Source organism: Lithobates pipiens, unplaced genomic scaffold, assembly GCF_037356315.1.
Source record: "Lithobates pipiens isolate NorthernLeopardFrog02 unplaced genomic scaffold, aLitPip1_a1.2 Scaffold_22, whole genome shotgun sequence".
In the NCBI taxonomy this organism is placed as follows: domain Eukaryota; kingdom Metazoa; phylum Chordata; class Amphibia; order Anura; family Ranidae; genus Lithobates; species Lithobates pipiens.
The window spans coordinates 170,115,706-170,259,884 of NW_027507784.1; the positions used below are offsets into that span (position 1 = coordinate 170,115,706).

Here is a 144,179-nt window from a genome sequence, read left to right on the forward strand (position 1 = left end):
CCCAAGTGTCCTGATTCAGGATGCCTTGAGACAAGGCACCATCGATCAATGCATAAAATTTTATTTCGAACCTAGAAACACTTGCTCTTGAGATTGGTTGATACCCATCTTGATTGGATAGTATTTTGTTACACATCATTTTGTACCGATTGTTAGACATTATTACAATGTTACCCCTTAATCAGAGGGTTTGATTGTAAGGCAATGATATTTCTTTAAATTTTCAAGAGCGAGTTTCTCCGGTTCAGTCAAATTACCCAAGTATTTATGTATTTTGAGTTTTTAATTTCCATTGTTACCAAAGTAACAAATGCCACCAGGTCTGGATTACTATTCAAGGGGGGAAATTTATCAGACTTATTCTTCAATTTGTTTAACTGGGGTGGTGGTGTCTCTATAGTTACATGTTCCTGGAAGCCAGGCATGTCCAAAGTTCGGCCCGCAGGCCAATCGCGGCCTGGTTTTGAACGGCCCGTCTGGTGTGCTGTGGGATCAGGGCTGTCAGATAAGCCGATCCCGGCACTGTGAGAAGCTCCGTGAGCTTCAAAAGTGAAAGTAAAGTGCAGAGGAGTGTGCTGTGCTCTCTGCTTCCCCCTACAGTGCAGTACCCGGATGAATGAGGAAGCTGGAAAGGTACTGTACTATGCTACAAGCTAGATTTGTTTTAAAAGGGATTTATGTGTCTGTATGTGTGTGTGTGTGTGCATGTGTGTCTGTATGTCTGTTTATGTCTGTATGTATGTGTGTGCATGTATGTCTGTATATGTGTGTGCATATATGTCTGTATGTAAGTGCGTGCATGTGTCTGTATGTATGTGTGTGTATGTCTATGTGTGTGCATGTACAGTGGTGTGAAAAAGTGTTTGCCCCCTTCCTCATTTCCTGTTCCTTTGCATGTTTGTCACACTTAAGTGTTTCGAAACATCAAACCAATTTAAACAATAGTCAAGGACAACACAAGTAAACACAAAATGCAATTTGTAAATGAAGGTGTTTATTATTAAAGGTGAAAAAAAATCCAAACCATCATGGCCCTGTGTGAAAAAGTGATTGCCCCCCTTGTTAAAACACACTATAACTGTGGTTGTCCACACCTGAGTTCAATTTCTCTAGCCACACCCAGGCCTGATTATTGCCACACCTGTTCACAATCAAGGCATCACTTAAATAGGAGCTGCTTGACACAGTAAGGTCCACCAGAAGATCCTTAAAAGCTACACATCATGCCGAGACCCAAAGAAATTCAGGAACAATTGAGAAAGAAAGTAATTGAGATCTATCAGTCTGGAAAGGGTTATAAAGCCATTTCCAAAGCTTTGGGAATCCAGCGAACCACAGTGAGAGCCATTATCCACAAATGGCGAAGACATGGAACAGTGGTGAACCTTCCCAGGAGTGGCCGGCCGCCCAAAATTACCCCAAGAGCGCAGCGACGACTCATCCAAGAGGTCACAAAAGACCCCACAACAACGTCCAAGGAACTGCAGGCCTCACTTGCCTCAGTTAAGGTCAGCGTTCATGCCTCCACCATCAGGAAAAGACTGGGCAAAAATGGCCTGCATGGCAGAGTTCCAAGGAGAAAACCACTGCTGAGCAAAAAGAACATCAAAGCTCGTCTCACTTTCTCCACAACACATCTTGATGATCCCCAAGACTTTTGGGACAACATTCTGTGGACCGATGAGACAAAAGTGGAACTCTTTGGAAGGTGTGTGTCCAAGTATATCTGGCGTAGAAGGAACACTGCATTTCATAAAAAGAACATTATACCAACAGTAAAATATGGTGGTGGTAGTGTGATGGTCTGGGGCTGTTTTGCTGCTTCAGGACCTGGAAGACTTGCCGTGATAAAAGGAACTATGAATTCTGCTGTCTACCAAGAGATCCTGAAGGAGAATGTCCGACCATCTGTTCGTGTACTCAAGCTGAAACGAACTTGGGTTCTGCAGCAGGACAATGATCCTAAACACACCAGCAAGTCCACCACCGAATGGCTGAAGAAAAACAAAATGAAGACTTTGGAGTGGACTAGCCAAAGTCCTGACCTGAATCCTATTGAGATGTTGTGGTATGACCTTAAAAAGGCCGTTCATGCTCGAAAACCCTCTAATGTAACTGAATTAGGACAATTCTGCAAAGATGAGTGGGCCAAAATTCCTCCAGGACGCTGTAAAAGCCTCATTGCACGTTATCGCAAACACTTGGTTGCAGTTGTTGCTGCTAAGGGTGGCCCAACCAGTTATTAGGTTTAGGGGCAATCACTTTTTCACACAGGGCCATGATGGTTTGGATTTTTTTTCACCTTTAATAATAAACACCTTCATTTACAAATTGCATTTTGTGTTTACTTGTGTTGTCCTTGACTATTGTTTAAATTGGTTTGATGTTCCGAAACACTTAAGTGTGACAAACATGCAAAGGAACAGGAAATGAGGAAGGGGGCAAACACTTTTTCACACCACTGTATGTCTGTCTGTATGTGTGTGCATATGTGTCTGTATGTATGTGTGTGCGTGCATGTATGTCTGTCTGTGTGTGTGCATGTGTGTCTGTATGTATGTGTGTGTATGTGTGTCTGTATGTATGTGTGTGCATGTGTGTCTGTGTGTGTGCATGTGTCTGTGTGCATGCATGTGTCTGTGTGCATGTATGTATGTGTGTGTGTGCATGTGTGTCTGTATGTGTGTGTGCGCATGTATGTCTTTATGTATGTGTATGTGTGCATGTATGTCTGTATGTGTGTGCGCGCATATATGTCTGTATGTGTGTGTGCATGTGTGTCTATGTGTGTGCATGTGTGTCTGTATGTATATGTGTGCATGTATGTGTCTGTATGTATGTCTGTATGTATGTGTGTGCATGTGTCTGTATGTGTGTGTGTGTATGCATGTAGGTGTCTGTAGTGATGGACGAACTTCCGATGGGACGTTTTCGCGAACGCGAAACGCGAACCGCGAACGCGGCTGATAGTTTGCGAACCGTAACGTTCGCGGCGGGCCCCATTGACTTCAATGGGAGGCGAACTTTACAAACCTACAGGTCAAATTTGCAGCCACAAAATAATTACTAGCTGTGCACACATAGTCCCACCGCATGGCTAATGACATAACACATGTATGAGGTGAATCTGGGATCGACAACTACAAGCATTCTTTTTTTATATGTGAAATTGTGACAATTCAGGACTGTGGAGCGCATGACGGCAATGGAGGAGAGGGAAGGTCAGGGTAGGCAAAGAAGAGGATGCAGGAGATGATCACCAGCACCATGATATAGAGCACTGACACCTGCATTGTGATAGAGTGATCTGACACCAGCACCGTGATAGAGAGCACTGACATCAGCAGCGTGACATACAGCAATGACACCTGCACCGTGATAGAGTGATCTGACATGAGCACCGTGATAGAGAGCACTGACATCAGCAGAGTGACATACAGCAATGACACCAGCACCGTGATAGAGTGATCTGACACCAGCACCGTGATAGAGAGCACTGACATCAGCAGTGTGACATAAAGCAATGACACCTGCACCGTGATATACAGCACTGACACCAGCACCGTGATATACAGCACTGACACCTGCATCGTAAGCAGCCCCAGGAGTAAGTCAGCATAGCACAGGGATGGTGGGAGCCCCTCATAATGAGCATAGCACAGGGATGGTGGGAGCCCCTCATAATATGCACAGCAGAGGTACAGCCCCAGGAGGAAGTCAGCACAGCACAGGGATGGTGGGAGCCCCTCATAATAAGCAGCCCCAGGAGTAAGTCAGCATAGCACAGGCATGGTGGGAGCCCCTCATAATGAGCATAGCACAGGGATGGTGGGAGCCCCTCATAATATGCACAGCAGAGGTACAGCCCAGGAGGAAGTAAGCACAGTACAGGGATGGTGGGAGCCCCTCATAATACGCAGCCCCAGGAGGAAGTCAAGTATGTGCAAGTATTTTATACGTGTATTACACAACTATATACTGCACACCAAATAGTACACCTATACCAGTCCTTAAGGACCTTTGTGGAACTAGTAGGTTGTGATTAGCAGACTGTACCTCACTCAACCCTATATACTGTAGTACACTATACCTTACCAGTCCTTGTAAGGACCTTAGTGGAACTAGTAGGTTGTGATTAGCAGACTGTACCTCAGTCCCTATACTGATAAAGGACTGCTGCAGAATAGGGCAGCAGTCAGCAGTAGTGCACCTCAACCCTATATATTGTGGACCTATACCAGTCCTTAAGGATTAGCAGACTGTACATCACTCAACCCTATATACTCTAGTACGCTATACCTTACCAGTCCTTAAAAGGACCTTTGTGGAACTAGTAGGTTGTGATTAGCAGACTGTATCTCACTCAACCCTATATACTGTAGTACACTATACCTTACCAGTCCTTAGAAGGACCTTTGTGGAACTAGTAGGTTGTGATTAGCAGACTGTACCCCAGTCCCTATACTCATAAAGGACTACTGCAGCAGAAGGGCAGCAGTCAAGTATAATATTCTTTCTATATTTGGAAGAAAGAATATTATACGTGTACAACCCTATTACCATACCAGTCCTGAAAAGGACCTTTGCGGACCTAATAGTAACAGCTAATGATTAAAATGACTGTCCCTCACTGCTACACACAGCTTCCTGTCTGTCCCTATTTAAACTGACAAAACACAGGCTGCTGCAACAATAACTTGAATAGCACTGCACTCAAAACTATATCCTTTACTACTACACCATACCAGTCCTGAAAAGGACCTTTGTATACCTAATAGTAACAGCTAATGATTAAACTGACTGCCCCTGCTGCACACAGCGTCCTGTCCCTATCTGCAGTGAGAAAAGACAATCTGCTGCAACAATGACTTGAATAGCAGTGCCTCAAACCTATATCCTGAACTACACCTATACCAGTCCTTAAAAGAACTTTTGTGGACCTAATAGCTAGCGATTTGTGTCACTGCAGTCTCTCCCTGCTCCACACAGCAACCTCTCCCTATAGTGACAGTAGAAAGAATGTAAAATGGCCGCCGGATCGGGTCTATTTATAAGTTAGGGGGAATGTCCAAGTGTCCATGTGCTGTAATGTCTCAATTGGCTGTCCTGTACCACATGATGGATGTGTCATCATAGGTCAAAGTTCTTTTACACAGTAAACACGTGAGTCCGCCGGGCAAACAGCGGCAATAGTCCGCCGATCAGGCGAATCGTGAACAGCCGAAATTCGCCGCGAACCGACCGCCGGGCGAACAGTACGGCCATCCCTAGGTATCTGTATGTATGTCTGTATGTATGTGTATGCATGTGTCTGTGTGCATTTGTCTGTATGTGTGTGCATGTCTGTGTGTGTATATCTGTATGTGTGTGTATGTGTGTGTGTGTGTGTGTGTGTGTGCATGTATGTCTGTCTGTATGTATGTATGTGCGTGTGTCTGTATGTATGTGCGTGTGTCTGTATGTATGTGCGTGTATGTATGTCTGTATGTGTGTGTATGTATGTGTCTGTATGTATGTATGTATGTGTGTGCATGTGTCTGTATGTATGTCTGCATGTACAGTACAGACCAAAAGTTTTGACACACCTTCTCATTCAAAGAGTTTTCTTTATTTTCATGACTATGAAAATTGTAGATTCACACTGAAGGCATCAAAACTATGAATTAACTCATGTGGAATTATATACTGAACAAAAAAGTGTGAAACAACTGAAAATATGTCTTATATTCTAGGGTCTTCAAAGTAGCCACCTTTTGCTTTGATTACTGCTTCACACACTCTTGGCATTCTGTTGATGAGCTTCAAGAGGTAGTCACCTGAAATGACTTTCACTTCACAGGTGTGCCTTGTCAGGTTTAATAAGTGGGATTTCAAGCCTTATAAATTGGGTTGGGACCATCAGTTGTGTTGTGCAGGAGGTGGATACAGTAGACAGCTGATAGTCCTACTGAATAGACTGTTAGAATTTGTATTATGGCAAGAAAAAAGGAGCTAAGTAAAGAAAAACGAGTGACCATCATTACTTTAAGAAATGAAGGTCAGTCAGTCCGAATAATTGGGAAAACTTTGAAAGTGTCCCCAAGTGCAGTCGCAAAAACCATCAAGCGCTACAAAGAAATTGGCTCACACGAGGACCGCCCCAGGAAAGGAAGACCAAGAGTCACCTCTGCTGCAGACAATAATCCGAGTCACCAGCCCCAGAAATCGCAGGTTAACAGCAGCTCAGATTAGAGAACAGGTCAATGCCACACAGAGTTCTAGCAGCAGACACATCTCTAGAACAACTGTTAAGAGGAGACTGTGTGAATCAGGCCTTCATGGTAAAATAGCTGCTAGGAAACCACTTCTGAGGACAGGCAACAAGCAGAAGAGACTTCTTTGGGCTAAAGAACACAAGTAATGGACATTAGACCAGTGGAAATCTGTGCTTGGTCTGATGAGTCCAAGTTTGAGATCTTTGGTTCCAACCACCGTGTCTTTGTGCGACACAGAAGAGGTGAACGGATGGACTCTACATGCCCGGTTCCCACCGTGAAGCATGGAGGAGGAGGTGTGATGGTGTGGGGGTGCTTTGCTGGTGACACTGTTGGGGATTTATTCAAAATTGATGGCATACTGAACCAGCATGGCTACCACAGCATCTTGCAGCGGCATGCTATTCCATCCGGTTTGCGTTTAGTTGGACCATCATTTATTTTTCAACAGGACAAAGACAACCTCCAGGCTGTGTAAGGGCTATTTGACCAAGGAGGAGAGTGATGGGGTGCTGCGCCAGATGACCTGGCCTCCACAGTCACCGGACCTGAACCCAATTGAGATGGTTTGGGGTGAGCTGGACCGCAGAGTGAAGGCAAAAGAGTCAACAAGTGCTAAGCATCTCTGGGAACTCCTTCAAGACTGTTGGAAAGCCTTTTCAGGTGACTACCTCTTGAAGCTCATCAACAGAATACCAAGAGTGTGTGAAGCAGTAATCAAAGCAAAAGGTGGCTACTTTGAAGAACCTAGAATATAAGACATATTTTCAGTTGTTTCACACTTTTTTGTTCAGTATATAATTCCACATGTGTTAATTCATAGTTTTGATGCCTTCAGTGTGAATCTACAATTTTCATAGTCATGAAAATAAAGAAAACTCTTTGAATGAGAAGGTGTGTCAAAACTTTTGGTCTGTACTGTATGTATGTGTGTGTATGTGTATGTATGCATGTGTATGTATGTGTCTGTATGTGTGTACGTATGTATGTGTATGCATGTGTCTGTGTGCATTTGTCTGTATGTGTGTGCATGTGTGTATGTGTCTGCGTGTTACTTTTAATCCAGACCCCCCCCCCCCCATTCTTGTACCATCAGAACTGCTTTTGTGGGGCTTGTGTGTGTGATAGCAGCCAGGACTGCTGCTTCTCTGCAAAGCAATCCATACACAGATTGCTTTTCAGAGGCATTTGAAAGGCGGTAAAGAGGCATTATGTTGCCTCCTCACCACCTGTTTTAAGCCCGTAAATGCAGCATCACTATACTGCAACTGTGCAATCCACACAGTTGCGGGGTAGTTGCAGTGCAGGCCCATTCACCCTGGGTATACCTCCAGCTGAAGCCACAGCATGTGTACACCCCCAGCTGCTCCCTCTGCAGCTAAAGGGGGAGAAGTTGGGGGTGGTAAAAACAGCTTAACCATGTGGTTTTACTGCCCCTCCAACAAGCCCTTGGTTCACACCTGCGTGGCTGCATGCTGTGTGTAGGGCAGCCCATTCATTTCAATGGGTTTCCCTACCCACAAAAATGCAGGGAAAGAAGTCCCTGAGCTTTTATTTTTAATTGCACTGCACCAAAAGCACCCCATATTTTCAATGTGTGGGGTTCCATTAAGAATTAATGGTACCCCTAAAGAGCAGAACATTTGTCTGTGTGTTGGGAATGAGCGCGGATAAAGGCACGAGAATTCTTGTTGGCTTGTGTATTAGTGCTCGGACCACCAAATTTTAACGGTTCAAAGAATTTCAGGGAAAATGGTCGGCCCTCACACATGTTCACTTCATCAAATCTGGCCCTCTTTGAAAAAAGTTTGGACACCCCTGCTGTAAGCCCTTGTACACACGGTCGGAAATTCAAATGGAAAATGGCCGATCGGACCGTGTTGTCAGATAATCTGACCGTGTATGTGCTCTATCGGACTTTTTCCATCGGAATGTCCGACCAACAAAGTTTGAGAGCTGGATATAACATTTTCCGACAACATGATCCGATCGGACTTTGTCTGATGGTTTGTAGAGAATTCCGATCGGACATATAGTGTCACGCATGCTCAGATCAAATTGCGAGACCAAAGCTATTGGCTACTAGCCTGAATGTAGTCCCGTCATAACGAACGAACGTCATCACGTTCTGAACGATCAGATTTTCTGACAACTTTGTCCGACTGTGTGTATGCAACACCAGTTTTGGACAAAATCCATCGGAAAAAATCTGACGGATTTTGTGGTCGGAATGTCCGAAAGTATGTACGGGGGCTAAGAGTGCTTCCAGATCTATAGTATCAGTTAGATCCGATGGATCCTGCTCCTCCAATAGGGACAGCAAGTCATCAAGATTCTTATTATGTTTTTCAGTCATACTGCTTTGGTGCTGATGCAATGAGGGGGGCTCTGGGGACACTGATGTAAGTCAGGGCTCTCTGGGGACCCTGGTGTAAATGTGTGTGCTCGCCCAAGCGTATGGCTTTTTTTATTTCGCTGCTATGGGCTCTAGCCCCAGATCTTTTGTAGACCTATCAATGCCTCAGGACAGTGATGAGCACAATGAGCTCACTGGTGCCTCTGGAAATAGGCAGAGGGGCATTTTACTCTAAAATGCTTCATTTTTGAATTTTTTTTTTCTTATTTGGGGGTTGGAAGGCTGTCAAAGCTGACCCAGTAACTGAAAAGTTAATGTACTCGATACAAAAAAAGTGAGCTGACAATTCACCTTACCATAATCTACTTACAACTAAAATATCAGTTTTGGGTGCACTGACACCAAAATAATCGACAAATAATCCTGCCACATAAGAATGCTTTATTTTATAAATAACAGTAATATAATAATATAAGAAAACAATAGATCATACCGGTTATATTTATTATAATATAGTACACAAATTTAAACAAAGTTCTTGATTTACTACTAGCAACTCAAAAATTAAAATTACAGCGGATGTTAAGTTTAATGGTTAGTAATGGTCAGTAAATTAGATGTACTATTTTAAAAGTGTGTATAGATCTGAACCAGCATGCCAATAACTAGTTACAATTCCATAGTGAGAAAGTATGAGCAATGACACTGACACTATAACCAGGAGCAGAATAGATATGCATATATGGGATGAATGGCTTGCTTCTGTGGTCATTTTTTTTATTCAGCAAGGTAGACCTCCAGATTAAAATACAACACTCACACAATACTACACTGTTTTTAACAATATTTTCAATCTGCTACTTTAAAATTAATACCATGAAAGTCCTTGTTCAGGCACTTCCTGTCATGAGTTAAACAACTGTCTCCCAATGGTCCCCCTGCGTTGTCACCCTGTTACATGGGTCTTAGGTGGAGACTACAAGTGGCAGTGAAAATACATGTGGTACAAGCTTGGTCTTCTGTAGTAATTATTAGGATTCAATTCTCGGGCAATGATATAAAGCCACTGGTAAAGCGAGTGTACGTGAACAGGAAAAGCCTGAAGGAGGCTCAAGTAGACCAGCTAAGAGTCAAAAAATAAATAAACAAAAAAAAAAGAAGGAAAATGGATTAAAAAAGTATTTAATAAAACCCGGTAAAGCACTGCAATTTAATGTGATGTGATGCATTACCAAATAAGTGCATGTGCCCTTTTGGGTACATTTTTTTTTGCCTTAATTCAATCAAATGGACTTCCTTTAAACACAACACAGGTCAACACATGGTATAACACACTTATGTTATTGTACCGCAACAGTGTGAACCCAGTCTCAAAATGACTTATACTATCAAACAACTAAATTATAGTTAAAAAAAAAAAAAACGTAAGGCCTCATTTAGACTAGTGGTTGGGGGGGGCGTTAAAAATATGCGGTTGAAAATTCCTCCCTCCAACTACCCCCCACCCCCCCCAAAACACACACACACTTTAAGGCCAATGGCAGCAAATTGGGGTGTTCATATACAGCAGTCTGATCCTTCATGTCCGCAGCAAAAACTATCCAACATGTGAAGATAATTCAAAAGAATGGGGAAGTGCCACAAATGCCCTTGAAACCACGTGCAATGCATGCTGTTTCTGCACATTTGTTCACCAAAAATGGGATTAAAACAGGCAGCGAGAAGGCATCACATTGTCTCTTCACCACCTGTCAATAGCGTCTGAAAAGCAATCTGAATGCAAAGTGCTTTTCAGAGGTGCAGTAGGTTTAGATGTATTTCTAAACCTAGCCTAACAAAGGTTTTAAAGTGGTTGTATACTCGATTTTTAAACTTTTACCTACAGGAAAGCCTATAATAAGGCTTACCTGTAGGTAAAAATATATCTCCTAAACCTGTACGGTTTAGAAGATATCCCCCTCGGTATGCGCCGCTGACTGCAGCGGCGCATGCGCACAAGGGGATTCTCAGCCTGAAAATCTGGCAGTGGCCAGCAGCCGGAATGAAATCTCCCGCGCGCATGCGCGGGAGTGACGATATCGCGGCTCCGGCCACTCACAGCGCCGGAGCCGCGATACCCGGAAGAAACGCAGAGGGAGCATATCAGCTCCCTCGGCGTGGATCGGGCCAGATGTCAGGGCCTCGTTCTAAGGTAAGTATTTCATAATGAGCTAGTATGCGGTGCATACTAGCTCATTATGCCTTTTGCTTTGCAGGTTTAAAAAAAAAAAAATGTGCGTGTTTACTACCGCTTTAAGGCTTCCCAACACCATCCAATACAAAGAAATAAAGGTTTTGCCCGAGATTCAACTGAATATAGCCTTTTTTATTGGATACGACTACTTTTATTTTTTTAAAGACTGTTAAGTACAGCGAGACTGTACATGGCCCAAACTTCCATGATGACCTACATTTAAGCTACCTGAGATCAATAAAGTTCATGCTTTGGGGTGGGGGCATCAGACCACTGTAAAGAGCTCTGCCGCTAAAGCTGCAAAATAAATGGTAACATATTCTAAAACACCTTGATTTGCTGTGTAGAATTTACTGATAAAATATAACTGGGCTTTAATAAACGAATAATACAAATCTCAAAGTATGATACAAAAATCACTTTAAGCTAAAAACAGCAACAACAACAACTGAAAATATGTGGCCATTAAAAAAATAAATAAAAAAAATCATATCTTCCCATTAAACATCTATGATCAAATGTCAGAAAATTGGTAGAAATATAGATTTGTTTAATTCCCCAGGAATAAATGAGCAATATAAATTTTACAATTAAGATAATATACAACTACTTTAAAACATTACTAAAAACAATTAAATTTTTTCGAAATTAGCACACATAGAGCTCAAGAAATTCCATATAAAAAGTATACATATTTTTTAACTGTAGTAAAAAAAAAATATAGAAGGCTCCAAAAATATAGATGGCATCCATACAAAGCTTACGTAGAATGACAGCACTATTTTAAAAACATTACAAAATGACATTTTCACATATATTTTGACAAATACTATAGCGTTTTTAATATATAATAAAAGCTACTAGTGCATTAGATTTATTATATATTAAAGATTATGTGTAGATTACAAAAAATATCAAAATGATGTGCAATAATGAATAGCTGCTAAACTCCTGTGATGTCACCAACACCAATCATGAATAGAAAATAGATGTGAAAAGATATTAATAATCGATATAGGTATATAATCCAGTGCATAAAGGTGTAAAAAAAAATTGATATAAAATATATAGAATATAAAGTCTCTTCAAATGTGCAAAGAACATGCAAAAAAGATACATAATGCACCTTTTTTGCACAATTCTTTGCACATTTGAAGAGACTTTATATTCTATATATTTTTATATCAATTTTTTTTACACCTTTTTGCACTAGATTATATACCTATATCGATTATTAATATCTTTTCACCTTGATCATTGTTTAAAATCGGCACTGGATTTATAATGCTATGTATATCCATAGAACATTGTTCATGGACATTAGGAACATTATACTATATTGATATATTGCACTTTGTACATTCGCGTCAGTGCTATATTCATCTGTATTTGTCACGTATTTATATTGATGTATCTGTACAGTGCTGCTCCATCTTATCTATTTTCTATTGCGTTTTAATGTGGTCAAAATAGTGTTAAAGACTTTGGACCCTATCTATAATGAAGAGCAAATACCACTCTTTACAGGACACCACAGTTGCGTCTGTGCTTTACAATTAATTCACCAAATGGCAGCTGCAGTGTCCTACTCAACGTTCTTGGCATAATACAAGGATAGGAGGAGAGCTCTGTCACATGATCTAAGTCATGCATCAGGTTTTCTCCTCCTCAAACATTTTTTTTTCCACATTTTTTACATTCCAGATTTATTGACTACCACCTTTCACCTTGCTACACTAGCCACTGTTCAATGAGAGTCTATACAACCCTGATGGTGAATGTATTTAACCCACTATGCTTCTACACAGTGAAGTATAGTAATGTAACACAGTTATAACGCACTGTTGGGATGCTTTTATTGTACTTTTTTGTTTTATTATAAATAATTTAAATAAATAAATTAAAACATTTTTAAATATATATCATTTAGCTATTATTTAGGCATTTATTCAACAAAGAGTTTAGAAAAAATATGACAGGAGGAAAATCAGCAGGTCAGATTAGGCTGCATTTACACCTGAGCATTTTCATCTTGTAGAAAGCTCATTTCAAAAGTTCAAAAACGCCCAAAAAGCAAAATCACATTGATTTAAATGATTAAATGAATGTTCACATCTGAGTGTTCTATTGCCTGAAGCTCAAAAAAAGTACATGAGCTTCTTTCTGTGCAGATTACAGGCGTTTTTCTGCTTTTTACATTGGTTACATTTTGACCTGTACAAAATCGCTGGAAAATTAGGGTAAAAAAAAAACAAAAAAAAAAACGCAGTAAAAATTGCGCCAAAGTCACGGTAAAAATGCACAACTATCCGCCTGAAACCGATACGCTCAGGTGTGAATGCAGCCTAAGACCCCTTTCACACTGGAGCAGTGCGGGTGTCAGCAGTAAAGCGCCGCTAGTTTTAGCGGCGCTTTACTGCTGTTATATATAGATCACTTTTACGGCACTTTTAAAGCGGCGCCCATTCATTTCAATGGGCAGCGGCGATGGTGTATACACCGCTCCCGCACCACCCGAAAGATGCTGCTTGCAGGACTTTTTTTTTCCCTGTCCTGCAAGTACACCGACTCAGCGTAAAAGCGCTCGGGCTGCAGAAGAGGCAGTTTACAGGCGCTTTACAGGTCCTATGTTTAGCGCAAAAACGCCTGTAAAGCACCTCAGTGTGAAAAGGGGTCTAAAAGAATTGTTTTGACAAAGCTATTGTAAAAGAAAGAATCAGTTAATAATATTTAGTTACAAAACTAAAACGTTGTACCATCATTAAAGAGATACATTTATCTTTCACATGCACAGACATTAGACCAGGGGTAGGCAACCTTTTAAGCATAGTGTGCCGAAAATTGTTTTTAAAGAAATTGAGAGTGCCAGCTACGCAAAAAAAAAAAATTCAACTTCACACTCTCAATCACAAAGGGGAATTTTTATAAATTATAAATGCTGTAAACAACTTAAATAATATGAAATTAATATTAAGCTTTTAAAGATTAATGGTAAATGGTAAAGTAAATGGCAACAAAGTCAATTCAGTTCAATGTGATATGGGTTCAGTATTAGAATTTTTGCTCACTTATACAAGTAGATCCAAATCCAGATAGCATTGCTGAGGTCAAAATCCTTCAGATCAGCCCAAATCCTGCACCTTCAGATCTCAGATGAGCTCTAATGCATGCACCTTCTCACCTCAGATGAGCCTCAATTCCTTCACATCTCAAATGAGCCAACATTTCTGCACCTTCACACCTCAGATCAGGCCCAATTTATGCACCCTCAGACCTCATATGAGCCCCAATGCATGCACCTTCACACCCCAGATAAAGCCCATATTCTGCACGTTCACATCAACCCAAATCCTGCACCATCAGATCTCAAGTGAGACCCAATGCATGCACCATCACACCTCAGATCAGCCCCAATTCCTTCACCTTTGCATCTCAAATTAGCCCAAATTTCCGCACCGTCACACCTTAGATCAGGATAAATTTCTGTGCCTTCAGATCTCATATGAGCCCCAATGCATTCATCTTCACACCCCAGATAAAGCCCAATTGCTGCATCTTCACACCCAAAATAAAGCCCAATTTCTGCTCCTTCACACCTCAGTTAAAGCCCAATTTCTGCACCCTAGCACTTGAGATCAGACCCAATTTCTGCACCTTCACATCCCAGATAAATCCCAATTTCTGCTCCTTCATACCTCAGTTAAAGCCCAATTTAGGCACCCTAGCACTTCAGATCAGACCCAATTTCTGCACCTTCACACCCCAGATAAAGCCCAATTTCTGCATCTTCACACCTCAGATCAGGCCCAATTTCTGCAACCTCATATCTCATATGAGCCCCAGTGCATGCACCTTCACACCTCAGATCAGCGCCAATTTCTGCATTTTCAGGTCCCAAATTTGCCCACATTTTTGCACCTTCAGATCTCATATCAGCCCCAATGCATGCACCTTCACATCCCAGATAAAGTCCAACTTCACACTTCAGATCAGGTCCAATTTCTGCCCCTTCACACCTAAAACCAGGCCCATTTTCTGCACCTTCTTATCTCAAATCAGGTCCAATTTTTGCACCTTCACACCTAAGATCAAGCACAATTTCTGCACCTTCAGATCTCAGATGAGGTATAATGCATGCACCTTCAGATCTCAGATTTGCAGGTCCACATTCTACATTAGAGTCTAAATATGACTGTGCCGATCCTTCTCTATGTACTCTTATACCCAAGCTGAACTCTGGCTATAATTTCTGCTTCGCACTCACACTAGTGATGTACTGAACTTGCCTGGATTCAGTTCGAGCAGGGTTCTGTGAACTTCAAAGAAGTTCAGATTCCAAACCCTTATTGAAATCAATGGGAGCCAAATCTGGCTAAATAAAAATGCCAATTTTCTGGGCTAATGGACAAGGAGGTGTAAAAAAAATAGCACAAGGGTGGCTCCGCCCCGGGAAACGTGTATCAATGTTTTTAATTCCATGTGGCTGGCATCAGTGATTTTCTTTTTCAAAACACTGACATTTAAAAAAGGAAAAAAAGTGTTAAACTGCCAGCAAATTACATTTCCTTCTTGGCTTATTATTTTAAATGAAAAACAGCACACATACCTCAAAAGGTCCCCCAAAATACATAGCAGACCCCTACGAATCTGTTATGTATGTGTGTGTGTGTATGTGTATGTTTTTTTAAGAACCTGGCAATAGTTTTAATTTCCTTACATTCTAAACAGTGTAATTTTTTTTTTCTTTGTAAATATCACTTTTGCTTTAGCACATCCTACTGCAAGACTGAAAAAAAAATTACCTAGTCTCCCCCACCCCTAAATTCATTCTAGGCATTTTGAATCTGGTGTGGCTTTTGAAGGGGTACCTCACACATAAAATATGCATGAGGTTCCCCAGGAAATCCAAGCCAGAGCCTGGTATGCATTCTTGTCAGCCTGTGCACCATGTCAGACATCCACATCAGTCTGTAAACCAGAAGATCTTACACTCATGTCCCCCCCCCCCCCCCCACAGTCAAAAACTATTATTTAAATAACTCATAGTTTGACTTATTACTGTCCTTTAAAGCGGAGGTCCACCCTAAAGTGGACCTTCCACTCATTGGAATCCTCCCCCCCTCCGGTGCCACAATTGGCACCTTTCAGGGGGGAGGGGGGTGCAGGTACCTGTACAGTACAGGTATCTGCACCCACTTCCGGTGTAGATTCTGCAGAAGGTACGCCCCTTTCCGCAGAATCTACGCCCCTTTCCGAAAGTCCCCCGCTGCCTGCTGGGAAACACACGGATCCCAGAGACAGCGGGGACCATCCTTATTGTGCAGCGCGACTCGCGCATGCGCAGTAGGGAACTGGGAAATGAAGCCGAAAGGCTCCACTTCCTAAATCCCATACCCAAGATGGCGGCGGCAGCACGCGAGAGACGATCGAGAGATCGGCTTCGGGTGCCGACATCGCGGGCGCGCTGGGCGGGTAAGTGTCACTATTTTAAAAGTCAGCAGCTGTAGTATTTGTAGCTGCTGGCTTTAAAAAAAAAAAAAACGGTGGACTACCGGCGGACTCCCGCTTTAATACACTAAAAATGCATATTTTGCATTCCACTACTTTTTTTTTTACTGCTGGAGCTTTGAAGGTTTTGGAAGAATTTACTGGGCCCTGGTCTAAGGATAAGAACCACCAGCACTACAATGTGAGTGAGTATACAGATTGAGGGGTACAGCCATTACTCACCAATGTCAACATACAGCACTCACATAAGTGCAAGAAGCACATTTCCACTTTTCCAATGAAAATAAGCTAAAATCATCATCTATGGCAGTATATGACTATAGTGAAAAAAACTGGTAAGAGACTTCGTTTGGGGTTTACATGTCCTCAGCATTACTTTTACAAGATTTTTTTTTTTATATATAAACTGTACATTTCTCACGAAAAGGTTGCTATGATCTTCTGACTGTTATGAAATAGACAATGTGTTTATGGCAAATGTATATAAATATATAAGTTATATTATTATATATTTATTAGTTGCAAAGAAAAAGTTACATCAAAAACTAGGTACAGCTGGAGTTATTTATGTAGGAGAAACTACCCAAAAGGTGAAAGACAGGATTGCAAGGCACAAATATTCAATTCGAAACAAATTGGAGAAGTTATCTCTGTCTAGAGCATTTTGTAGAGAAGAATCATACAGTGTCACAATTAAGGTATATGGTTATAGATGGAGTTCCCATTAACCACTTAACAACCGTCCCACAGTCGAATGACGGCTACAGGGCTGTTGCTTAACTGTGGGATGGCGTACAGCGACGTCCTCCCAGAATCCCGTTCTCGCGCACCCCCTGGGGAGCGGTCACTTGTAAACAAACCGGCGTCATGTCATGACACCGGTTCCTCCCTCTCCTCTCTGTACCGATCGGTACAGTGTAAGAGGGGAGAGATCGGTGGCAGCAACACTGTGGGCTAGATCTGTAGTGGTCACAGCGCTGCTCTGTAACAATCAACTCTGCAATACCCTGCCAATACTCTGCAATACCCAGCAATATCATGCCAATACTCTGCAATACCCTGCCAATACTCTGCAATTCTTTGCCATACCCTGCCAATACTCTGCAATACTCTGCCAATACTCTGCCATACCCTGCCAATACGCCAATACTCTGCCAATGCTCTGCCCTACCCTGCCAATACTTTGCCATACCCAGCAATACTCTGCAATGCACAGCAATACCCTGCCATGCACAGCAATACCCTGGCCATACCCAGCCATACTTGGTGATACGCTGCAATACCTAACCATACTTGGTGATACCCTGCAATACCTAGCCATACTCTTCAATTCTCGGTGATACCCAGCCATACTCGGCCATGCTCAGCTGTAGTCAACCTCTGTATGTGTCCAGGATGTGGAAGTCTCACACATGTGGTATCGCCTTACTCAGGAGGAGTAGGAGAATCTATTTTGGGGTGTCATTTTTGGTATGTATATGCTATGTGCTAGAAATATTTTATAAATGGACAACTTTGTGTTAAAAAAAAATGTGTTTTAACTATTTCCCGCCCGCCGGCCATCATATGACGTCCTTGACTTTGTGCGGGGATATCTGAATGATGCCTGCAGCTACAGGCATCAGATATCAGCTTTTTTAGCTGCCGATTCCTTATACCATAAGAAGGATCATATTGGCTGTTCCTCTGCTTGATCATTTTTACGGGAGGCGAGAGGGGACATCCCCCCGCACCCTCTGGTGCTTCTACCGACTCACCGCTACAATCAAAGCCAGGATCGTTTACATTTTTCTTTATTTCAGGCTTCCCAGCCTAGAGGTGAGATGTGGGGTCTTACTGACCCCATATCTCACTGTAAAGAGGACCTGTCATGCCATATTCCTGTTACAAGGGATGTTTACGTTCCTTGTAATAGGAATAAAAGTGATCAAAAATTAAATTTTTAGGAAAAAAGTGTCAAACTAAAATAAATAAAGTAAAATGAAAAATAAATGTTTTTTTTATTTTTATTTTTAAAGCGCCCCTATCCCCATGTGCTCGCATGCAGAAGCGAACGCATACCTAAGACCCGCCCACATATGAAAACTGTGTTCAAACCATACATGTGAGGTATCGCTGCGAACATTAGAGCGAGAGCAATAATATTGTCCCTAGACCTCCTTTAACTAAAAACATGTAACCAGTAAAAAAAATGTAAAGCGTTGCCTACAGGGAATTTTAAGTAGCGAAGTTTGGCGCCATTCCACTAGTGTGTGCAATTTTGAAGGGTGACATGTTAGGTATCTATTTATTCTGCATAACTTCATCTTTCACATTATGCAAAAACATTGGGCTAATTTTACAGGTTTTGTTTTTTTTTAACCACAAAAACAAGTGTTCGAAAATTGCTGCTCAAATACCGTGCGAGATAAAAAGTTGCAATGACCGCCATTGTATTTTCTAGGGTCTTTGCTAAAAAAAAATATATATATATAATATTTTGGGGTTCTATGTAATTTTCTAGCAAAGAAATTAAAATTTTTACATGTAGGAGAGAAATATCAAAATTGGCCTGGGTGCTCCAGAACGCCTGATGGTGCTCCTGTTGGGCCTCTGTATGTGGCCACGCTGTGTAAAAGTCTCACACATGTACTCAGGAGCAATAGCAGAATGTGTTTGGGGTGTAATTTGTGGTATGCGTATGCTGTCTGTGAAAAATAACGTGTGTGTGTGTATTCTGTTTGACACACTTAAATGTGTTTCTACTTATGTATATATATATATATATATATATATATATATATATATTATATATTTTTTTTTTTTTTATATTGTTGTGTAGCGTTTATAATAGGTTATCCCCATGATGTTGATTATACATATGTATTTTTATCCTGTAGATGAACTGCTGAATTATTCCATCAACTATATCTTTGTCTATTGAGGAATTAAATGCACCTGTGACTGAAAGTCGCTCCGGTTACATAACTGATTAACATATAATGATAAGGAATGCAGTATTGGATATACAGATTAATTGATTCCAGCTTATCTTAATGATTTGATGAATGGCTTATGCTAATGAGCTATATATATTGAGTGATGTGTATTGCAATTTGTAGGTATGTGGTTGTGAAGAAGGGCGTTATCGATTAGAGCCCAAAACTTTACGAGCTGCACCTGGTTTTTGAAACTTTTTCTTTGCAAATAAAACTTTTTTGTGCAGCAATCCTCTTTCATGTTTCTACATTATTGTCCTTGGGAAGGACTAGATTGCTAGCACAGCTCAAATGGAGACCATTCAGTGCACCTCACCCTTCGAACTTATATACACACACACATACATTTATATATATATATATATATATATATATATATATATATATATATATATATATATATACACACATACACACACACACACACACACACACACACTTATGCCGCGTACAGACGATCGGACTTTCCGCCAACAAAACCGTGGTTTTGTTCGAAGGTTGCTGGCTCAAACTTGTCTTGCATACACTGTCACACAACTGTGAACGTTTTGCAATGGACTTGTGTACACACGATTGAACTTTCCGACAACAACGTTTTGTTGGCGGAACACTTGAGAACCTGCTAGCAAACATTTGTTGGCAGAAAGTCTGACAACCAATGTTCGATGGAGCATACACACAGTCAGACTTTCCAACAACAAGCTCACATCCAACAATTCCTGTCGGAAAATCCGACTGTGTGTATGCGGCATTAGGCTTCATCTGGACGCGCAGTTTGGGGGGGGGGGCAGCATAAATGTGTGGTTGATCTGCGTTTTTGCTGCCCGCCAACCCTCCCCCCCCAAAGTGGAAGTAAATCCTCCTATCGTTTTTAGCCATGGAAGCCTCCATCTTGGCCTCTGTTTAATCTTCAACTGCCATGTTGCTGTACATGTGATCAGTTATGACCGCAGCCATTGGATGGTTTAATAGTTACATTCCTGGTACATGCACAAGCTTCAATAGTCAGCAGACATGGGGTGTTTACATGACATAGGCATGATGGATGCTTCAAAGTTTACCCGAAATGTAGCAATTGGTGGGTGGTAAACAATGCATGCAGCTGCAGTGCATGTGTCAGCAAAAATGGGGCTAAAACAGGCAGTGAGGAGATATCACATGGCCTCACTGTTTGGCAGTAGCCTCTGAAGCATGACCTGAACACGGATCAGGCTTCAGAGGAAAGGGAGATTTGGACACATGTCTAAATCTACTCTTAAAGCGGTCTGTTTTTTCCTATGTTGGACATAAATACATGTAATATGACATACAAGGTTGGTAGACAAAAAAAAAAAAAGTATACAATTCACTTAGTGCTGAGAACCTATGTTCATGGAGCAAAATGACAGAGCCAGGGCACGAGGAGAAAGGTTAAGCTAAAAAAAAGACATTATTTTGCCCGGTTGGGTCTCTAGTTCCACCATATGAAATCGGTGACCGTCCAATCACATTCTACTGCAGAGACACAAGTGGGTTTTACATACATACAAGCCGTCCCCGGGTTTCAAACAAGTTTGTTCTTAAAGTGGATGTAAACCCTCGCAGATACCCAGTGAAATGAACAGCCTCAGATGATACACAAGGATGAAACAAATCTCCCTATATAAGTTTTTCATGTATATCTACTGCATCCTTTAGAAAGTGCTCTTCATGTTAGATTTTCTCTTCCTGTTCAACTCTGCAGTGAAGTCTGGGCATACAGCCAAAACAGCTGATTGGAAGAAAGGCACTCACCCCCTCTCCTCATTAGCAAAGGAAGAATGGAATGTGCATAGCTCTGTTCTTAGAGGGCAAGCTGACTGCTAATCTACTTATAACAACCTCCCCCAGCTCAAATTTTCTGAATTGGGTTTACATCCACTTTAAGTTGAATTTGTATGTAAGTTGTAACAGGTACATTTTTTAAGTGCAACTACAGCCCAAAAAATAATTTTTACTTTTTTTGGATAGCATAGGGAAGGGTAACACCTCTGTAACATTTGTTTTGTTGTTGGATTTTGAAAATTTTGAGTTGTTGCGGAAACAAGGATTGGTGATAAAGCTTCAGTGGAGACACATTCTTCCCACAGTAACTCTTACAGGAGTGAATTTCCCTTCCTAGGAGTAGATTTTCTCTCACTTCCTGTTTTCTCTATCCAATTGTAAGTATGAGCGATATGTACATCGCATGTTTGTAACTCCGGGACTGCCTGTATACTACTTACTGTACACGTGCCATCCTTTACCTACAATATTTACTATGATGAATCCATCTGTTCAACTTGTCCCATTTTATGGCAAGATGGTTTTAATTTAGTACTTTTATTATTTCACGCTGCATGAATAAAGAGTTTTTTTGTGAGAGTATGTTGGAGCAGTACTGAGTATCCGTTTTGCTTGCTGTATATGATCTTATTAAGTTCTGTGTGAATCTCTTGAATGTCCTGGTGTTTCCTGCAGCCAAAACAAAGAAATACTTTAACAACTATGTAAAACAGATTAAAAAAAATAAGGTGTAGCTGCTGCAGCGTTTTGAAAGAGAAACATAATAAACATTTAAAATGCAATTTTCTCTCTCCAGTTCACACAAACAAAATATAGACATATGAACTGTAATTTAAAGTGTATCTATGGTCAAAATATAAAATATATTAATTTCCACATTGAATTTCTATAAATATCTAGCCCACTCCTATTAATCGGAATGATTTTAAAGTTATACTACTTTCTTTTTGAAGAATCTCACAATCTATGAATAGGCACTGCTGTGTCACATTTCAGAGTCTGCCTTCTGAACTACAGAGGTGCTGAGAGGAAGAGGTTTACAAAGCGGAGTCAGCATGGGAATCGCTTTGCAGGCAGCAAGGTACCATGGGATATGTAGTCTTTATGAATCAAAAGTAAACAGAAGTTCTAAAGCATGCAGGGAGTTCAGGAAGTTGTGGAAAACGATGGACAGCAGACAGGCAGCACTCAAAACATGAAATAAAAATTTTCTAGTAAGCTATTATTTGTATTGCTATTACAATGCTGATGTTATTAATGAAAAGTGTTTGTTATGATCATGGAATTAAGCATGTTTTTGGGCCCAAAAAAAGAAAAAAATCTATGCATATTTTCCTACGTTTTATCTCTTTACAGATTGCTGTAAGTACAGCAAAACATCTGTTGATTCTGTAAAGAAATCTGTAAGCTCCTAGCTTCCAGCTCTGCCTGATGTCTCCCCTGCAGGATTATAGAACACCTCTGTCTTATGTTATAATGGGGAACAGTGGTGCCCACAACGATCAGCTTTTATTTATTCATGTAAATGGTTATCCCAAAAGGAAAAACGGTTTACTGTAACTGACTATAAGATGTTAGCTAGAGTTCAGCTTCAATTTGTTAGTCATCCATCTAAAGCTGCTAGTCAAACCTTACCCTCCCAACAGATGGACAATGCTGCTGTCCAACAATGTCTGCTTTACTACTTCATTCAGAATGCAGACACATTGGGGTTTATGTACTAAAAATTGAGCAGTTTTGCATAGAAACCAATCACCTTCCATGGTTTATTGCCAAAGCTTAAAGGGGTTGTAAAGGTTTTTTTTTTTTTTCTAAATAGATTCCTTTAAGCTAGTGCATTGTTGGTTCACTTACCTTTTCCTTTGATTTCCCTTCTAAATTTTTTTTTTCTTTGTCTGAATTTCTCACTTCCCGTTTCTCCTCAGTAAACTTCACACCATCATCCGAGCGGTGTTTAGTCAGCCAGAACAGCTTACTGAACAGCTTACTGAAGAGGAACAGGAAGTGAGAAATTCAGACAAAGAAAAAAAACATTTAGAAGGGAAAATCGAAGGAAAAGGTAAGTGAACCAACAATACACTAGTTTAAAGGAACCGATTTATAAAATAAAAAATGAACCTTTACAACCCCTTTAATGGAACAAGCTGAAGTTAGAAGCTGATTGGCTGCAATGCACAGCTGCATCAAATTTTGAGTGCACCAATTTTAGCAAATCTCCCCAGCTAAGACAGGAAGTGCGTTACAGGCATACCCCCCACTTTTAAGTACACAATGGGGTTTATTTACTAAAGCTGGAAAGTGCAAAATCAGGGTCACCTCTGCATAGAAACCAATGAGCTTCCAGGTTTTATTACCAAAGCTTAATTGAACAAGCTGGGGCTAGAAGCTCATTGGTTTCTATGAAGCAGTGAGCCTGATTTTGCACTTTCCAGCTTTAGTAAATAAACCCCATTGTGTACTTAAAACTGGGGTATGCCTGTACTGGCTTGATCACCAGGTGAAATAAAGGGAAAAAAAAAAGCTTAAAAAAAAGAAAACCAATGCAGCCAACACATCTATGGATTGGTAAGCTGCAATATATATATATATATATATATATATATATATATATATATATATATATATATATATATATATATATATATATATATATATATATATATATATATATATATATATATATATATATATATATATGTATCATTTTTTTTTTTTTTTTGTGTTTAATACTGCTTCAGGCAAAACTGCTTGGATTTCAGTGGACAAGAGGCACTGTGTTCTCGGGTCAATACAGAAAATCCGATACTCACTGGATTTGTAGCAGGATGAACAGGTATTTCTCTGTATTTGCAGCATTTGTAAAGGGATAAATCCTGGGATACCTGGGTATTATTTATTTATTGTAGAGATATAGTATAATATCTATATCTACTGTACAAGATGGCAGCAAATTGCAACAGGACAACAATAAAGTTGCTGGCTGTGTATGTATTTTGAGGATATACCAGGGAATAAAGAAAAAGCATATTAAAAAAACAACATGGGGCACAGTGCCTCTTTGAGGAACACTGAGAAGGATTTAGAGATAAATATCCCTACATATTATTTTCTTTGGAAAAGGACACGTTCTGGTTTATATATTTAATGCTTGAAGCTGAGGCTACTCTTATACATTAACCAAGAAAGCTATTTTTCCCACACTAACTATAGCAGTATGCTTGTCATCTAAATTCAGCACAAGCATAAAATCAAAGTAGCTTGGATTTGCCATATCGCAGAAAAGCTGAGTGACATTATGACATTCTGAATTACAAAAAAAAATACAAAAGACGAGGAGGCCCTATCAATTATACTTATCTGAGTTTTGTATTATTCACCTTAACTCAATGGAGTTGATTTTCTAAAACTGGAGAGTACAAAATCTGGTGCAGCTCTGCATGGTAGCCAATCAGCTTCTAAGTTCAGCTTGTTCAATTAAGCTGGGTTCACACTAGTCTGCAGTGCATGGGCTGGATGTGGGTGCCAGAATTGCACCTGTTCCCGTGCCCACAACCACCCTCAGCAAAATTCTGCTGCTCATACGAGATGCACTGAAGGTACTACTTCAACGTTGGTCCACTGTATGTGGCCAGACTGTGTAAAAGTATCACACATATGGTATCGTCCTACTCGGGAAGAGTAGCAGAATGTGTTTTGGGGCGACATTTTTGTTATATACAAGCTATGTGTTGGAGATATATTATAAATTGACAACTTTGTGTAAAAAAAAAAAAAAAAAAAAATGTGTTTTCATTTTTTTTCCATGTTTTCCAAAAACTTCTGGAAAAAAAAATGAAACTGTTCAAAAGACTCATTCTGCCTCATAGATTGGGTTTGCTTTCCAAAATGTGGTAATTTTGTGGGCAATTCCATTGTCATGGTGCTCCAGTGCCTTCAAAAGTTTAATAGGTGGTTGAGAAATGAGATATGTCATTTATGCGCCTAGAATGCCTGAAAATGCCACATCAATTTTGGGCCTTTGTATGTGGCCAGGCTGTGTAAAACTCTTACACATGTGGTATCGCCATAGTCGGGAAGAGTGGCTGGATGTATTTTTGGGTCTAATTTGTTGTATGCATATGTTGTGTGTGAGAAATAACCTGATAATATGACAATTTTGTAAAAAATTAAATTAAAAAAATCTTCATTTTGCAAAGGATTGTGAGAAAAAATTACAACTTAAAAAAACTCACCATGCTACTTACTTAATACCTTGGAATGTCTATTTTCTAAAAAGGGGTCATTTGGGGGGTATTTGCACTTTCCTGACTTGTTAAAGCCGGTTCACACAGGGGCGACTCAGATCCGACTTCAGGTCGCCCCTAGTCACCTTAAGTCGCGCTACATGTAAAAATCAATGTAAGTGAATGAGAGCCGTCTTAATGCACACTACTGAAGTCGCTCCGACTTCAGAAAAGGTTCCTGTACTACTTCTATCTGACTTATAGGCGACTGGTACCCATTGATTTCAATGGAGGTCGCCTCCAAGTCGGATCTCCGTCTATACGGAAGCAACTCTCACAGAATTATCAGCTCTCAAAAGGGAATCCACGCCAAATTTATAAAAAAAAAATTGGCGTGGGTTCCCCCTCCGAGAGCATACCAGGCCTTTAGGTCTGCTATGGATTTTAAGGGGAACCCCCTACGCCGAAAAAACGGCGTGGGGGTCCCCCCCAGATCCATACCAGACCCTTATCCAAGCGCGCTACCCGGCCGGCCAGGAAAGGGGGTGGGGACGAGCGAGCGCCCCCCCTCCTGAGCCGTACCAGGCCGAGTGCCCTCAACATGGGGGGTACCTTGGGGAAGCCCCCCACCCGCAGACCCCAACAACCAATGGCCAGGGTTGTCGGGAAGAGGCCCTTGTCCTCATCAACATGGGGACAAGGTGCTTTGGGGTGGGGGGCCGCGCGCCCCCCTTCCCCAAGGCACCCCCCATGTTGAGGGGTGGTACGGCTCAGGAGGGGGGGGGGGCGCTCGCCGGTCCCCACCCCCTTTCCTGGCCGGCCGGGTAGCGTGCTCGGATAAGGGTCTGGTATGGATCTGGGGGGGACCCTCACTCCGTTTTTTCGGCGTAGGGGGGTTCCCCTTAAAATCCATACCAGACCTAAGGGCCTGGTATGCTCTCAGAGGGGGAACCCACGCCGTTTTTTTTTTTTAATTTGGCGTGGAGTTCCCCCTTGAGAGCTCATTCTCTGATTGGCCACGGCAAAAGTCGCCTGGCCTGGGGCGACTTAAAGTCGTGTTGTAAGTCGCCCCAAGTCGTGTCCAAGTCGTGTTCAAGTAGTGTCCAAGTTGCCTCCAAAAGTCATGTTGAAAGTCGTGTTGCCCCTGTGTGAACCGAGCCTTAGTGTCTCAGGCCTGATCAGATGTGATTTCAGTGATTGGCACCATAGTTTGTAGACTATAACTTTCACAAAAACCAAATAATATACACTAATCTGGGTTATTTTTTACCAAAGATATGTAGCAGTATAAATGTTGGCCAAAATTTATGAAGAAAAATTACTAATTAGCAAAATTTTATGACAGAAACAAAAGAAAAAAGCATTTTTTTCACAAAATGTACGGTCTTTTTTTATTTATAGCACAAAAAATAAAAAACCCGCTAGTGATTAAATACCACCAAAACAAGGTTTATTTGTAAGAAAAGTGTTGCATGACTGAGTAATTGTCAAACTGTAAGAGCCCTGAAAGCTGAAAATTGGTCTGGGCAGGAAGGGGGTGTAAGTACACTGTATTGAGGCGGTTAATTGACACCCGCACCAGACAACATGAACATGAGCGATTGCCATGTGGTGCGATGTGGGATACGCAACAATTCCTGTGCATTTCCCGCATTGCATCAGTGTAAACCTAGCCTAAATCAACCTCGATGTCCAATGTTTGGGTATTGTTCTATCATGGTGCCGGACTCTGGACCACAGAACAAAATAAATATACAAAAGTGCTGAACGTTCTGACTATTTCATCATATAAAGGACTTGTGGCAGCAGGTTTTGGTTGTGTCAGATGGATTTTATATTCATATACAAGTCTATGCCTAAAGCAGTTCAAACGCAGGTTATAAGTAGGTCAACTACAAGTTAAAGGTACCTGTCAATGTATCCTAAATGTTCTCAGAAGCATCTCAAATGATGTCATCAACACAAGCCCTGAGTCTGAAAACAAAGTCCCTAGTGGTGCTATACCTCAAATCAGCAGAAGATGCATATTTTATCCAAACCTTCATTAACCATCAAACATTTTGAACAGTATGTATTTGGCTTGACATTAGTATGCATTACCTTCTTTTCGTGTTTCTTAATAAGTCAGTAAGTGTCCTTAGGTACAAAGAAGAGGAACCAGAAAGTCTCTGGAGCTGTTGCTCAGCTGCTTTACAATGACTCCAAAATATGTCTGCTTCATTTGGCGTGTTGACAATGCTTCGCCTTCTCTCTTGACCTGCTCCACTGTCGGTGAGACCATCAGCTTCCAAGGAGCCTCCATCGTGCTGCACTTCACAATCGTTGGTGATATAGTTTTGTATAAAGAAGAGTTTTGGTTTTCCTACCAAGTTTGGACATGACCTCCCAGTGAAAAAATTCCTAATTTTATCCAAAGAAAGTCCTGGTGTGCATTCATCTATGAAAAAGAGAGAATCTGTATTCCCCCGGCTGATTAGGATACATATGAAAATGTCATAATGTTTGAGCTGTTCCATGTTAGTAACATCTTGTAGTACTGCTTTTACTTCTTCACTACTTGTGTATGTTTTAACTTTGACGATAAAATGTAACTGCTGAAATATATCTTTAAGCATTTCTGTAGAAAAATAAACAACTGATTAATACCATCAAATGTGAGAACTAGAAAATGCATGAATTTTTCTTTGTCAACACTTTATCTCTAACCTAAACTACAATAATAATATTTCTTCTGCAGCAGTACTGTTAGGATTATTCAATGCAAATAAGAAATGTTTGATTAAAGGTGAACTGGGAATAAAAAAATATTTTGCCCCTGCACTGGATCCCCCTTCCCACTGCAAGAGTTAAAGTAGAACTAAAGACAATGTTGGCCACTAGGTCAACCTTTTTTTCTTGGTTATTGTCATAGGCAGTTTGTTTGCTGATGTCAAATTGAAAGGACTGTTAAAATGTTAGAAAAAGATGATCCTCTCCAGCCAGTTCTCCCTGTTTTTACCCTCTTAACATCAGAGTTCCCCCTTCACATTGGAGACCCTCCATCACATCTGAGTCCCCTTATCACACCACAATCCTCATTACATAGAGTCTCCCCATCACATCAGTGTGTTGGTCCACCTGCCTGCACGGTGGAAATTAAAATTGTAATGCAGTGGATATAGGCAGGGAACTTGCCAAGACTGTGCTGCCCCCCGCCTTAATTTCAATGCACTAGTTCTAGGGGGCACAACATAAATCTGGTGGGCCCACCTCAGCTTACCCCTAGATCCAGCCCTGATGTCACATGGATGGACAGGATGTGAAGGAAAGCAGTCCTAACGTGGAGCCAGGCAGCAAAAAAAATCCTGACAAATGTTCCAGACTGTCTGTCACGCTACTAGAAAATTAGATTTTATTGTTGCCATAGGCGTATTTTTCTTTTCTTTCTGAAATCCGTCAAGGAGGTAGTAGAGAGAACTCTCCAATAAGGTGGCACATGCAGTAATGAAAACTCTGACAGAGGTTCAAACTCTTCCACACTCTGTCCAAAACTAAAAAATCAGATTTTGTCTGGAGTTCAAATTTAAAGTGTTAATAAACCCAGTAATATGAAAATAGTTCCTCTGCCCACTCCCCTCTCACAGTCCCCATAGGTTATAAAATCTTCTTTTTACATTAAAATACTGTCACTATATACTTTTTTTGCTGATCTGTATACCACGATCACATGACAAACTGCACAGTTTGTCCAGTGCCGAGTTTCCAGGTAGGACTACAACACTACAGCCTGTATACACTGTATACACCCCACATGTGTGATGCCAATATCATGTGACCTGAACAGTTCAAATGAAACAGGAAATGTTTTCTCCAGCAATAGAGACTAAACTGAGCATGTGCAGGACGGCTACCATCACTGTATTATATGGCTTTGTCGAGATAGACAGTGCAGGAGGAAAGGATCTGTCCATATAGTGTCAAAGAGACTTTTTACACAATGCAGAGGATTAACCCCTTAAGTTCCTTAAGTTGAGTATAGCAAGCATACTATTCTGCATATACAGACAGATTTTACTGTTGTGTGTTTAGTAACACTAAGCTGAATATTGCTGTCATCCGCCATGTAAAACTTTGTTAAAGCCACCTTAGTAGTCAGAATGTATAATTGAAAACGCTGCTTAAAGAAGAACTTTAACTGAGTGGAATAGTATCTGAGTACCACAAACCAAAAACGCCATTTCATTCATTTTTAATATTCAAAGCAAATTCACCCACCCATCCATCACCGTGCTTTATTTTGTTGAGATATTACTTTGAAAAACTCCACCCTAGCATTTCTAGCTGCAACCAACTTGAGTAAGAACAGATGAGTCATAAAATTTACTTCTGGTAATCCATCTGCCTTTAGCTTAGGCATGCAGGCAGGGGCCAGGCTTAGCTTAGAAAGCCCTCCTCCCCAACTGCATATGAAAGACAAAAAATGCCCATGAAGACCCATCATTTTGACCTAGGCCAAAAACCAGGAAGCAACTGAAGAAATAAAAGTAAAAAAAAAAAAAAAAAAAAGTTTAAAATTAAATAAAATATACCTTTCTATCTATTTACTAAGGCTAACAGCATAATGTTGATTGATAGAGTAAAGTTAAGTTTTCAACATTTATTTTGTAGCTTTATGATTACTCAAGAAATGTAAATGTTTTAACTGCCTATATCACGATTCAAACACAAGACCAATGGACAAATCGACCCCGCCAGGCCATTTCACATGTCCCCTGTACCTCTCCTACAGCTGGGGCACCCCCCTCATCTCCACCCTCACCTTGTCTCAGCAATCAGAGAGGAGGAAAGAACTCCTCATACAAATCTTGTGCCTTTCTGTGCAGGATTGGAAGGGAGTGAAAGTGTCTGGATTGAAGTGGTAAAATACATTAATAATAAAAGCAGTTACCCGAGTCATTTCCAACACAGTCAATAATCAGGCAGAAGCCCAATGGCATGGGTCTTACAGGATATCGGTCATCATTCGCCTCTGCCTGTGGAGAACAATATTCATGCCATATTAATGTTCATTTTCAGGCAAACAATTAGAATTAGCATCTCTATTATTGCATCACAGATAAACAAAACTGCTAAAGCGGGTAAAAATCTATAATAATATGCATATTGCGCTTGATTACATCAACCTACCATGTCTTCAAAATAAACTTTTAGCTGATATTTTAGAAGAACAAAAACAGCAAAACATACTTTACACACTGCTCGGCAATTAAAGCAACTCTGACAGGAAAAAAATCCAAAAGTAAGGTCCCTGCAATAGAATATTGATGCAGTCTCCCTCATGCTGGCCTGTTTTTGGCATCTCCCCTGGTGTTCGGTGTTTTTATTTACAATGACACATAAATAGGAGTGCTGGTAAACTTGTAAAGTCCATATCTTGAGTACAGTATAGGGCATAGGAATTGATGGCTATATGATACTACCTTCGGAAGACTGGACAATCACAAAACCTTTGCTGGGACCCTACTCCCAGCGTACCCATATACGCCTGCCAACTCAGTGAGGCTTCAATTTTTTTTTTAATAAGCAACAAGGAGATCACAAAGGGAGAGGGGAGGAACCTGTGTCTTGTACTGTACTCCAGGATATGTAATGTAAAGGTAAGTCAAATCCCTATTATCTTAATTGTACAAAACACCACACAAGAATTGATTCTTAGACCATGGCACACCCCCAAGTAATAAATTGAGGAGTGGGCAACAAAATAAGGCAACTGGTTCACAGGAAAAAAAAACAAGAAGGGTCAATGGATCCAGTCAGACAGTTGATAGCAGAAGCACCTTTTTGCCAAAGCACAGATCAGCATAGGCTGAAATAGCCACCTGTCAAAGAACAATTCTGAAAGCCCTGCGGCTTGTGAGGACAGATTCCTAGATGCTGTAAAAAGCTCAAGAATTCCAATATCTTTGGGAGAATATGCTCAGGTAGGGAGAAGGGACTCATTCCCTGAGGGCCCCAGGAAAAGAAGGCAAAATAACCATCCAATCGGATGGAAGAGGTGAGAGAAATCTTATAATGGGATGGAAGTAGGGTCAGTTCACAAGAAAATACATAACAAGCAGCCAAAGCATGACAGTCCTGACCCCACTCATAAGGAGTATCATAATTATCTTACATGTGCTCAAGACATGGGGATGGAGAATGACATTTCCACAGAAGGCAATAGGAAGAGCCACAAGGAACAAAAAATGACTTGCTTCTGGGATACTTTGTCACCGTGTAGCATAAGAAGAGGAGGGGGCCCCCAGGAAGAAAACAGGGAGAACAAAGGCAGAACTACATTTGCCAATGGCAATGGAGAGAAAGTTTCTTTCTTACAAAAGCCCAATTAAGGGAGTGAACCCTATGAGTAAGTGTGGGCAAAAGCACCAGAGGAAGGCCCCAGGGGGCACAGAAAGGCACAACAAGCAACAAAGAGCAACTTTTTACAAAAGAGTGCACAGGGAGTATAAAAGCCAAGATCTTGAGTAAAGGTTATACAAGACCTAACCAAGACCTGCAGAGTAACAAGGGCTAGATGTTTGGCAACTACAAACAGAAGAAGTTGCAGGTTATAAGATGGAAACCATTTTTAGGATGTGGATCCCTATCATCACAGTAGGTGAGAACTACCTCACCCGATAGATTCCCGAGTATGGGTTGAGGAGAGTCATCGGTATGCCCCCAGGGAAAAGCGGCACCCAACCTAGAGGTTGGAATGTGGTAAATACTGGGTGATAGAATGTTGAGAGATCTCTGGGTGAGTCTTATAACTGAAGATGCTTGGCAAGAGTCAGGAAAGTGTTGGGGCACCTGCAGACTATATGTGCAAGAGAAACAAATTCATAAGGGAAGTACTGAGAACATGGGCAATGCAATCTCTACCAGTACTAAGCCGGTGAATTGAGTCAACCAGTACCAAAGGCCAGGGCTTTGAGAAGGCAAGAGCAGAATGACTTCTAAGATCATAAAACAGGCAACTAGGTAATCCTCGACATAGATACGGGAAGGACAGTATATCAAAACTCATAGCAGAATCTGAGGGTTGTAGGCCAGGGAGAATTGTAGAAAAAGGAGTCTAGGTAGTGGAGCCAACTTCCCCATTTAGTAAGGAGTTCCAGTGAATTTGAGTTAGAAAACTGGGCACTAGCTGTTCCAAAGGAGTGTGTCAGCATAACCTGAGAAAATTATTTTTGGAGAGACAACAAAAGAGTCCCAATGAGAGCACGTTCATGAGCATTGGGCCAGATACCCTGAGGTATCAAGGTTGGGGGAGGAATCCAAGAAGGATGTGAGATCAACTGAAGGGTGCAAGCATTAGTCTTTAGGCATATGGTTTAAACATTTGACTCTGGAGAAAAAAAAAATCTTAACGATACCTTGAGAAATTAACGTTCATGGCATAATTAAGGGTCTAATGATATAGCATCACGGAGTGTGGTCATTTTTCTTTTTTTTTTAGCATTGTAAGGGCTACAGATAAATGTGAATAGATGGGGAATATTACATTGAGGGTAACTGGTGAGGGGACGCAGTGGACACCTTTGCTGCCATTGTGCTATATGCTGGGTGTCCAGTGTGCCACTGTGCCTCTAAAGAGGGATGGGCTCCCTCCAGGATCACCTGCCCTCTGCCTTTTCATTATAATGCATGTGATTTTACTAGCAACTGCCCATGAAAGTTGTAACAAGCTCGCCAACATTGTAGCATAGAGAAGCCCTGATTATACATGCCAGAGTAAACTAGAACCCAATAAACTTCTATAAGTATGTTGAACAAGCAGACATAGTTGACCCCTTTAGATGCCCTGAACATGAGCAGTCCATTCAAATGCAAGCAGAATTGTAGCTTCCAAGAGCAGGACTCCGGTATGCCGCCCTTAAAGTCTACGCAAAGGTTATTAATATCTGATAAGCAAATAACTGAAAATAATAAAGGTGCCACTTTGTGTTGGTCCATCACAAAAAATCCCAATAAAATACATTTAGGTTTTGGTTGTAACATGACAAAATGTGGAATATTTCAAGGGGTATGAATGTTTTTTCAAGGCACTGTATAGGAAATGTTAGTGATTGTGTTTAAACCTACTTAAAAATACTAGTCCAGATACAGTTGCAACTATAGAGGATTTAGTAAATCTGATTTTACCTGCAATTGGGGAGCCCTTGAAGCAGCAGGAACGTGTCTCAATTGGACTGGCTGTATCAAAAAAAAAAAAAAAATGAAAACCTGGTCAAATGCAGCCTCAGAGGATCATCCACAATCCACAAATTAATTCTGAAGACTTAAAATCAATACTTCAAATGCTGGAAAAATATAGCCCATCCACACAAGCCCCTAAAGACATGTCCACATAAACACCAAAGGCTAAGTACACTTATCACTGGGGCATCATGTCAAATATGGTATTGGCACTCCCTAGAGAATGTATATCAACTGAAAAGAGCTGCAGACACAGCATCGTTGGTTTCCAAAACTGGAACCAAAATCTAACCAACTAAACTATGCTCTTGTGCTGAGCTATTACTCTGTTCTCATTTGTTATACTATAAAGCTCAGTGCTACATCACCTCTGAGAAACGAAACTTGGAGTATGTGTGTGAAATGAAAAAAGGGAATGGGAAAGCCCCTCTTTTGTAAAGCCTGATCAGGATACTGGATTGGAATGAAACAGTAGTATATCATTGTGAGCAAGAAACTGTAAAGCCTACATATACATTATTTATATTTTTTTATAACACTGAACAAAATAAGCTACCTGCACTAAAACCTTGTGTGTACTACAAGTAGCAAACAAGTTTCCGTTTCTTTATAAAGCCTACATTTCAAAATGACTTGTCCTCACAATCTGAAAATGAAAGCAAAAGTGGTCTGAAAATATATCTAAATTTTATAAAGACAAAGTAAAAGTGTGCATTTAAAGTAGAACTGGGTGTGTTCTGGTCACATGGATAAGCAAGTGATTATGTCAATATTATAAAATACTTAAAAACCAACTACGTAGTTCAGATGGTAACACCAGCAAAATATTTAAATTCAACTGTTTCTTATAATGATATTATAGAATATCCAAGTCTCTTATTCTTTAACCACTACAATACAGGGCACTTTCACCCCCTTCCTTCCCAGCCCAATTTTCAGCTTTCATCGCTCTAGCACTTTCAATGACAATTGCGCTGTCATGCTACACTGTACCCAAATGAAATTGTTATCATTTTGTTCGCACAAATAGAGCTTTATTTTGGTGTTATTTATTCACGACTCCGTTTTTTATTTTTTGCTATATAAACGCAAAAAAAGCAGAAATTTGGAAAAAAACAATATTTTCTTTTTTCTATTTGAAAAGAAATCCAATAAAATCAAATTTTGTCATAAATTTAAGCCAAAATTTATTCTGCTACATGTTTTTGGTAAAAAAAATTTCCGTTAAGTGTATAATAATTGGTTTGTGTGATCAGGGACATATGTACGCAAATGATCATGTACATATGTGTGCAGGTGATCACGTACATATGTGTGCAGATAATCATTGGGACATGTTATTTTAGTTGGACATATGTGGGGGACATGTTTTTATTATTAGGGACATGTGTTTTTATTATTTGGGGACATGTATGTTTTGGGGACATGTGTGTTTTGGGGACATATGTGGGGACTGTGTTTGTACTGTGTGGCGTGTTGTGTGTTGACACTAGACTGATGATCAGTGAGTAAAAAGCTGTAAAAAGCAGCTCATACTCACTGATCATCAGCCGGCTGCAGCGTTCTGCTCTCCTCTCCTCAGCGATGACTTCCGTGTGAGGAGAGGAGAGCCGATTGCCTAGCAACCGGCTGTTTGTTTACATCACATGACGGCCGTGATTGGACACGGCCGTCATGTGATCAGGAGGGCCAATCACAGAGCCCTCCTGCCGATCTGAGATGTGCTGTGTCCGGGTGACACGAGCACATCGGGATCGTGCCGCTGCGCGGGCACGCTACTTCTGAAGGACGTTCCTGAACGTCCTATCAGGAGTAGACGGCTCCCACCCGGCCGTATATATGCATTGGCCGGGTGGGAAGTGGTTAACATACCTTGTAACTGCCACAATAATTATCAAGCAAAAGACAATGGAATTGTTAACAGCTTAGCGCCTTTGTGTACTCTAGTGACAGCCTTAGTGGTTAATATTACATGCCCACATTACATTAAATTTACATTAAAATGAGTATCCAATGATACCTGTATGAATGGACTGGTTTCCTGTACTGGGATTGACTCTAGAAAAGACAAAACAGATATAATTTTAGCAAGGCAATTCTGAACAAAGGTTTTTGGGTTAAGACAGTCTCCTGAACCACTGAGATACAATGAGCATAAGTATCCCCCCTGAATAGTGTAACCATCTGGAATGGATTTGGAAAATATGAGCACAATTCTTCTTGAATCATTAAGCTACAGTGAGCAAAAGGAATAAAGACCCCCCGCGCCCACACACACACACTTGGGCTCTTTATAGTGTTACCATCTACATTTAAAATGGATTGGAGTCTGAGTTTTATAAAGTACCTGAAGTTGAGGTGGATCATAAAAAATGCATAAGTATTCACTCCCTTTTGCTGTGATAAGCCCTGATACAACCAACTACTTTTAAAAGTCACATAATTATCCCACCTCTGTGAAATTTCAGTGATCCTAAATATGGCAGGATCCTGAAGACAAAACAGTTACAGGATAACATTTGGACAAGCACCAATCAGGGTTGGGTTATCCATACAACCTAAACTGTGACTATTCCCCACAGCACCTTAAAATCGATTACTAACCAAATAAGCTCTCGCATCTGTACATTTTTTTCACTTTATTTGTAGGGTTGCTTCAACTGACATCATATGCAAATCAAAGACCACCCTTTTGATTTGCACTTGAAGTAAACAGAGTAAATACAACGTGACGATAATGTTATTATACTGTGTTTCTCAAATAATTTCCCAAACACTGTTCTCAACAACTGGCATTGTGATGCAGAGTAAGTCCTGGCTGTCATTTTGCCAGCTGGGATTGGCCAGCAATAGTGGCTTCAGATTAGTGACAGAGGAAAGAATCACAGCATACAGCTTATGCCAAAGGGAATTTTGTTGACATTTGCTAGGGCATATGCCGGTCAATAGGTTCTCCAATTGGATAAAAAAATAATAATAAATAAGGCACAGCGGAAAATTTGTCTGTAGATGATCATCTACCAAAACACAGTGAAAAGGTAAGAAGGGCATTATTCAGAGAAGAGGCCAATGGTAAGGGAGAGAGCTACAAAGATTCACAGCTGAAATGGGAGAAGGTGTCAGTGGGACAACTATAATCTGGATTTTTTTTTACAAAAATTGGATCATTGCTGGAAAAAATACAACATTTCTTTTGGAGTTTTCTAAGGAGCAGCAGTAAACATGTGGAAAATGCTCTCAGATATAAGACCAGTTTTAAACGTTTAATAATAGCGCTAAATGCTATATGTAGTAGAAAGCCAACACTATTCTATACACTGCTAAAGAAGAATTTTAGTGGTAGTGCGCTTCTTTATTATTGTTATCATTATACCAGATTTATAGTGAGTATACTATAGTAAATTGAAACAACCTCCAATCAAAAAATGTAATCTTTACCTTTATGTCCATTGCTCACATTTACAGATTTCTGAAATAGAAATACCTTAAGGTTAAATAATTGTATTTATGTTTACATAGAGGGTTTTTCGTAGTTTAACACAGTAAGCTCAATTCAATGAGCTTCACACAAACATAAAAAAAGATCAACAAATCTTTATAGGATAGGAGGGTTTAGTTCCTAGCTAGGGCCATGCACTAAAGCCATAAACGTAAATAATTTAATGAGCATAGTTTGCAATAAATGCATTTCTAATGGATATCATACATATAAACAAATCACAAAGTACAAGCATTTATCTGAAAATACATATTGTGTACTGGCTCTTGTATCAGCTGAATGACTTACAAATGAGAAAGATACTTCATTCCTAGTTATTGGCGGAGGTACAGCAATTTTATTGATGCAGTGACTGCCATTTGCAGTATGACCTAAAAGAAAGACATGTATTTAACTTATAATAAAAAATCGTAAATGATAAGTCTGGGCACAATAAAAAAAAAAATGTATACATTACATTGCTGCAATACATGCATAAGGAGAGAACTGGAATCGCTGGCCAAGAACAAGCAAGCAGCAAGTAAAGTCATAAGAAAATCACTTGGGAACTGTATAATTGTTTCAGCTCTCTGCCTACAAAAGTACTGAATTTACTGGTTCACTAAATAGCCAGGCATCTAGAATTTTAAGGCATGGTCAGGTTTGGCAGGCTCCACAAACATAGTACAATTTCCTTCAATAGGCACAAAAAAAACTAAGCGCATAGTGCGATCAGCTATACAAACTAATTACATTATAGCTTTTAGTTTTATCCCTATCAAAATGTCTACCAGGTTACAATATATTACTGCACTGTCAATACTCACTGTGTTTCCACATTAAATAGGCTTGCTTTGAGACAGTTTTTTTACACCTGCCCATGAACTGATGAAAAGGGTTTACACTCACTTCATGTCCTGCTCACACTGCTGTTCTTGGAAAAGGAATTGAGAACAAATCTTCAGCAGGTTTCCGTTACAACAGAGGGGGCGTGGTCACCCACACGTCACTGGGGAAGCCCGGCTTTCCCCTTGTGTCATAGGGGGCGGGGTCAGGTGACGGATTCCTGTAGTATCTCCGGTCGAGACAGGATGGATGCGCTGCGCTGGAGGGAGAGATCACCCATCACTGGATCAGATCATCCATCGCTGGATCCCGGAGAGATGATCATCCATCGCTGGATAGCAAGAGTGGATTACCACCGCTGGAATCTTTTTTTTATTTTTAATAAAGGACTTTTCCCAATGGTGTGTGTGTGTGTTTAACATTTTTTTTTACACTTTCTTTGTGAAATGGTAGGGGTACTGCACCATTTATTCTAGCTCCCTATTAACCCATACAAAGCACTCTTAAACAGGAAACCCCGGTATTTCCAAGCATTAATTTATACCTCCTTGATAGCTCTGAAACAGACAATAGCAAAAGTATGGCTATCAGAGTTTTGTACTTGATGGAAGTCTTCAAAGTCTTCATTAACGACTAAGTTTTAATGCTCTATGCCAAAGATATAAGGTCTGGGAATCGTGGGTTTCTTAATTTTTAACAGCCAATTCTGAGTACCACCTCCTTGAATTACGATGTATGTTAATACCCACTACACAGAATGACTGAGAATCCTCCCTGGCCAAACCTTACTCCCGCTCCTTTACCTAAGAATCTTAGTCCTTGTCTTACCCCTTCCATAACTTCTGAGTTTTCCTTCACAACTCTTCTCCCTTAGCCCCTCAGTTGCATCTTGTGACATCATCATCTTTGTTCATACATTTAAAGTACTAACCACTGCCTTTCTGACTGTAATGTTTGTATGAAAACTTGGCGTATCTCATGAGATTTGATTATGCAACCTTTATATTATTTTCTTCTTGAATACTTTCTAATAATGATTGAACAAGAGAAAAAAGCAACTTTTATGCAGTCTCTTACCCTTTTGTTTGAACTTGTGGATTTTGTTTTTCAGGTCTACCCTGTGAATTGTTTGGAAACTCCGCTCTAACAAGTCCAAGTTCTCTGGTGATATTTGGTTATTTTTCTCCAGATCAATTACAAGACTCAGAAAATTCTGTGGGAATAATAACAATCTGTTTAGCAAATAATATTTATTTTCTGCATCAAATCAAATGCTGGTGCTCAATATGACCCCAGTTGACCCCAGTTGCCAGGACTGTGTGATGTGCAGACAGACATTCACTTTCACTGATGGCAGAAAGGTAATGTGTCATGTTTCTTTTAACTGCACCCAGGGCCGCCATCAGGGGGAGTACAGCCGGTACACAAGGGGCGCAGGCATCCGAGGGGCCCGGACCACGGGTCACAACATGGGCCATCTTTAACACAGGGCCACTGCTGTCAGAGCAGACCTGCTGCCAGGATGCAAGGGAGGGTGGAGAGGTGGGTGGATCACACGTGTGCAGTGAGGTCAGGTGCTTGGTCGGAGGGCCCCATGGGAAGAGGACATCAGGGGGAGGAGCCCCTCCCCACTCTTGTGTGTGCAGATCAGAGGGCCCCATAGGGGAGGAGGTTGGGTGAAGGAGGCCCCCCCTTTTGTGCATGCAAGTTAGGGCTCGCTGTCACAGTCAGGCAGGCTCCGGTCAGGTACCAGTGTGCGCCGGGCTGTGCGGGGTGGGTGAGGTCAGTTGGTGCCAGCGGAGGACCCCATGGAGGAGGTGGTCAGGATGGAGAAGCCCCCCCCCCCACTCTTTCTTGCAGCTGCTGACGGAGATCCTGCTAGAGATGAGACACAGGCTTAGCTACCCCCCTTGGCACTACTGGACAGGTGAGAGCTGGGAGGACTGGTGCTTTCCTAGGTGTGTGCGACACTGCCTCCCACCTGTGACACTACCTGCCTCCTGTCCCGCTGCCCCCCAGCTGTGACATTGCCTCCTACCTGTCCTGCTGCCCCCCCCCCACCTGTGACACTGCCTCACACCTGTGACACTGCCTTTCACCTGTCCCGCACCTGTGACACTGCCTCCCACCTGTGACACTGCCTCCTACCTGTCCTGCTGCCCCCCACCTGTGACGCTGCCTCTCACCTGCCCCACCGCCCCCCACCTGAAACACTGCCTCTAATCTGTGGTGCTGCCCCCTTCCTGTCCCACTGACCTCCTCCCATGACACTTCCCCCTCCAGTTCCACTGCCCTTAGCCTTTCCCACTGCCCCCCTTTCATCCAGCTGCTCCCTTCTGTCACCCTGCTCTTCTCATGTGACACCCCCCCTCCTGTCCCACTTCCCCCTCCTAACCCACTGCCCCCCACCTGTCCCACTTCCTCCTTCTGTGGTAGGAGGAGATGGAACTGGTTTAAAACTTAGAAAATATACCAGGGAACTAACTTATATTATTTAAGTTGATAGACCTTTTTTAGGTCTATTTGTAAAACACATGCCTAATGAAAGAAGCGCCGGACCAAAAGGATAAGAGTCCAAATAAATTTATTGGTTTATACTAAAAAACAGCCAATGTGTTTTGGGGGTCAGAAAGAACTTCCAATTCATGGGTGCTACACTAAATGACAAAATATAATGCAAATGTGGCTCATAAAAGCATACGTCTATCAACCATGGAAAATCATAGATATACATACAGTATATAAATGTGTATGTGCATATGCAACTATACACATATATACAGTACATGTACACATGCATAGAAATTAAAATATACAAATATCTGATGGCAAGAGGTAATGTGTAATAGGTTCATTTTTAGAATTATTATCAGAAGCTACATGGCTAATACATACCATTATCTATATAACGAAAACAAATACACAAGTTTAAACAACAATAAAAAGAAATTTGTCATTAGTGAACAGAAGTTTCAAAAATAGGGCTCACAGATTTAAAAAAATAATAATTCCAAAATGGAATCACATCATCTGATATTTATTTTTATTTTTTATTTTTTTTGCCACCTCAGCTTAATCGTTCAAGAGACCTAGGTCACGTTGTCTCTCCTCATGTCTCTACACAATTCCACATCATCATGGCTTATTAAGTTTCTTTTTTTTTTTATATCAGAGTAATATTTTTATTCTTGCTTTTATTCAGTACTCTCTTCCAAGAGGGGTATTTGTAACCAACCCCCCCCCCCCTTCGTCTTTCTATTTCCAAGGTAATCACATTCTCCACTATAGAGTATATCATTAACCCCCCCCTTCCTCAATGTATCCTTTCTCAATCCCAATTCTCTGGCTCTTTTTTGCTTTTGCCATCTTTTACTAGGACCTCAGAGCTTCAACATAACTCCACATTTTTTTTAAATTCCCTCCAACACTTCCATTTTTCCCTAATCCCCTCATTCCTCTCCTCTAAATTATACTTTAAACATTCCACCTTATACGTTTCTTCCACCGAATCTAGCCACTCCCATAATAGTGGGCTATCTGCCGATCTCCATTTTTTAGGTATAAGTCTTTCGGCTGCATTTAAGAGCAATGGGACTAGCGAGTTTTTGTATTGTGCCATCTCTCCTTTCGCTCCATGTAACTAAATGGCCCAGGGAGGGGTCATTCACTATTTCTTGTTTGGCGATTATCCTTATGTATCCCAGAATCTTTTCCCAATAATACTTTATAATGGGACAATCCCACCACAGGTGGGCCATTGTCCCTAATGTGTTACAGCCTCTCCAACAGTCAGATGAATTGGCAGTTTGATATTTGCTAGTCTTGTCTGGGGTAGCATACCACCTAGTTAAGCATTTGTAATTCATCTCCGCGGTTTGACTATCTACTGCAGAACTGTGGATTAATTTCAACACCTTTACTAACGTGTTCCTATCAATTTGTGATCCTAATTCCCTCTCCCATTTTTTTATTAATGGCGGGATCTCCAGTTCGTCCATCTTTAGCAACAGGTTGTACATTTTTGATATCATATTCTTTGTATTTTTCGTTATACATAGCCTTTCTAATGGCACCAGATCATCACTGTCTCTAATGGGCTGAGGTAAGTTTTTTATAAAATATGTACACGTTTATATATGTATGTTTACCAAGCCAAGATTTTATATGGATTGTTAGACTTATGATAATATCAGTCAAAGGTACATTATATAGTGTTTTGTTGAACCCCGAAACGCATTGGCTGTTTTTTTACTATAAACTAATTAATTTGGACTCTTATCCTTTGGTCTGATGTTCCCTTCCATTAGTGCATGTTTTTTTTTCTGGTAACCTGCTGTGGTACCCACTGGAGGGTAGCCTTGTCTGTTGTGAGTAGCCTAACCTGAACCAGTGAGCTCTCTGAATGGTATTGCCCTCCCCCTACTTTGTAGGTTTGTTTTGATCAAAGCCCGAGCACCTCTTGAATGCTTTTTTTTTTCATTAGGTCTAACTGTGTCATTCATGTCAGTTTCTTTTTCAGAATAGAAAAGAAACTGGAGTGGGTTCTACAACAAATTAACTAAGATCGCAGCCGTTTTAAGTGGGACCTGGAATGCCAGATGTGAGTTGTCCGCAGACTGCCGACATCCCTCTTTCTGCTCATGCAGCTATTACACTACATGAGCAGAGCCTGCAGCGTTAACAGATTTCCTCCTACCTGCTACTCTCAGCTGAGCAGGAAGAGGCAGGCAGAGAGATCCACAGCATGCAGCTGAACTGCCCTGTGCTGCGTCTGTTGCAGACACCACATATAACATGGAACATATGGCTTATAATAACAAGGGGGCTTCCCACACTTTTTATACAGAGGATTAACCCTTTAAGTTCCACGGTGAGTATAACAAACATGCTATGCTGCATATACAGACAGATTTTACTGTTGCGGGTTTAGTAACACTTTAAAGTGGAAGTAAACCCATGGATTTAAACAGTTAAAAAAAAGGCATGCCGGGAATGCTAACTGCACATTGGCTGTGCTCTCAGCCAAACTATCAAACCATCCAATGGCTGGTGTCATAAAGAATCACATGTGCAGCACCATAGCAGTTGAAGATTAAACAGAGGCAAAGATGGCAGCTTCCTTGGCTGAAAACTATAGGGGAGTTTACTTCCACTTTAAGTGCAGCACAACAAAGAGGGCTTCTCTGGGGGCTTATGTGTGTTGTTCTTATTAGCCAACAAATGTGTTTCTTTCAGGCATCAAGGAGTGCTCAGGTGGCAATAGGATTACACACTGCCCTCATGCTCACAAAGAGACGTGTGCAGTTTATTTGTTGATTCAAGAAAGCTGATCAGCTTTGAAGGAAGTTTTAAAATCTTGCCTGTGACAACACAGGTTAAGAGATGTACTTACTGTATATTCACATCAGTTTTAACATTTATGAATCATTCAAGTCAACTGGATGCTCCAGTGAATAGAATGTCTATACTGTAGAATAGCACTGTAGTTAGTATACATGCCTTTTTGATGTTTCCAACATTCCTTAGTTGATTTTTTAACAAAAAATAAAATGATTTCAAATCTTCTTCCTCCAAATCTCCATTGATGTCTACCAATAGATAACTGCAAAGGTAAGAAAAAAAAAAAAAACACGTTCATTCATATATATTTCTTAAAGGGATTGTAAACAATCACCTTGTAAAACAACCCATTCAGTTTAAAATATAAAAAAGGAAAAAATATATTAATGTTTTATATCTATACAAAAATGTTTGCCTTTCATTTCTAAGTGATCACATTCCCTCTGTTCTCAGCTGCATAAGAGCAGGGGAGGAGAAGCAACAGCAGGCTGAGGTTCCCAGTGAATGGCTGTGCAATGGGGCGTGTCAGGACAAGTCTGATCATTGGAGTAGAGCACACTGAGTTTCCAACTTAGCTAGAGAACTGACCACAGTGTGCTCTCCTGCTTAGCATGGTCAGTTTTTAATAGTTAAGCATGAGGACTAGCAGGGAATTTCACACATTTCACAAGGAAGCAATACAAAGAGAAAATGATACTTTCTTATACAAGTACGCAGTACAGCAGGCAAATATCAGGAATATGAAGTGTTGGGGTAACAAACACTTTATTTACTTTCAAAGTTGACCAAGCCAAACCAAGAATTAGACATTGAGCCAGACATGAGCTGCGGATCATGTGGCTAGACCATAGAGGGCTAAAGACAGGTAAATATACATATATTTTTACACAGGTAAGGCAGCATAGGTAGCAGGAGGGAGTAGGGAACATTTTTAAACACAGTTGGTGTTAGGCGGGAATTCTACTTTAACCGCTTGCCGACCAGCACACGCCGATTTACATCGGCAGAATGGAACTAGTGGGCAAAAGGGTGTACAGGTACAACCCCTTTAAGAAGTGGTGACTGCATTTCCCCATTCTGCCTTACAGGACAGAGATCACTGCTCTGTCATTGAGAACAATGGCCGCTGTCATGTGAGGTATAGCCCCTCCCCCCACAGTTAGAATAACTCCCTAGGACACACTTAAGCCCTTCACCGCCCCCTAGCGGTTAACCCCTTCACTGCCAGTGTCATTTACACAGTAATCAATGCATTTTTATAGCAAAAAAAAAAAAACGCAGATCGCCACCATTACTAATAAAAAAAATTATAATAAAAATGCTATAAATCTATCCCCTATTTTGTAGATGCTATCAATTTTGCGCAAACCAATCAATATACGCATATTGTGTTTTAGTTTTTACCAAAAATATGTAGAAGAATACATATCAGCCTAATCTGAGGAAAAAAAATGTTTATATATTTTTGGGGGATATTTATTATAGTAAACATTTTATTTTTCAAAATTGAAGCTCTTATGTTTATAGCGCAAAAAATAAAAACCATAGAGTCGATCAAATACCACCAAAAGAAAGCTCTATTGGTGGGAAAAAAAGTACGGCAACTTTGTTTGGGGACAACGTTGCATGACCGCGCAACTGTCAGTTAAAGTGACGCAGTGCCGAATCGCAAAAAGTGCTCTGCTCAGGAAATGGGTTAAGGTATATGTGAACTTATTCAGTTTAAAATAGTGATTTAATGTTTTTTGTTTTTTTCCAAGTGATCATATAACCTCTGTTCTCAGCTGCATTCGAGAATTGGAGAGGTGGGGGTGGAGACTTTGGGGATGGGGGGGGCGTGTCACTAAGAGGCTGAAAAAAGAGCAATACACGGATCTTCTCAGTAAAGGGCTGTCCAAGGAGCGTGTCAGCTCAAGTCTTGACCATTGGAGGATAATCAGGCTGTGTTCCCAGCATAGCCTGAAAACTGTCCATCATGGGATGGATGTGCGCTCTCATGCCTAGCATGGTCAGTTTGGAATAGGAAAGCAGGGGGGCTGGCAGGATCACCAGGTATTTCACACAGAGCAAGCAATACAAAGAGAACAGGATACTTTTTTAACACAAGTACATAGTACAACATACACATATCAGTAATATAAAATGTTGGGGTAAAAAACAATTATACAATGATGAAAATCTGTTTGCTTAAAAAATACCATTTCAAAATAGGGCAAAAGAAAATATTTACCTGTAATCTGAAACTATTCTGTTTTGTTTCATTATTTGTTCAGTTTCATTTTTTGTCATATGTAGGTATTTTTTTAGAAGATCAAATCTTTTCACCAGCCATAACACTTCAACTATTCCATGTACAAATTTTTCGTTGAATTCACTTAACAGCTCCCGAACATTTGTCTGAGTTGTGATGTCTCGACAAGCAAACAATATCATGTCTCGCTCCTCTGCTTCCAACTCTTCCTCGATCTGTAGAAGTGTTGCACTAGGAACACAATACTTGCTCATCACAGTAATCTGCTGCACAGAAGAGTCAGCATGTAGAAGATAAGATGTCTTTTTATGGAAAAATATTTCATTTGGGGCAATCTATAGAAAAAGCAGAGGTGAAAAAAGTAAATGGAGAGATACGCAATTTTTGTATGACATCAAATCCTATATACACAAACGGATGAAATGACGCAGGTTTTTATTATTACTTTTATTTCATTTCCCAAAAACAGACATCTAAGGAAGAACTCCTACAACAGAAGCTGCAAAGCATACAATCCCGTAATTGACCAGTAACCCAAACTGACAATATTCATACATATACTAAAAAACATATACTAAAAATCGTCTGAATAAAACCTAAGATATACTTAGAACATATAACACCACACACTGACAGATCTCCAAATCACGTCAATAACCCTAAAAGCTCTTGTGATCACAAAATGTTTGCTCCTTACAGCAGACATTGCACTGCAGTGGCAGCTGCTGCTTAAAAATTTGTGGGTGGGGGGGCTGGGCGGCAATAAACAAACCCCCCCCCCCAAATCTGCCCTCACCCTTCCAGGGTCACGGCGCCGTGGTTTCTTCAGGTTGTCCTCCCGCCTGATTGGCCCGGGAAAAGCTGGAAACCGATAGTGAATATTAATTCGCTAGTGTCACAAGTGGGTGGGTTCGGGGCGCAGTGCTATTTTGTTCAGACGGCATCTGCATCCAAGGTTCTTTTTTTAACTTCTTCAAGTTTTAACAATTACAGTATATTTGATATACTTAAAGGGATTGTAAAGGCAGAAGGTTTTTTTTTTTATCTTAATGCATACTATGCATTAAGATAAAAAACCTTCTGTGTACAAGCAGTCATCTTAGCACCTTCTAATACTTACCCTGAACCCCATCTCTCTCCAGCGATGTTCACGATTCCCTCAGCCACCTGATTGGCTGGGGCACAGCCGTGGCTCCTGCGGCTGTCAGTCGATTAGCCAATCAGGGGAGAGAGGGGGTGGGGCTAAAACGGCAGCTGCATGTCTGAATGGACACACAGAGCTGAAGCTGAGCTCAGATGCCCCCATAGTAAGCTGCTGGGCTCTGGGGGCACTCATCAGGAGGGAGGGGCCAGGAGCAGCAAAGAAGGAACCGAGAAGAGGATCCAGGCTGCTCTGTGCAAATCCAACTGCACAAAGGAGGTAAGTATATTATTATTGTTATTTCAAAAACAAAAAAACAAAAATACGAGACTTTACAATCGCTTTCATACTAATTCACATCAGGGTGGACAAAAATCAATGATTTAAAAATATATATATTTTGATTTAAATAGTATTTTTTTTTGTTTATTTAAAATTGATTTATTTTTATTTTTATCTAATTGATTTTAATAAAATTCTTTTGGAGCAAAGATCTATATAAAAGATAGTTTTCTATTTAAGATACATTAATAATTTAGTTTATTCAGCATGAAATGGAGCTTGATTATGTAGCATGAGGCTGTATATTCTGCAATATTTACATTTTTGGTAAACTCATTTAATTAATTCAAGTTCTGCAAGCCAACATGCACTGCATTGATGCATTCACACAATTTCACAGTAACCATGAGATAAAACAAAGTTCAGGAATATTCCATTATCCCATTGTTTTGCAAATCTATGTAAACTACAAACTGTATGATTAAATCGGTTCGGATATCATTGTTTTACTAACCTGACATCTTATTATTCTAAAAATGGGAAACCTTCATTTTGTTTGCAAATATTAAAGATCCTATGTACCAGCAAGAATAAGTCCTTACATTTAAAGAGGGTCTGAGAAGGAGCCGCTGCTGGACAGAGATAACATGTGCTACTCTATGGTTATTTGGGCTGCACAGATAAGAAACCAGAGGAAAATAAGGGCTTAGAAGGGAACCGAAATGGAGCATGCTCAGTAGACGACAATAGCTGGTCTACACAATCTCAGGCTGCAGTGGGGACACAGAGAAGATGGGAGGGTCAACTGAAGGGAGGATCAGCCAGGTATATTTCAATATACACAAAACAAATTCAGTGGCTTAGTGAGTATGCACAATGAGAGTTTTTCATAGCCTGGGTTTAATGACACTTTAAGGTAAAAACCATTTAGCCTTTATGACCACTTTAAGGTTTGCTGAATTAATGAAGGCTTAAAAAACAAAAAACAGACATGACCCATTGACCTTTATTTAATGCAGTACACCGCAAGCATGCCATGTGCTTTGTGGTGCACTTCGCTGGGGGTGCAATACTAGCTACTGTAATAGGGCTTTGGGGTTCCATTCAAAAATGAATAGCACAGAGACAGACCACAGTTTCATGTTAAATGCAATGCAATATCAAGCGCTAAGGTGCACTACCTTAACGCATGAAAAAATAGACATGACCCTTTTTTTTAAACTAAATACACCCAACCCACTGTATACATGTTGTGCGCTTCAGTGAAAGTGTGATGCAGGCTGTTAGAAATGAATGGCAAATAACTGTGTGCTGTGGTGCCTTTCAAAATGAATGGCACCACAATACCCTGCACGTTGTGTGCTAACGTGCGGTAATTGTTTGAATGAAAACCATTTCTATTGCTAACATGCTTTAAAAATAAATAACATTTGAATTATGTTTAGTCCTTAAAACTACAAATGTAACACCCTACAATTTCGCCTAGAAAATGTTGCCATCAATTTGGTACCCGGGCACAACTATTAATATCAATTCTTTTTAGATTGTAAGCTCTAAGGAGCAGGGCCCTCCGATTCCTCTTGTACCAAATTGTAATGTAACTGTAATGTCTGCCCTCATGTTGTAGAGTGCTGCGCAAACTGTTGGCGCTATATAAAACCTGTATAATAATAATGGTATTTTTCCTGCCTAGATAAATATCAAATATAAATTATTAGCATCTTTAACCATAACTGTAGCTCTATCAGTGTATATTTATTACAAAAAAATAAAAAAATAAAACCTCAGTCTTCTACAATAATTGGCCAGGTAAAACTACAAAGGAAATATCAGCACCAAATAGTATAAAAGGGAAAGAGTAAAGGAAATGTAAAGTAAAGAAAAAGAAATGAGTCCCACAAATTCTATCATTTTCATAACCTGGAGAACAGCTGCTGCAATCTGCTATGTGAACCACAGACAACATCTTCTACAAATCAAAATGACTTCCAACCTGTGAGTAATTAGGACCTTGGTACACCAGCAACTTTTCAGCAGCGATTTGTAGCATCTACAAATCTTTCTGATTATTTTCTCCGGTGACGACAATAAATAAAGTGCATCCATGGCGACAGAGGCGGCTCTTTAATTAGGCAAATTAGGCGATTGCCTTAGGCCTCGCCCACAGGAAGGGCCTCGCCATCGAGCGATTGCCTAATTTGTCTCTGAGGTACAACACCTGCACTGTCTGCTGCTGTGTGGAGTGTGGGACAGTCTCTCAAACGGCTGGGTGAGCGGGCGGCGGGCGCGCTGCACACAGCTGCAGACAGAGTGAGCTCCGCGGCGGTGGACGAGGGGGGGTGATAAGAGTATGTCTGAATGTCTAATCTGCATGGCTTAGGCTGCCTGCGTGTCCAATAGCAGCAGCGCCGTCCTCCGAGTCCTAGCCCTTCCTTCCCCTAACGGCGGCCCCATTGCATGCCGGGAATTGTAGTTCTCCCACAGAACACAGGCACATAGACTTTAACATGGCCGTCTGGTGCCTGTGCTCTGCAGAGACTACAACTCCCAGATTGCACTGCAGGGCAGAGCTAGAACATCATGTGTTGCTTCTCCAACTGAGTCCTGCTGCCTTTACCAATTTGTCACCAAGGCGAGGAGCAGGTACAGTTTATATACACACACACACACACACACACACACACACACACACACACACACACACACACACACACACACACACACACACCTAACAACAATGCACCCCCACCAAATCTAAGAGTCCAAAGGCCATATTAACTCTGCATTGACAAGACAGTTTTATTTTCACACATTCTAAAAATAACTTTTCATCTGCTTTACTGAGGATGCTTTACAGTGGCTGCGTTTGATGGCACGGTGGCTGCAATTGATGGCACAGTGGCTGCGTTTAATGGCACAGTGGCTGCAATTGATGGGCACAGTGGCTGCGTTTGATGGGCACAGTGGCTGCGTTTGATTGGCGCAGTGGCTGCGTTTCATGGGCGCAGTGGATGCGTTTGATGGGCGCAGTGGCTGCGTTTGATGGGCGCAGTGGCTGCGTTTGATGGCACAGTGGCTGAGTTTGATGGGCACGGTGGCTGCAATTGATGGGCACAGTGGCTGAGTTTGATGGGCACGGTGGCTGCAATTGATGGGCACAGTGGCTGCGTTTGAGGGCACAGTGGCTGCGTTTGAGGGCACAGTGGCTGCGTTTGAGGGCACAGTGGCTGCGTTTGATGACACAGTGGCTGCGATTAATGGCACGGTGGCTGCTTTTGATGGCACAGTGGCTCCTGTATCATTGTCCACCCACAGTCTCTGACCATTTCCCTATCATTATCCGAACACAGTATCTGACCATCTCCTGCATCTTTGTGGCATGATTGTCTGTCAGCACCCTGTCAGTGGCTCCAACTTTTCATACCGTGTTAGCCAGGTAAGAGTTTGCTTGTCAAAATAAAACCGTCTCCTGTATCATTGTCTCTGCAAGTCTCTGACCGTCTCCTGTATCATTGTCCACACACAGTCTCTGACCGTCTCCTGTATTATTGTCCACACACAGTCTCTGACCGTCTCCTGTATTATTGTCCACACACAGTCTCTGACCGTCTCCTGTATTATTGTCCACACACAGTCTCTGGCCATCTCCTGTATCATTGTCCACACACAGTCTCTGGCCATCTCCTGATTTATTGTCCACACACAGTCTCTGACCATCTCCTGTATCATTTTCCGCAGTCTATGACCATCTCCTGCATGATTGTCTGTCAGCACCCTGTCGGTGGCTCCAACGTTTGATACCATGTTAGCCAGGTAAGAGTTTGCTTGTCATTACCATAATAAAACCATCTCCTGTATCATTGTCCACACAGTCTCTGACCATTGCCTGTATCATTGTCTGCACAGTCTCTGACCGTCTCCTGTATAATTGTCTGCATAGACTCTGACCATCTCCTGTATCATTGTCCACACACAGTCTCTGACCATCTCCTGTATTATTGTCCGTACACAGTCTCTGACCATCTCCTGTATTATTGTCCGTACACAGTCTCTGACCATCTCCTGTATTATTGTCCACACACAGTCTCTGACCATCTCTTGTATCATGGATGTGAGGTCGGTGACTGTCCTTTAGCTGGGTTGGACTGTCCCTTAGCTGGGCTGTCTCTTATCTGGGACTGTCCCTTAGCTGGATTGGATGGGTCGGACTATGACCCTCAGCTGGGTTGGACTATGACTATATCCCTCAGCTGGGACTGCTCCTTAGCTGGATTGGACTGTCCCTTAGGTGGATTGGATTGTCGCAGTCCCATAGCTGAATTGGACTGTCAAACTCCTATAGCTGGATTGGGCTGTCTCTCAGCTGTATTAGGCTGTCCCTTAGCTGGGCGCCGGTCTGTCTCTTAGGTGGATTGGAATGTCACAGTCCCATAGCTGGATTGGCCTGTCCCTCATCTGATTGGCCTGTCCCTCATCTGATTGGCCTGTCCCTCATCTGATTGGCCTGTCCCTCATCTGATTGGCCTGTCCCTCATCTGATTGGCCTGTCCCTCATCTGATTGGACTGTCCCTCATCTGATTGGACTGTCCCTCATCTGATTTGACTGTCCCTCATCTGATTGGCCTGTCCCTCATCTGATTGGCCTGTCCCTCATCTGATTGGCCCGTCCCTCAGCTGGATTGGACCGTCCCTCAGCTGGATTGGACCGTCTCTCAGCTGGATTGGACCGTCTCTCAGCTGGGTCGGACTGTCCCTTATATGGGACTGTCCCTTAGCTGGTTTGGACTGTCTTCACTAAAAGAAGAAATTTTGTCATATGAGTTTGTTCTGTCATTAATTGTATGGTATGAGATTTTAGTAAAAATCAACCTTATCAGCAAGGTGTGGCAAAAGGATTGTCTGCCTTAGCAGTTTTGTACATTGAACTTGATCTTGATCTTGGCTTCAAAATTAAATTATTCATCTGTGATAGATGAATTTACAACTGCCAAATGTAGGCGACTGTTTTGCAACTTCTGATATTGAAACATTCAAAAAAATGTACTACTGTTAAAACTTCCCAGGGGGTTTGTGTATGAGCCCCAACTATAGTTAGCACATATATTGTGGTATTGTATATTGAAACAAAGGTGTTGTTTTGTTTTTTGTTATGATTGGCTTTCAGTAAGTGCCTGAGAAAGGACCCTGGTATAAGTCTAATCTAATAGGGCACTCTTAGGCCGCGTACACACGCGCGGACTGTTTGCCCAACCTTGTTCGTCAAACAGTTTGGGCAAACAGTCCGCTCAAAATTAGCATGAGCGGACTTGCCCACACACGAGCGGACTGTTTGACGAACAAGGTTGGGCAAACAGTTCGCTCAACTTTTGAAATGAACGGACTCGCCCACGTAAGGCGGAGACAAGTCCGCCCATTTCGAGTGCGTGTACAGGTAGGCGGGGCCCGCGAGGGAGACGTCGCGGGCTCCGCCGCCTTAAATGGGCTTAAAGGGGAACCCCAACGCCGAAAAAAATCGGCGTGGGGGTTCCCCCCAAGTCCACACCAGACCCTTGTCCGAACACGCTACCCGGCCGGCCAGGAAAGGGGGGCGAGCGAGCGCGCCCCCCCTCCTGAGCCGTACCAGGCCGCGTGCCCTCAACATGGGGGGTGCCTTGGGGAAGGGGGGGCCGCGCGGCCCCCCCACCCCAAAGCACCTTGTCCCCATGTTGATGAGGACAAGGGCCTCTTCCCGACAACCCTGGCCGTTGGTTGTCGGGGTCTGCGGGCGGGGGGCTTATCGGAATCCGGGAGCCCCCTTTAAGAAGGGGGCCCCCGGATACCGGCCCCCCACCCTATGTGAATGAGTATGGGGTACAATGTACCCCTACCCATTCACCTGTGAAATAAAGTAAATAAAAACACAACACAGGGGAAAAAAATATTTTATTGCACAGCCGGGGGTCTTCCGTCTTCGGGGGTCTTCTCGCCGGACTCCTCCGCTATGTGTGTGTAGCTCTTTTGCCAGCGGAGGAGTCCGGCTTTCTTCCTCCCCGCCGCCGGCCTCTTCTCCCGACTTCGGGGGTCTTGTCCCCCTCTTCGGTTCTTCTGCCGGGCCACCGCGCCTGGTCCGGTGGCCCGGTCTTCTGTCGCCGTCTTCCGTTCTTCGGTCGCCGCCTTCGGTTCTTCTGCCGGGCCACCGCGCCTTCTTGTAGCTCTTTTACAGGCGGTGGCCCGGTCTTCTGTCGCCGCTGTCGCCGCTGGTGGCCCGGTCTTCCGTTCGTGTTCTTCTTCTTGTTCTTCTCCAGGAGATGTTGACACGTCGCTCCCTCCGGCCGGAATGCCAGAGCCGCCCTGCGCTGTCACTTTTATAGTGACAATGGGGCGGTGTCACATGGTATATGTCACATGGGTTGGTCACATGGGTTGATGTCACATGGGGACTATGACATCGTAAGGGGGCGGGGTCACCATGTGACCAACCCATGTGACATATACCATGTGACCCCGCCCCATTGTCACTATAAAAGTGACAGCGCAGCGCGGCTCTGGCATTCCGGCCGGAGGGAGCGACGTGTCAACATCTCCTGGAGAAGAACAAGAAGAAGAACACGAACGGAAGACCGGGCCACCAGCGGCGACAGCGGCGACAGAAGACCGGGCCACCGCCTGTAAAAGAGCTACAAGAAGGCGCGGTGGCCCGGCAGAAGAACCGAAGGCGGCGACCGAAGAACGGAAGACGGCGACAGAAGACCGGGCCACCGGACCAGGCGCGGTGGCCCGGCAGAAGAACCGAAGAGGGGGACAAGACCCCCGAAGTCGGGAGAAGAGGCCGGCGGCGGGGAGGAAGAAAGCCGGACTCCTCCGCTGGCAAAAGAGCTACACACACATAGCGGAGGAGTCCGGCGAGAAGACCCCCGAAGACGGAAGACCCCCGGCTGTGCAATAAAATATTTTTTTCCCCTGTGTTGTGTTTTTATTTACTTTATTTCACAGGTGAATGGGTAGGGGTACATTGTACCCCATACTCATTCACATAGGGTGGGGGGCCGGTATCCGGGGGCCCCCTTCTTAAAGGGGGCTCCCGGATTCCGATAAGCCCCCCGCCCGCAGACCCCGACAACCAACGGCCAGGGTTGTCGGGAAGAGGCCCTTGTCCTCATCAACATGGGGACAAGGTGCTTTGGGGTGGGGGGGCCGCGCGGCCCCCCCTTCCCCAAGGCACCCCCCATGTTGAGGGCACGCGGCCTGGTACGGCTCAGGAGGGGGGGCGCGCTCGCTCGCCCCCCTTTCCTGGCCGGCCGGGTAGCGTGCTCGGACAAGGGTCTGGTGTGGACTTGGGGGGAACCCCCACGCCGATTTTTTCCGGCGTTGGGGTTCCCCTTTAAGCCCATTCCAGGCGGCGGAGCCCGCGACGTCTCCTTCGCGGGCCCCGCCTACCTGTACACGCGCTCGAAATGGGCGGGCTTTCCGAGCGGGAACAGTCTGCTCATTTCGAAAGTACAGCGGACAGGCCCACACACGGGCGGACTGTTCGCTCAAACACAGTTTCAGCGGACAGTTTTTCGGAATTTCCGAAAGACTTTGTCCGTCCAACTGTCCGCTGAAACTGTCCGCTGAAAGCCCACACACGAGCGGACTGTCCGCCCAAACACTGTTCAGCGGACAAGGTTGGGCGAACAGTCCGCCCGTGTGTACGCGGCCTTACACCAGGCTGTTTTCCTGCAGGCACCCTAAACAGACACCTGTTCAGAATTGACAGTCATTTGTTGGAGCAGCACCATGGTAGTTGCAGATCAAACAGAAGCAGCTTCTTTGGCTACACAGGATAGCAGGACTTAATTTTCTGACTAAAGTTCCAATTTAATTTTTTTTTTTTTTTATTGATGTTTTGCTAAAGAATACAAGAAACTGAGTTATTTTGTTACTTGAAAAATATTGCACTTTATACCTATTATGTTCCATGCACTACTGAGCAAATATTCAAAGTTACATATTTATATGTTTTTATGTTTTACATTTTTGTAAAAAAATCACTTGTTGCATTAAACAGGTTATGTTTTAGAATATGTTGTAAAATTACTTTTTTTTTTGTTTTATACTTTGTTGACAAATTAATTTCACATTTATGAGACAGCACAAAGGATAATGAGTAGGCAGCTGCACAATTTGATCTATATCTGTGTGCGTGTAACATATATACCCACCCACCCTATGTTTAATGATATTTGATTAAAGAATAATTGGCTAGAGAAATTTATAGAAACTGTGAATTCATAGTTCATAGGATTTAAGTAAATATATGCATTCATACAGTTAATTTTTATCATTTTTATAATATTTTTCCCATTATGGGCGTGAGTGGGGCCTCATGTCTAAGTTTTGCCTAAGGCCTCAGAAAGTCTAGAGCCGCCTCTGCATGGCGATACTAAAGCTGCTTCCATATGTTGCAGAAAATGCAATTGCTCAGCAGCTACGTTATAAATCGCTGTCAAATACCCGTTACCCAACTGAAATTCCTTTTTCTCTAAAGTCATTTTTCCAAATGTCATCAAGCAATACAGCTTTACCATCAGGGATTCATGCATTTTCTTCTGTTATTTCAAAATAGTGTCTTAAATACTCACCTCCTATATATTCTGCTGGGCACATTCTTCTTCACATAGAAAGCATTAGCTATTCCTTATTGAATTATATTATCCTTTTAAAGTCACAAGATGGTTTAACATACGCTCGCATCGAAATGAAAACGTACATTGGAAACGAAAGTGAAAGTCTTAGAGTTACAAAACTATCAAACGTAAAAAAAAAAAAAAAACTCCATTACATCATATGATTTGGTAATGGGGGGTTTACGGCTCATCAATCACAATGAAAGACGGGGAAAAAAAAACCCTCTTCTCCCGGGCCATGATTAAACATATAATTTCAGAAAGAATAAGTGTATAAAAAGCCTGTATCCTTATCCAATAAAACATTCCATGTTCCAGTTTGTAACTGAGTTAGTGTCGCTTGGTTCTTGGTTACAACATGTGGCTGTAATATCTGATATCTCAAGGTCCAGACTGGAGGAAGCAGTGTACTGATGGAAGCACTCAAGCAGAGTGCAACTAGGTTTCCTGAGAAGAGAAGACTGCAGATAAACAAGTAAAACCTATGTAGGAGGATTTGTTTCAATTCTGTGTATCATCTGAGGCTGTTAACTTCATTGGGTATATGTGAGGGTTTACAACCACATTAATGTAACTTATAACCCAAATCAGTTATAGATCACCTTATAGCAATCGAGTCCTGACTGTCCTGCGTTAATGAAATCTCCTACACATTATTCTTTTGCTTATGATTAAAGGATCAAAAAAGTTCACCTTTTTTAATGTTACATGTTACACCCATATTCAGGGTGTTACACCCATACATTACAGATGCACCAGCCTCTGCACCCCCCCCCATCCCCCATTTTGACAGCGAGCAGGGGATCTTTTCCCCCACTTGCTGTCACAACCTACAAAAAAAAAACAACCTCTGTCATTCATTCACAGAGTTCTGTGAATGTGAAAACTACAAGTACCGACAGTCTTTGCAGCGACAGCTTATAGTTCTCAAAGAACTATCAGGACATTGTTGAGCACAGAATCTTCCTGTCAGAGTGTAACTGCCTGCTCATATCAGAGGTATGGGCAGACAACTACACAGTCTGCAGGACTATGGCATTACACCCACGATCTGCTGATCCTGGGTGCAATGTTTTACAGGCTCCTAATGAGAAAACTAATACATGCATATTTTTTTACCTGCAAAAAAAACAAAAAAAAAATGTGCATTTATTCATTTTTTTTGTAAAGGTGAACTTATCCTTTAGGCTGGGTTCACACTGCTGCAATGCGGGAACGCTGCAAATCTACTGCGGGTTCCCGAAACGCATGCCTCCCGACGGCAGTTCACACTGCCCTATGCGAACTGCTGGGAGTGTCAGTGAAAAGTTAGTGACACCTCCAAATCAGTTCGCATATCGCAGTGCGATCTGCAAACTCGGACAGGAATCGGATCGCATGGTGTGAACACCCATGCGATCCGATTCTGCTGTGGACCAAAAAAAGGGTCCTGTGCGAGTTTGGGCCGGATGCGATGCGAATTCAGCCATACTATCTGTATGGCTGAAATCACATTGCACAGAGATCACATGAGATTTGCACTGCAGTGGGGTGCGAATCACATTCGATCTCATACACAGCAGCAGTGTGAACCCAGCCTTAAAGAAATATTGTTTTATTTACAAAATTCAGGTGCCAGTTACCCTTTATTGGATTCTCTATAGGAATATATGAAATGTGGAAGTGTAGTCAGGAACTACACACACTTGGATTACAGCCAAGGAAGAAACCTCAGATTTGATTCATGAAATAAAGTACAGAGCTAGCAAAGGATAAAATCCCACGGCATTCCCCCAAAACTGGGAATAATACAATTTTAGCTAATGCAAACAGGACATTATTTAAGGCTTTACTTAAAAAAAAAAAAAAGATAACCCCCAATGCAATGTCAAATAATACAACATTCAGGAAAAAAAATGTTTGTGGGGTCCCAGTAACCATACACATGTAGCAAAATTAGGGGGAAAAAACTAGGAGCTATATGTGGACATTCAGCCTACTCAGCATGTGATAGTAAAGGGAAAGGTGGCATTAACTACTATCTCTGTATCAGGGTTGTGAAAATCCCCAATTGTTCATCTTTGTGATTCTCATACAATGACGGATTATCAGAGTGTGATGAAATACCACCTACATAATTCAGTGTTTCCACCCTGAACCCAAACCTAAAACACATTACGTACATCTCACAAGACAAAAACCTCTCAGTTCCTCACCTGTCATCAGATTTACAAAAGCAGCTGCAGGCAGTAAATGAAATCAGAGATCTTCTCATACAAATCAGAAACCCCTGCATCCTGATTGAGAGCCCTATCAGGCGACAAATCAACCTGGCAGATTAGGCTTCATGTACTCGGGACGTTTCTCAAACTCTCCTGAACGCTAGCAATCCACGTTTTAACCACTAGGCGCCCATGCTATAGCCGACTTCTATCAGTGTCTGGCCAAGCATGGGTTAAAAAAATAAAAAAACTCTATAGCTGTGGTCGTCAACCCTGTCCTCAGGGCCCACTAACAGGCCAGGTTTGCAGGAGAACTGAAATATCACAGGTGATATAATTTACTGTTCAGTGATTGCAGTATTCTAGTCTGCATCTCCCCAAGGTAATACATAAAACCTGGCCTGTTACCGGGCCCTGAGGACAGGGTTGATGACCACGGATTTAGATAGATATTTAGAAGATACTGAACTATTATCAATTAAGCTGAAAAGAAGAAAGAAAATGATCATATTTACCAAAACAGAAGCTTGGGTTGCATACAAAGCACTGGGAGATACATAGAATCAGCCAGAAGACTCGTGTCTACCAAATCAAGCAAGGCTGCGCACAACTAACAGCCAACTAACCTGATATTACCATCCTTCGTGAATCAGTGGCCCTAATAAGAGAAGTAAGGCATAAGAACTCACAAAAGGCAAATGCACGCGTGATTATTGTGATGTGGAAAATCCCTAAAAAAAAAAAAAGATTTTGCTATAGGTTAAAGTTTTGAGCAAAGTCTTAAGGGACTTTATTCAGTTTTTTTCCTAAATACCGTACACCAGGTCATTACTTTTGTAGAATTTATTATGAACGTTTAATGAGAAATTGGAAACTACAGTACATTCAGATACTGTGACATGGGGAGTTTCCAAAAGCGTAAGCAGTGCTTCATAAAAAGAAGATAAGAGTATTGTAAGAAGACCAACCCAACGCTGCTTTCTGAAATATAATATAAAAAAAGGGCTGCTTTCATTTTTTTTTATTTGTTTTTATCAGTAGAAACTAATTTTGTTTCTCTTTTTCAAAAGTTTCTATATTTTGTTGATTATCTCCTGGATTTCATTACTCTATAGGTATTTGATGGGCTTGACAGATATGAGATTCAGAAGCAAGACAAATTAATTGGAGGACATTCATCAAGTAAATTAGTGATGTAATATATTCGGAAATGCGGGTGTGTCATCTTCAGCAAAATCCAGGAGTGTTTACAGACCGGTGCGTCTTCAAAAGTCAATATTTATCACGGAAGATACGTCAGATTTCCATGAAACAGTTTCATAGTTAGGAAGTGGTCAGGGGCAGGTTTTATTTAGTCAGTCTCAGTCAAAGAAGAGGTTTAAAGACTTAAGCTGTGGCTTTGCAATAAACCATAATCCATCTCCCACATTGGTACAAAGCTAACAAAGTAGATTCTTTAGCAGTATGAACAATGCTGCAGCACAGCATTCTTTCACAGTGTAATCAACAAAGGATTCTTAAAGTGCTTTAAACATCAGACATGAAACATGAACAAAACATATCCTTCTATACTGTGTACTTGTCTTTATAAAAAGCATTGAGTGTAATTTCTCCCTACTGCCGAATTCCTCTGTTATCTGCATGAGTCATATCTGATGGCTTTTCCCTGACTCCAATAGATAATAAAAAAAGCCACAGCTGCTCATGTTCTCTGTGTACTGTGAGGAGGGGGTGTGCCCCTTCCCTCCAATCAGGGCTCAGAGCTCTCTTCCCTGAGCTCTGTAGTGTGAGACTTCAGATCCCGCCCCCTGCTTTTCAGAGCTGAGAGATGCTGTATAAAATGCATGTTTGGAAGGCTGTAGAGAGGAGAGGGCTAACGATAATCAAGTACACATAAAAAGATCTCCGTAAAAAACATGCAGATCAAGCAGCACCGATTATTTAAACTACAATTTCTTTTGTGGAATAAAACTCCCAATAATGAAAAAAATAAATAAAAATAATAATCAGTTCAATCTATATAGTCCATATAGCATACTACAGATGTATATGTCCACAGACTGTATGCTAGTCTCTTTATATTGCAAGATGCAGTAAACCTCTGACACCCGTCCAGTTCACCTCCACACATGCAGAAAAATACACACAAGGGGATGTGTGAAAGAGGGGACTCCCCTTTGGTATTGCTCTTACCAAAACCTCCAGGTTAATTAGGCATATCAGAAAGCTCGGTGGTATGGTAAATCACTACTCCGTCCATCTCTATACAAATAACTCCTCAATATCTCGGTAAAGATGTGAAGAAAAGACAGACATAGTGTAATCCCATAAAAACTGATGCTTTAATTATATTTATAAAATCTTCAATTAATCCACTCACAAAAGAAAAACAACATGAAACATTGATTCACTTTAACAGCTCAGTGTCAGGTATGTGTGGACAGTCCTACCGCTCTCTGCTGTATACACCGAACTCCCTGCAGCCGACAGAGGGTCAGCCCATCCTATCCCATAACACTGCCGTCACTCTGCTCGTCGTATGGCTCCATCCTGATGTGTTTCGTCATTCCAACTTCATCTGATGGTGGAGCCATATGGCGCTCACTCCCTTTTAAGCCACCTGGAGTCGGGGGGGTTCAAGTTTTAACCCTTCACAGGCACTCAGCGCCTCACCCAGCCCCTCCATTCAGCAATCAGCCATACAATTTCCCATAGACCAGATGGCCCACACGATCTGAAAATACGACACCATTCATCCGCCCACCGGCGAAGGCCAGCCGCTGATCTTTTAGTAGATAAACATAGCAACAACAGGTTATCGGCATACACCTACTTGTGTGAGAGTGAGGACTCATGCACAACAATAATCTTATTGATATCGATTGGCACATGAATCCCGGCAAATTGATGCCCAAAAAAAAAATACGAGGCAACAGCCCCTGCTTCTTGGCAAATTAGTGTTCAAAAATAGCCAGGTATCGCAAGCAAATGCATGTGTGGTAGATTACTCCGCTCACCCAAATAAATAAAAAAAAAATTTAAAAATCGTAATAATAAAATAAGTGAAAATGAAGAGACAAAACCACGCTATGGTAATTACTAAACTATACTAAGGTTGCTGCCATCTCTATACTTCACACCTCCCGAAAGAGATTGTGAGCTGCAACTGTTATAAAAGATATATAATAAGGGGCCCAGGCGCTACCTATAATGGATATATTTGTAAGCAGATAAATCCTAGATTAGCTAGAGTGATCTAAGTTATTGTTAGCTCCTTGTTCCTAATGTTCCATAAATAAGAGAGAGAAAAAATGTGCCACATATCAGTGACAAAAAACAGACAAGAAGAGGTGGTCACAACATACATATATATATATATATATACACACACACACACACACACAAGCCACTATGGGGGTACCCTATATTAAAATTCTATATTCCCAGGCCTAAGTAGGTTATCTGCTACCCCCTACGTAGTGTATATGCCAGCATTCAACTCTGGGCATACTATAAGTCTTTAAACATAAGCTTTTTTTGGTGACATTGAATTACTACACTATGGGATATATTTTTCCATCTCCCTGAGGACACACTGGCTTGTAATCACTGCAGCATCTTGTACATCAGAGGAAGAAGAAAAGGTGGACATTTGGGCTGGCGAGGTTTTGCAGCTTGAGACAGATACGCACATCTGCCCCTAGTTGGCCATAGGGATCCGGTGAGTGGGGACCTGAGGGGGTGAGCACAGAAGTCACCGAATTATCTGCATGAGCACCAGTCACTTTAAGATCTACTTGTTTAAAGACTAAGGCCGCGTACACACGGGCGGATTGTCTGCCCAACTAAGTTCGTCAGACTATCCGACAGACAGTCCGTCCAAATTTTGAATGAACGGACTTGACCACACACGATGAACAGACAGTCCGCTGAAAACTTGCACGATGACGTGTACAGCACGTACGACGGGACTAGAAAAACGACGTCCAATACACTGCAATGCAACCTTCGGCCGTGTAAATCCTTTCTGAGCATGCGCCATACTTAGTCCGTCCAACTTGCCTACACACGAGCGGACTGTCCGCTGAAACCAAGTTTGGACGGACAAAACCAAGTTTCAGCGGACAAAATTATGGAAATTCCGAAAGACAAAGTCCGTCAGACTGTCCGCTGAAAAAGTCCGCTGAAGCCCACAGACGAGCGGACTAAGTTGGGCAGACAATCCGCCCGTGTGTACGCAGCCTTATAGTATATATAGCCAAATTTTGCCAAGTGTACTTATTCTTCAAGGACTCTATATGAGAGTTATAGACTTAATGCACATATAGTGCCTATCCACGTGCAATTTGAGGCTATTGTTGTTATTCCTGCACTTTTTGCAATCTTTGCACTTTTTGTATTTTTTGTATATTTTGCACTTTTCCCTTTTTTGGCATTTTTTGGCATTTTTGGGTCGATCCGTATCGGCCAAACATTATTATTTTTTGGCTAATATCACATATTATATAATTTTTAGTTTTTGTCTTTATATTTGGTTGTATATGTGGTACACTTACCCTATTTTTTGCACTATTGCACAAAATTTGCACATGTTCCTATTTGCACATTATTTATCCTCTTGTATGTTTGCACATTAGGTCTCCCTCTGTGGACTAAACTTATGGGTGTACACATACCACAAATTCTATAATTATTTAGGTGGTATATGATATTGTGGTGGAGATCCTTTGTGAAGTTGGCCTAGTGCCCTTAAATAAGATAGGGCCCCTTACAATTCATATGGCTGAATGGTGACAAGTGTCACTATCCAACTAGATACTAGTATACATATTTTTACTTACTTTTTATTTCATCACCTCCTTATATTGTTGTTTCTTGAGCTTGGTTCTATATTCGGCTCCTAATGGGTGGTAGATATTTATCATGGTCTTATATGTGATATTGTACTAAGCCTGACCCTCTTATCTTCATATAGTACGCCCAGAGTTGAATGCTGGCATATACACTAAGTAGGGGGTAGCAGATAACCTACTTAGGCCTGGGAATATAGAATTTTAATATAGGGTACCCCCATAGTGGTATTATATATATATATATATATATATATATATATATATATATATATATATATATATATATATATATATATATATATATATATATATATATATATATATATATATATATATATATATATATATATGTGTATATATATATATATATATATATATATGTTGTGATCACCTCTTCTTGTCTGTTTTTTGTCACTTATATGTGCCACGTTTTTTCTCTCTCTTATTTATGGAACATTAGCAACAAGGAGCTAACAATAACCTAGATCACTCTAGCCATCTAGGATTTATCTGCTTACAAATATATCCATTATAGGTAGCGCCTGGGCCCCTTATTATATATCTTTTATAACAATAAAATAAGTTACACTAATAGGGTATATTTCTTATTAGTCATTCATCTCCTTATGATATTCCTTAAAGGCCAGCATGTCGGGAACCATGAAACAGACAGAGACAGAAGTACAATCAAATCACACTTGTTTATTAATAAAAATAAAAAGCTAAATAGAAAAAAAGCGTATTCAAGCATAGCCAGAGTCCAGTAACCAGATCGGATAGTCAGCCAGTCCAAAGTTCATAAACCAGATCGGGTAATCAGCCAGTCCAGACGTCAGGGATCCAAAGAGAGCAACTGCAAGCAGGATAGAAGCCAGGAGGGATGTCAGCAAGCCAGTCTTGAAACAAACAGCAGGAGATGGTTCCTAGTGATGTGACCAATGTGAAGGCAAAGGAAAGAGTGAGCTGGAAGGCTTTAAATAGGCAGGCCAGACAAGCATCATCTGGAACAGCTGGTAACCATGGAAAGAGAAGAGAGCTGGCAATTAGCCGACAGCTGAGCGGCCAGCCCAGAGGAGGAAGGGCTAAGCCAGCCCTGACAGTACCCCCCCCCCAATGACCCCTCTCCCTCGGAAAGCCACCGGGCTTGAGGGGAAACCATCTATGGAACTCACGGAGGAGGACAGGGGCATGTACGCCAGAGGATGAAACCCAGGAGTGTTCCTCCGGACCGTACCCCTTCCAATGCACCAGGTACTGTATGTGCCCACGGAACCTACGGGAGTCAACAATGGATTGTACCTCATACTCCTCATGGTTCTCAACCTGAATAGAGTGAGGACGTGGCACCGAGGTGGTAAATCGGTTACAGACCAACGGTTTCAATAAGGAGACATGAAACACATTTGAGATGCGCATACTAGGAGGAGGGTCCAACGCGTAAGCTACTGGGTTAATCCTGCGAAGGATACGGAAAGGCCCAATAAACCGAGGTGCAAACTTCAGTGAGGGAACACAAAGCCGGAGGTTGTGAGATGACAGCCAGACCCTGTCCCCAACCTGGTAGGAAGGCGCAGGCAGGCGTCTGCGGTCAACATGGAGTCTGTACCCATCATTAACATGACGCAAAGCCTCTTGGACTTTTACCCAAGTGGAACGAAGACCACGGAAATGCCCTAACGCAGGAATACTCTGTGGAAAAAACTAGTCAGGCAACATGGAAGGTTGGAAACCATAATTCACCATAAATGGAGACAGTCGGGAGGCAGAATTCAAGGCATTGTTGTGAGCAAACTCTGCCCAAGGTAATAGGTCAGACCAGTTGTTATGATGGTCAGAAATACAGCAACGTAGGAATTGCTCCAAGGACTGATTGTCTCGTTCTGCGGCCCCATTAGACTGCGGGTGATACGCAGAAGAGAACGCAAGCTGGATTCAATACTGTGCACAAAAGGCTCGCCAGAACCGGGAGACAAACTGGCTGCCCCTATCCGAGACAATCACTTTGGGTAGCCCATGTAAGTGAAAGATCTCCCGAGCAAAAATGGAAGCCAGTTCCTTAGAGGTGGGCAACTTCTTAAGTGGAATACAATGACACATCTTTGAGAACCGGTCAACCACCATAAGGAGAACAGTGTTGCCTTGGGAGTTGGGCAATTCCACAATGAAATCCATAGACAGGTGAGTCCAGGGCCTCTCTCCATTGGGTATGGGTTGTAGGAGGCCCACTGGAAGGTGTCGCGGAGTCTTACTCTGAGCACACAGGGACAGGCAGCTACAAAGGCAGTAACATCAGCCTGTAGACTAGGCCACCAGAATTGTTGGGAGATGGCCCAAATGAGTTGATTCTTCCCAGGATGGCCAGCTGCCTTGGCAGAATCGTAAGTCTGGAGCACTGCAGTACTGAGACTCTCTGGGACAAAGCAGCGGTCACAAGGTTTATCAGGAGGAGCATGGACCAGAGCAGCAAGAATTTTGTCACCCAAAGGAGAAGTAAGACTGGTGTGAACCGTAGCCAAGATACGATTAGGAGGAATCATAGGAACCGGAACCGACTCCGACTTGGAAGTGGAGGAAAATTGTCGTAACAAGGCATCAGCCCTTACATTCTTAGTACCGGGCAAGAATGAGACAATGTAATTAAAGCTTGACAAGAAAAGAGCCCATCGCGCTCTTCTGGGAGAGGAGTTGCTTAGCCTCAGACAAGAATGTAAGATTCTTATGGTCAGTAAGAATAATAACAGGCACAGTGGTACCTTCAAGGAGATGTCTCCATTCTTTCAGGGCTAAAACGATCGCCAAAAGCTCTCTGTCACCAATCTCATAATTGCACTCAGCAGGTGACAATTTCTTGGAAAAGTAGCCACACGGATGCATAGCGCTCTGAGTTAGGACTTTGAGACAGAAGGGTGCCAACTCCCGTCTCAGAAGCATCAACTTCTAGGATAAAAGGCAACGTAGGATCAGGATGTGCCAACACAGGAGCAGAAACAAAGGCAGCCTTGAGAGTCTCAAAGGCCTTAATGGACTCCGGAGACCAACTCTCTAGGTTATCGTCCTTTCTGGTCATATCAGTCAGAGGCTTGTTCAGAGATGAGAAGTTACGAATAAACTTCTGATAGTAGTTGGCAAAGCCCAGGAAATGCTGCAGAGGACATAAACCCATGGGTCGAGGCCACTGTAGGACTGCTGACAGTTTCTCTGGGTCCATCAAAAAACCAGCAGTGGAAATGACATAGCCCAGGAATGTAACCTGTTCACGATGGAACTCGCACTTCTCCAGTTTACAATAGAGATTGTTCTCTCTTAGTTTCTGAAGTACACGACAGACATCTGGGTGGTGGCTCTCCAGGGACTTGGAAAATATGAGGATATCATCGAGAAACCACCACACACACACACACACACACACACACACACACACACACACACAATTGCAACAAATCTCGGAGGACATCATTAATAAATTCCTGGAAAACTGCCGAGGCGTTACAAAGGCCAAAAGGCATTACCAGGTATTCATAATGGCCTGTTCTGGTATTAAACGCAGTTTTTCACTCGTCGCCCTCCTTAATGCGCACGAGATTGTATGCCCCTCTTAGGTCAAGCTTTGTGAAAACCGTTGCTCCCTTGAGGCGGTCAAATAACTCCGTAATCAATGGAATTGGGTAGGCATTCTTAACCGTGACACGATTGAGACCCCTATAATCTATACAAGGTCTCAGTTCACCATTCTTCTTTTTCACAAAGAAGAAACCAGCACCAGCAGGAGACGAGGACTTGTGGATAAAACCTCGAGAAAGTGTGTCAGGAACATACTCCTCCATGGCCTTATCCTCCAAGACCAGCGGAAATCTGGGTGAGGAAATAACTTGGAATTGGATTATCTCATGGTGAAGAGCCCCTACGGCCATGGACAATGGAACCGTCTCATGAGTCACATGGGAAGACTGTAAAGGTCTCCCATCAAGAGCCTCAATGGCAAGTGGAGTGTCTCGCAGCTGCAACGGAATCGAGTGCTGCGAAACAAATGCAGCATCAATGAACAGGCCTGCAGCCCCAGAGTCGATTAGAGCCTGTATTTCGATGGACTCCTCAGCCCAAGAAAGGGTGACCAAAACCAGGGGCTTATCCTTCTGGATAACTGGGGACGAAACAACGCCACCTAAGGTCTGTCCATGACAGGTCCTCAAGGTTCAGGCGTTCCCTGGACGGGTAGGACAAGACTTCAAAAAGCGACCTGCCTGGCCACAATAAAGGCACAATCTCTCCCTCCTCCCAAAGGCTCTCTCATCCGCAGAGACGCGTGAAGCCCAGGTGCATGGGTTCATCTTCACTGACCAACTTGGTACCAGGAGGCATGGGAGGTGAGGGAGGCATGGGTGGGACTACAAAGCTCGGAGGCAAACGTACTGGAGGATTCCGCAAGCGCTCCTTAAGAGAAAGTCTTTCTCCGAGTCTGGAGTCAATGAGGATGGCAAACGAGATCAAGCTCTCCAGCTCAGTGAGTATATCTCGGGCTGCTATCTCATCCTTAATGAAATCCGAGAGACCACGAGAAAAAGCCACGAGGGCCTCATTGTTCCAAGCAACCTCTGCTGCCAGAGTATGGAATTCAATGGCGTAGTCGGCAACATGTTCTCGTACTCTGTTTGATGGACATGAGGCACTTGGCAGTAGAAGCGGAGCATGCAGGAACGTCAAAAACCCTTTTAAAGGAGGCCACAAACTGAGGGTAACTCAAGACAACAGGTTTTTGCGTCTCCCATACAGGGTTAGCCCAGGCCAAGGCTCTCTCAGAAAGCAAAGATATCATGAAACGTACTTTGCTTCTGTCCGTGGGAAACGCCTGGGCAGCATTTTGAAGTATATCTCAACCTGATTGAGAAACCCTCTGCATTGAACTGGATCGCCCCCAAATTGCTGGGGAAGCGGAGCAGAACCAGACATACCTCTTATAGAGGTAATACTCGAGGCAGGTGCCTGCACAGAGACTGGCACAGCAGCAGGGACGGCCTGCGACTCAGGTTGTACCGGAGCAGCCACCGTGGGGGATTCCAGGTGAGCCGTGCGATTCAGGAGCGTTTGTAACGCCAAGGCAAACTGATCCATGCGGTGATCTTGCTCATCCAATCTGGAAAAAATATTACCAACAAGTGGATTGACTGTATCTTCTGAATTCGTGGCCTTCGCGTACTGTCAGAAACCATGAAACAGACTGAGACAGAAGTACAATCAAATCACACTTGTTTATTAATAAAAATAAAAAGGTAAATAGAAAAAAAGCGTAGTCAAGCATAGCCAAAGTCCTGTAGCCAGATCGGGTAGTCAGCCAGTCCAAAGTTCATTAACCAGATCGGGTAATCAGCCAGGCCAGAAGTCAGGGATCCAAGGAGAGCAACCGCAAACAGGATAAGAAGCCAGGTGGGATGTTAGCAAGCCAATCTTGAAACAAACAGCAGGAGATGGTTCCCTGTGATGTGACCAACGCAAAGGCAAATTAAAAAGTGATCAGCAAGGTTATAAATAGGCAGGTCAGACGAGCATCACCGGGAATAGCTGGTAACTGTGGAAAGAGAAGAGAGCTGGCAATTAGCCGACAGCTGACTGGGCCGACCCATAGGAGGAAGGGCTAAGCCAGCCCTGACACTGGGCCAATTTATTTCACCCCAATTCTGGAATTTCTGCAATTCTTTCTTCTGTCATTAGATGGCCAGGTATCTGGTAGCATTAGATAAGACAAGTCTCAGCCAATGGGTAGGGATTTTCTTGGGTCCCTTGGCCTGCCAGGAGAGTCTATTTATTTGCTTCGAGTCGGGTGATTGGGGTTCTGTGCCACCAGGACGGCTGTCTGGGTGGATGTGTGTAGTAATGCCCCGGGCTCCTAGGCCATAAGCCTTGGGCCTATCCTGGGGACATCTGGCTGCTAGGCTGTCTGAAGGCCTATCCAGAAGCAAGAGAGTAGCGTAGGGTTGGGACTGCGACTTGCAGTCCAAACAGAAGCAACGGTTCTGCCGGCTGGAGAACCAGCTGTGGTCAGAGGTAGGGGGGTAAGCTGTCATCACTAAAGGCACCATCCTTTTTGCCAAGAGACCACTGTGAGTAGCTGAAGCAAGAACTTGAGCAGCATTCTCACCAGCCGGGGATGGTGAAGAATTGGGAAAACTTCAGCAGGTTCCAGCAACCAAGCAGGCCAGTGGGGTCATGCGTGAGGAGTATCTGAGTGCCAAGCGAGGGACCCAGCAGTGATGTGGGGTAACGCTTTAGGAAGATACTGAGTGAGTAGATTGGAAGAGCTCAGGAGATCCAGTGGTCAGTGGATCTGTTAGTCTAGTGAAAGAGAGGGAGCCCAGCTGAGTGAACTTCTACAACCATGTTAGAAATTGTTACAAGATTGTTGCCATAGGAAACAGCAGTCCTACTCATGCAGACCTGTCTAGCTGGATGCCTTTCCCTGCATGGCTGTCTACCTATAGAAGTCTCAGAGTCTGCCGATTAGCATTGCATCTACTAAAGAGTGTGCTGGCCCTAACCCTCTCTCCCACAGTTCTGTTTAAGAGACAGTTTTCTAAACCGGGCATATCTTTACACACATTATACCTCCCTAAAACCAGTGGAGGCCTTGGTTTCTCTAACTCAGTGTTTCTCAAATCCAGTCCTCAGGCCCCCCCAACAGGTCATGTTTTCAGGTTTTCCATTATTTTTCACAGGTGATTTGATCAGTTTCACTGCCTTAGCAATTACCACAGCCGTTTCATCTGAGGGAAATCCTGAAAACATGACCTGTTGGGGGGGCCTGAGGACTGGATTTGAGAAACACTGCTCTAACTTTGCATCCTATTATAAAGCAGCACACATTGCTAGCATATCTAAATTGCATGCACCACATGAAATTCCTCTATGGGCTACAATTTAAGCCACAGAATGTGATCCTATATCAATCTCTAATTTACTTTGGCATCCTCACAAAAGATGGTCCAAAAATTATGTAATCCCATTACTAAACACTTCATCTCTCTTTGGGATAAACTCAAATTTCAACATAAATTACAATCTCCACATAACCCTCTTTCATTTTCCAAAAACCCCACCTTTTACCCTGGTTGGGTCTCTCTTCGTCATTAAAAATTTTGACCTCTTTGAAGCCTATTAGAACCTCTGGCTCTAATTAGGTGCTTTAAAAAAAAAAAAAAAATACACCCCCTCCCGCCCCCACCATAGGACTCAATGCGTCTGGTGTAAAACCTCCCCGCTAGCGGCCGAATGCCACCGCTAAAACGACGGCAAAGCGTTGCTAAAAATAGCGCCGTTTTACTGCTGGCACCACTCCTGCCCCAGTGTGAAAAGGGGCCTTAATGAATAAAGACCATAATGGAAACGCTCACAAACGAGCGATTATAAACAGCAATATGATACTGATACCCATGCTGTTTATAATCGCTTGTTTGTGGGTGTTTCCATTATGGTTTTTATTCATTAAATGTCTTAACTGCTACACCTAGAAGGCGCTGCTTTGTGCCTGTTTTTATATTCCCTGGATCAACTTTACCTATAAACGTTAGTACCCAGTTATATTATGTACACCTAGGAAAGAATCCAGGCCTTCTTTTTAAAGCAATCCACTGAGCTGGACAGAACCCCCTCTGGGGGGAGTCTACTCCACATTTTCACAGCTCTTACTGTAAAGAAACCTTTCAGTTTTTGGAGAATAAATCTTTTCCCCCAGACATAGAGAGTGTCCACTTGTCCTCTGTGATGACCTTAAAGCGGACAGTCATTTTTTCAACTTTTCATCTATTAAATATTCTGCCCTTGTTGTTTTAACTTTGGATAGTAAAACATTGTTTTTCTGCTAGTAAATACCTTATTCTACCCACTTCTTGTTTCTTGTCCTCTCATAGGTGAGTGCAACTTATTGCATTAGGGCGTGCACCCCAAAGGCAAAACACACATGGCTTTCTCTGCAGCCTCAGCTGCACTGGACAGTGAATGAATAGTGCTCTGTGCTGAGCGGCTTCTTGTTCATTCACTAACTGAAGTGTAGCAAACATAGTTTACTATGCTTCAGTTATGCACAAACACAGTGAGCGAGTGTGTTAATTTAGAAAAGTAAGGGGCTGATGAATTACATTTACTAGCCCTCCCCCCCCCCCCCCACACTCTCCATTCTATGAGTGCAACACAGGGGGAAGCCCAGACAATAGTGGGAATCAGCACTGCACGCAGTGATTCGGGTAATGCGCATGCCTGTGCATTCTCTCAAACTTTAGGCCCCTTTCACATGTGCGGACTGTTCAGATCAGTTTTTTCAGTTGGATCTGAACAGTCGCTCCGTACAGCTATATGGAGCGACGGATGTCATCAGTGACTTGTCCGTTGACATCCGATCTGCCCTGATCCAATCCGCAAAATGGATGGATGTTCTATTTTCCATCCGTCTGGCAGATTGGATGAAAACGGACAGGTGGCCCATAATCATCCGATCCCCCATAGAGGAGAGCGGTCTCTCTGACAGCACCATCCCTGCACAGTGTGTAGAGACAGATTTGTCATCCGCCGGTGTTCTTCCATATATCGTCTGTCCATCGGATAGTGTTTCCGCCCCGTACTGCGCAGGCGCAGTACGGAGCAGAAGGAGATTCGGAAAATCTCAGAAGATGAACGGCGCCTGCACCGTGAGTCGAGGTGCTAGCCCCACCATCCAAGTGGACATAGGGCTGCAAATATTACAGGGCCCCTCGCCACGCTTCGGGCACAGCCTCGCTGCGCTTGGCTCTTTTTATTCTAACTCTATGTCCACTTGGATGGTGGGGCTAGAACCTGGACTCACGGCGCAGGCGCCGTTCATCTTCGGCTATTTTCCTAATCTGTGTGTCCTGTGTACTGCGCATGCGCAGTACACAGCAGACACTATGTGATAGTAGGAGTAAACGGATGGCTAAATACGGATCTGCAGGTCTGAAAGAGGCCTAACCCACAACGTTAGGTATGACACACTCAGCCCCAAATTATCTGTGTAACTTCCAAATTAGAATATAGTCAGCTCTTGTAAACAATGTCTTTACATTTCAGAGGATTGAATCAGCAAAGCAAGGAAATGAAGGAAAGCGTAGTCTCCTGTGCCTCCCGGGGGGGTCTGCTCATGAACGATTCCCTGTAAAGTAACCACAATGCATTGTAACATGCAATTAGAAGGACTGAAAGTAAACTTGCACAGCAAGAACCTAGCAGTGATGTGTGTGGTGATTTAATGCGGTAAAAAAAAAAAAAAAAAAAATGATGTGCTTTGCCTATTCTGAATCACTCAGTAAATGCCGAATATTTCCACCTACAGCTATTTTCATCAGACTTGTGTAGTTGCAGTGAGTCACACATTCAGAACACACAAAGCACACGGGTGGAGTGTCCTTGTGACTGTTCGGTCTTAACTGACTGCAGACATTTTGTGACTCGTATTTCATTTCCTGATTTTTTTTCTGCAGGTAATAACATGTCGCACATTCCATTATTATTGGGAATTATGCCATGTTTCCTCATGCCCCCTGCGATGTGGTTTTCCCAATGTACACACTATATAGAAGAAGGCAGGTAATCACTGAACAGCACACTTTTGCAGCCCCCTTTCCTGATCCTGCTAAGATGCGTATGAGCACTCAGCCCCGCTACTGCCAAGTGCGTCACGGTGGCTATGGCGTGCGTTTTTTTCTACTATCCTCACCAGAACTCCGAAGATTTTAACCCTCAATGCACGGATTCTGCTGAGAGGATGACGCTGCCATTGCTCGGCTTCTTCCTGTAAAATGTGACTGGGAGTGGCAGATTATTAACCTCGTAGCTGCTGAAAGTCAGCTGTTCCTCAGTGTTTCTCAGTGTAGCGACCACAAATTTTGCCCAGCAAGTCAGGGCTAAAAAAAAAACGCCCCATTTTATGGATCTTTATCTTGTTCTCAGTTTGCCATAGACAAGTATTTATTTGTAAAACCAAAAAGAAAACCTCTGATATACAAGAGGGTGACATATTCCTCTGGAACAGGAAAGTGAGTCAGACGCATTCCATCTGGGAACATTGTGTCCTTTCACAACGCCTGTCAGGGGATTTCCCAAAGCCGTGCCTTTTATCAGCATGCCTGGGAAAGCATAGGATCACCACACACGTTACAATCCGATTCTACCATCTCTCTACAATCTCCTTTCGATTTACTAAAACTGTAATATGAGGACGCAGCTAAACACTTCATTCAGTATGTATAACATCAGGCAGGCCTATGGTTGCCACCTCATCCCTTTAAGGCCAGTGTTGTGTCGAATACTGTCCCCCGTCGGATGGTGTCCGCTCTGTACTGCGCTTGCCAATGAGACGTCGAAAGTCTCCAAAGATGAACGGTGCCTGCGCACTGAGTCCAGGTTCAAGCCCCACCATCCAAGTGGACATAGAGTTAGAATAAAAAAAAATTGCAGAGAGAAGAGAGGCCGTGCCCGAAGCGTGGTGAGGGAAGCGAGCCGGCGAAGGGCTGTCTTACTAACTGCTACCGTGGATGGTGGGGCTTCAACTTGGACTCAATGCGCAGGCGCCGTTCATCTTCGGAAGCTTTCGGAGTCTCCTTGTCCTGTCCCCCCATCGGACACTATCCGATGGGGAGACAGTTTTTGGCAGAACACCAGTTAGCACTGCTGCAGTGCGAATTTTTGTTGCAAATTCTTTATGTGTTTTGGCGAATCTACTGCGATTCTACGGAAAATATTGCGAATTGGTTGTCAAATTGGGAGGGGATCACGATTTTATGTCTGACCAGCCATATAAAAAAAAATGAATATCGCAGTGATGTGAAATTGCGTTTTTTTTTTTCAATTGCAGTCTATGGAGCTGAATTTGCACAGGACCCTTTTTAGTACGCAGCTTAGATTCGCAACGCATTGATGTGAACTGCACTAATGGAAAACTATGTTATTTAAATTACTTGCAAACTTGATTGATCGCAACGGCTAAAAATTTGCAATAGAATTCGCAGCAGTGTGAACTGGTCCTTAAACCCGAACACATTACACAGGTTCTGTGGCTAATTAAGGTGGTAATTAAACTCACTTGCTGCCTTATTTGCATTTAATTAGCCTTTAGAACACGTGGAATTCAAAAGGTGTTCGGGTTTAAAGGGATGAGGTGGCAACTCTAGGCAGGCCTTAGGCCAAAATTCACAGCTGGCATTGCCAATACACACAATTTTGTATACTTTTGTTTGTGTTTTTCCCATGTTTTTACTTGAATGGGCTGCCCTACATGCAACAAACGCATCAATGAACCTCTTGCACCTTTACGGGCATAGAGCTGCATGTTTTTTTACTGAGCTTTACAGCATGTTTTGATGCATGCAAAAGCTGGTGTATGCTGGCTGCGTTTGGAGGTGCCATTAAAAACTAATGACACCGTAAGCACAACTCACATTTCTTGTGCATTCGTGAAGCCGCTTTATATGGTGGTGCAGCTACAAGCTTGCTCCCAAGCCAGGCTGTGCACATCAACTGACACACATAGAGCAGCATGCTCAGTAGGAAACGGGCAGTGAAGCCCCAAGGTTCCACTGCCTGTTTCCCTTAGATAGAATGGCGGCGCCGGGACCCGAGAGCCAAGGGACGGGTCAGCCTCGGGCAGCCGACATCGCGGGCGCCCTGGACAGGTAAGTCTGCATATTAAAAGTCAGCAGCTACAGTGTTTGCAGCTGCTGACTTTTAAAAAAATTTTTTTTAAAGCTGGCCCTCCTCTTTAAGGAGATAGGGGCGATACAACAGCTGGGACAATTTTTTACCTTACTGCAAGGAATGCATTAAGGCCCCTTTCACACTGGGGCAGGAGGCGCATCGGCGGTAAAGTGGAATTTTTCCGACGGGAAAAGTAGCGGCCGTCAAAGGGTTAAAAACCACTGCAAAGCGCCTCTGCAGATTTGCCGGCAGTATAGCTGCGCTGCCCCATTGATTTCAATGGGCAGGGGCGGTGGAGGTGCAGTATACACACCGCTCCTTCACTGCTCCAAAGATGCTGCTAGCGGGAATTTTTTTACCATCCTGCTAGTGCACTGCTTTCACACTGGAGACACAGCAGCGGCTGTTTCAGATCGGTTTGCAGGTGCTATTGTTGGCGCAGTAGCGCCTGCAAAACGACCCAGTGTGACAGGGGTCTAAAGGTAAAATATGTCTTGACTTTACAACCACTTTGGCCCCTTTCACACTGGGGCGCTTTTGCAAGTACTACATCGCTGTAAAGCGCCCTGAAACAGCCGCTGCTGTGTATCCAGTGTGAAAGCCTGAGGGCTTTCACACTGGAGCGGTGCGCTTGCAGGACAGAAAAAAAATCTCCTGCTAGCAGCATCTTTGGAGCGCTGAAGGAGCTGTGTATTCACTGCTCCTGCCCATTGAAATCAATGGGGCAGCACAGCTATACTGCAAAGCTGCAGCGGCGCTTTGCCGGCGGTTTTAACCCTTTTTCGGCCGCTAGTGGGGGGGTTAAAACTGGCCAGCTAGTGGACGACTAGCGGCGCTAAAATTACGGTAAAGCGCCGCTAAAAATAGCGGCTCTTTACCTCCGACGTACAGTGTGAAACGGGCCTTTAACTATCAGATTAATATATCTACTCTCCCATAATCTAATTTTTCCTATGGACCAAACAAAATCATTTCAAATTAAATCAATTGACTCAAGCAAAAACAAACAATTAATGACACAGTATGTGCGTTTTTAATCATTTGTAGATTCACACTGTCCAATTCTGTGAAGAATCATTCATTTGGATCTTTATGTGTATGGCCACCATTACACTACTATAGCTGATGGTTAATCTAAAGGAGATTGTACAATCAGATTGTGTGGTGTATGGTCTGCCTTAGGGGGCCTGTTCATACTCTCACATTAGAATATACACATGTATTTTTCTCTGAATCTATAGTGCATTGTTAGCACATTTTTACTTGGGTTATTACAGCGTTTTGCATGTCCTGTCCTTTTGATTTTCGTCATCCCTTGTCTCCATTGTGAGGTTTGTGCCTGTGGGATTTTCTTTTTTTTCTTTTGCAGTCTTCGGCAATTTTTGGAGCGACTATGAATGATTCTCTAAAGGGTTCTACGGTTTTAACCCAATCTAGATATTATGGCTTGGAAGTGGATGCAGCACTGCAGGCGACACCAGAGAGGTGGGTTCATTTGATTCTTCTGCCTATAGAGTCCGGAGGTTCATTTTGTGCATTTAGACAAGTTTCAGAGCTACACCTGGAAGACTGTAAGGCTCATTGTCACATGTGGTGACTCTGGTCTCCTCACTGCCTGTTTTAATCTTAAAACAGATGAACCACAGTGTCACACATGGGTTGCGTTCAGCAGTGGTACAGCTTGCCCATGGCAGCATGTAGTTTCATTTTTGCAAAGCATTGCGGTCATGGCATGTGCATAGCCCCGAGCAGCTGCATGCCCTTCTTAAGACAGTTGAGGAGGTAAAACCATGGATCAGCTGCCTGCTTTTACCACTCCTGGACTTCTATGTGAACGAACCATGAAAAATGTAAGTTTCATTGGCTCATTCTAATCAACGATTAGAATTATATTTATATTATATTTTGTTATAGATAATATATTTATTTTACACATATATGATCTGTTACATTTTGTAACAGATCATATACTTACTTCAATAACTCACTAAAAAATTTTTTGGGTGATTTTGCATTATTTGTGTGATTTTTGTGAGCTTAAAATGCGTTACCGTTGACTGCAATGTAATGCCTCCGACAGGCATCCAAAGAAACAGATGTGAGAATGAAGTGGAGTGCCCCTGAAACATCCCTGGAATAAAGAGTCCCTGTGTCCCTGGAATGAAGTGGTATGCCCCTGGGATGAAGTGGAGAGTCCCTGTGTGCCTGTGTGCCTGGAATGACGTGGTGTGTCCCTGGAATGAAGTAGAGTGCCCCTGTGTCCCTGGAATGAAGTGTAGTGTCCACTGGGGCGGGAGGCTATTCACACACAAAAAAAAAATATTGGATTTGTTTTACCAAAAAATATGTAGCGGAGTACATATTGGCCTAAATTTATGAAATTTCATTTCTTCAATATTTTTCTTTATTGGAAGTTTTATATCAGAAAGTAAAAAATATTGTGTTTTTTTTTTTCACAATTGTCTGCTCAGGCTCCACATGTCCACTTAACTTGACTCTTGGACTTCATTACCTCTGTACAGGATGGGGAACCTCTGTGCCGCAATCTGCTGACATTGCTCTGGGAGACAGACCATGAGCAGGAGAAGTGACGACAACTCTAGGTAACCACATGCGTCTATACATTATTTCACTCCACACTGATATCCTCCTACCCCAATGTCCTCAGACCTATTTGTTAACTTCAGACAAGCCAGGGACAACAGTTCAATACTTTACTTAGAAAAAATGCAAAATTAACTTTGCATGGTCCAACAGATAAATGTAGTATTAACTCCCAATTCCCTAACTATTACTACAGTCTGAGTACTACACTGGCATACCTAAAAAAAAGTGTCTTCCAGTAATCATAGCCCTTCAGAGACTCTCACACAAGTGTAAATCCTTTGGCACATTCCAGTGCTGGCGTTTTCAGGACAGACCCCAAGCTAAAGTCTCTACATGTGAACAGTGATGCACGACATCCCTTTGCTTTTCCAGGTCTCATCTGTGCTGAAACTCTCTGGCCTCACTCGCCTCTCTTCTCAAGGAGCTCCTCGAGCTAGACCACTGACTGAATTCATATCACACAGGACAAGTGGGCCAGACCCAGACAGGAACCAGCCAAAAAGACCAAGAAACCAGGCATGGAATCAACTCTCTCCCTCCCAGCTGGGACAGTACCTAAAGCCCCATACACACGATCAGACTTTCCGATGGGAAATGTTGGATGTCAGGCTGTTAGTGGTAAATCCAACCATGTGTATGCTCCATCAGACAATTGTTGTTGAACTTTCCGCCAACAAATGTTGGCTAGTATGTATTCAAGCACAAAAGGTTTGGAGGTAAGGGACTTTTGCGGCACCAAGTATTGAAAATGAAAAAAATAGTAAGTAAGGAAAAATATTCTAAAAAAAAAGAACAAATTTATTTCACACAAGATATAAAAAAATTGTCAAACTGTTAATACAATTCCCTATGATTGACACCTAATACATAAACGCAGGTGACATTCTCTTTAAAGACCAACAGAGGTTCCATCCCAGTACAACATGTTTCGCCTTGGTCGGCTTCTTCAGGAACACGGGAGTAGGAATATTTATTTATTGTATCACACAAGAACAAATATGTTACTCTTTAAACTATACATAAAAAGAAAAAAAAAAGACAGAAATCAATTCACAAAGAAAGCACATCTAAACTGCAAATCTTTATAATGTAAATAATAAAGCAATAACCATGAAGTACAATGATACAGTATCAAGAGTTGCAAGTGCGTGAAGGAGAGTTAAAGGAAAAAAAATATATATTTAAATTAAACCAAAACCCACCCCTCCCAAGGTCCAGATATTAAATATTCCCCTTACCTCCAAAAAAGGGGGAAAAAATAGAAACACCTACACCAAATGGGATTGATCCTCTTCAAAGAATATTTTCCATTCATCAACACCGCAGATAATGCCGGTCTGCCCTCATATATGGCCAGGGAGACCCGCAGAGAGGGTGATAATTAGTACAAATGTCTCTGAAAAATATGCATAAGATAGTGCCTGAATGAACTACAAAATAATAAAACTGCTTTCCAGATCTTAAAGACATAAGGATGCAGGTCCGTGAAGGTCCCACCCAGATCACCATTAAAGGAGCCACACCTACCCGCCTTTATAGATCAGTTAAATAGAGTTGTTATAAATCAGGGAGCTCGGGAGAAAGGCAAAAGATCTTCAAAGGGTTAAGGTCCACAGGATCTAATAAGAAAACAAATAGCAGACAATTGTATGGCCCCATAGACCATAAAATAGCAAACTGCATTTTAAGGAAACGTGAAAAGTCGCATAAAAACACATCATGAACTTCAAGATATAGAAGTCTCTCACCTCTTCACGGTTTTGGGCTACAGATGTTCAAATTGAGTCACTGGCCCGCAATTTAGGACAGAAAATGGAGGGAAAGGAGGAAAGGGGGCAGAGGATTAACACTCCCGCTCCCAACCACAGCAGACCCACAGCGTCCAAACGAACCAGATCCTATCCACCTTGCAGTGTAAAAAATAGACACAATTATGCAAAGAACAGCCCCTAAGGGCACACAGACAAGTATGCTCAACGAGTACTCTAACAGAGAACCCACAAAACTGCCTTTTTACCTGACAACGATACGCAGGACGAACCTCCCAAGCTTCCAAACACTCCCAGCCTGTCACATGGCAGGCCAAGTTTAAATAGCCCTCTCCATGGCGCCAAAACATGACGTCACAGCGTTGTGGCGCCGAGCGGACACAATAACAGGACGTCCCAGGTCATAAAACTGCCGCTGGGCAACAGGACAGAAGTTGCAAACGAGGATGAATTTACACAGACATACCATCAAGTAACATAAAGAAGACAGTTTATGCACACCTGTTGGACATCACTTCTCACAACCGGGCCACACTATAGAAGACCTCAATGTTTTAGTTCTTAAAAGGGAATTTCAGAACTATCCAGGAAAGGAAAACCTTTGAACTAAGAATAATTCTTTTTGACACAAAAAATAATGGCCTGAATTTAGATATAGGTTTCCTTACCCATTACACTAAAGTTTTACAACCCCCTCTGTGACTAGCACCCCCCCCCCCCCCCCCCTCCATTCCATAGCTCTCCCTCTGTCTTATCTCACTAACTCTTCTGTTATCTTTATTGCCATTGATCTGTATGTGGGTTTTTTTTGTTGTTTTTTTTTCCTCTTCTTTCCCTCAGAGGTGTTTTTTTTTTTTTTTTTTTTTTTTACATTCTGCTTAAAAATTTGTAAATCAGTACTGCTTGGACCTTGAAGAAGGGGACATACCCCGAAAGCTTGTCCTGAAAAATTGTATGTCAGTGCAAATAAAAAAAGTATTACGGACAGTACTCAATTTTCTTTGTATTGAATAGAAATTTGGGAGTCTGGTCCCCAACCAGAACCCAACAAGAAAGAGGGAGCATGTGGACTATCATCATAAAAAAAAAATATGACAAAGATTTATTCGTACAAAAAACAACATTGATATCTAAAATTACAGATGGTATAGTATTTCAACTAGTTTCGCTGTAAACAACTTCATCAGGAAATACAGTAGATACATCTGAAAAGATATAAATATTACATGATAAGACAAAAACTATTTTTATATTTAGAAAACAATATAGATGGGGAAACAAAGGTAACAAAAATGCTTACCGCAGTCGGCTGCTTAATTTTTTTTATTGTACAGAATTAAAAAATAAATAAAAATTAGACATGCTATCTGCCAATAGAACTTAAACAAAAATGCATCCAAAAATATACCAAATCAAATCAATATTCAACCAAAAAAATAATGTCAATGCAATAACTCCAAGGCCAATAATAAATAACACATTATATCTCCTCTGATTCCGCAACATGTCAGGTTGACGAATGGCCGTTCAGAAACGAACTGAAAAGCACGAAATGAAAAGCGCAAAACTGAAAAGCGCTAAATGAAAAACACGAAACAACACTCACCAAACTACTGCTAACACGAAATTAGCAGAAGGAGCCCAAAGGGTGGCGCTGAAAAGCCACATAGTATGTCTAGTAGGGTCATGACGTTCGTAATTGTTAGCCAACATTTGAGCGACTGTGTGTATGCAAGACAAGTTTGAGCCAATGCCCTTCGAACCAAAATTCCATGGTTTTGTTGGCAGAAAGTCAGATCGCGTGTACGAGGCATAACGGTTTCAACCATCCCACATGCCGATTCTTTGGTCTGCACCACCGTCAAGAGAAGCTTTCTTTGAAAAGCAAAAGCATTGATCGGCTGCCCACGTTTAAGCAGCGATTTAGCTCTATGCCATATCAGAAAGTCAGAAATAGTGTGAAACCAGCAGGTTGGATGGAGCCAGCTGGAAACTACTCCAGGTGTATTTTACTAAACATTTCAGATTTTTCAGGTATTAAAAAAGGAGATCTAAAAATCTGTTTTCATGTTTTGATTCACATAAAGATCTATCCAACAGCAGAAGGACGTTCCACGGCTCATACTGTTTGATAAGTGTGTAATGGATCCCTTAACCCGTGCCAGTTCCCTCCATGCTGACTCTGGACCTACCCTGGCTTCTTCTTGGATGGCATAATCAATCACCTACTTGCTGTTTGGAGATACTCCACCATATTGTGACACACTTCTTTGCTGGAAGCCCCCCTCATCACATTCCCGGCCGATGGCCTATTATCCAGAATAAAGGAAGATCCGATCCAAAAGGCTTTTCAGTGCTTTACTGCAAAACTTCACTCCGATGCAATTCTTGTAGTTGCAGTCACTTTACAGTACAGGTACATTACCTTGACATTTCCTCACAGTACCGAAGTCCTAAGTTCAGAACACTTTCACTCCTACTTATTGTAACAGAACATCCCACACTCCGCTTGAGTGCTTGTGCTTCCATCATGTATCGCTTCCTCAAGTCCAAAGATAGATATCAGATATTATAGCCGCATATTGCAACCAAAAACTAGGCAGGACTTGTTTGGCTGCAAAGCTGGAACACGTTTATTTGAACAAACTAATAAAGAATATATACACCGCAGGAGGACATTCCCGCTCCTGATCATATTACCCTAACAATACAAACAGGATAATAATTAGAACAACAGAAATATACTATAAATATTATGTTAATTATTCACCTGGATGACTGCGTGCCCACTCAGACAGAAACAATAGCTGAATGGGAATTCACACCTAGACAATGCTTTGATTAATTAGGATCTCACGACAGGTCAGACTTCCTGTCACTGAGCTTCACGCAGTGCAATACACATGATCATAAGTATAAACACAGAACACCTTCAGACAATAGCAGGAGGCCTACTTACAATAAGCACATTATGGCAGGGGGCCCCACCCAGGTGGCTTGCTGATGACAACAGCATCTGTTATGAGTCTCACAGTGTGGAGCAGTTCTTGTTGGAAATGTGTCATCTAGGCCTTTAACATGGACCCTGGTCGTAGAGTTCCAGAGTCTGTGTGTCTTGGGGAGACATGGACTTGAATCCAAAGACCACTCCATGGATCCCCCAGGTATAAACCTTCCAAAGAGTAGTGTTTGCTTAAATACCAGGGCCCATAGTCAGTGGGTAAGAGGCTTGCTTCCAGTCTTCTCCAAAACCCATGTCCCAGCTAGGTCTGTCACACTTATAACGCCCCAGAGGTCTGTCAAGTACAGAACACTCCCATACTGCGCAGAACTGTAAGGCTACTTTCACACTGGGGCATTGCGGGCGCTGGCGGTAAAGCAGCGCTATATTTAGTGGTGCTTTACCATCGTTTTAGCGACACTATGTGGCCGCTAGCGGGGCAGTTTTAACGCGGCGGTTTGCAATGCTTTGCAGGCGGGTTTGCAATGCTGCCCCATTGCTTCCTATGGGAAGGGGCGCTTTAGGAGTGGTAAATACACCACTCCAAAGAAGCAGCTTGCAGGACTTTTTTGACCGTCCTGCAAGCTCACTGCTCCAGCGTGAAAGCCCGGGGGCTTCCGCACTGGAGAGACAGCAGCGGCTGTTTCAGGGAGCTTTGCAGGCACTATTTTTAGCGCTGTAGCGCCTGCAAAGCACCCCAGTGTGAAAGGAGCCTTATGGCTATCTTCCTTAGATGTTACAGTCTTTTATTCAGATGTTTTATACTCACCAAGGCAAACTCTTCATATGCATCGGAGCCCATTCTAAACCAAGCCAGGTTTAGATGTATTAAAAGGTAAAAAATGTATACCCCCTCCCCCTTTTTACTTACCTGAGCCCTCAGCCCATCCAGCGCTGTGCCTGTCTGCAGCTCTTCTCTCCCCTCACTTCCTGGTTTCACAGGCTTTGCTTGCTTTCGTTGCTGTCAATGACGAGGGAGCAGGGCATCATGGGGTGATGATGTCACAAGGGGCATGGCCTCTAACTTACGTCATTGCGTGGCCCCGCCCCATGCCAATATAAGTCATTGCACACGGCGGACCCAGCATTACACTGGGAGATTGCGTCGAGTCAACATTGGAAGAAGAACAGAGGGAGAATACCCAGAAAAAGAGCAGAAGTTATCGGAGAGAGAGAGGACAGCGTGGAGAGGAGAGAACATGTCGCCAGAAGATGGAGAAGAGCTGGAGCTGCCTTAATAAAATACTTTAAAAACCTGTGTAGTGTGTTTATTTTTGCCACTTTTTTTTTTTTAGGTGAATGGGTAGGGGTACGATGTACCCCATACTTATTCACCTAGGGTGAGGGGACGTAATCTGGGGGGATTCCAGATCATGATAAGTTCCCACCCACAGACCCCAACAAACGGGTAGAGGCCCTTGTCCTCATCAACATGGCGACAGGGTGCTTTGGGGTGAGGGGCTCTCAGGGGACCCCCTGCCCCAAAGCACTAACCCCCTCCATGTTAAGGGTATATGGCTTGGTATGGTCCGGGACGGGGGCACTCGTCCCCTCCTCTCCTGACTTGCCAGGCTACGTGCTCAGATAAGGGTCTGATATGGATCTTGGGGAGGAACCTCACGCAAAATTTTGACAGGGTTCCCCTTCAAGATTCTCAGCACACAAGGCACCGCAAGTCAGATCATCTGGGTGCGACTTCTATTCAAATCAATGGGCTCCCATAGGGAACCATTGATTTTGAATAGAGACAGAGAAACGTTGGACGGGGCATAACGCTGTGTATACAGCGTTAAGCCTCGTTAAATCGCGTTTAACACCTTTTACCAGCGTCTGGCTTTTTTACACCTCTAGCGCAAGAGCCTCAGAACACACTGATCCTGGGGTTTTTTTGGAGCTTAAAAACGCCTATGCCACTTACAAATCAAAAACACTATGGTGGGCATGAGGCCATAGGCTAACATGGAGAGGCGGGTTTTAAGCTGCAAAAAACACTCATAAAAGCGGCTGTAAAAACATCTGTGGGCATGAGGCCTTAACCTTCTATGAGGAGGCGAGTTGCCATCTAGATAAAGGAAGGCCCGTGGACATGGTGTATCTGGATTTTGCAAAAGCATTTGAGGCAGTTCCCCATAATAAACGTTTACTGTACAAAGTAAGATCCGTTGGCATGGACCAGAGGGTGAGTACATGGATTGAAAACTGGCTACAAGGGGCGAGGTCAGAGGGTGGTGATAAATGGGGAATACTCGGAATGGTCATGGGTGGAAATAGGGTTTCCCAGGGTTCTGTGCTGGGACCAATCCTATTTATATTTGTTCATAAACGACCTGGAGGATGGGATAAAAGAAGACAAATTAATGGGGTGGGCAACTACATGGCAAATGAGGTTTAATGTGGAAAAATGTAAAATAATGCATTTGGGTGGCAAAAATGTAAATGCCATCTATACACTAGGGGGATAACCTCTGGGGGAATCTAGGATGGAAAAGGACCTGGGGGTCCTAGTAGATAATAGGGTCAGCAATGGCATGCAATGCCAAGCTGCTGCTAGCAAAGCAAACAGAATATTGGCATGCATTAACCATTTACGGACTCGACCATTTTGCTGGCTTAAGACCAGACCACTTTTTGCGATTCAAAACTGTGTCGCTTTGACTGACAATTGCGCGGTCGTGTGACGTGGCTCCCAAACAAAATTGACATCCTTTTTTTCCCACAAATAGAGCTCTCTTTTGGTGCTATTTGATCACCTCTTTTTTTTTTTTTTTTGCTCTATAAACAAAAAAGAGCGACAATTTTGAAAAAAAAAACGCATTATTTTTAACTTTTTGCTATAATAAATATCCCCCCAAAATATATAAAAAAAAACATGTTTTTTCCTAAGTTTAGGCCGATACATATTCTTCTACATATTTTTGGTAAAAAAAAGAATCGTAATAAGCGATTATTGATTGGTTTGCGCAAAAATTATAGCGTTTGCAAAATAGGGGGATAGTTTTATGCCATTTTTATTAATTAGCGATTTTTTATTGTGACTGCGATATTATGGCGGACACATCGGACATTTTTGACACATTTTTGGGATCATTGTCATTTATACAGCTATCAGTGCTATACAAATGCACTGATTCCTGTGTAAATGACACTGGCAGTGAAGGGGTTAACCAGGGGGTGGCAGTGTAGGGGTTAAGTGTGTCCTAGGGGCGTGTTACTAACTGTGGGGGGCTGGGCTGTGTGCTACTGAATGCTGATCTCTGCTCCAAACACAATGAGCAGAGATTAGTGTCACTTCTTGCTAGGCAGAACGGGGAGATGCCAATGTAAACAGCATCTCCCCGTTCAGCCTCCCCATGAGATAATAACGGGTATCCCCGCGGCGATCAAGTCCGTGGCACCTGCAAACAGACTCACGGGGGTTCCGACCGGCACACACGCGCCACCAGCGGCACAATTTCAACTGAACGTAGCTGTACGTCCAGTTTGTCTGCCCGTGCCATTCTGCCGACGTACATCGTCGTGCGCCGGTCGGGAACTGTTTAAAAAAGGGATTCATTCCAGAGATAAAACGATAATTCTCTCGCTCTACAAGACTTTGGTCTGTACCTAGAGTATGCTGTCCAGTTTTGGGCACCAGTCCTCAAGAAGGATGTACTGGAAATGGAGTGAGTACAAAGAAGGGCAACAAAGCTGATAAAGGGTCTGGAGGATATTAGTTCTGAAAAAACGTGGTGCGCACTGAACTTATTCTCTCTGGAGAAGAGACGCTTGAGAGGGGATATGATTTTAATGTACAAAATACCATACTGGTGACCCCCCAATAGGGATAAAACTTTTCCGCGAAGGAAGTTTAATAAGACACGTGGCCACTCATTAAAATTAGAAGATAAGAGGGTTCTTTACTGTAAGAGCGGCAAGGATCTGGAATTACATTTCCACAGGAGGTGGTTTCAGTGGGGGGTATCGATAGTTTCAAAAAACTATTACCTTACTATTACTATTACCTTACCTACTATGTAAGCCACTATGTATATGTAACTATGTAACCTACAAAACTGCTATACACTGCTGATGAGAAAAAGATTTAACAGTTTATATTTACTAAAATAATTGCATCTCCAATGTTCTGTATACTGTGGGAGACCAGATATAGTGAATGCAGGGTTCTGGGTTTAGTAACACTTTAACTCTGCCAGGGGTGATTACAATGATCAGCCTTGATTTATGTAAAACCTTTATCCCAAAATAAAAAATAAAAACTGCTTGCTGTAGCTGCTTATAAAGCGTGAGCTGGGGTTTTGCTTCAATTTGTTAGCATATTTAAATCTGCTAGTGCATCTAACACTCCCCTCGCAGACTGATAATGTTGCTGTGATAATGTGATAATAATAATAATAATGTGATAATGGTGCTCCTGTGCTCCTTTATCCTGAGTGGTGTCTGTCTAATAAAGGAGGTGTGTTACGGGCCAGATCACCAGGTGTAACGGGGGGGGGGGGGGAACTTTAAAAAGAAAACAAATGTAGCCGCCAAATCTAATGATTGGTAACCTGAAATATTACATTTTTGGATTTTGGTTTAAGTATTTCCTGGTAGCAACAATGTAACTTATAACACAGGTAATCATCAGTAGGCATACCTCCCAACATTTTGCGATGGGAATGAGGGACACATACTAACAAACGTATGTAGAGATAGGACACACCCCCTTAAAGGAAAATTAACCAAAAAAAAAAAAAAAAGAAGGTTAAAGGGGTGTTCCCCTTCAAAAAAAAAATTTAAGTCAGCAGCTACAAATACTGCAGCTGCTGACTTTTAATAATCGGACACTTACCTTTGCCAGGGTCCAGCAATGTGGGGGAACGAAGCCCCGCTCGTCCCCTCTCCTCCTGGCAGCGCCGGCATTGCAACTGTGGGCACCACTGTGCGTGTGCGAGTGGTGCCACGCGCCGTGATTGGCCGCGCAGTCATCAGGGACCTTGTCACGAGTTTCAGATGACTGACAGGAGGGAGGGGGCAGAGCTGAGCCCTTCCTGTGCCGAGGGGAAGTGATGTCACCAGCCCAGGCACTGAAGGAGGGAGACTACGAGGAAACCCCTAGCAACAGGCATTTAGGGATAAGTAAAAAAAAAAAATCAAATTTTTTTTTTTTTTAGGAATTTTTATCTTTTTTGTGTGTGTGTGAAACACCACTTTAAGGACTTTTTTTTACCACTACCATTACTTTATATTGGCTTTTAAAATGTACAAATGCAGCAATTTAGAAAATGAATGAAAGGTTTAGCTCTGGGGAACACTTTTTGAAAGATAAAAAGTGCATTTTATATACAACTATAGAGATCAGACCAAAATGAGGGACAAATGAGGAGGAAAGAGGGACATTGCTCCAAATCAGGGACAGTCCCTCCAAATCAGGGACAGTCGGGAGCTACGAGTAGGTGTTGAGACTCCGACTAGTCTCCAGAATATAAACATAAAATCCTAATAATGAGAATAACACCAAATAGCGTCACGGTCATAAAGCAGGCTTTAGGGTAGAACATTAACCAAAAGCAGATCCATTTCCATATACAGACCAAGGACTGCCAAAGCTGTCACTATACCTGGAGCTCTGGAACCATTAGTAGCTATGTATATAACAATACATTCCTGAGATTAATCTGCATTTCAACTAACCTACATGATACCTACATCGCTTTTTATAGACAAACTGCTTTCAGTTAGCACAAAGTCCGAGATTCCATAGAATACAATACCTTCATTGTGGTGGGGAAGAGGAGGGAGGTCATCCTGTTCAGCCGGGAGAGTTTGAGAGAAGAGCGAGCAGAGAGGAAGTTGCTTCAGAGGCTTTCCCTGTAAATATATGACGTGTGCACAGCTGACAAGTCACATGTCTCAGCTAGAAAACTCGGTTTCCGATTGTATGATCTGGAGAAAATCGGTTTTCTCATTAGGTCAGTGTATGATGTACAGTAGTGACTATGATCTTCCCACAACCTCTAAATTCCAGGCACAAAACATTTTATTCAAAGCAGTATTAAACCCAAAAGCAAACATTTTATTTAAAGCAGTATTAAACCCAAAAGCATACATTTTATTATATTGCAGCTTACCAATTCTTAGATGTGATGGTTGCATTAGCTTTCTTTTTTTTTAGGCTCTCTTTCCTTTATATCTGGTGATCTAGGTTGTAAGTCTGCTGTTTTTCAACAGCTCAAGCAGTCATGTAAATGTAGCAATTAAAGTGTTGAGACAAACCATTTACCACTGACAGGGGTGCTTACAATAATTAGCGTTTACTTTTTCATGTAAAGCCTTCCCCCCCCCCCCCCCCCAAAAAAAAAAATCTGTTGTAACTGCTTGTGTAACAACATTGTGAGCTGAAGTTTGGCTTCAATTTGCTAGTACGCTTAAATCTGCTAGTATATTTAGCTCCCCCCCCCCCCAAATTGACAATGCTGCTGCCCAAATGTGCCCCCTGTGCTCCTTCATCCAAAATGGGGGCACTCTAATACAGGAGGTGTGTAATTGGCCAGATCACCAGGTCAAAACACTGTGAAAAAAGCCTAAAAAAATAAAACAAATGCAGCCACCACATCTAATGATTAGTAAGCTGTAACATATTACATTTTTGGTTTTGGGTTTAATACTCCTTTATATATTTCTCAATAGCCACAATCCACTTTGTGTGCACCAAATGCATTTGCAAATCCGGTTATTACCTTGTGAAAGTAGTTGTGATGTTATCACTGTCCTGTACATAGCTTATCTCTATAGAGCAGAGCTGGGGGAGGAGCCCACCCTGCCGACCCACGACAGGATGTCTGCAGAAAACTACAGGGGGGAGACAAGTACAGACACCCTGCACAAGGAGAGAGATCAGCAGTGCCCGGTCTCTATTCCAGAAAGCTCCAGGACAAAGTTTTCCACTGGATTACTGCACAGACCTGGAAGAAATTTACAAAGTAAGAATACACATGCTTCTTGTAATAACACGATATTTGCTTATCCCAGAATTAAAGCGGAGTTCTGCTTAAAAAAATACAAATTAAAAGTCAGCAGCTACAAATACTACAGCTGCTGACTTTTAATAATCGGATACTTACCTGTCCCAGGGTCCAGCGATACGGGGGAACGAAGCCCCGCTTGTCTCCACATCCTCTCTGCGGCACCGGCATTGTAAACGTGGGTGCCACAGCAGGGGAACCCACTGCGCATGCGCAAGCCGCACCTCGTGCCGTGACTAGCTGGGCAATCATCTGGGACCTGTGATGTGTCCCAGATGATTGCCAAGAGGGAGGGGGGAGAGGTGATCCGGGAGGAAGTGGGAGCTGGGACCCTCTAAAAAGAGGTTACCGGCTCCCCCCCAAAAAAAAATGACATGCCAAATGTGGCATGTCAGGGGGTCACCTCTCTTAAAGCTGAAGTTCCATTTTTGGGTAGAACTCCGCTTTAAAAGTGGTTATAAGCCCGAAACATTTTTTACTTTAAAGCAATTGTCAATTTAAAAAAAAAAAAAACTGATCCTGTTCACTTAAATCATGTTATACAGCAGTGCTTGTGCTGTTTAATTTGGAACCCTGTATACCCTAAAAAACCTGGCTGATCCTACCTGGCTATATCCTCCCCTCTGCAAACAGACCACGATAATCATGGCTGCTGAGCCCTGACACCGTGGTCAGTTTGTGTGATTCCGTCACCTGCAGCTTGCTCTCTGCAGCTCTCCTGTGTCTGTATCCCCCCCCCCACTTTTGCTGCTCTCATATCTGCTACTAAATTGTCTTATCTTATCCCCTCTCTACCATAACAATGTGTCCTTGTGCCTGTGTAATGTAAAATTTGCCATTCTGTAACTGTACAAGCTCCGCTCCGGGCGCTCAGCTAATTTTCGGCACCCTCTCTCCCCCCCCCTCCTCCCCAGCTGACGTCAGAGGGAGGGCTTGGCCCCACCCACTGCAGCTGTGAGCCAGAGAGAGAAGAGAGGAGGAATCAGCAGAGCGCTCGGAGCGAAGCTTATATCAGTACAAATCGGCGGATTTTTTACATTACACAGGGACAGGGACACGTTATTATGGCACAGAGGGGATAAGACACGTTAGAAGTGGGTTTAACTTTAATGTATTCCTTGCATTAGGGTAGAAAATGTTTACGCATCAATATTTTCCCTCACCCCCCCCCCCCCCTCCTTAACTTACTTGTGCCCTCATTTGATCCAGCACTGTGCACGTATATTCTCCACTGAAGGTGGCACTCAGAATCAGATGGGAGAGGAGGTAAGATGAGCTATGTATCTCCACGATTTCCTTCATCACTCGAGTAGTGATCTGGTTGGATGCACATGCCCCATGTGACCATCTTAGGTCAAGCAGAGTCTATTTAAAGGCACTGACCCCTGGATTTGGCACCCTTTATGTGAGTGGACAGGTTCCACCTCGGACAGGGACAGTGGCAGCAATAAGGAGAGGGCAGGAACTACTCCTACCTCTTCAGGAAGCTTTCAGTTTGGGTCTGACCGGCCAGGGCACACTTCACTCCTCGTGGCAAATGCTGTTGGCATCCATGAGTCTTCTGACCTCTCTCAATCTGTTGAATAGTTGTAAGTGGCACCAGACAGGTAAGCCTCCCGCTGGGCCAATTTGTGCTGTTAACCTGCTGTTCCAATGCAACGTTCTTTTCAAATCGGGACTTTGAGTGTTTACCGCCTACCACACCATGCAGCACCTACCCAACAAGTGCTTCTCTCTTACTTTCTGGTCTCCTGGGCTTTGCTGAGGCAGTGAGAGTAACTGGCTCCCGCTGCTGTCAATCAAAGCCAGTGATGAGGGATCTATTTGTTATTTTTTATTTTATTTTTTTTAAGAGCATTTACAATCACTTTAAAGTGGATGTAATCCTACTCTCATCCTTTCTAAACTACTGCCATAGTGCTTATCTATAAGGATATACATGCCTCCTGCATGTATCCTTACCTGTCAAATATCTCTCCTGTCTGTCTGTTATGAGACCCGAAAAACTGCAGATTCTGTGGGTGGGCCTTGTTAACATGGATTTTCTCCTGTGTATTTCTTACACTAAACTTCTGCTATGAACACTAACCTCCAGTAAAAACCCAGAAAAGTCACCACATGACTTCAGCATGCCCAATCATGCTGATGTGTGGAGCAGACAATCCTGGGAGAGCTGGAAATCACTTGTCGCTCACAACAAGGGGGAAGAACTTTCTCTATGTGTCAGTTTTTATTTCACGGATAAAAGATAAGAGGACTGCTCAGAGCTGGATTAACTATTTGTGGCATGACTGGGCAGAGATGACATGAAATCCTATACTGTACAAGGTGCAAGCCTTAATTAAATTTTTTTTTTTTAAATGGGTTTATATCCATTTTAAGCTTTAAAAGGATTGTGAAAGATCAGCTTCTTAACAAACTTACTGTTATCACTGACCTAGGTGAAATTGTCAATGTTGTTCTAGTCTATAATTCATAGAAATATATAGAGACATCAGTTAGATCAATGACAGCAATAACCAAGCTCATATTGTGACACTTGGGATGTGGGAAATGGAAGTTTTCCCCACCAGGGTCAAAGACACCAGTAAAAACCAATGAGTGATCAAATACACACTCCATTTATAATGCAAAAATCAGATTTGGATGGAGACTGTATTCTCGCAGACAGACAAGCACAGCTCTGATGAAGAGGAGCATAATCAGCTTGAAAACGCATCAGCTTGGCTATATAGCGGGATACAATTGGAGCATACTTATCTTACATTATATGGCATCTTGTGGTCTATGTGCTTTTACCAGTTGCACTTTTGTAAGTATCCAATTTTTATCCTGTTTATTGGCTCAAATTATTTATTTTGCGGTAATGCACTAGGTGCTTGCGCCTTCCCGTCTCCTTGTTTTTGTAATTCCACTTTGGATGCCGCTATCCATGGAAGGCTGCATCTGCCTAGCATTTGAAATTGTTACACAGTCCTAATCAACAGTGGAAGACCTCTGAGCGCTGCAACTGATCGTTTTTGAAAAGCACAGAAACTAAATACATATGATCAGAACTATGAAGAGTATCAACTGAGGTATGGATCAACTTCAAAGTGTAAAAATATTTAAAATTGCAGCTTTCCTTTTTAGATGCCCCCAACAAGGAAGCAATCCCCCGAGGAAGCCATTGTTTGGTGAAACATGTAGGGATGTGATATGCATCAGTGACACACATATATATATATATATATATATATATTTCTGCTCATCTTACTCATCTTATGTACCCTATTTTCTGTAATGTACTTGTAATAAATAATATTTAAGTAAAAATTGTACTTTTTTGCATGTGGCGCCGCTAGAATCTCTAACAAAATCCCCTTCCTTTGACTATACAAGGGATGAGGTGCCGGTGTTCTAGTGATATGTGTCCTCCGACGAAAAGTGCCCGCACATGCGCAGGACGGAGCCGCACTCGCATGCGCACATTGCAGAATGCATTTTTCGATGGGAGAGAGAATGTCACGGACACTATTTAAAGCTATTCACAGAGCAGAGGGACACCATAGTTCTCATATTGTGCCTCGCTGTTGCGGGGCGAGGTTTCATTCTGCTCAAGGTCGCCTTTTGTCAGTGTTGCATGGCAGCTTTAGTGTCTTGATTAAGGATGAGCTCAGGCGTGTTCGCATGCTCCACGTGCAGAGCCCACCAGGAAGTCGGCACAGTGCTGCGCTAATCACAGGCAGTGAGACAATGCCCCGATGCACGGCTGCAGAGATCGGGCAATGTCTCACTGCTTGTGATTAGCGCATCGCTGCGCTGGCTTCCTGGCGGACTCTGCGCATGGAGTATACAAACATGCCTGAGCTCATCCTTAATGAAGACAGGCGTGGGACAGACTGACTCACTGACATTGTTCAAATAACCTTGCAGTCAGCCAGCCATATCTTTGCTTTAAAATGCTTTAAAAGTACAGAATGTGGATATACTGTAGATTAGAGGACTTTTAAGGATATGTAACTGATTTAACATTCCAATGTTTTGAGTAACTCCAAAATGTCAGCACATTGGTATTTACAGTATGTAAATAACGGTGATATGGAAAACTGATACTGCACAGGGCTATCTTTTCATTTATACACTGTGGCGGCCTATTATATGTTGTAACTTAAAGGATAAGTTCACCTTTTCGTTCAGAATTTAATTTTTCATAATAAATAGAAGCATTTTCCAACACCATTTCTGGCCCAGCCATCCCAATGTGCTTTTCTCTCACTTACCTCATTCACATGATATTTAGAATCTTGTCAGTCTTGTTGTATCTTTGAATGGATTTTCAGATTCCATTACTTCCTGTAGCTTGTATCGGCATTCACTTCCTGTTAGGTCATCTCCCAGAAGCCTTCATTTCCTAGTTCCTAGATACAGCATGTTGACTACACTTCCCTCATTACAATACTACCATACACCCACTTTTTATACAATCTGATTGTACAATCTCCTTTAGGTTTGATTCACACTAATGTGTTTTTTGATACATTTTGCAGAAATACAGGGAAGTTTTTTAACATGGATTCCTAAGGAACATCAATGTATTTTTGTGCCTCTGTGTTTTTGGAAAGGGTTGGAGACTTTTTTTCCTGAAAAATGCAGCGTTTTGCATGTAATTGACTTCCATGAACCCGTATCCAAAACACAAGTACCGTGTTTTTACTGCGATTGTGATTTGCATTTTGCGATTTGTTTTTATTTATTTTTTTAGCTGTATATAACTGGTTGCTAAGGAGGGGGCCGGGAAGCCAGCCGCCCCGTCCTTAACAACCGATGAGACATCAGCTGTCAGAGAGCTTCCCTGCTGAATGTAAAAAAAAAAATTGCCGGCTAAAAATAATTGTGAAAAAAAAAAACAGCGTGGGGTCCCTCCCCGGTCTATACCAGGCCCTTCTGTAAATGGAGGTTTCACTTGGGAAGACCAAATTGTTGCCAACATCCCCAAAAGTAAAATTTTGCAAGGAAAAGGTATCCCCCAACAATATGGAACTTTTAAGGCAACGAGAGAGAGAGAGAGAGAGAGAGAGAGAGAGAGAGAGAGAGGTTTATAAGTGAGCATGGCCATTACTAGGGTGTCTCCCGATTTCATTTTGAAAAGCAGGCAACCTTATCTTGCATGCTGTACGGTCCCTTGTGGCGGGGAGCGTGAGCTCTTAGATGAATAAAAAGTGTGTTTTTATTGCACAAGATGGGATTCTTGTCTTTGTGCAGTGTGTTGCCTTACACAACAGAAATATAGAAAAAAAGGAACAAAACAAACACTGTACGTGGACAGGAATAGAAGGAAGGGAGTGAGAATAATACTGAAATAAATACGTCTATGCCATGCAGAAAAAAAAAACACAATCCTGGCCAGGATCCATTCAAATCTACACACTGTGCCCAGCATGCTAACCAGCATACTTCCCAATTCTTAACTTCTATCACATAGAAAACATAGAGGGAATTTATAATTCCCATCTATCAACCAAGTGATAAGCAACGTTTTCTGCTCTTAAACTGAATCTAATGCCAAAGCTTTGATTTTTCATTTTGGGTAGAGTAGGGAATGGTTGTAATCCCCGTCTTTTTTTTTTCTTTGTCATCAGGGGTTAGGGAACACAGGGGACCGCCCTCCTCTGTCACACCGTCCCCTATATGACATATGGCTAAATTCATGCATTGCATTGCAGGAATCTATCCATGGGCACTGTAGCCACCCCCTATTCAGGCGTCCAGCCCCTTTTCGGACGCCGGGCACATGAATTACAGCGGCAGGTGTTTTTTTTTTAAGCACCTGATTGGAGCCATAGACTCTACTATGCTTAAAAAAAAGTGGACTGCAGCGAGCATTGTGCTCACAGTCCACCCAGGTGTGTTAGAAAAGCAAATTAATATTTGCTTTTCTAACACTGAACCACCTCTCCGCCAATCAGAAGGTGCGAGTCTAATACCGGTCACCTGATTGGCTGAAGGCACAGGCGATGCCATTGTCCAGCTAGCAGAAGAAGAAGAAGAAGAGACGTACGGAGGACACAGGAGCCATCGCCTGACCAACGCTACCATCCCAGCAGGATGGGGTAAGTGCCGGTCAGACAGCGGGCAGGGGCATAGTAGTGGCTGCATATGATGGGCACCAAGGCTGCAATTAATGGGGCACAGAGGCTGCATTTCATGGGCACAGAGGCTGCATATGATGGGCAGAGACGCTGTAAATTATGGGGCACAGAGGCTGCATATGATCGGCACAGAGGCTGCATTTCATGGGCACAGAGGCTGCAATTGATGGACACAGTAGCTACAATTTATGGGCACAGTGGCTGCAATGGATGGGTACAGAGGCTGCATTTCATGAGCACAGAGGCTGCAAATGAAGGGCACAGTAGCTGCAATTAATGAGCACAGTGGCTGAAATTGATGGACACAGAGGCTGCATTTCATGGGCACAGTGGCTGCATATGATGGGCACAGAGGGTACAATTCATGGGCACAGTGGCTGCATTTCATGGGCACAGAAGCTGCATATGATGGGCACAGTGGCTGCATTTCATGGGCACAGTGGCTGCATATGATGGGCACAGTTGATACATTTGATGGGCACAGCGGCTGCATTTGATGGGCACAGCGGCTGCATTTGATGTTTTTGTTTCAATATTTTCCAGAATTTTTCAGTTTGTTTGCTCCCCCCAAACATTTTGAGCACCAGCCGCCACTGTTAGGGAGATTTCCCTACTGTCATGTAGAGGCAACATGGAGAGAGAGAAAATCTCCTCAAAGTGAAGGAAATCCCTCCTAAGGGGACTCATTTACACGTGTTTCCCTCTGGAGAATGATCTGTGGTGAATTGTGTTTTAGAGGGTGTTTAAAAGGCAAGTATCCTGCTGACTATGCCAAGTTTTGGGCAGGGCCACTCGCCCTGCACATGGGGGTACCTTTCCTGTGAGTGCGCTTGTCATGTGAAGATCAAACGTTAACCACTTAGTGACCGCCCACCCACAATGTACTGCGGACAGGCAGTCGCTGTAGGCAAATCAACGTACCCGTACATCGCTGCCTACTTCTAGAGTTTGTGTGCCCCCCCTGTCTGGCACCTGATGTGACTATACACAGCGGGAGCATGTCAGCAAGTCCCAGCCAATGATTTATTGCTGGACCTGCTGATCGGCTGTGTGCAATCACAGCCCAGATCCCTTGTGTTTGTAAACAATGCAGAGCTCTGTAGGAGGGAGTGATCTGTCAGTTTCTCATCCCTGCAAAGCCTTTCCGGATCTTGGCCAGTTCAGCAGGGACTGGCCCAGATTTGAACCATGTATGGGTAGGCTGAATGTACACAAGTTGATCGACTGACCAAATTGGTGGCAATCAGCCTGTTGGATTTTACATGCGATTATTGCTAGTGGCTATAGCTGCTAGCAATTATTGCAAATGGCTCCACGAGAGGGATTGTCCCATCAACGCTGACTGTGTTGACGGGGGAATTGAACCTAGGGGTTGCAGGAAAGAAAATCGCTCCATCTATGGACAGATTTAATTTCCCTAGCAGGGAAACCATTAGATAAACCCCTGAAAGGGGTTTTTAACACTTCCACACTTTCTCTAAAAGTAAAAAAAAAAACTATTAGCTTTAGATATATTTTAATTCTCTAACAAATCTATCTTGTGCTCCCCTAGTCTATTAATTTGTAAAAATTCCCGATGCCAGCACGTGGTTATTACTGATGGGGTAAGCTTATTGTTGCTAATTAATGACACTGGTACTACTTGGACAAGAGTCAGTTCACTAATTAAAATGTATTACAAATTGAATGTTCTGGGCAGTCTATCAGTATAATGGATTATGTTGTACTGTAATACTAAAGGTATTATGGGCTCAACCATTTGGTTTTAATTTTGGTAGTGTTGACAGCTCCTGATTATGTACAGGTTTCTGCAGCATTGTAGGAATGTTAGACAGAAAACACCAACATTGCTGACTTTCCACATTTATGTGATGCGGAAATATGTATGGTATTGCACGCATGGGCGTAGCATAAGGGGCTGCAAGGGTCACAATCGCAACCCCACCCCTAGCTCCAGGGGGCCCCCGAAGCCTCCCTGTCATATTATCATATCCTCCACAAAGTCCAGCTCCGATTTTCCCTAGGGTCCCAAAGCCATGCTAAAGGGAAGGGCTTTCACTTTGCCTTCCACAGTCCAAACCCCTCTGTTCTCATTGGCTGGGGAGTAGCTGTGAGCCATTTCCTGAATGGAGAGGAGCATGGGGTGAGAACAGCCCAGGATGGGGAAGTGTCTGTGCTGTGTGCTGGCAACATGGAATGGTAACCAAGCTCAGTGAGTTACCGTATATACTCGAGTATAAGCCGAGATTTTCAGCCTCTTTTTTGAGGCTGAAAGTGCCCCCCTCGGCTTATACTCGAGTCATCGCTGTCTGCCCGCTCGATCAGCGTGTCGAGCAGACAGACAGCGGCCATTCTATGATTCAAAAGCCGCGCCTCCGGCTCCGCCTTCGCCTGTGATAGGCGGAACACTGAATTTCCCAGCAGCCTGTGTTCCGCCTATCACGGGCATCGGCTCATCCTCGTACTACGGACGAGGATGATACGACGTCCGTGATAGGCGGAACACAGGCTGCTGGGAAATTCAGTGTTCCGCCTATCACAGGCGAAGGAGGAGGCGCGGCTTTTGAATTTTACAATGGCCGCCGACGAAGAGGGCACGGGACGGAGGCAAGGCAAGGCACGGCACGGGACAGGACAGGACAGGACGGGACGGGACGGGACGAAGGCAAGGCACGACACGGGACGGAGGCTCGGGACAAAGGCTCGGGACACAGGTAGGCTGGACACACACACACACACACACACACACACACACACACACACACACACACACACGGATGGAGACACACACACACGGATGGATGGATGGATGGAGACACACACACACACAGGGATGGATGGATACACACACACACAGGGATGGATGGATGGATGGATGGAGACACACACACACAGGGATGGATGGATGGATGGATGGAGACACACACACACAGGGATGGATGGATGGATGGATGGAGACACACACACACAGGGATGGATGGATGGATGGACACACACACACACAGGGATGGATGGACGGACACACAGGGATGGACGGACACACAGGGATGGACGGACACACAGGGATGGACGGACACACACACAGGGATGGACAGGCATGTCTCACCCTCGGCTTATACACGAGTCAATAAGTTTGCCAGTTTTTTTGGGGGTAAATTGGGGGCCTCGGCTTATATTCGGGTCGGCCTATACTCGAGTATATACGGTAAGTGGAGAGTGCTGTCCTCTAGCCACCATGGGACAGGTGTCACTGGTGAGGTAGGACACCGCTCAGTGTCTTCTAGTCACTAGCTGGCAGAGGCGGCTCTCTAATTAGGCAGAAGAGGCGGTTGCCTAAGGCCCCGCGCGCCTGGGGGCCTCGCAACCGTCTAATTTGCCTGATGTGCCTTTGGAAGAATGAAGGAATGTCCCCAACCAGTGTCTCCAAGCTGGCAGGGTGAGCGGGCCGGTATGGTAAAGCCTCACCGTCTTTAGTATACAGCGCTGCTACAGAGTGCAGAGGAATTGTAGAGGAGGCGGAGCTGCCGGCCACTGCTGAAACCGTCAGGAGGTAGGGGCGGACTGGGCCGGGCAGACTCGTAAAAATAGTGCTTGTTCTGCACCGCTGCCTGCAGACGGCCGTGACACCCGCCGGCCACCGCTGCACTGTGTTAACTCTGCAGCAGAGCGGTGCGAGTATTCTATGGGTCCGTCCATCCGACGCATTTACTGCTCTGTCAGGCGGAGTGATCTCCGCCCGACAGGAGCTTCCTAGTCCCGCCCGGTGTGATGTCATTCATTCACAGGCCGGGAGGCAGGATGAAAAGACAGAGGAGATTGCGGCTGCACAGACCTGCGAGGAGCCAGTGGAGCCCTATGCAAGAGTGAAAGTAAGTTTGCAGATGGTATTTGTAATATGCAGCATGGAGGGGGTTAATGCATTACTATACATTAACGACCAGTGTTAGTTAATTAACCCCTTTGTGCTGCATTAGTGGCAACAGTATCAGTGTTAATTAACCCCTATATAGTGCAGCATGCAAGGGTTCATAAACACTGATACTGTTGCCACTAATGCAGTGCAAAGGGGTTAATTAACTTCCACTGGTCACTAATGCATCAGTGGTGTATTTGATACTATCCCCACCATACACTCCACACCCCTCTCAACTACATGATACCCCCACCATACACTCCGCACCCCTCTCATCTACATAATACCCCCACCATACACTCCACACCCCTCTCATCTTCATACTACCCCCACCATACACTCCACACCCCTCTCATCTACATACTACCACCACCATACACTATGCACCCCTCACATGTACATACTACCCCCACCATACACTCCGCACCCCTCTCATCTACATACTACCACCACCATACACTATGCACCCCTCTCATGTACATACTACCCCCACCATACACTCCACACCCCTCTCATCTACATACTACCACCACCATACACTATGCACCCCTCTCATGTACATACTACCCCCACCATACACTCCGCACCCCTCTCATCTACATACTACCCCCACCATACACTATGCACCCCTCTCATCTACATACTACCCCCACCATACACTCCCCCCCACCATACACTCCGCACCCCTCTCATGTACATACTACCCCCACCATACACTCCGCACCCCTCTCATGTACATATTACCCCCACCATACACTCCACACCCCTCTCATCTACATACTACCCCCACCATACACTCCACACCCCTCTCATCTATATACTACCCCCACCATACACTCCGCACCCCTCTCATCTACATACTACCTCCACCATACACTATACTAGTGTATAGTACATGTACATACTACCCCCACCATACACTCCGCACCCCTCTCATGTACATACTACCCCCACCATACACTCCGCACCCCTCTCATGTACATACTACCCCCACCATACACTCCGCACCCCTCTCATGTACATACTACCCCCACCATACACTCCGCACCCCTCTCATGTACATACTACCCCCACCATACACTCCGCACCCCTCTCATCTACATACTACCTCCACCATACACTATGCACCCCTCTCATGTACCTACTACCCCCACCATACACTCCGCACCCCTCTCATGTACATACTACCCCCACCATACACTCCGCACCCCTCTCATGTACATACTACCCCCACCATACACTCCGCACCCCTCTCATGTACATACTAACCCCACCATACACTCCGCACCCCTCTCATGTACATACTACCCCCACCATACACTCTGCACCCCTCTCATGTACATACTACCCCCACCATACACTCCGCACCCCTCTCATCTACATACTACCCCCACCATACACTCCGCACCCCTCTCATCTACATTCTACCCCCACCATACACTCTGCACCCCTCTCATCTACATTCTACCCCCACCATACACTCTGCACCCCTCTCATCTACATACTACCCCCACCATACACTCTGCACCCCTCTCATGTACATACTACCTCCACCATACACTCTGCACCCCTCTCATGTACATACTACCTCTACCATACACTCCGCACCCCTCTCATATACATACTACCTCCATCATACACTCTGCACCCCTCTCATGTACATACTACCCCCACCATACACTACGCACCCCTCTCATCTACATAATACCACCACCATACACTCCGCACCCCTCTCATCTACATAATACCCCCACCATACACTCCGCACCCCTCTCATGTACATACTACCCCCACCATACACTCCACACCCCTCTCATCTACATACTACCCCCACCATACACTCCACATTCCTCTCATGTAAATACTACCCACCATACACTCTGCACCCCTCTCATGTACATACTACCCACCATACACTCCGCACCCCTCTCATGTACATGCTACCCACCATACAATCCGCACCCCTCTCCTCTACATACTACCCACCATACACTCCGCACTCCTCTCATGTACATACTACCCCCCACCATACACTCCGCACCCCTCTCATCTACATACTACCCATACACTCCACACCCCCCTCATGTACATACTACCCACCATACACTCCACACCCCCCTCATGTACATACTACCCACCATACACTCCACACCCCTCTCATCTACATACTACCCACCATACACTCCGTAACCCTCTCATCTACATACTACATGTACATACTACCCACCATACACTCCGCACCCCTCTCATGTACATACTACCCACCATACACTTCCACACCCCTCTCATGTACATACTACCCCCCACCATGCACTCCGCACCCCTCTCATGTACATACTACCCACTATACACTCCGCACCCCCCTCATGTACATACTACCCACCATACACTCCGCACCTCTCTCCTCTACATACTACCCACCATACACTCCGCACCCCTCTCATGTACATACTACCCCCCACCATGCACTCCGCACCCCTCTCATGTACATACTACCCACCATACACTCCGCACCCCTCTCATGTACATACTACCCACCCCCATACACTCCGCACCCTTCTCATGTACATACTACCCACCATACACTCCGCACCCCTCCCATCTACATACTACCCCCCACCATGCACTCCACATTCCTCTCATGTAAATACTACCCACCATACACTCCGCACCCCTCTCATGTACATACTACCCACCATACACTCCGCACCCCTCTCATGTACATACTACCCACCATACACTCCGCACCCCTCTCATGTACATACTACCCCCACCATACACTCCGCACCCCTCTCATCTACATACTACCCCCACCATACACTCTGCACCCCTCTCATCTACATACTACCCCCACCATACACTCTGCACCCCTCTCATGTACATACTACCTCTACCATACACTCCGCACCCCTCTCATGTACATACTACCTCTATCATACACTCCGCACCCCTCTCATGTACATACTACCTCCTTCATACACTCCGCACCTGTCACGTACCTAGTAGGCGAGCCCGGAATGCAGGAAGCGGCCCCTCGTAGCCCCTGGCTGAAGAACCCCTGGAGGTGGTAACAGAAGCTCAAAAGTTCAGGGGGCACAAGTGCCTGGCAGGTAGATGCTGGTCCGGATGGGCAGCAGGACACCAACAGCGAGTAGATGGAGCTGAAGACAATAGACTGGTGTAGGCAGGCACAAGTGGTAGACTGGCTGGCAGACGGACGTCAGCAGATACAGCAGTCGCAGGATATCCAACAGGTAGGTAGAAACAGCAGAGTCGGGTACAGGCCGGGTCAGCAGGTAGCGGTCAACGTGGTACAAGAGGGATGAGGCAGAGGCGTAGTCAGACAAGCAGGAGGTCGTAGGCAGGCAGCAACGGATCAGGGTCAAGGTCAAGCCGGGTAACAGGAACCAAGGTAATAGATACGGGTATAGGATAGCAGGATCTCCGAGCACGCTGTAGACTGGTCAGCACGGGTGGAAGGGAGCAAGTGCCTTAAGAAGACTGTAGGGCGCCAAACGGTCGCACGACGAGTCAGCGTGCGTGAGTGGACGTGCGCCCGTTCGTGCCCCCACGTGCACGCGTGCGTTCGTTCAAGCCGACGCGAGTGCGTCCGATCGCTCTAGCGCGCGTTAACGGAGCACGACGGGTCTTTGACAACAAGCTTCTGTGGGTAAGTCTCTCGTGCGCAAACGAGACGCCAGGACGATCGTGACACTGCCCCCCCCCAAAGGGCAGCCTCCGGATGCCCAACCGAGCCATCTTACTCGGATGGGAGTTCTTAAAGGCACGGATGAGTCTTTTAGCGTGAATATTAGATTCTGGCTCCCAAGAATTCTCCTCCGGGCCGTACCCCTTCCACTTGACCAAAAATTGAGTCTGGTTTCGCCTTCTCCTGCAATCCAGTATGGATTCAATCTCAAATTCAATCTCTCCATTGACCATCATGGGTTCTGGAGGGCCGGTCATCCTGTCAACGAAGGGGTCCGGGACTGCGGGTTTGAGTAGTGACACGTGAAAGACTGGATGGATCCGGAAGGACTCTGGAAGCTTAAGTTCGAAAGCCACGTTATTCAGTTTCCTTTTGATCGGAAAGGGGCCCACAAATTTCGGACCCAACTTCTTAGAGGGGCAGGACAGTCTAAGGTTCAAGGTAGACAACCAGACCTGATCCCCAATCTTGAGATCCAGCTCCCCCCTCCTTTTCCTGTCAAAAACTTCTTTGTTGTGCTCTTGGGACTTGGTCAGGGTCTCTTGTAGAAGTTTGTTGTTTGATTCAAGGAAGTTAAGACGGTCCTGTACTGCTGGTACCGAACATTCAGGGAAGGTGCCAGGCAAGAACACTGGGTGGAAGCCGAAGTTCGCGTAGAAGGGGGACTGTTTGGTGGCAGAGTGGACCGTGTTGTTGTAGGCGAATTCGGCCATAGGCAGGAGAGAGACCCAGTCATCTTGGGAGAAGGAGGAGAAACAACGGAGGTACTGCTCCAGAGTCTGGTTCGTCCTCTCAGTCTGGCCGTTGGTCTGTGGATGGTAGGCTGAGGACAGACAAAGATCGATCTTTAAGACTCCGCAGAGCGCTCTCCAAAATCTCGAGGTGAACTGCACCCCCCTATCGGATGTGATGTTAACGGGAATGCCGTGGAGTCTTACGATTTCTTTGATAAAGGTGTTGGCTGTCTCTGTAGCTGAGGGAGTGCCCTTCATGGGCAGGAAGTGAGCCATTTTGGTAAGTCTATCGACTATAACGAAAATCGTAGAATAGTTCTCTGAAGGGGGAAGTTCAACGATGAAATCCATGGAGATCATCCTCCATGGTCTATCAGGAACAGGCAGCGGTTTTAGCAGACCCCAGGCTCTTGACTTGCTGCCTTTGCTCCGGGTGCAGATGACACAGGTTTCCACGTACCTCTTGCAGTCGTCCTTCATGCGAGGCCACCAGAATGTGCGTTGGAGTAGTTCCAGAGTCTTGAATACCCCAAAGTGGCCGGCCAGTGGGTGATCATGACAGGCGGCCAGAACTGGGGTCCGAACTTCTTGGGGAACAAAGATCTGGTTCTCATGCCACAGAAGGTCATTGCTGGAGGACAACGGGATACCGGGTGGAGGCGTTAGGCCTATGGAAGCCTGCTTAATTTGGGATACCACATCCCCCTGGAGCAGAAGGAAGTTCCCCGTAGAGAGGATAGTATCTGTGGATTGCGAGCTCTCCGATTGGTTGTACATGCGGGAGAGAGCATCTGGTTTGGTATTCTTGGATCCGGGACGGTAGGTGATGTGAAATGAAAATCTGGAGAAGAAGAGTGCCCACCTGGCTTGACGGGGCCTCAATCTCTTAGAGGTTTTAAGGTACTCCAAATTTTTGTGGTCCGTATAGACCAGGATCGGGTGGGTGGCTCCCTCCAGCAGATAGCGCCACTCTTCGAGTGCGGATTTTATTGCCAGTAACTCACGATCCCCGACGTCGTAGTTTCTCTCAGCCTCCGACAACTTGCGGGAATAAAAAGCAACTGGGTGAAGTAAGGACTTGGCCCCCTGCCTCTGGGAGAGTATCGCTCCTACTGCAATCTCCGAAGCGTCGACCTCGAGGATGTATGGTAGAGCGGGATTGGGATGTTTCAGGACAGAAGCGGATATAAACAAATCTTTTAAGGTCTTGAAGGCCTCTTGTGCTTCGGGGGTCCAATGAAACTTCTGAGACTGCTTCGTTAGTCCGGTGATGGGAGCGATAATTGCCGAGAAACCCTTAATGAACTTGCGGTAGAAGTTCGCGAATCCCACAAATCGCTGAACTCCTTTTTTATCGGAAGGGGCAGGCCAGTCCTGAATTGCGGAGATCTTCTGGGGATCCATCTCAATTCCCCCTACCGAGATAATCAGGCCGAGGAACTGGATGCTCGGTTGTTCGAACACACATTTCTCGGGCTTAGCGTATAGACCGTGAAGACGGAGACGGGTCAGGACCTTTTTAACGTGTATCCGGTGATCTGCTAGAGAGGGGGAGAAAATCAAAATGTCATCAAGGTAGACAATTACAAACAGGTCAAGGTAATCTCTAAAAATGTCATTGACAAAATGCTGGAACGTGGCAGGAGCGTTACACAGCCCGAACGGCATCACCAGGTATTCAAAGTGCCCGAAGCGGGTACGAAAGGCAGTCTTCCACTCGTCACCTTTCCTAATACGGACGAGGTTGTAAGCCCCCCGAAGATCCAGCTTAGAGAATATCTTAGCGAAACCTAGTCTCTGAAAAAGTTCGGGAACCAATGGCAGAGGGTAACGGTTCTTGATGGTGATTTTGTTCAACGCCCGATAGTCCACGCATGGGCGTAGAGAGTGGTCTTTCTTTTCCACAAAGAAAATCCCCGCACCAGCTGGGGAAGTAGAGGGTCGGATAAATCCCTTTTCAAGATTTTCGTCCAAGTAGGTTTTCAGAGTACTGAGTTCAGATTCAGACAGAGGAATCTCTGCCCCCGGGAGTAGTTCGATAGGGCAGTCGTAGGGCCTATGAGGTGGTAGGGTTTCAGCCCCTTTTTTACTGAACACGTCTAGGAAGTCGTGGTATTCTCTAGGCACAGCTTGTCGGGTGTCATCATCTGCTTCCATACAGAGGAGGGCCGGAGAGTCCCCGTTAATTGCTGGGTAACAATGCTGGAGGCAGTAGTCCGAAGGGAATTCAATTTTTCCGGTGGCCCAGTTGATACGTGGATTATGTGCCTTCAACCAAGGCATGCCTAGAATGATGGGGAACAGAGGAGATTTGATGACGTCTAGGCACAGGAATTCTTGGTGAGTCCCGGCGATGACAGCAGAGAGGGGACTAGTCTCCTGAGTCACCGGTCCTGATTCTAGAGCGGACCCATCGGCCAGGTATACCGAGAGTCCCTTCTCTCTCGGTCTAAGGGGAATCTTGTTCTTCAGGGCAAAGGACACGTCCACAATAACTGCGTGGGTTGAAATAGTCCTTCCTGGGAGCTGCAAAAGAACAGGAACAGCCAGGTGAGAGGAGTTTTCAGACAGCACTGACGAAGGAACAGGTGGAACAAGAAGGCACTTACGTATCTTGGCTGGGCAGGAGCGAACAAAGTGCCCTGATTCTCCACAGTACAAACAGAGGTTGTTGACCCGGCGTCGTTGGCGTTCGTTGGCGTTCCTCTGGGGTCAGTGATGGACGGAGTAGCCCTAACTGCATCGGTTCCGGGGGATCCAGCGTGGCTGTGGCAGGAACTGAAGGAGCTGGGTGGGCGGAGCTAGGCACCCGTGGCAACATCCAGACAGGGCGTGCAACTGTAGAAGAACGTTCTTGGCGGCGTTCCCTCAAGCGCCTATCAATTTGAACGGAAATGTCTATCAGGGCCTCCAGGGTTTCGGGAATGCCAACACGTGCCAACTCATCCTTCAAAGGCTCGGACAGGCCCATGCGGAACTGATATCGCAGGGCTGCGTTATTCCAGTCCGTGTCAGCGCTCCAACGACGGAACTCCGACACGTAGTCCTCCACAGGCCTGCGACCTTGCTGCAGAACGTGTAGGGCTGCTTCTGCAGTTGCAGCGAGTTGGGGGTCCTCATAGAGTCTAGACATTGCCATAAAAAAGGTGTCTAAGGTGTCTAAGGATGGGTCCTTGCGCTCCAGTAGGCGATGTGCCCAGGCTTGAGGTTCGTTCGTTAGGAGGGAGATAACGAACCCCACCTTGGTCGCCTCGAGGGAGAAGGTCCTCGGTTGCAGGGCGAAGTAGAGCTCACAAGAGTTACGGAAGGCTCTAAACTTGTTCCGGTCACCCGTGAACCGCTCTGGGGTTGGTACTCTGGGTTCAGGTGGCATCATCACCACTGAAGGAGGGACGTGGCCCCCTGGAGCAACGGGCGGAGCAGCAGATAGTGCTTGGACTTGCTCTTCCAGTCTGCCGTAGCCTTCCTGTAGGCTCTTTACTGCCTGGGTAAGACCGGCCAAATGGCGGCAAAGCTCGTCCATGGGGGAGGCTCCCTGTGCAGGCTCGGACATGGCTGACCAGTACTGTCACGTACCTAGTAGGCGAGCCCGGAATGCAGGAAGCGGCCCCTCGTAGCCCCTGGCTGAAGAACCCCTGGAGGTGGTAACAGAAGCTCAAAAGTTCAGGGGGCACAAGTGCCTGGCAGGTAGATGCTGGTCCGGATGGGCAGCAGGACACCAACAGCGAGTAGATGGAGCTGAAGACAATAGACTGGTGTAGGCAGGCACAAGTGGTAGACTGGCTGGCAGACGGACGTCAGCGGATACAGCAGTCGCAGGATATCCAACAGGTAGGTAGAAACAGCAGAGTCGGGTACAGGCCGGGTCAGCAGGTAGCGGTCAACGTGGTACAAGAGGGATGAGGCAGAGGCGTAGTAAGACAAGCAGGAGGTCGTAGGCAGGCAGCAACGGATCAGGGTCAAGGTCAAGCCGGGTAACAGGAACCAAGGTAATAGATACAGGTATAGGATAGCAGGATCTCCGAGCACGCTGTAGACTGGTCAGCACGGGTGGAAGGGAGCAAGTGCCTTAAGAAGACTGTAGGGCACCAAACGGTCGCACGACAAGTCAGCGTGCGTGAGTGGACGTGCGCCCGTTCGTGCCCCCACGTGCACGCGTGCGTTCGTTCAAGCCGACGCGAGTGCGCCCGATCGCTCTAGCGCGTTAACGGAGCACGACGGGTCTTTGACAACAAGCTTCTGTGGGTAAGTCTCTCGTGCGCAAACGAGACGCCAGGACGATCGTGACAGCACCCCTCTCATGTACATACTACCCCCACCATACACTACGCACCCCTCTCATCTACATAATACCACCACCATACACTCCGCACCCCTCTCATCTACATAATACCCCCACCATACACTCCGCACCCCTCTCATGTACATACTACCCCCACCATACACTCCACACCCCTCTCATGTACATACTACCCCCACCATACACTCCACACCCCTCTCATCTACATACTACCCCCACCATACACTCCACATTCCTCTCATGTACATACTACCCACCATACACTCCGCACCCCTCTCATGTACATGCTACCCACCATACAATCCGCACCCCTCTCCTCTACATACTACCCACCATACACTCCGCACTCCTCTCATGTACATACTACCCCCCACCATACACTCCGCACCCCTCTCATCTACATACTACCCATACACTCCACACCCCCCTCATGTACATACTACCCACCATACACTCCACACCCCCCTCATGTACATACTGCCCACCATACACTCCACACCCCTCTCATCTACATACTACCCACCATACACTCCGTAACCCTCTCATCTACATACTACATGTACATACTACCCACCATACACTCCGTACCCCTCTCATGTACATACTACCCACCATGCACTCCGCACCCCTCTCATGTACATACTACCCACTATACATTCCGCACCCCCCTCATGTACATACTACCCACCATACACTCCGCACCTCTCTCCTCTACATACTACCCACCATACACTTCGCACCCCTCTCATGTACATACTACCCCCCACCATGCACTCCGCACCCCTCTCATGTACATACTACCCACCATACACTCCGCACCCCTCTCATGTACATACTACCCACCCCCATACACTCCGCACCCCTCCCATCTACATACTACCCCCCACCATGCACTCCACATTCCTCTCATGTAAATACTACCCACCATACACTCCGCACCCCTCTCATGTACATACTACCTGTCACGATCGTCCTGGCGTCTCGTTTGCGCACGAGAGACTTACCCACAGAAGCTTGTTGTCAAGGACCCGTCGTGCTCCGCTAACGCGCGCTAGAGCGATCGGACGCACTCGCGTCGCCTTGAACGAACGCACACGTGCACGTGGGGGCACGAACGGGCGCACGTCCACTCGCGCACGCTGACTCGTCGTGCGACCGTTTGGCGCCCTTCAGTCTTCTTAAGGCACTTGCTCCCTTCCACTCGTGCTGACCAGTCTACAGCGCGTTCGGAGATCCTGCTATCCTATACCTGTATCTGTTACCTTGGTTCCTGTTACCCGGCTTGACCTTGACCCTGATCCGTTGCTGCCTGCCTACGACCTCCTGCTTGTCTGACTACGCCTCTGCCTCATCCCTCTTGTACCACGTTGACCGCTACCTGCTGACCCGGCCTGTACCCGACTCTGCTGTTCCTACCTACCTGTTGGATATCCTGTGACTGCTGTACCCGCTGACGTCCGTCTGCCAGCCAGTCTACCACTTGTGCCTGCCTACACCAGTCTCTTGTCTTCAGCTTCACCTACTCGCTGTTGGTGTCCTGCTGCCCATCCGGACCAGCATCTACCTGCCAGGCACTTGTGCCCCCTGAACTTTTGAGCTTCTGTTACCATCTCCAGGGGTTCTTTAGCCAGGGGCTACGAGGGGCCGCTTCCTGCATTCCGGGCTCGCCTACTAGGTACGTGACAGTACTGGTCAGCCATGTCCGAGCCTGCGCAGGGAGCCTCCCCCATGGACGAACTTTGCCGCCATTTGGCCGGCCTTACCCAGGCAGTAAAGAGCCTACAGGAAGGCTACGGCAGACTGGAAGAGCAAGTCCAAGCACTATCTGCTTCTCCGCCCGTTGTTCCAGGGGGCCACGCCCCGCCTTCAGTGGTGATGATGCCACCTGAGCCCAGAGTACCAACCCCAGAGCGGTTCACTGGTGACCGGAACAAGTTTAGAGCCTTCCGTAACTCTTGTGAGCTCTACTTCGCCCTGCAACCGAGGACCTTCTCCCTCGAGGCGACCAAGGTGGGGTTCGTTATCTCCCTCCTAACGAACGAACCTCAAGCCTGGGCACATCGCCTACTGGAACGCAAGGACCCATCCTTAGACACCTTAGACACCTTCTTTATGGCAATGTCTAGACTCTATGAGGACCCCCAACTTGCTGCAACTGCAGAAGCAGCCCTACACGTTCTGCAGCAAGGTCGCAGGCCTGTGGAGGACTACGTGTCGGAGTTCCGTCGATGGAGCGCTGACACGGACTGGAATAACGCAGCCCTGCGATATCAGTTCCGCATGGGCCTGTCCGAGCCTTTGAAGGATGAGTTGGCACGTGTTGGCATTCCCGAAACCCTGGAGGCCCTGATAGACATTTCCGTTCAAATTGATAGGCGCTTGAGGGAACGCCGCCAAGAACGTTCCTCTTCAGCCGCACGCCCTGTCTGGATGTTACCACGGGTGCCTAGTTCCGCCCACCCAGCTCCTTCAGTTCCTGCCACAGCCACGCTGGATCCCCCAGAACCGATGCAGTTAGGGCTACTCCGTCCATCACTGACCCCAGAGGAACGCCAACGGCGCCGGGTCAACAACCTCTGTATGTACTGTGGAGAATCAGGACACTTTGTTCGCTCCTGCCCAGCCAAGATACGTAAGTGCCTTCCTGTTCCACCTGTTCCTGCGTCAGTGCTGTCTGAAAACTCCTCTCACCTGGCTGTTCCTGTTCTTTTGCAGCTCCCAGGAAGGACTATTTCAACCCACGCAGTTATTGATTCGGGGGCATGCAGTGGTTTTATGGACGTATCCTTTGCCCTGAAGAACAAGATTCCCCTTAGACCGAGAGAGAAGGGACTCTCGGTATACCTGGCCGATGGGTCCGCTCTAGAATCAGGACCGGTGACTCAGGAGACTAGTCCCCTCTCTGCTATCATCACCGGGACTCACCAAGAATTCTTATGCCTAGACGTCATCAAATCTCCCCTGTTCCCCATCATTTTAGGCATGCCTTGGTTGAAGGCACATAATCCACGTATCAACTGGGCCTCTGGAAAAATTGAATTCCCTTCGGACTACTGCCTCCAGCATTGCTATCCAGCAATTAACGGGGACTCTCCGGCCCTCCTCTGTTTGGAAGCAGATGATGACACCCGGCAAGCTGTGCCTAGAGAATACCATGACTTCCTAGACGTGTTCAGTAAAAAAGGGGCTGAAACCCTACCACCTCATAGGCCCTACGACTGCCCTATCGAACTTCTCCCGGGGGCCGAGATTCCCTTTGGAAGAATTTTCCCTCTGTCTGAATCTGAACTTAGTACTCTGAAAACCTACTTGGATGAAAATCTTGAAAAGGGATTTATCCGACCCTCTACTTCCCCAGCTGGTGCGGGGATTTTCTTTGTGGAAAAAAAAGACCACTCCCTACGCCCATGCGTGGACTATCGGGCGTTGAACAAAATCACTATCAAGAACCGCTACCCCCTGCCATTGGTTCCCGAACTTTTTCAGAGACTAGGTTCCGCCAAAATATTCTCTAAGCTGGATCTTCGGGGGGCTTACAACCTCGTCCGCATTAGGAAAGGGGACGAGTGGAAGACTGCCTTTCGTACCCGTTTCGGGCACTTTGAATACCGGGTGATGCCGTTCGGGCTGTGTAACGCTCCTGCCACGTTCCAGCATTTTGTCAATGACATTTTTAGAGATTACCTTGACCTGTTTGTAATTGTCTACCTTGATGACATTTTGATTTTCTCCCCCTCTCTAGCAGATCACCGGGTACACGTTAAGAAGGTCCTGACCCGTCTCCGTCTTCACGGTCTATACGCTAAGCCCGAGAAATGTGTTTTTGAACAACCGAGCATCCAGTTCCTCGGCCTGATTATCTCGGTAAAGGGAATTGAGATGGATCCCCAGAAGATCTCCGCAATTCAGGACTGGCCTGCCCCTTCCGATAAGAAAGGAGTTCAGCGATTTGTGGGGTTTGCGAACTTCTACCTCAAGTTCATTAAGGGCTTCTCTGCAATTATCGCTCCCATCACCGGACTAACGAAGCAGTCTCGGAAGTTTCATTGGACTCCCGAAGCACAAGAGGCCTTCAAAACTTTAAAGGATTTGTTTATATCCGCTTCTGTCCTGAAACATCCCAATCCCGCTCTACCATACATCCTCGAGGTCGACGCTTCGGAGATTGCAGTAGGAGCGATACTCTCCCAGAGGCAGGGGGCCAAGTCCTTACTCCACCCAGTTGCCTTTTTTTCCCGTAAGTTGTCGGAGGCGGAGAGAAACTACGACGTCGGGGATCGTGAGTTACTGGCAATAAAATCCGCAATCGAAGAGTGGCGCTATCTGCTGGAGGGAGCCACCCACCCGATCCTGGTCTATACGGACCACAAAAATTTGGAGTACCTTAAAACCGCAAAGAGATTGAGGCCCCATCAAGCCAGGTGGGCACTCTTCTTCTCCAGATTTTCATTTCACATTACCTACCGTCCCGGATCCAAGAATACCAAACCAGATGCTCTCTCCCGCATGTACAACCAATCGGAGAACTCGCCATCCACAGATACTATCCTCTCTACGGGGAACTTCCTTCTGCTCCAGGGGGATGTGGTATCCCAAATTAAGCAGGCTTCCATAGGCCTAACGCCTCCACCCGGTATCCCGTTGTCCTCCAGCGATGACCTTTTGTGGCATGGGAATCAGATCTTTGTTCCCCAAGAAGTTCGGACCCCAGTCCTGGCCGCCTGTCACGATCACCCACTGGCCGGCCACTTTGGGGTATTTAAGACTCTGGAACTACTCCAACGCACATTCTGGTGGCCTCGCATGAAGGACGACTGCAAGAGGTACGTGGAAACCTGTGTCATCTGCACCCGAAGCAAAGGCAGCAAGTCAAGAGCCTGGGGCCTACTAAAACCGCTGCCTGTTCCTGATAGACCATGGAGGATGATCTCCATGGATTTCATCGTTGAACTTCCCCCGTCAGAGAACTATTCTACGATTTTCGTTATAGTCGATAGACTTACCAAAATGGCTCACTTCCTGCCCATGAAGGGCACTCCCTCAGCTACAGAGACAGCCAACACCTTTATCAAAGAAATCGTAAGACTCCACGGCATTCCCGTTAACATCACATCCGATAGGGGGGTGCAATTCACCTCGAGATTTTGGAGAGCGCTCTGCGGAGCCTTAAAGATCGATCTTTGTCTGTCCTCAGCCTACCATCCACAGACCAACGGCCAGACTGAGAGGACGAACCAGACTCTGGAGCAGTACCTCCGTTGTTTCTCCTCCTTCTCCCAGGATGACTGGGCCTCTCTCCTGCCTATGGCCGAATTCGCCTACAACAACACGGTCCACTCTGCCACCAAACAGTCCCCCTTCTACGCGAACTTCGGTTTCCACCCAGTGTTCTTGCCTGGCACCTTCCCTGAATGTTCGGTACCAGCAGTACAGGACCGCCTTAACTTCCTTGAATCAAACAACAAACTTCTGCAAGAGACCCTGACCAAGTCCCAAGAGCACAACAAAGAAGTTTTTGACAGGAAAAGGAGGGGGGAGCTGGATCTCAAGATTGGGGATCAGGTCTGGTTGTCTACCTTGAACCTTAGATTGTCCTGCCCCTCTAAGAAGTTGGGTCCGAAATTTGTGGGCCCCTTTCCGATCAAAAGGAAACTGAATAACGTGGCTTTCGAACTTAAGCTTCCCGAGTCCTTCCGGATCCATCCAGTCTTTCACGTGTCACTACTCAAACCCGCAGTCCCGGACCCCTTCGTTGACAGGACGACCGGCCCTCCAGAACCCGTGATGGTCGATGGAGAAATTGAATTTGAGATCGAATCCATACTGGATTGCAGGAGAAGGCGAAACCAGACTCAATTTTTGGTCAAGTGGAAGGGGTACGGCCCGGAGGAGAATTCTTGGGAGCCAGAATCTAATATTCACACTAAAAGACTCATCCGTGCTTTTAAGAACTCCCATCCGAGTAAGATGGCTCGGTTGGGCATCCGGAGGCTGCCCTTTGGGGGGGGGGGCAGTGTCACGATCGTCCTGGCGTCTCGTTTGCGCACGAGAGACTTACCCACAGAAGCTTGTTGTCAAGGACCCGTCGTGCTCCGCTAACGCGCGCTAGAGCGATCGGACGCACTCGCGTCGCCTTGAACGAACGCATGCGTGCACGTGGGGGCACGAACGGGCGCACGTCCACTCGCGCACGCTGACTCGTCGTGCCACCGTTTGGCGCCCTTCAGTCTTCTTAAGGCACTTGCTCCCTTCCACTCGTGCTGACCAGTCTACAGCGCGTTCGGAGATCCTGCTATCCTATACCTGTATCTGTTACCTTGGTTCCTGTTACCCGGCTTGACCTTGACCCTGATCCGTTGCTGCCTGCCTACGACCTCCTGCTTGTCTGACTACGCCTCTGCCTCATCCCTCTTGTACCACGTTGACCGCTACCTGCTGACCCGGCCTGTACCCGACTCTGCTGTTCCTACCTACCTGTTGGATATCCTGTGACTGCTGTACCCGCTGACGTCCGTCTGCCAGCCAGTCTACCACTTGTGCCTGCCTACACCAGTCTCTTGTCTTCAGCTTCACCTACTCGCTGTTGGTGTCCTGCTGCCCATCCGGACCAGCATCTACCTGCCAGGCACTTGTGCCCCCTGAACTTTTGAGCTTCTGTTACCATCTCCAGGGGTTCTTTAGCCAGGGGCTACGAGGGGCCGCTTCCTGCATTCCGGGCTCGCCTACTAGGTACGTGACACTACCCACCATACACTCCGCACCCCTCTCATGTACATACTACCCACCCCCATACACTCCGCACCCTTCTCATGTACATACTACCCACCATACACTCCGCACCCCTCTCCTCTAAATACTACCCACCATGCACTCCGCACCCCTCTCATGTACATACTACCCACCATACACTCCGCACCCCTCTCATATACATACTACCCACCATACACTCCGCACCCCTCTCATGTACATACTACCCACCCCCATACACTCCGCACCCTTCTCATGTACATACTACCCACCATACACTCCACATTCCTCTCCTCTACATACTACCCACCATACACTCCACATTCCTCTCCTCTACATACTACTTGCCTCCATAGACTCCGCACCCCTCTCATGTACATATTACCCACCGTCATACCCTCCACTTTCCTCTCCTACTCAAATTTACCGCCACTGTACAGTAGGGGCCCCTACTAGGGAGATGGTGACCCGTGGCATATAGAAAAAACAGTGAGTGTGGATAAATGATGCTACCTATTGGGCATAGCTTTTTAGTTTGATTAGAAATTTTAGTTTTTTTTTTTTTTTTATATTCTTTATACAATCTTTTTATTTATTTTTTTGCGTCTTTTGGTGAAAGTTTTTGGTTTCTTTGGTGAGATATCAGGGGTCTAAACAGAACCCTGAAGTCTCACTTTTGAGACAGAGAAAAGAAATGAGGAAACGCGTTCCCCAGTTCCTTTCTCTATAGCGTCAGCTGCACTGCAGATGAATGAACAGGAGACAGAGGCTCCTGTTAATTCATAAACTAAAGCATAGTATGCCATGAATGAACACAGTGAGTGATCAGTTCCAATCACTCACTGTGTTCTTTTAGAAAAGGTAGGTTTACCAGCCCCCTTTTCCTGGCTTCTATCCTGAAGATCCCCCCACAGCAGTCAGCTGGAGAGCAGAGGAGGGAAGTGGGGGCACACCTTTATTTTTTATCGATTGAATTATTTTTTCCATTATGGTCGTGAGTGGGGCCTCATGTCTAAGTTTTGCCTAAGGCCTCACAAAGCCTAGAGCCGCCTCTGCTAGCTGGGATTCTCTGTAACCCCCCCCACCCGGGGATGTCTGCTTACCCCACTTCCCTGACAACTTGTGGGAAAAGACACACACCACTGGTAAGTGACCTTCCCCCAACACCTGCCAAAACTGACAAAGAAACCTTCAGAAATGTCTAAAACAAATCCCTTAACACCTCCTGAGGGGCCCCTGAGGGGCTGAAGGCTCCAGATTTCATGTCACATAGCTTTCCCCCCCCCCCCCAGATCTAAGTTGTGCCCCACCCCCAAAGCCCCCTGACCACCCCCTTCACCCCATATGCTATGCCCGCTGCTGAGCTTCTTGCCCAGTACAGCACTCTATACTGCTCCTCCTCCGCAGGGCTGAAATCACATTCCTTTACAACACGGCCGGTCAGCCATGATCTGCATAGGGTGTATCTGCCTACTGCAACTACACTGCCGTTCCGACCAAGGGATTTCACAGCCCTGTGTATTGTGTTGGCGGGGGGAAGCTGTTTACAGTGCCGGAATGAGAGAGGAGCTCTGCCAAATGACTTGCCAGGGGTCCCTGTCCTCTGATTCTCCAGGGGTGATCCCTAAGGAAGAACTCTGGGAACACTAAACTCTTAAGCCACTTTGAGTATCTTGGTGTGTGGTGGGTGTATCTGCACACACGGTGGAAGTGGTGGGTGGTAGTGGGGGGGGGGGGCTAGGTCAACTTTTGCATCGGGGACCCACAAGCTTCAAGCTACACCTCTGATTGCATGTGTTTCCATAGCACATGTTTAACGTGCTATGTTTCAGCAGGTGCTGTGCCATTCATTCTTAATGGTACCCCAAATGCACCAGCCAACACGTATGCTAAATCTCAATGTAACACAATGTATGTTATTGCCAAGCCTTCTAACAAAGGTGCCCAACCTTTTAAAGAGCGAGGGCCACTTTAGTGACTTGGTAACAGGTCTCGGGCCATGATGAGCAGAGCCGGCGGATGACAGATCCGTGTCCGCTCAGCATATGCATAGCGGATACGGACACAGCCCGCTCTTCTCTATGGGCCCCCAATCTGCCAAGATGGAAGGGGATGGATCCCCTTATTTTGTTTTGGAGGTAAGTGGGTGTAAACAGGTTTCTGCCGCTCCATAAAGGTGAATGGAGGGTCTGAAAAACTGACATACGGACCCCATCGGACTGATTGCGTGAAAGGGGCCTAAGGCTGTGTAACAAGGTCTCAGGCCTTCTTAGTGGGTATAATGCAATGTAAATTCATTGGGCGCCAGACACTTATTGAATGCAAAGAGATTTTTAGTTCTCCTAACAGAACTTTTGGAGAGAGGAAGTTGCAATGTTAATTGGCAGACTCAGGACAGCCATGCAGGGAAAGGCCTCCAGCAAGACGCCACATCTGCATGCTGTCTCTTATGGCAACAATCTTTAACAGTTTCTAACACGGTGTAACAGTTCCGTCACTTCCATTACAATCACTTCTTGTAGTTCTTCAGCACACTGAGCTCCCAGTCTCCCTCACTAGAATAGATAATTCACTGCCACTGAATCCATTGAGCTCCTTGAGTCTTCACTGTAGTATCTTGCTCAAGCATCACCCTCTGCTTTTCTGCTGGTTCCCTAGCTTGGCACTCAAGATACTTCTCAAGCTTCACCCCACTGGCCTGCTTGGCCCCTGGCTTGACACACAAGGCTGCTCTGCAAGCGTCACGTCCACTGACTGGGTCCCTGGCTTGATACCTACTGAAGCTTCCTGGTTCTTCACCGTTCCCGGTTGGTGAGAATTCTGCTCCGGTACTTGCTTCAGCTACTTTCTGTGGTCCCTGGTAATAAGGTGATTGGTCCCTTAGTGACACCAGCTTTCTCTTTACCTCTGACCACGACAGGTTCTCTGGCCGGCAGAACCATCACTTCTGGTTGGACTACAAGCCGTAATCCCAACATATGTTCTGTATTATATGTGTTGGAAAACTGTTAATAAATAAAAATTTACAAAAAAAACAATAGCAACAAAGGGGGGCGTGTCCGGATGTGATACAGGGAAGACGTGCTGTGCTGGAGTTCCCGGGATCCTGAAAACAATCCTGCACCATCCTCTCTGCTACAAGACCCAGCAAATCTGAAAAGTTCTCCCACCTGTCCCAGGACATCCTAGGCCTCAGATAAGACCGGTATTGCGGCGCTCGGTGGAGAGTTGAGGTCCTGCTTGGCTGCGGCCTAGTCGGCCTGGTGTGGCCTGCCGCCATCTTTGAGGCCTGTGAAACCTCCGGGCCAGCCGCGCTTGAGTTCCGCGATTGCAGGACAAGTGACAGGTCGGGCCAGAAAGGGGGACATCTGTGGAGGAGGCTGCTGAGGGCTGTCGGCAGGAGCACCCGAATTGCACCATGTATGGCCGGCCGCGCAACTACGAGAATCGCCGCCATTTTGAGGTCCGAGCGGCCTGCGGAAGCCATCATCCCTGCAAGGAGGGGAGGTGAGTCCCATAGAGCGGTGGCTGGAGAGAGTGAGGTGGTGGCCACCTAAAAGTCCCTGTCATCCCTGCCTGCTACTGTGTCTCCCTGCTGCTGTGGACTCTTAAAGGAGAATGCTCCACTGCTTTGAATCCTACCCTGCACACTGTCAGTCTGTCTGCTCATGCCCGCAAAAAGCAAGTCTGCTACTAAGAAGGCACCACCACAGCCTGCGCAGTGCTCCAGTGACATTTTGAATCAATTTAAGGCGCTGCTGATGGACATGGAGCAGGCGGCGCCACCGCCGGCTGCTCCACCCTTGCTGGCGACCCCACAAGCAAATGATACTACTGTTATCCTTGCGGCAATTGAGCTAAGCAGAACCTCATTGCTGGTCTGCATTGATCACCTGGTGGAGGAATGCAATCTCATTAGAGCGGACTTAGACAAATTTAGGGGCAGACTCTCTGAAACCGAATTGCGAATCTCTTCCGCAGAGGATGTCACTACCTGCCATGATGACACCATTCATACTCTACAGCGTACTGTTCAAACTATGGTGGCTAAATCTAATGACGCAGAGAATCGCCTTCAGAGGAATAATGTAAGAGTCCTAGGCCTCCCGGAGTGGGCTGAAGGGCATCACCCGGCTGAATTTGAGGAGGTCTTCTTTAAGACACTTCTTAATTTGACTGAGGTCCCTCCAACATACGTGGCGCACAGGGTCCCAACTGGCCAGCCCACCTAGGCCCTTCCTTGTACGATTTATCAATTATAGAGATTGGGACCGTATCCTCCTTGAGGCTCGTAAACATCCGACCCTGCCCTTTGAGAACACAGTGGTGCATCTTTACCCTGACTTCTCGGCAGACCTACAGGGACAACGCAAGACCTTCACAGACATCAGAAGACGGCTCCGAGAATGGGATATGAAATACTCCATGCTCTACCCTAGTTGCCTGTGGGTTCAGCACGGGGGTTCGGGAAAGTTCTTTGAATCTCCTGCAGAGGCAGACACCTGGCTACAGTCCCTGTGATAATCTGGGCCTACATACCTGGCTTCAACTCTGGCGGTTATGGTTTTTTTCTTCTGGCTTCATTCCAAAAGTTTGGCTGTTCCAGTTCCTGGCGGTTGAATGCCCCGATATGCCACTTATGCATCGACTGGTTAACAATGTTTGGCCTCCCTAGTTCAGGGTGGGGGGGGGGGATTGGGAGTTTGCTACACTCCTCCTCATACCTATGTTTATGTAGGGACCTAGATATACTTCAGTGTTACTTTTGTTCCACCATACGTACCTTCATTATGCTGGGACAACTACAATCCTGGGGACTGAGGAGGGGCACAAACTGACCGGTTATCCATGTAAGTGACCGGTGGGCAGCAAAAGCGGAGTCGGGAGCTCCAGGGACACGGACACTATGTCTATAACAGATAGACTTTTTTTGCAATTTTTTGTTTTTTTGTTTTCTTTTTTGTATATTGGTCCATTTTGACCTCACCATTTTGGACACGGTTTGGGAAAAGCTGCGTGTGCCAGTTGTTTTGGTTTGCTACGCAGCAGCAGGGTGTTTATGGGGTTCAAGGGTTGGTATACTTATTAAGTGCAGCCTTCCACGTCAGCCTTATTGCTTTTCACATGATTTGTTACATGCATGACTCGCATAACCCACTGTATTTTCCTCTTTTAATGCAGGTATATTGTTTAATATCTGACAGGTTAATGGGCGACAATGGCAGGATCAATGTTTAATGTGGTATCTTGGAATGTCCGAGGCCTGAATGAAAAGTTCCGTAGAGCTTTAATGTTCCAATTTTTAAAAACGATCAGCCCACATGTGGTGTTTCTGCAGGAGACGCATCTGGATGGGAGCAGGGTGCTGGCCTTACGTAGAGCCTAGATACAGAGGGTGATACATGCAACATACTCCACCTATTCCAGGGGAGTCTCAATCCTAATTAGTAGAGCGGTACCCTGCATCATACATCATGTCGTCTCAGACCCAGGAGGCAGGTTTCTGATTGTTGTTGCTGATATAAGTACTTGCAAAATGGTTTTAGTTATTGTCTATATACCTCCTCCTTTCCAGATTCAGATCCTATATGATCTCCTAGGTAAACTGGCACCTTACATGCATCTTCCTCTTCTTATAACAAGGGACTTCAATGCCATACTTTCCACTGCTTTAGATTCCTCGAATGTATCTAGAGTAGCAATGGCTGACCTTTCTGCCTGGGCGGCTGCGGCCTCCCTGACAGAACTGTGGCGATGGAGAAATCCCACTACTAGAAGTTACTCTCATTTGTCAAAAACGCATAGATCCTCCTCGAGGATTGATTTAGCATTTGCCAATGCGTCGATGTTGCAATTAGTGTGTGGAGCCAAATACCTGGCAGGTGGCACCTCGGATCATGCGCCCTTATCGATACACATTGGTCCCCCCTTTGCTACTAAGGGGGGGGGCATGGAGGTTAAACCCTGGCTGGTTGGAGGTGGAAGAGGTGTCCTCCCAGGTAGCGCCACATTTTAGTAACTATTGGAATAATAATATAGGGTCTGCTGACACCACAATTGTATGGGATGCGTTTAAGGCCTGCATGCATGGACATTACATTTCAGCCATTAAGCAGGCACGTAGGTCACATAATAGGAAAGAGCAGGAATTACAGGACAGGGAGAGGGTTTGTGCATTGGCTCATGCCAACAATCAGTCTGACGTCACATATGAGGAACTTCTGGAGGCGAGGCGCACGCTGGCACTTCATTTCACTGACTTAGCACACACATCTAGGACAAGATCAGCTGAATCCCTTTTTGAGCAAGGGGATAAAAATGGAAAGCTGCTGGCAATGTCGGTGGCAGAACAGAGATTACAAACAAACATACCCTGCATCAAAAATGATAGGGGAGATGTTCTCACAAATCCAACTGACATCATGGACACATTTGTGGGGTACTACAAGGCTTTGTATGCTCCTATTCCAGCCTATGATCCCCTAGACTTGGATGTGTTACTGGCATCCCTGAATGTTCCGGTGCTGTCTGAGATGGATAGGGACATTTTGGAGGCCGACATAACTAAAAAAAAAATTGAAACGGCCATCAGGTCCTTCCCCCCCTCAGAAATCTCCTTGACCTGACAGTTTTTGTATTGAATGGTATAGGCTACATATGGAGGACCTGGTCCCTAAACTTAAAGCCCTGTTTTGTTACTGTCTTAAACACAAGTGCCTCCCCGACTCATTATCAGAAGCGCAGGTGATTCTTCTGCCGAAGCTGGGCAAAGACTCCTTATTATGCTCATCATATAGGCCTATAGCGCTGCTGAATCAGGATCTAAAAATTTTAACGAAGGTGTTAGCTACCAGACTTTCCCAAGTTATTACTACCCTGGTTGACATAGATCAGACAGACTTTATTCTGCAAAAATCTACTGACACCAACCTTCACAGACTGTTTGCTCACTTACAGATTGAAAATGACAGGACGGGAACTAGGGTAGTGGTGTCCCTTGACATGGCCAAGGCCTTTGATTCGGTGGACTGGCAGTATATGTTGGCAGTTCTACGGCACATAGGCTTTGGAGAGGTTTTTGTGACTTGGATCTCTCTGCTCTATAGTAATCCCCAAGCGGCCATAAAGATAGGTACCTCGGTCTCCTCTCGGATTCGAGTGGGCAGGGGCACGCATCAAGGGTGCCCGCTGTCCCCATCCTTGTTTGCTCTAGCAATAGAGCACTTGGCTATAGCTCTGCGGAGATCACCTGAGGTTGGAGCATTAGAGGTAGGGGGTATCCGGGAATGCATTGCATTGTACGCGGATGACATGCTTCTCTTTCTGCGAGACACAGGGCCATCCCTGGAGGCGGTGTTTGGAATACTTGACAAATTTGCCACGTTCTCCGGGCTCCAAGTTAATTGGGAGAAGTCTAATGTGATGGCTATTGATACAGATGCCCAGTATTTGGGTGTACGAGTATCACCCCGAGTTGGTGACTTTCTGTCCTTAAACCTTCTCCCATTATTAGCCAGGGTCAAAGTGCAGCTAGATGCTTGGAAACATTTGCCATTGTCCCTGATTGGTAGGGTTAACCTACTTAAAATGAAAGTTCTGCCTGTTTTTCGATACCTCCTATGGAACATGCCAATTTGAAATCCCTGTTCCTTTTTTGGAAGGTTGAATAGTCTTTTTAGCTCCTTTTTACAGGCCACCGCACACCCCAGAATCAGTCTTCGTACCTTGCAGGAGCCCTGGGGTCAAGGTGGCTTGGCATTACCGGATCTTTTTAAATATTTTATAGCAGGGCAGATAGTGATTGCTCAACGCTGGTTGACAAGGGACGACAGGGATTTGGCAACGGTACTAGAGGCAGCCCTTCTGGGCTCGTATGAGAGCTTATCCTACTTAGTATACAGAGGCCCACAAGCCTCTTCATCTTTGACTGCCTCAATGCGAGCAACTGTGCGAGCGTGGGACAAGGCACAGATCTTGGTGAAAAACTAAGTGGGGAGCTGGTCACAAGACACCCCCCTCTGGTTCAATCCCAGACTTCCGCACTTTGGTGCGATTCCTGATCCAGTGATATGGGCCAGGGTTGGCATCAAACAATTGAAGCATGTAGTGGGGGGGGACAAAGCTATTTACGTTTGACCAACTGAAAGATAAATATAACCTTCCCAATTGGTATCTATTTCGATAACTTCAGTTGAGACATACCTTCCTCACTCAGTTTGGTTCTGACACTCTGGAGCTGGGTATGTCCCCCCTGGAGAGTATGCTGGAGGACTTGCTGAAGAAGCTCTCTACAGTCTACAAAGAACTATTTGTCGAAAGGCCAAAAATGCTTAAAAAATGTAGAGACACGTGGAGCGCATTAGTAACAGATTTCAGGGGGGGGGGGGGGGGATTGGGACGACATGTGGGATTACCTGTTCAAGGCCCTGGTGTCAGTCAGAGACAGGCTCGTTCAATTTAAAATTTTACACAGTGTACTATACCCCCGCAAGGATAGCTGGAATATATGGTACAGGTACAGCAGGGTGCTGGCGCTGCACAGATAGCCATGCTGTCTTTGACCATATATTTTGGCAGTGCCGGCAGATAAAGGACTTCTGGAAAGGAGGGACGCACACTATACAGACAGTACTTTCGGTGCCAATTCCTGCCACAGTCGCGACATGTTTGCTTGGACTCGTGGAGGAGTTGGCGCCCTGAAAGGCGCAGAGGACTATGACCTCCCTATCTGTGTTTTACGCATGCAAAACTATTCTGTTGTATTGGAAAAAACCTGAACCACCTAAGGTGTCATACTGGAAAAGCATAATTAATAAACCACTACCTTTTTATAAAGCAACATACTTAAGTAGGGGATGTCCCAAGAAATTTGAGAAGGTGTGGCAGTGTTGGCTAGACGCCAAGGATAACTTGAATTAATTCACTACGCTGGAGGCGGGCTTTTCAATAGCCACCTGATATAATGGGCAGAGTAATAATTTAACCACTTCGGTACCGCGCTATTGCCAAATGACGGCATTAGCGCGGACCTACATTTCCGGGACTACGTCTATTGACGTCGTCCCGTGTACGAGCAGCCTGCGCGGCCCCTGAGGGGCGCGCGCGGCGCGCTCTGTGATCGGCGAGTCCATGAGACTCGCCTGATCACCGATCCGTGCAAGGGGTCGGTCCCGACCCCTTATCACGTGATCAGCTGTCAGCCAATGACAGCTGATCATGTGATAGAACGGAGCCGGTAATCGGCTATTATTCCTCCTCGCGCTGACAGCGCGAGGAGAAAGAAAAAAAGCCGATCACCGGCGGCCGTGTTCGGGACATCAGTCCCGATCACAGCCAGTAGTGTAAGCGCTCACCTGCCCCCTGCCAGTGCCCACCTGCCCCCTGCAGTGCCAATTTAATAAAAGTTAGTGCCCCCCGTCAGTGCCACCCAGCAGTGCCCACAGTGCCACCCAGCAGTGCCACCCAGCAGTGCCACCCACAGTGCCACCCACAGTGCCCACAATCTGCCTCAAAGGTGCTGCACCCCAGTGCCGCCCATCAGTGCCCAGCAGTGCCGCCCATCAGTGCCCAGCAGTGCCACCTATCAGAGCCACCTATCAGTGCCACCTATCAGTGCCCATCAGTCCCATCTATCAGTGGTACCCATCCGTGCCACCCATCCGTGCCACCCATCCATGCCACCCATCCGTGCCACCCATCCGTGCCATCTTATCTGTGCCCATCTTATCTGTGCCGCCTTATCTGTGCCCATCGGTGCCGCCTTATCTGTGCCTATTAGTGCCGCCTTAACTATGCCTATCAGTGCCCACCAGTGCAGCCTATCAGTGCCCACCAATGCAGCCTATCAGTGCCCACCAATGCAGCCCATCAGTGCCCACCAATGCAGCCTATCAGTGCCGCCTAATCAGCGCACTTCAATGAAGGAGAAAAATGACCCGTTTGCAAAATTTTAGAACAAACTATTAAAACATGATTTATTTATTTTATTTTTTTGCATCTTTTTTTGTTTGTTTAGCAAAAAATAAAACTCCGAGCTGTAACTAAATACCACCAAAAGAAAGCTCTATTTGTGGGAAAAAAATGATAAAAATTTCATTTGGGTACAGTGTTGTATGACCGCGCAATTGTCATTCAAAGTGCATCAGCGCTGAAAGCTGAAAATTGGTCTGGGACTGAGGGGGGTTTAAGTGCCCAGTAAGCAAGTGGTTAATCACGGTTAGTTATTTGTCTGGCTGCGGGTGATTAGTACTGCCATTGATGTCTGGGAAGTATGATTTTTGTGGGGTACAGTTGGTGAACGTGGAACGTGATTTAGTATTGGTCGGAGGGCTGCACAAGGGTTTTGGGGGGGAGGGAATGTGTGTGTGTGGGGGGGGGGGGTTGGTACATGTGTTTTGTACTGTATGTGTTGAAAAAACTCTTAATAAATAAAACATTTCAAAAAAACAATAGTAACAAAACTGGCTTCTTCTCTACAGCACTGTCATCTTGCTTGGCATTGGATTGATGCTCTAATTATTATTATTATTATTATTATACAGAATTTATACAGCGCCAACAGTTTACACAGCACTTTACAATATAAATTAATGGCCAATGCTAATTTCTGGGTTGCTATTAACCACTAAAGTTGGGGCGAACGAGCAAGAGTTTGGGCTGAACATTGGCTGTTCGACCTTTAGACGAACATCCAAATAATCAGGGCGTTCGAGCATTTGTTCAGCCCGCTGAATGACCACAATGCACTGTGCCGCCACCGTGCATTGGAAGCCCAGATTGGCTGAAGCAATGAAAGATTTGCCCAGTCAGGGCACAGAGCACTGTCAGAGCCATGATTGGAGAAAGTAATGATGACTCTATCCAATTATGGCTCATTGCTCTTAATCCTGCCCCACAATGTAAAAATATTCTCCCCATAGCAGTCATTTGCAGTGTGATATTGGCATGGGGAGAGATAGGACATGGCTCTGTTCAGTACTACTAGTGAGTTAGTGTGCTATAGTGTACTATAGTGATTCTATTGTCAGTGCAGAATATCAGTTTAGTAGTGGGAATCTAGTGATAGTTCAGTGTGAGTGTAGTGTGACCATTCATTTTTATTTAAGCGTCAGTTTAGTTTGTCAGGGCAGGTTTCCTGCAGTATATATCAGTGCATTACTGCATGTTTAATGCAGTATAAATCAGTGCGTTACTGTACGTTTAATGCAGTATATACCAGTGCGTTACTGCGCGTTTAACGCAGTATACATCAGTGCGTTACTGCGCGTTTAACTTATTCTATATCAGTGCTTTACTGTATGTTTAACGCAGTATATATCAATGCGTTACTGTGCATTTAATGCAGTACATATCAGTGTTTTACTGCACATTTAACACAGTTTATTTCAGTGCGTTACTGCACGTTTAACACAGTACATTTCAGTGTGTTGCTGCACGTTTAACGCAGTATATATCAGTGCATTACTGTACGTTTTAACACAGTATATATCAGTGCGTTACTGCAGTTTAACCCAGTATATTTGAGTGCATTACTGCATGTTTACTGCAGTATATTTGAGTGTGTTACTGCAAGTTTAACGCAATATATCAGTTTATTACTGTACATTTAACGCAGTATGTTTGAGTGCATTTGCAGCCTATTTCAGTGTGTTAGTGCATGTTTACTAGAGAATATTGAAGTGCGTCAGTGCAGTTTTACTGCAGCATATTGCTGTGGGTCATTGGAGTGTGTCTGTGTAGTGAGTACTCAAGTTAAAGTGCAACGAACACCACTTTCCATTGATTAAAGTGCATCCACGTACACATTTCCACATCTCTGTTATATTTTGTTAATCAGCATGCCCCCCATCATGTCTGGGATGCCAGCAAGGAGAGGCAGACGTTCCCATGGCACTGTAAGGAGGCCAGCAGCGTATGTGTCCACAGGCAAGGGTGGGCGTGGTCCATCCCCAGGCAGGGCATCATTTCCTCTGTTTAGTGGTGTTGCCCATGCCATCCAGCCACAGCATGCAGAGGATGTGGTGGACTGGCTTACTAAACCATCATACTCCTCCAATCCTCATCCTCCGTCACCCATGCAGAGACTAGTGCGCAGCCTAGAGTGGCTTATTCTGCCTCCTTATCCACAGCTACTCCTGCCATAGCCTCAGCATCAGGCATGGAGGAGTCAGCTGAGTTATTTGAATACAGCATCAGCCGCTTGCTCTTTGACGATACACAGCCATTACTTGATTCAGAACTTGGTTTTGAGATTGAGGAAGGTAGGAACATGAGCCTACAGACAGGGGAGAACACTGGTAAATAACAAATTTGCAGTCATGTTCCCCCATCCACAGCGTATTGCCAAGTTGTCTCTAGTGATAATGAGGATGGAGGGGATGATGATAAGGTCACTGACGTGACTTGGGTGCCGGATAGAGCAGAGGAGGAATGTCAGGGTGAGGCACAACCCCAAAGAGGCAGCCATCATGGAAGAGTAGAGATCAGCCACCCTATTCCGCCAGATGGTGGAGCTGTTATCTCCCAGCCCACTTTCCACAGCTCAGCTCTTTTGGCCTTTTTTAGTACATTTGCAGCCAATCACACTGGTGTAATGTGCAAACTTTGCCTCAGGCACATCTACCATGGAAAAACACCAATTTGGGCACCACATGCTTGACAAGGCATTTAACCTCCCAAATATCAGCCCGTTGTCAAAAGCACCTGAAAGCCACACAAAAAAGATGCAATTCTGCTCCTCCTCACTCCTCGCCTTTCCTGTCTACATCCACTATACCTTGTGACCTCTCTGCTGCCTCCACTGATAGGGATGCTGATATAGCGCAGGGTGTCCCAGGTTCTTGCAGCATGTCTGCCAGTAGCACACCACCAGCTGTAAACTACAGCAGGCAAATTTGAATGCCCCATCTGGTGCAGCAAAAAAAAAAGTCACTGCTACCCACATGCCCAGCGTCAAAGTTCAAGCTTGTCAATGCTGCTGGCATTACAACGCCTGCCTTTCTGCCTGGTAGATTCTGCCCCTTTCCGTGAATTTTCAGAATGTGCTGTACCACAAAGCTAGGTTCCCAGTAACTATTTATTTTCACTTAAGGCTGTTCCAGCTCTCTACCATCACATGGAAGGCAATGTTGTGGCATCGTTGACCAAGGCAATCAGCCACAAGGTCCACAATTCTGCTGACACGTGGTCCAGCAAGCATGGTCAGGGACGATATATTTTGTTCACAGCACACTGGGTAACTGCTTGCGACTTTGAAATATGCAGGACAGGGCTCAGTGTGGCAGCTTGTTTTGCTGCCATGTCCCTATACAGCTAGTGATGATGATGTGGGATTTGTCAGCTCCCTCCCCTCCTACAGGTAAGTTGTTTCGTGCAATAGAGCCACCCTGCCGCAGTATATGTGTGGGGGCAGTCTTAAAGTGGTTAAATGGGTACCCAGGGTTGGAAGATCTGCTGAAGCAGGCCAGAAGAGTCTGTAGCCATTTCAGGTGGTTATACACAGCCAGTGCTCGGTTGGCTGAAATTCAGCAGGAATTCCACCTGCCCTTAAATCGTCTGATTTGTGACATGACCAGTTGAAACTCGACTTTGGCAATGCTACAGCGGCTGCACATGCAGCAGAGGGCCGTCAACGAGTACCTGTGTGAGTATGGCACAACGTCAGGCTCAGGCCAATGGCTGCTGATTAGGGATGGGCTGAACACCCCCTGGTTCGGTTTGCACCAGAACATACCGAACAGGCAAAAAATTGGGCAGAACACACAAACATCGTTAAAGTCTATGGGACACAAACATGAATAATCAAAAGTGCTAATTTTAAAGGCTTATATTCAAGTTATACAGGATATACAAGATATCCAGGGGACATGTATCAATGCAAAAAAAAGTTTTAAAAATTGACGTTTTTCCGGGAGCAATGATCTGAACAATGCTTAAAGTGAAACAATAAAAGTGAAATATTCCTTTAAATTTCGTACCTGGGGGGTGTCTATATTATGCCTGTAAAGTGGCACATTTTTTCCATGTTTAAAACATTCCCTGCACAAAATTAAATTTCTAAAGGAAAAAAGTCATTTAAAAATACAGATAAAAGTAATTGAAAAAAACAGCATGGGATTCCCCCAGTCCATTACCAGGCCCTTTTGGGTCTGGTATGGATATTAAGGGGAATCCCACACCAAAATAAAAAAAATGGGGGTCCCTCCAAAAATCCATACCAGACCCTTATCTGAGCACGGAACCTGGCAGGGCACAGCAAAAAAGGTGGGACAAGAGAGCGCCCCCCCCCCCTCTTTTCCTGTGGCCTGCCAGTTTGCATGCTCGGATAAGGGTCTGGTATGGATTTTTGGGCGGGATCCCCACAACATTTTTTCTTTTTTAAATTTGGCGCGGGGTTCCCCCTTAAATGGTCTGTATGGATTTTGAGAGGGACCCCATGCCATTTTTTTTAATCTTGGCACAGGGTTCCCTTAATATCCATACCAGACCTGAAGGGCCTGGTACAGAATATGGGGGCACCCCCACGCAATTTTTTTTTACATTTTGGTTCGGGGTTCCCCTAAATATTCATACCAGACCCAAAGGGCCTGGTAATGGACTGGGGGAATCCCATGACTTTTTTTCAATGACTTTTATCTGTATTGCTGGGACCGACAATTCATTATAACCGCGAGTACTTTTAAATTACTTTTTTCCTTTAGAAATGTAATTTTGTGCAGGGACTGTTCTAAACACGGGGAAAATGCACCATTTTACAGGCATACTATAGACACCCTCCAGGTATGAAATTTAAAGGAATATTTAACTTTTATTGTTTCACTTTAAGCATTATTAAAATCACTGCTCCCGAAAAAAACGGACGTTTTTTAAAACTTTTGTTTTTGCATTGATACATGTCCCCTGGGGCAGGACCCGGGTCCCAAACACTTTTTATGGCAATAACTTGCATATAAGCCTTTAAAATGAACACTTTTGATTTTTCATGTTAATGTCCCGTAGACTTTAATGGTGTTCCCGCAGCTTTCAAAGTTGCCTCAAACACTGCATATTGTTTGGTGTTCTGCAGAACACCCAAACAACCAAAGTTCAGCCTGAACTTATGCTCAGGTCGAACCGTTCGCCCGTCCCTACTGCTGATAAAAGTTACATGCACTGTACTGTCACCATTTGAGGAGGCCACAAGGATGGTGAGCCGTGACAATGCATGCATCAGTGACAGAATCCCTGTTGTGTTCCTGCTGGAGCAAACTCTGCTTGGCATTATGGACAGGGCCCTTGAAGCAGAGCAGCGGTGGGAAGAGGAGGTCCGCTTTATGCAGATACCATTCTTCCTACACCACAGAACACACAAGAGGAGAGATAGGAGGAGGAGGATTATGGCTGCTTTGGAGGCATTGAAGCAAAGCAAGACATACATCAACCCTTAACAGATGGTTTTCCATCCCCAGAAACTCTAGGACTAGTATGTGGCTGGGAAGAGGCAGTTCCAGATACTGTAATCCTCAGTGACCCAGAGGAGTCTGCTTCTTATGTCTCCGCAAACTTGCGGTTCATGGACTCCCTTGTTTTTCAAAGCCTGCAAAATGACATGAGAATATATGGTATCAAGGAGAAGGATCACTATTGGTTGGCAACCCTCCTTGACCACTGTAACAAGGGGAAAGTTTCGGAACTCATCCCATTCCCCACAGAGGGAGCAGGAGATTAAATCCCTTGAGGACATCTTAAAGAGGAGTTTATGTAACACCTTTCCTCACTCTGGTAGGTTACATTTGCTTCAGCGATGCCTTTCAAAAAAAATGTTATTCCTTGGGCTGTCAGCCTCCACATCCCATCGGCAGCGTCTTCATCATATGGTGGGAGATTATCTTGGGGTAAAAATACATATGGAGAGCTTTCCAGTTGACGATCCACTGGGTTATTGGGTCATCAGAATAGACCACTGGCCAGAATTTGCCCAGTATGCAATAGAGCTGCTGGGCTGCCCTGCATCCAGCGTGCTTTACAAATGGCCATTCAGTACTTAGTATATTTTGGTGTAGGTTTCATGGGCACAATTAACACCTAAGGACCAAATTTTCAGCACCTTTTTCACAGGTGCATATCATTGCAATTTTTGACAGCAAGGCCAATTCTTGCTTTCATCAAGAGTACCTCTATAGGGTTATAGCATGAAGGCACCACTGACACCCAAAGACCAATTTTTCCCCAAGTCGTTGTTCATAAAATAAAGAAAGCTTAAATGGAAAATGCATATTTTTTTTGGATTTATAAATGTCATTATTGCTGCAGCAGACTCTATACACGGGAACAGGTGTGTCATATTACAGGCAGACTAAAGGGACCCCCTAGGCACTATATTTAAAGGAATTTTTCATTTTTATTCTTATTTCTCATTTTGATGGTTTTACATTAAGCATTAGTGAATCACTACTCATTTAAAAATGATGTTTTTTGCAAACTTTTTTTCATTGTTATATGTCCCACAGGGCAGTACCCAGGCCGCCATAAACATTGTATACCCAATTACTTGCATATAAGCCTTCAAAATAGTCACTTTTGATTTTTACAACTCGGGTCCCGTAGACTTCAATGGGGTGTTCCAAAGTTCTGCTGTCAACAGAACAGGGGGACCATCTCTATTAACCTTACTCTATCAGAAATTTATAAGGACTCTACAGAATGTAATAACTGCAAACACATTTGCTGATTCTACCTCTGTTTCCTTCCACTTCATTGCTGCCTTTGTAAACAACAACAAAACACTTTAATAACAGTAAACCTGTGAACACAGATTAAACCTGCATTCACACTTGAGATGAGCTTCTTTGTTTGTTTTAGGGCTGGCCATAGACAGCTTGGATGCATTCAGTCTGCCCATACATGGTTTGAATCTCATCCGGTTCCTGCTGAACCAGATGAGATTCTAACCATCTATGGCCTACTTAAGGGCTGTTTTTGTGTTTGCATAGGCATTTTAAGTGTTGTTGCTGGCAACTGAAGCTTGAGTGGTGTTTTTTTAAGCCAATGGAAAGCTTTTTGAGGCACTCCCATTGGCAAGTCTATTGGGGTCAGAAATGATTGAAGCGTGAAGTGTGTAGCTCAAAAAAAGCTCATGTACTTTTTCAAGGTACAAGCCTTAAGCAACACTACACTCAGATGTGAACAAGTACAATTAGACTGTGATTTTGGATAGTGAGCATTTTAGAGCTGGCTGTGAATGGGGCCTTAACCACTTCAGCCCCGGACCAATTAACAGCCTAAGGACCAGAGGTCTTTTTACAATTTCGCACTGCACTGCTTTAACTGGTAATTGCACGGTCATGCAATGTTGTACCCAAACGAAATTTACGTCCTTTCTTCCCACAAATAGAGCTTTCCTTTGGTGGTATTTGATTGCCTCTGCGATTTTTATTTTTTGCGATATAAATGGAAAAAGACCGAAAATGTTGAGAAAAAAAGATATTTTCTACTTTTTGTTATAAGAAAAATCGAATAAACTGAATTTTAGTCATACATTTAGGGCAAAATGTATTCAGCCACATGTCTTTAGTAAAAAAAATGTCAATAAGCGTATATTTTTTGGTTTGCGCAAAAGTTATAGCGTCTACAAACTAGAGTACATTTTCTGGAATTTACACAGCTTTTAATTTATGACTGCCTATCTCATTTCTTGAGGTGCTAAAATGGCAGGGCAGTACAAACCTCCCCCAAATGACCCCATTTTGGAAAGTAGACACCCCAAGGAAATTTCTGAGAGGCATGTTGAGCCCATTGAATATTTTTTTTTTGTCCCAAGTGATTGAATAATGACAAAAAAAAAAAAAGTTTACAAAAAGTTGTCACTAAATGATATATTGCTCACACATGCCATAGTTATATGTGGAATTGCACCCCAAAATATATTCTGCTGCTTCTCCTGAGTACAGGGATACCACATTTGTGGGACTTTTTGGGAGTCTAGACGCGTACGGCACCCCGAAAACCAATTACTGCCTTCAGGATTTCTAAGGGTGCAAATTTTTGATTTCACTCCTCACTACCTATCACAGTTTCGAAGGCCATAAAATGCCAAAATAACACAAAACCCCCCCAAATGACCCCATTTTTGAAAGTAGACTCCCCAAGGAAATTTCTGAGAGGCATGTTGAGCCCATTGAATATTTTTTTTTTGTCCCAAGTGGTTGAATAATGACACAAAAAAAAAAAAAAGTTTACAAAAAGTTGTCACTAAATGATATATTGCTCACACATGCCATAGTTATATGTGGAATTGCACCCCAAAATATATTCTGCTGCTTCTCCTGAGTACGGGGATACCACATTTGTGGGACTTTTTGGGAGTCTAGCCGCGTACGGCACCCCGAAAACCAATTACTGCCTTCAGGATTTCTAAGGGTGCAAATTTTTGATTTCACTCCTCACTACCTATCACAGTTTCGAAGGCCATAAAATGCCAAAATAACACAAAACCCCCCCAAATGACCCCATTTTTGAAAGTAGACTCCCCAAGGAAATTTCTGAGAGGCATGTTGAGCCCATTGAATATTTTTTTTTTGTCCCAAGTGGTTGAATAATGACAAAAAAAAAAAAAGTTTACAAAAAGTTGTCACTAAATGATATATTGCTCACACATGCCATAGTTATATGTGGAATTGCACCCCAAAATATATTCTGCTGCTTCTCCTGAGTACGGGGATACCACATTTGTGGGACTTTTTGGGAGTCTAGCCACGTACGGCACCCCGAAAACCAATTACTGCCTTCAGGATTTCTAAGGGTGCAAATTTTTGATTTCACTCCTCACTACCTATCACAGTTTCGAAGGCCATAAAATGCCAAAATAACACAAAACCCCCCCAAATGACCCCATTTTTGAAAGTAGACTCCCCAAGGGAATTTCTGAGAGGCATGTTGAGCCCATTGAATATTTTTTTTTGTCCCAAATGGTTGAATAATGACACAAAAAAAAAAAAAAGTTTACAAAAAGTTGTCACTAAATGATATATTGCTCACACATGCCATAGTTATATGTGGAATTGCACCCCAAAATATATTCTGCTGCTTCTCCTGAGTACGGGGATACCACATATGTGGGACTTTTTGGGAGTCTAGCCGCGTACGGCACCCCGAAAACCAATCACTGCCTTCAGGGTTTCTAAGGGTGCAAATTTTTGATTTCACTCCTCACTACCTATCACAGTTTAGAAGGCCATAAAATGCCAAAATAACACAAAACCCCCCCAAATGACCCCATTTTGGAAAGTAGACTCCCCAAGGAAATTTCTGAGAGGCATGTTGAGCCCATTGAATATTTTTTTTTTGTCCCAAGTGGTTGAATAATGACACAAAAAAAAAAAAAGTTTACAAAAAGTTGTCACTAAATGATATATTGCTCACACATGCCATAGTTATATGTGGAATTGCACCCCAAAATATATTCTGCTGCTTCTCCTGAGTACGGGGATACCACATTTGTGGGACTTTTTGGGAGTCTAGCCGCGTACGGCACCCCGAAAACCAATTACTGCCTTCAGGATTTCCAAGGGTGCAAATTTTTGATTTCACTCCTCACTACCTATCACAGTTTCGAAGGCCATAAAATGCCAAAATAACACAAAACCCCCCCAAATGACCCCATTTTTGAAAGTAGACTCCCCAAGGAAATTTCTGAGAGGCATGTTGAGCCCATTGAATATTTTTTTTTGTCCCAAATGGTTGAATAATGACACAAAAAAAAAAAAAGTTTACAAAAAGTTGTCACTAAATTATATATTGCTCACACATGCCATAGTTATATGTGGAATTGCACCCCAAAATATATTCTGCTGCTTCTTCTGAGTACGGGGATACCACATATGTGGGACTTTTTGGGAGTCTAGCCGCGTACGGCACCCCGAAAACCAATCACTGCCTTCAGGGTTTCTAAGGGTGCAAATTTTTGATTTCACTCCTCACTACCTATCACAGTTTAGAAGGCCATAAAATGCCAAAATAACACAAAACCCCCCCAAATGACCCCATTTTGGAAAGTAGACACCCCAAGCTATTTACTAAGAGGCATGTTGAGTCCATGAAATATTTTATATTTTGCCACAAGTTGCAGGAATATTACAATTTTTTTTTTTTGCACAAAGTTGTCACTAAATGATATATTGCTCACACATGCTATGGGCATAAGTCAAATTACACCCAAAAATAAATTCTGCTGCTTCTCCCAAGTACGGGGATACCACATGTGGGGGACTTTTTGGGAGCCTAGGCACGTACTGGACCCCGAAAACCAATCACTGCCTTCCGGATTTAAATATAAAACGCTACCAAAAAAAACTGTTAGCGATCGCAGGGATCAGGCCTGACTCTGCGATCGCTGTAGTTATGTGTTTAGTGTTTTGTAAGTGACAGTGATCGATCGATACTGCACTTGGGTGGGCTGGGCGGAGGGGCAAAACGCAGGTGCTAGCAGGTATCTGGGTTGATCCCGCTAACAATGCGTTTTTTTGGAACCCTAAACTGCTGGGGACGCTAGTATAGATCTGATCAGATCAGATATTGATCTGTTCAGATTCTATACCACTACGGGAGGTGTTAGCGGTACTGGCACTAACCTAGCGCTGCCTGGGGCGACGCAGACCCTGACCCTAAAACCTAATTGATATCACCCGCCGGGTGATCAGGGGGTTAAACCTTTATTGGGTAATAAATGGTGGGTGCCTTGATGCTATAAAAAGCAAACTAATCAGAGTCATCCGTAACACTTATACGGTGATCACTGGTGAAAGGGTTAACTAGGGGCAATCAGGGGGTTCAAATTTTTATTAGGTAGTATATGGGGGTCCCTGGCGCTATATAAAAACCTGACGGGGAACCTAAATAACTAACTGGCTAACCAGCGTCACCAGTGACACTTATACGGTGATCGCTGGTGAAAGGGTTAACTAGGGGCAATCAGGGGGTTAAAACCATTATTGGGTAGTATATGGGGGTACCTAGCGCTATAAAAACCTGGCGGTGAACCTAAAAAAATAACTAGCTACCTAGCGACACTAGTGACACTAATGCAGCGATCAGAAAAATTATCGCTTAGTGACACTGGCAAAAGGGGGTGAAAGGGTTAACTAGGGGCAATCAGGGGGTTAAAACCATTATTGGGTAGTATATCGGGGTACCTAGCACTATAAAAACCTGGCGGTGAACCTAAAAAAATAACTAGCTACCTAGCGACACTAATGCAGCGATCAGAAAAATGATCGCTTAGTGACACTGGCAAAAGGGGGTGAAAGGGTTAATTAGGGGCAATCAGGGGGTTAAAACCGCTATTGGGTAGTATATCGGGGTACCTAGCGCTATAAAAACCTAGCGGTGAACCTAAAAAAATAACTAGCTACCTAGCGACACTAGCGACACTAATGCAGCGATCAGAAAAATGATCGCTTAGTGACACTGGCAAAAGGGGGTGAAAGGGTTAACTCTAAGGGCAATCAGGGGGTTAAATCTTTATTGGCGGGTGGTAGGGGGCTACCCTGGACCTAACACTAACTGCCCTGACAGTTTTTACTTTTACAACTGACACTGAATGCAGTGATCAGTAAATAAATGATCACTGCAATCAGTGACACTGTGACTGGGGGGGAGAGGGGGGGCGGGGGGACATCGGGGGGCGACCGGGGGGGTGATCGGGGGGGGGGGGGCTTTGTGCCTGTGTGTTATTTAGTGTCAGTGTAGTGTTTGGTGCAGACTTACTGTTTCCTCTCCTCGTAGTCCGGTCAATAAGACCGCCCGAGGAGAATGACATCACTTCCTCCCTGCCTGTGTATACAATACACAGTGGGAGGAAGCTTCTCATTCGCCAGGAGCGATCGAGAGGGGATGGCCAGAAACCAACGGCCATCCCCTCATCCCGGATCGCTCCTGAAGCGAACCGGACCGCCGCATCCAGCGGGAGGGGGTCCGATCGGACCCCCCACCCGCTGGAAGGCAAGCACGTACATGTACGTGCTTGTGCCTGTACATGCCATTGTGATGACGTACAATGGCATGCGGCAGTCGTTAAGTGGTTAAGGAAGACGACAGACATGAAGCATTTACCCATGGCAACCAACCCCCTCCCCCCCCCCAACAGATCTCCTTTTGCTCCAGCTTCCATAAGCTTTGTTGTATATTTTCATTCTCGGGAGTCTTAAAGATGGGACTTTAAAACATTGTCTTGAATAGTGCCTGGACTCATGTTTACAGTACACACAGCATTTCTAGGTGTTCACATTACCCCAATGCTGCAAGAAAAACCTCAACGTGTCTCCATGGACACAGAGGCTGCATAGGTCAGAGGAAACAAGGCCAGTGCTATTTACCTAACTCAGTGCTGTACCAAACTAATTTTACTAAATCAACTCAGCAACCCCCCCACTACCACCCACCACTTCCACCGTGCGTGCAGATACACCTGAAGCGCACTACTCACTTGGGAGCTGCTAGTAGTTCATACAGTACGGCTGTTTTAAAGAGGAAGTAAACCCTTTCAAACCACTTTGACCTACAGGTAAGCCTAGATTAAGGCTTACCTGTAGGTCCAAGCAATATCTCCTAAACCTATATGGTTTAGGAGATATTTGCCCGAAAATGGGCACCGCTGTCTACGGCGCATGCGCCGTAGACAGCGGCGCGCAGGCGCACTAAATGCAGCAAGTCCAAGAATGGATTTGCCTAATTTGTCGACTCCCGTGCGCATGCGCGGGAGTGACGTCATCGCGGCTTCGCCGAATGGCAGCGGCGGAGCTGCGAGACGCGACTTCCGTGCGCATGCGGGGGAGTGACGTCATCGCGGCTTCGCCGCTGTCATTCGTCGGAGCTGCGAGACGCCACCAGCAAGATTGATGCGGCGGACTACAGGGGACAGCGGCGACTTCGCTGGCTCCTGTGTCAGGTAAGTGACACATAATGAGCTACTATGCGATGCATAGTAGTCCATTATGCTTTACCTTTGCAGGGAAAAAAAGAGGAAGTAAACCCATCAGGGTTTACTTCCTCTTTAACCCCGCTTCTTCCACCCCTGCTGTAGTAAAGCACAGACACATGTAGATCGGTTCAAAACTTTAACTTTATTCCAGATTCCGGTAGGTACTATCACCTCAGTGATGCACAGATATACATTGCCTCTGGATTGAGATGTACAAACTTCAGCTTTATTCCAGATTCCGGCAGGTACTATCACCTTAGTGATGCACAGAATAGGAGTTGCCTCTGGATTGAGATGTATGAGTGATAGTCCCTCTCCTTTAGTGAGCTGACACGCATGCCTCTCTGAAAAGCATGTGGTACTATGAGTCTACAACACTAGCAGTCCTAGGCCTCACCTGCCTTCTCCTCTTGCCCTTTTCTTCCCAGGCCAGCTCAGGAAAGGTCCAGGCCAACCCTGGTTCACTCCGGTCGGTTGGCAGCTACTTCTAGCTTGATGAAAACCTTCCAGCTCTGGAGTCTCTGAACCTCCATCACCTTCCGGTGAAGATCTGCGGCTTTCCAGCTCTGGAGTCTCTGAACCTCCATCACCTTCCGGTGAAGATCTGCGGCTTTCCAGCTCTGGAGTCTCTGAACCTCCATCACCTTCCGGTGAAGATCTGCGGCTTTCCAGCTCTGGAGTCTCTGAACCTCCATCACCTTCCGGTGAAGATCTGCGGCTTTCCAGCTCTGGAGTCTCTGAACCTCCATCACCTTCCGGTGAAGATCTGCGGCTTTCCAGCTCTGGAGTCTCTGAACCTCCATCACCTTCCGGTGAAGATCTGTGGCTTTCCAGCACTGGAATCTCTGAACTTCCAGGCCTTCCAGCCCTGGGCTTTAACATCTTTCTGCCTGTGTGGATTAGTTCTCTTCCCATCTCCAACTCCCCAGGGAACATGCGACCCCAGTGTATATGTATAAGCCCCGCCCCTGACCAAGCAAAGTAACGATTGGACAAAGACCCATACACACTGCCTGTCCTTCAGAGCCTGACCCGCCTTCTCTCCAGAAGATTCCTCTGGAGAGCAAGGGAGTGTTTTCCCAGGGTGATGAACAGGTGGTCACACCCCCCTCTAACCTATAACTCCTCGTTAACCCAAACAAACCTCCAGGACTATATAAAATACAGTAAGGCACTGGCAATTTAACCTAACTTCTAAACTAACTAACCTAAAGTGGTGGGCACTACATACCCACCACACACCAAGATACTCAAAGTGGCTTAAGAGTTTTGAGCCAGCCATAGCATCCAGGGTGGAGGGGTGGTCAGGGGACGCAACTTAGATCTGGGGGGGGGCAAAGTCATGTGACACATAATCTGGAGCCTGCAGCCCCTCAGGGGCCCCTCAGGAGGTGTTAAGGGATTTGTTTTACCAACTTCTGGAGGTTTCTTTGTCAGTTTTGCCAGGTGTTGGGGGAAGGTCACCTCCCAAATGCGTGTGTCTTTTCCCCAGTTGTCAGGAAAGTGGGGTAAGCAGAAAGTGGGGGTACAAAGAATCCCGGCTGGCGACTAGGAGACACTGAGCGGTGTCTTGCCTCACCAGTAACATCCGTCCCATCGTGGCTACAGGACGGCACTCTTCTCCTCTTACCTCGGTGAGCAATTTCATTCCATGTTGCCAGAACACAGCACAGACACTTCCCCATCCTGGGCTGTTCTCACCTCATGCTCTTATCCATTCAGGAAATGGCTTACAGCTTCTCCCCAGCCAATGAGAACAGAGGGGTGTGGACTGTGGAACGCAAAGTGGAAGCCCAGTATTGGAAGGTGGCTGTGGGGCCCTAGGGCAGATCGAGGCTGGACTTTGTGGAGGATATGATAATATGACAGGGAGGCTGCAGGGGCCCCCTTGAGCTAGGGGCAGGGTTGTGATTGTGATCCCTGCAACCCCTTATGCTACACCCATGCCTCTACACCTTAAACACCGAGAGCAATGTAACCCCACCACACCCCAAATACCCTCATCATTGTTACTCCCACTATAGCCCAGATAGCCCCATCATTGCAACCATCCTCCTCCACAGATAACTCTTAGCAATGTGATCCTGTTACACCCCAGATACCCCCATTATCATGACCCCCCACTGCACCCCAGATTACCCCATCATTGCATCCACCCTACTCCACAGAAACCCCCCAGCAATGTGACCCCAGATACCCCCAGTATCATGACCCCCGCTGCACCCCAGATACCTCCACACTGTAACCACTCTATACCCCAGATAGCCCCACCACTATAACCCTTCTACACCTCAGCTATACCCAGCACTGTGACTGCTCTACACCTCAGTTACCTCTGCCACTGTGACCCCTTTACACCGCAGATACTCAGAGCACTGGTACCCCCACTATACCCCAGATAACACCAGCACTGTGATCACTCAACACCCTAGATTCCCTGATAACTGTGACACCTCTACATCCTACAGAGACATAAATAGCCACATTCTGATGACGTCACAAAACTTTATTCCACAAAGCCACAACAAGTTCCTGCCTGTGAACCATCCACCCTAACACGATTCATCCATCAGGTCTTAGTCAGAGATTCAGTGTCATAGTGAAACCCACAGCACTGTGATCCCTCTACACCTTGGATACTTCCAGCACATTTATCCCCACTGTACTCTAGATACCCCCACCACTGTGACCCCTCTACACCCCAGACACTGCCACAGTACTGTGATCTCTCTACTTCCCACATGCTTCTACCACTGTTACAGCCCAGACAGCACCATCAACATGATCTCACTACAATATCGATACCCCCAGCTCTGTGACTCCTTTACACCTTCAGCACCCTAACTACTGTAACTACTCTACACCCCAGATACCCCCACCACTGTGACCCCTCTACATATCAGATACCCCCAACCATTGTGATTCCTTTACACCGCACATACTTCCACCACTGTTACCCTTCTACACCCCAGATGTTCCAAGTATCGTAACTACTACACACTCCAGATACTGCCCAGCACTGTTATCACCCTCACTACACCCCAGACATCCCCAGCACTGTGACCCTTCTACAACCCAGGTATCACCACCACTGTACCCACGCTACACACCAGATATCCCCAGCACTCTACTCTCTCTACACCCCAAATACCCCCCCCAGCACTTTGACCCCTCTTCACTCCAGATACTACGACCACTATAATCGATCTACACCCCAGATACCCCCACCATTGTGACCCCTCTACACCCCAGATACTCCCACCACTGTGGCCCCTCTAGACCGCAGATATCCCCTTCAGTGTTACCCACCTAAATCTCTACAGAGGGAGTGGCTGAACTCAGCAGCATGCAGGGCCAAATCGTATAGTGTTGAGTATACACAGCAGAGCACTACTTACAGAGCCCTGATCCCAGGACAAAGATGTCACAGACCAACTGCCAAAAAAGCGGGACTGTCTTGACAAATCTGGAACAGTTTGTATGCATGTCTTATCCTTTATTAACAGTCAGTTTTCACTTGTTTTACTTGAGGTATAAAAATAATAATAATAACTCAGATATAAAAATCTCACAATGTATGGCAATACACAGCTGTATATAAATTCAGTTATGACGTGGCAGGTGCCTTGATTGAAGCTGATACTTAATCATGAAGAAAATTCCATTCACTTTATGCATGATCAGACGTTTATATTACTATCATGATAGTGTAAGAGAGAGAAACGAAACAAAGTAGAAAATCATATGACTTGTCCATATGATTCTTTTTTTTGTGTAGTTTCCAAACATGAATGACTTAAGAACTTCCCTTTACATCATACTTTAGTTCTCATTATTTCTTGGACACTTCTCATTCATTCAACACTGCCCACGCAAAAAAAATTTCAGATCTTCTTTATAGCAATAACAAAAAGGAAGTGCATACAATGCCTTGAAAAATATACAAACTAAAACGTATATGTATTTTATTGGGATTTAATGTTATAGACCAACACAAAGTGGCACATAATTGTGAAGTGGAAGAAAAATTATAAATGGTTTTCAATTTTTTTACAAATAAATATCTAAAAAGTGTGGTGTTCATTTATATTCAGTCCCCTTTACTCTGATACCACTAACTAAAACCAATTGCCTTCAGAAGTCACCTAATTAGTAAATAGAGTTCACCTATGTGTAAATTAACCTCCCTGGTGGTATGATTATGTCAGATTTTTGATGCTCAACGCGGTACAATGTTTTGCATGGAAATTTGAGGTTTTATATTGTAGGCCTGTAATTCTTAGTAATAACTCACTTAAAGGGGAGTTCCACCCTAAAGTGGAACTTCCGCTCATCGGATTCCCCCCCCCTCCGGTGCCACAATTGGCACCTTTCAGGGGGGAGGGAGGTGCAGATACCTGTGTAATCCAGGTATCTGCACCCACTTCCGGGAATAGCTAGTCGCAGATGCCCACCCCCCGTTGTGTTCTGGGAAACACACAGTTCCCAGAACACAACAGGGACCAGTGAAGACGCGCAGCGCGACTCGTGTATGCGCAGTAGGGAGCCGGGCAGTGAAGCCACAATGCTTCACTTCCTGATTCCCTGACAGAGGATGGCGGCAAGGGCAGCCGAGAGATGAGCGATTGCTCTTCATCTGTTGCCGACATCGCAGGCACCCAGGACAGGTATGTCCATTTATTAAAAGTCAGCAGCTGCATTATTTGTTTGTTTTTTTTTTGTTTTTTTTTTAAAAATTTGTTTTTTAAAGCTAGCCCTTTAAAAAAAAAAATGGTCCTTAAGACAGTCCGATGCCACAGTGCACCTATGGGAAGCGTCATGTCTATGCAATCACGAGATTGCAGACGTGGCACTTAATTCGCGGGCATATAGCCCGCCTTGCAGCGCTTTCTGAAGCGCCGAGTAGCTTCTGCCCATTCGTAGTATATATTACTATGGCCGGGAGGTTTGATTGACATCTGAGTTGATGTCACTTCCTGTTTTCTCTCTCCAATTGCGCCTAGGAGAGAGGAAACAGCAAGTATAAGAGGATGGACCTCTCCACAGGAGACACCGCTGGAGAGGACAACACACTGCAAGGTAATTAACGGGGGGGGGGGGGTTTGATGAGAGGCTGCTGCAGTTTGGTGGGACACATGCTGCTGCAATTGATGGTGACACATTCTGCTGCAATTGATGGTGACACATGATGCTGCAATTTGGTGGGACACATGCTGCTGCAATTGGTGGTGACACATGCTGCTTCAACTTGGTGGGACACATGCTGCTGCAATTTGATGGGACACATGCTGCTGCAATTTGGTGGGATGCATGCTGCTGCAATTTGGTGGGACACATGCTGCTGCAATTGGTGGTGACACATGCTGCTGCAATTTGGTGGGACACATGCTGCTGCAATTTGGTGGGACACATGCTGCTGCAATTTGGTGGGACACATGCTGCAGCAATTGATGGTGACACATGCTGCTGCAATTTGGTGGGACACATGCTGCTGCAATTTGGTGGGACGCATGCTGCTGCAATTTGGTGGGACACATGCTGCTGCAATTTGGTGGGATGCATGCTGCTGCAATTTGGTGATGACACATGCTGCTGCAATTTAGTGGGACACATGCTGCTGCAATTTATGGTGACACATGCTGCTGCAATTTGGTGGGACACATGCTGCTGCAATTTGGTGATGACACATGCTGCTGCAATTTGGTGGTGACACATGCTGCTGCAATTGATGGTGACACATGCTGTTGCAATTGATGGTGACACATGCTGCTGCAGTTTGGTGGGACACATGCTGCTGCAATTGATGGTGACACATGCTGCTGAAATTGATGGTGATACATGCTGTTGCAATTTGGTTGTGACACATGCTGCTGCAATTTGGTGGTGACACATGCTGCTGCAATTTGGTGGTGACACATGCTGCTGCAATTTGGTGGTGATACATGCTGCTGCAATTTGGTGGGACACATGCTGCTGCAATTGATGAATGAATGAATGAATGAATGAATGAAATACTTGTATAGCGCACAATGCGAACTGAATCGCCTTGTGATGGTGACACAGGCTGCTGCATTTGGTGGGGCACAGGCTGCATGTAAGGAGGGACACCGCTGGGGGCACCTGATGTAAGGATGTACTCCCCTGGGGACACCTGGTGGCAGGCGACGTGGCTAGTGACCCGCTCAGGGCTCCCACTGATTCTGCATTATGGTGAGTTGAATGATTTCATTTTATATTACAATGTTATAATAGAAATAATGCGCTTCACCAGGTGTTTGGAATATCTTTATTTGCTGATTGTTAAACTTTCTAGAATACACATATTTCTATTGTTGTGTAGGATCTGGGCCTGCTGCCCCTCCATCCCTCTCTCCCAATCCTTCCGTCCCTTGTTCATCTCAGACACTAACCACACCACCTTAGAGCCACGCCCACTAATTCACTGAAACCACGCCCATTTTCACCAAGTGGGCGTGGCCTGAAAGGAAGAGCGGGGTCTGACTTCCCCCATCCTAAAACTTCACCAGCCGCCACTGCATCCTGGGTATGATAAGTTTGAAACATAATCATAAATTATAATATAATAAATAACTATAAATAATTATAACAAATAATAATATAATAATAATAAAATTTATTCAATAATGTAATCAAATCAAAAACACTGAAATTTGAACAGTTGCTGAATTGTCACTTTCGTCACTTTCAGTGTTTAATGACTAATATCCCCACAAATCACTATCGCTCCATTCTGAAAGTGATTCTAATTTATTATCGCCGTTTTCTCGCTGGTCTAAAACCACTTTTGACATAAAGGGACACTTTTTGGTTACTATGGATCTCGTTTCAAGGCAGAAAGAACAGTATATGTAATATAAAACTGCATGGAGGGCACTGGACAAAGCACTAGGGACAAAGGGATGTGAAATGATTACAGCGTACTGTATGTGTTTTTCACTTTTTGAATTTGGCGCCAAGCTCCATCCCTGTGCGTCCCTGTGCGTTG

The 144,179-nt window shown here is 44.7% G+C and overlaps 1 protein-coding gene across 3 annotated transcripts; it reads right to left on the reverse strand.

The window, feature by feature from the left end:
• Nucleotides 1-21,637: 21,637 nt before the first annotated feature.
• CFLAR (CASP8 and FADD like apoptosis regulator) lies at nt 21,638-87,546 on the reverse strand. Of its 3 annotated transcripts, none has more exons than XM_077448628.1 (11): nt 87,435-87,546; nt 45,467-45,822; nt 43,396-43,498; nt 38,974-39,109; nt 37,360-37,442; nt 37,011-37,041; nt 35,593-35,630; nt 33,519-33,569; nt 30,283-30,367; nt 27,456-27,972; nt 21,638-21,801 (listed from the first exon to the last, which is right to left on the reverse strand). In XM_077448628.1, exons 1-11 carry the CDS (start codon nt 87,465-87,467, stop codon nt 21,678-21,680), a joined length of 1,557 nt encoding a protein of 518 aa, XP_077304754.1. In that variant the 5' UTR covers nt 87,468-87,546; the 3' UTR covers nt 21,638-21,677. The 3 variants fall into 3 exon arrangements, with proteins under 3 accessions (XP_077304754.1, XP_077304755.1, XP_077304756.1); XM_077448629.1 differs by lacking the exon at nt 87,435-87,546 and adding an exon at nt 72,329-72,488; XM_077448630.1 differs by lacking the exon at nt 87,435-87,546 and adding an exon at nt 55,515-55,649.
• Nucleotides 87,547-144,179: the final 56,633 nt, after the last annotated feature.

What these genes read in the sequence shown, in the direction of transcription:
- CFLAR (XM_077448628.1), bottom strand. Translation starts at nt 87,467, where the DNA reads ATGACCTCCCTCCTCTTCCCCACCACAATGAAG. An exon ending in ATGTTGGAAACATCAAAAAG is followed by an intron (nt 39,110 to 43,395) that starts GCATGTATACTA and finishes TTATTCCCACAG; the next exon opens with AATTTTCTGAGTCTTGTAAT. An exon ending in TGTGAGCAATGGACATAAAG is followed by an intron (nt 35,631 to 37,010) that starts GTAAAGATTACA and finishes TGTCTTTTCTAG; the next exon opens with AGTCAATCCCAGTACAGGAA.